Source organism: Battus philenor, unplaced genomic scaffold (assembly GCF_028537555.1).
Source record: "Battus philenor isolate CCGP_79_NKW_IND1 unplaced genomic scaffold, ilBatPhil1.0.hap1 SCAF_10, whole genome shotgun sequence".
Lineage (NCBI taxonomy): Eukaryota > Metazoa > Arthropoda > Insecta > Lepidoptera > Papilionidae > Battus > Battus philenor.
In genome coordinates this window covers 10,856,388-10,978,283 of record NW_027181662.1, presented here as the reverse complement: position 1 = coordinate 10,978,283, position 121,896 = coordinate 10,856,388, and the positions used below count along the sequence as shown (strand labels likewise).

The 121,896-nt window shown below is 32.0% G+C and overlaps 10 protein-coding genes across 11 annotated transcripts; 8 read left to right on the top strand and 2 right to left on the bottom strand.

Annotated features, from left to right (window-relative positions):
- The first annotated feature begins 5,824 nt into the window (after positions 1 to 5,824).
- LOC137924235 (protein zerknuellt 2-like) lies at positions 5,825 to 8,254 on the top strand. 2 transcript variants are annotated; one of them, XM_068767621.1, is made up of 4 exons: positions 5,825 to 6,130; positions 6,215 to 6,364; positions 6,949 to 7,058; positions 7,179 to 8,254. In XM_068767621.1, exon 4 carries the CDS (start codon positions 7,221 to 7,223, stop codon positions 8,196 to 8,198), a length of 978 nt encoding a protein of 325 aa, XP_068623722.1. In that variant the 5' UTR covers positions 5,825 to 6,130; positions 6,215 to 6,364; positions 6,949 to 7,058; positions 7,179 to 7,220; the 3' UTR covers positions 8,199 to 8,254. The 2 variants fall into 2 exon arrangements, with proteins under 2 accessions (XP_068623722.1, XP_068623713.1); XM_068767612.1 differs by lacking the exons at positions 5,825 to 6,130; positions 6,215 to 6,364 and having other exon boundaries at positions 6,822 to 7,058.
- Positions 8,255 to 12,556: 4,302 nt separating this feature from the next.
- Positions 12,557 to 14,242, top strand: LOC137925439 (uncharacterized). Its single transcript, XM_068768881.1, has 2 exons — positions 12,557 to 12,692; positions 13,175 to 14,242. The coding sequence occupies exons 1-2, from the start codon at positions 12,645 to 12,647 to the stop codon at positions 14,171 to 14,173; spliced, it is 1,047 nt and encodes a 348-aa protein (XP_068624982.1). The 5' UTR covers positions 12,557 to 12,644; the 3' UTR covers positions 14,174 to 14,242.
- Positions 14,243 to 15,529: 1,287 nt separating this feature from the next.
- Positions 15,530 to 17,724, bottom strand: LOC137927054 (homeobox protein pnx-like). Its single transcript, XM_068770842.1, has 3 exons — positions 17,716 to 17,724; positions 17,009 to 17,075; positions 15,530 to 16,113 (listed from the first exon to the last, which is right to left on the bottom strand). The coding sequence occupies exons 1-3, from the start codon at positions 17,722 to 17,724 to the stop codon at positions 15,530 to 15,532; spliced, it is 660 nt and encodes a 219-aa protein (XP_068626943.1).
- A 2,872-nt stretch (positions 17,725 to 20,596) lies between these two features.
- Positions 20,597 to 22,098, top strand: LOC137927042 (homeobox protein Hox-C6b-like). The gene is made up of 4 exons (XM_068770831.1): positions 20,597 to 20,686; positions 20,810 to 20,908; positions 21,208 to 21,292; positions 21,533 to 22,098. The coding sequence occupies exons 1-4, from the start codon at positions 20,597 to 20,599 to the stop codon at positions 22,096 to 22,098; spliced, it is 840 nt and encodes a 279-aa protein (XP_068626932.1).
- An 8,806-nt stretch (positions 22,099 to 30,904) lies between these two features.
- LOC137925304 (uncharacterized) lies at positions 30,905 to 35,191 on the top strand. Its single transcript, XM_068768749.1, has 10 exons — positions 30,905 to 30,975; positions 31,410 to 31,508; positions 31,997 to 32,095; positions 32,402 to 32,500; positions 32,839 to 32,937; positions 33,268 to 33,378; positions 33,730 to 33,828; positions 33,928 to 34,026; positions 34,322 to 34,403; positions 34,595 to 35,191. Exons 1-10 carry the CDS (start codon positions 30,934 to 30,936, stop codon positions 35,017 to 35,019), a joined length of 1,254 nt encoding a protein of 417 aa, XP_068624850.1. The 5' UTR covers positions 30,905 to 30,933; the 3' UTR covers positions 35,020 to 35,191.
- Positions 35,192 to 41,071: 5,880 nt separating this feature from the next.
- Positions 41,072 to 46,779, top strand: LOC137927034 (segmentation protein fushi tarazu-like). Its single transcript, XM_068770821.1, has 12 exons — positions 41,072 to 41,182; positions 42,147 to 42,299; positions 42,942 to 43,040; positions 43,254 to 43,343; positions 43,526 to 43,624; positions 43,936 to 44,034; positions 44,373 to 44,471; positions 44,797 to 44,907; positions 45,260 to 45,358; positions 45,459 to 45,557; positions 45,852 to 45,933; positions 46,143 to 46,779. Exons 1-12 carry the CDS (start codon positions 41,072 to 41,074, stop codon positions 46,568 to 46,570), a joined length of 1,569 nt encoding a protein of 522 aa, XP_068626922.1. The 3' UTR covers positions 46,571 to 46,779.
- A 7,517-nt stretch (positions 46,780 to 54,296) lies between these two features.
- Positions 54,297 to 58,585, top strand: LOC137925378 (uncharacterized). Its single transcript, XM_068768812.1, has 10 exons — positions 54,297 to 54,367; positions 54,804 to 54,902; positions 55,391 to 55,489; positions 55,796 to 55,894; positions 56,233 to 56,331; positions 56,662 to 56,772; positions 57,124 to 57,222; positions 57,322 to 57,420; positions 57,716 to 57,797; positions 57,989 to 58,585. The coding sequence occupies exons 1-10, from the start codon at positions 54,326 to 54,328 to the stop codon at positions 58,411 to 58,413; spliced, it is 1,254 nt and encodes a 417-aa protein (XP_068624913.1). The 5' UTR covers positions 54,297 to 54,325; the 3' UTR covers positions 58,414 to 58,585.
- Positions 58,586 to 66,734: 8,149 nt separating this feature from the next.
- LOC137927028 (homeobox protein DTH-1-like) lies at positions 66,735 to 70,206 on the top strand. Its single transcript, XM_068770808.1, has 9 exons — positions 66,735 to 66,824; positions 67,000 to 67,098; positions 67,410 to 67,508; positions 67,848 to 67,946; positions 68,242 to 68,352; positions 68,702 to 68,800; positions 68,900 to 68,998; positions 69,294 to 69,375; positions 69,571 to 70,206. Exons 1-9 carry the CDS (start codon positions 66,735 to 66,737, stop codon positions 69,993 to 69,995), a joined length of 1,203 nt encoding a protein of 400 aa, XP_068626909.1. The 3' UTR covers positions 69,996 to 70,206.
- Positions 70,207 to 73,914: 3,708 nt separating this feature from the next.
- Positions 73,915 to 75,307, top strand: LOC137925875 (protein zerknuellt 2-like). The gene is made up of 3 exons (XM_068769351.1): positions 73,915 to 73,951; positions 74,550 to 74,634; positions 74,824 to 75,307. Exons 1-3 carry the CDS (start codon positions 73,919 to 73,921, stop codon positions 75,297 to 75,299), a joined length of 594 nt encoding a protein of 197 aa, XP_068625452.1. The 5' UTR covers positions 73,915 to 73,918; the 3' UTR covers positions 75,300 to 75,307.
- A 413-nt stretch (positions 75,308 to 75,720) lies between these two features.
- Positions 75,721 to 78,118, bottom strand: LOC137922689 (uncharacterized). The gene is made up of 3 exons (XM_068765718.1): positions 77,373 to 78,118; positions 77,041 to 77,107; positions 75,721 to 76,921 (listed from the first exon to the last, which is right to left on the bottom strand). Exons 1-3 carry the CDS (start codon positions 78,015 to 78,017, stop codon positions 75,981 to 75,983), a joined length of 1,653 nt encoding a protein of 550 aa, XP_068621819.1. The 5' UTR covers positions 78,018 to 78,118; the 3' UTR covers positions 75,721 to 75,980.
- Between the last annotated feature and the right edge of the window lie 43,778 nt (positions 78,119 to 121,896).

Here is a 121,896-nt window from a genome sequence, read left to right as displayed (position 1 = left end):
CTTGCAACTCCGAAATATGTTACATATTTTTTCTATCAAAATGAGACAGGCCAGAACCTTTTGGCAGTATAAAGTCGCCATCGGACAGATAGTCAACAATCATTATTTTTAATATATATTGTAAATCGAAATTTTCAAAATGCTTTCTTACATACGTAATTACGCTTTCTGAAAACATGGATAGGGTGAACCACATATCAATTGACATGAAATTAGCTATACATTTACCGCTTTTCAGCTTTTAGACTTATAACAAATCACCCAGTACATTACCGTCATTCTGTGAACACTACTGAATTCAAAATGATTATTGGTGAAGCTACGTTGACGTGTGTATCATAAACAATCGAGGCGCGTGTTGAGTCCGTACACAAAGTTTATAGAGCGGCCGCTGAGGGTGAATTTAATAAAACAGAAGACAGCAGCGTGTCGACACATCGCGTCTGTCAAATAATGATGCTCATTTGTCAAACGCAATCGCGACACCGCACTGCGCTGGCAAAACGACTCTTTATTACCCGATTAAACGTACTAAAACGCATTAAAAGATTTTGTTTATATAGCGTTACATCAGATAACCTGTTTTTGGAGATCAAAGTTGCAAATGACATGTCTTATACAAAGCTTCAAGTCTAAATTGGGTTTTTACAATTAGTGACTCGATTTAGAAAATTAAAACAAATATCTTAAAAATTTTCTAAGTTGTTGCCAATAAAAAGAGTAAATAAATTTCTCAACCATGATGGTATTGTTGTATATAACCCTTTTGTGAAAAAAAAACAAAAAATTTATATTGCACTTGCCTGAATTTGTTAGAAAATAAAGGGGTTTGTTAAACTCAGTTCAAATACATGACAATTTTTTTTACTGAATTTAGTTTAATTTGACAATTCCGGATTGACGGTGTCTTAAATCACCCAACAATTATATGGTCATTAAAAGGTATAATACATCCGGTATTAAAATTTACATTATTTTTAAAAATCTTATAATGAAATTGTGTAAATATTGGGAATGAGGCTGAGGTTTGTTAATCGTAACGATTATACTGATTTAATACTCAAGTATTAGCTTTATCGACTTTATTATAGAAAGGTTAAGCTAAGCTTTTCTAGAATTTACTGCTTCTTCATAAACTAAAGCCGCAACACTTAATACCCCATGTTATTAAGTTGTTGTATTTTTTGGATAAAAGTCATCCATCTTTTTCCACTCTATCATATGTGCATCAACCACCAATACCTGCCTGCAACCTCAACTATTTCTTCATACCATTTTTTATTTGATATTTCAATATTTCTTTTTTCCAGCGTACCTGTTCACATTCTTATCGTTATATTCCATCTCCTTTGCATCTTGTAATTTCACCGACCCATTGCCTCTTTAAATTTAAATAAAAATTTTTTGTCTTTCTTTACTTATTTCTTCGGAGGCTCCGTTCCATCGCGTTTATAATAAGAATTTCCTCATACATCATCATGATTTCAGCCTTAGCCTTTCGCAATGCTTTCCGCTCCATGGTCTCCACTCTAGAACCAGGCCCCGACGGTCGTTCTGCCCTCAATTTTCTTTTCATTATTACAATTGTTGTGTAAAAAAATATTTCCACAAGATAAAGAAGCAAACTTCTACAAAAAATTGTGAATGTTCTCGGTCCTGTATATCATGTCTGAATTCTTTTGGACACATAAGTAGGGAGCAGGAAGCACAAGTGTTCGCAGCGAGTCGTCATCTCTCGTCGATGCCGTCATTTCTTTTATATTTTTTCATCAATGTCACATGTGACGCCGGAATGTCATTTTCATGCGACGCCGAAAAAAAATGTTTATTAAGACTCGGGGCGCCGCGATATTACAATTTTCCACTAGTGATATATGAAAAGTGATATTTTACGAGAAAATAACAAGGTGAATATGCGGGTATGATTAATTCGCGCCCACGCCCTACTATGCCTTTTAATAAAAACAAGTAATTTGTCTATGATTTAGTGACACTATGTAAGTTAATGTATCAAAGAAAAAATGTTTTATGTACACCTATGTATGTTATTTGTTGAATGCTAATATAGAGAGTAGCCACGGGTTAACTTTGTAGTTTTGTGGTATGATTCTAGATTGTAATTGTGATAATATAGTCATGATCATCATCATTTCAGCAGTAGGACATACAGTGTTTAACACGGGCTTTCCCTACAGATTTCCTATAGAATAAACGTCTTCGGTGCCTTAAACAAGGTCGTCTGATCATATTGTTGGTGGACCAGGTGGATAATAAAATACAATTATCTTAATAATGAACCATACTCTGAAATACTTTTTAACCGCAAATTTTAAATAAGCGAACGTTTATTTCGAAAGCTAATTCTTAACCCTTTGCAGTATCTATTTTAAGCGACGAGGAATTTTGTACAAACAATGAAGGAATTGAAAATGTGTAAAAGCATTTTTGGCATTTCTATATGAACTATGAACTGAACTTTTCTGAAATATTCTGCTGAGCAAAGGATGATAGAAGTTTGTGAACATTAGACACCGTAAGACCGTTTCTATTTTTCTTTTAGTTTCGACTTGAGACTTTTTTTACCAATTTGATTATGTTCGTCAGTTTCATTCTTCTGTATCAATAAGGTTAAGAGGAAACTAAACATCGCTTAAATTTACTGACATACATAATAATAAGTATTATAACAAAGTTGTAAATATAACTATACTGAATATTTAAATTTTTTTTTGCTTCAATAAATACTTTTAAATTTTATCGTTATTAGTAGATGTTAATATATCTTTATATTTTTATCGGAGTAATGTAAAACGGGTAAAATCCCTAACGCTGTCATGAAAACATTTCTTGTAAGATGCAGACTATGCCTCATAAAAAGCTACATATGGTGCAGAATAAGTTAGTAACAATATGGTTAATAAGAAGTACGCTTCAGATAATATTGCGTTTCGGCTTGGAGCGACGAACGACGAACGACGATCGACGGGCGACGCGGTGGAGGCGACGGCAACAGTGTGGCAGATGTGCCACCGGTTGTGATTGTCTTGCGGCGATGATTGATGATCTCCCGCAGTCGCCAAGGGTTGCCAAATAATATACGTTCAAATATCGTAAAATTTATTCTCTATTTCAAACTATTTCAACATAAGTATCTTGAATTTTGTATAAAAAAGTAAAATTTATATGATAAAAGCGTTAAATGTCCTGATATTATCATCATCAATATACATTATATCATCGTCATCATAGCCCTAGGACTTTTACTGCTGGACATAGGTTTCCCCCATAGATTTCTAATGGATATTGATGGTTAAATAGTGCTTATAAATACCTACTTGAATTAAGGTATTACATATTTTTGATAGATCTGTAGTGACCTCCATCAAGAGTCTTTAGTTTATTTATAATGTTATACATATCAAATCTAATATATAAAATTCTCGTGTCACGGTGTTCGAACTTGAACTCCTCTGAAACGGCTTGACTGATTTTTACCAAATTTAATATGCGTATTCAGTAGGTCTGAGAATCGGCTACTATCTATTTTCCATACCCCTAAGTGATAAAGGTTGTTCACACTTAAAAACATTTTTTTATTTTTTTAACGAAATTTTTTGTTTTTATTTTTTTATGATACAGCATATAAGAATACATACAACCATAAATTTTCACCCCTCTACGATCAACCCTTATTTTTTATTTGTAAATTAAAATATCAATTTTTTTTGCAAAACAACGTTTGTGGGATCAGCTAGTAATGTTATACATATCAAAAATAATAAATACTGTAGATATTATAGCTTATACAATTTTCGCCGTGAAAGAAAGACCAATTTAACAATTGTTTTGTGATGGAATTTTTAGCTTCTAAATAGTTTAAATTTAAACATTACATATAACCAAACAGATTACTTTCACCAATTCTCTCTTAATATTAAATATCATTTTCTTTCAAGATAAATTTAGTTGGAACTATAATTTTGTTTACATCGATAGAGGTAAATATCCTCATTAGTGAAAAAAAAACAAAGAAGAATCAACAAATACTGTTATCCATTTTCGTCTTGTAACGTAAACAAATTAAAAATAGTAAACAGAGTAATTACGCCATTGATGCTTTTGTTACCGGAGATAAGAAGTTGTTGTTGCAGTTTCTATGCTTTCAAAATGGTTCAGTTAAATTGAGCGTAAGAATGTAGGGACAATCCCTTTTGCAAATGCTGATTGACAGCTCCATGTAACAATTCTCCCTTTTTAAACAACTGACTCCTCCCACGAATATCTCTCTATCAATATGTCGTAGGTTTTCTAACGCAATAAAGTTATTTGTAGGTTGTTTTTAGTTATCATAGATATAATTATTAAATTGTCATAAATATATATAACATAAATAAATGAAATTGTTTTTTTTTGTTTTGATTGTATTGCTTCGTGTTATTCACAACAAAGGTGTACATTAAAGTTTATATATTTAATCGACGGAGGCGGTCATTCATTTTTAATAGAAATATTTAGTCAGGTGACAACCCTGTGATACTATTCAACTCACGTTTATTCAATATAAGCAAACTGAAGCATAGGCCACGGTAAAAGTTCTTTGCCAAAATATTCTACATTCGTCAACAGTCGTTGCGGCAATGATTTCTGTATATTTATGAGCTCTTTATATTGCGAAAGAAGGTAACATTTCGTAAACTTGAAACGGCAGTTTAGTTTTTTTTGAAACTATATCAAACAATAAAAAACAAATATACGTTAATATAGTAAATAAAAAAATGTATAAGTAGTGCAGTTCCTGAATGTAATATATTAATTATATTATTAAACCTTGCACTATTTATATTAGAAATAATATGAAAGAAAAATATTTTTACTATTAAGATTATGACTGCACGTCTGTTTATACTTTTTCGTTTTCAAATAATTTTAATAATCTTAGAACCGGTCATAACCTTATCTAAGTGAAGAAGAAAAAGCCATCTGTTTTAAACAAAACCTAGAATTACGTAAATTCTTAATAATATTGCTTTTCAGAAAATGCAACAGCAAAAATTCATTTTTTCTTTGTTAAGAAGTTAAATTGTACTATTAGTTACGTTTGTTATAAACCCTAAACATATTCTTAATAGTATGTTTTCGCTTAGTAGGTAAATATTTATTCTGTATTTTACTTAAAAAAAAATGGTTTAACACGGCATTTAAGTTATTTCCACATAGAACGGTAACAAAATTGAAGAATAAATTTGGTTACGCCATCTACCTTGTTCTTGTGAAACTATGAAGTACATATTCGTATTGTATATGTTAACGTAAACAAGCCTTAAAGAACGTGAATTTTAACGTAAGTTCACATGAAAGTAGGAAAAACTTTGGAACAGATTCCTTACAAATCCTTTTAGTATAGCTTATTAGCACAAGATGGCGTTGAAAAATGTTTTATTTTGTAATACACGGACTACTACATAAAAGCACATTATTACTTTATGTGTTTTTTTAATTATATACAATAATTGTAGCATTCTTAAGGTTGGTAACATTTAATGTGATTTTTACCTACACATACTCCAAAAAAAAATTCAATTTCTTGTACAATTATGATTTATGTACATTTGATGAAAATAACATCTGTAATATAAACTGCGTTAATAATTATAAACAGTCGTATAATTAAAATAAGACAAAGTAATGATAATAAAGCTTAAAATAGCCCTTAGTTACTTTCTCATCAACTTATGATGTTTAAATGTTCATTAGATTAGTAATTAAAGCCACTATAAACTGAAAAATGTGCAGAGTTTGTTGTTAGTGCGATTGGACTGCTACGAGAAGTCAGAAGATTCTCAATGCGCGAATTTTTTTTGGGTCGCACTCTCACTGCTGTTCAAGTGGTATTTGCATATTCCATGAGTTCTAGGTGGCTCGGCGCAGATTGCGCCTTCAAGAGAGCTGATCCCCGATTTCGTTGATTTTTATGGTCTGGTTAATAACTCTACTACCATTTTGGAAAGCGCTTGGAGAAGAAATGGCGGAAGAAACTTTAGCAAAGCTTCTTTCTAGTACAACCGGGGTTAAAGGCCCTGTGATATGCCATCCGTCCTTGTTACCAACGAGACCGGTTGGTTATCGAATGGTGATGATAACGATAATCAGTATTCATAGCTTATCTTATTGTTGTCGCATCGTCCAAAATCTCAAGTACAAATCTCGGTTTCAGACCAGTGCGCCGGTTGAATGACAAGATGTGACGGTATTCGAGGTGGCGGATTCTACAATAAGCGAATTTGTGCATTGAGGAGGAGAGTCGAAGTAAAGAATCGATGCTCGTTTTAGGAATTGGACGATCGTTGGCAGTTCCAGGTCCAAGGTCTGGTCATCACTAGCTACCAACCACGGTGTAAAAACACCATGAATTTGAAAATAAATAAAGTCTATCTCACCTACTTTAGTAATTATTTTAGTATACTACAACGGGACAATATTTGTTATACATTAAGTATAAATACCATAATAGTTTATTTCAAACAAAAAAAATTAATAATAAATTTATTAGTAATATTATTTGAGTGTGATTAAAATAAAAATATTAGCAAAAAAATCAGTAATAAATCAACAATTTATTTGGCATCATTTTTGAAAAATAAGCTTAAGGAGTAGTTTACAATACTGTTATTGGTAAGAAAGAATGTGGTATAATATATAAAGATAAAAATATTGATCCTCAATCATTAATGATTATAACTTCGAGCATTCATAAACAACCTAATTAAGTTGTTTAGTCACTGAGCTTTCCTGTATTTTGCTAATTACCGTGCATAGAAAAAGGAGTATAAAATCGAACCCCAATTAGCGAAATATCTATTTACACTTTGACTTTCGTGGTGAACGTTACATTGCCGAGAGACATTTGATTAATAAACTTAGCAATAACGATGTCTTTGCCAAAAACAGCAGAGGGACAGTCGTCTCTGACTCCACGTTTTTGCGGGTCTACTTCTTCAACTTCGAGCGGCACCCCCTGGACTCCAGCTGAAAATAATGGCAATTTACTTTCGACAACGGTAATTTTCAATTTAATTAATTAAAATGTGAAAACACATGTTATTTCTTGTTTATAAAAGCAATTATACTGATAAATTTATAATAGTATACACATAATAATTTTGATATGTTTGTTACAGGCGCCAACGTGGGTTGATCCGTCAACATACAAACTTGTTCCAATGTCCAATTTCGCCGATCCCAACGGCGATTTCATGAATTCAAAGATGAACGTTGTAAGCACGACATCTAATTTTGACAACCAAATGTGCAACACTCCTACGTATTTGCTGCCTTCCTGTCAGAAAGAAGTACCGAACATGACCAACGGGTTCTGCACTACCATGACTAGACCTCCAACCAATGTCATGATCAGCGGTGCCTCTAATATTATGCCGCCTTGTCAGAAAAGCAATTGTAATATTGTGCCTGGTAATAGTTGGGTGGTACAAGAAGGCAGTAGGTATACCCGACCTGCATGGACACCAAAAACAAACGGTGTGAAGAAACATAAACGAGTTAGAACAATGTTCACCAGTCAACAGATGATGGAGCTTGAGCAAGAATACGCTCGCACTAGATATTTAGATCGCACACGTCGCATCGAGCTAGCTGAAGTGTTACACCTGAACGAACGCACCATTAAGATTTGGTTTCAAAACAGAAGAATGAAAGAGAAGAAAAACAAAGCCGACGGTTATGACGATTCAGAGGAGCCCAGCACGACCGATTCTTCTCCGGACATGGCGAATAACGCGGGCCCGGTGCGCACTCACGATCAAATGTTAATGCAATACAATGTACCTAATGGTGTTGTACATCAAGGTGATTATTACATGGGACAGTATCCAATTAGTTCTCCTCTAAACCCCACAATGGCGCCGATGTACGTTGTTCAAGGTACGAGCAACGCCACTCCCAACTACCCTACTTTTATTTTAGACAGTAATATGCAGTTGAAAGAAGAATTGATGCCAGCACCTCCGCAACTAAGAATTGAAAACTTCGAACCGTGCAGTAATTCTAATATTCGGGATCCATTGATTTCTTCTCCTTTGAACTCCGATACATCGGCCATTGATTCCGGTAAAAGTGATGTTAATGATCAAAACTGGGATTTGTCCTGGATTCGGAGCATAAACATTGACGAAGAAGTCTAATTTAACTGTTACCTATTTCGATATCATTAATTTTTAATATTATATTTGTTGTTTTTATGGACTTGTAAATAATTTATTTAAATAAATAGTTAATATATACAATTGTCGTATTATTCAATAGCTTTGTTAATCCTAATGTTTAAGTGTACGTGGTTCACTCATTCACAAATGTTAGCGGATATACGCCCACATCAAGGCGTAAGCCTAACCCTTTTCGAGTCTAATTTACGTGATTACCCCCAGATTATTTGACTCTTTACTTCTAACGTGAGAAGCACTTCTGCTCGAGGATTTGACAGAACTTAGTTGAAATATTAATTATTCTTACCGTATTTAAGACGTATAATGGTATCCACTGAAAAAAGTAAAAATAACATATTTAGAAAGCATAAAACAATAAAAGAAATAAAGCCACAGTAAAAGTTTTTATCTATTCTTTGGGATGATACGTATCATATACTATCGTTATAGTCCAATAAGTGTAACAAAAACAGTTGTAGGCTACTCATTAAAATAATAAATAATATTTAAAAAGAATGTTTAAACGCGCTACTGTAAACAAGCGACGTTGATGTCTTATTTATAGGCGTTATAAAGAACGATCTTGTGATAGAGAAAGAGGTTGCAAAATGTATTATAGCAATAAAAGTTCTTGAAATTGAATATGCAAATTTGGTTCAAAATTTAATGAACAATGTTTTTTGTGATATATATTAATTGACAGCAATTAAACTATACATTCACCCCTTTAAAACTTTTACACCTATATCCAATCACCCTATTGTATAAGTAATGTATGATTATAGTACTTGTAAGTAGGCAAGAACAGTATCTTTATTTACCTCTAATACATAATAATACACTTCTGCGTGTGAGGTATGGTGTCCGGTGGTACACCGCGTGAGCTTTGACGCGGGCACACCTAAGTTGTGGTACAATCATTTCAGTAGCAATATACGAGTAGTAAAGGCAGTCATTTTTATCTAGAAACGTCTGTTTGTTGTAGCAGTTTTTATTCTTCTACAGATAAATAAATACATATTTAAATATGTTTGGAAACGGCTCGAGTTGGAGAGATTTATTTAAATAGTTACAATATAATTTAAAAAAAATATTAAATCTAATAAAGAGTGTTTTACACAATGAGCGATTGTAAATTCGACCTATGCGTCAAGATATTCATAGTCAAGTAAATGAATTTATCAATTCGTACGAAGTTTACATTGAATAAAAAATGAAATGTTTATTGATATCGCAATCCTAAAAACGTTTTGATTTCTACTTCATTAGAATATTTCGATATGATTACGAAGTAATATTTTTATAACAATTCTGATAAAAATGACATCAATGTGTAAATGGGTATGTGTGTAAAAGGTTTATAGGGTTGAATCTCTTTTTTAGTTAAAATCGACATTGATGTTTGTCAAAACATCGTCGAAATGATTTCGGGGAAACAGGTTCGCGAACTTTACTCGGGCGAATGTCTTGCTTAATTGTTGTCAATTAATGTATGAAGAGCCCCATCCTATTCAAAAATCATCGTTTTAACAAATATCAGATTGCGAAAGAAAAATTTTTTCTTTTTTTTATCTGTTTTGTTTTAATAACATAAAATTAATAATTGTGCACTTATTGTCTTAATTTGCCTGACACATTCAAATAGAGATATCAATTTAATGTAACATTAGTGATTACTTTATGATGATTGGGAATATGTGTAAATTCTTTAAAAGTTTCTCCTGACAAATATCCTATACATTCACTCATATAAAAGCACCAACAAAAATAATGCTACTTTATATGGAATAAATTAGTGAGCTAATTACAAATAAAATAAAAAAATGTGCAATAGCAATTAGTAAACATACATATGTTATTTACTAATTTTAAAGCGAAAACTGTAACTTATCTAATTTGTGCTTGTTGTTGGAAATCTGAATAAGTGTAATTAAGAATTTTATTCAATTAACTAAATATTAATAACAGACTGATAATTTTAACGTCATCGTTTCTGCCCTTAGACGCTCGCTGCAAGGCATAGGCCTCTCCCAAAGATATCTACGGAGGATGTACTATAGTTGCCGGGCTTCTTAGGCGGATTGGCAATCGCAGAGCGTTATGGTACGCAGATGATGCCGCTGTACATCCTCTGGATACTTCTTTGTGAGCAATGGCAATTCTATACAATTAATCAGTTCTATTAACAAATATATACTCACTTTTTCAATCCTAACACGATGGTAGCGACAACATCACTGATGGCGTCGGAATTTAAATTAAAATAGAATTCGCACGATCTAGAATGAATTATCACAAAATCTATTGTAACCATAGAGGCTAGCAATACGGAGCGTGAATACAAATTTGAATAATGAATGCGAATGTGCTTAAATCTTGAATTAAAAAAATATTTTTTGTAATCAAGCCTAAATTGTTTGTTGACATTGCCTCCTCGGATTGAATATTAGTGTAGTACTAAACAAACTAATTATAACATGTTATGTGTACTTGTCGAAATAGATATTATTGAAGTTGATATAAGTTAGAGTAATCATGACCAGGGCTGTGTATGCATACAATAGGCAAACATATTTAAATTTGTTATACGAAACTACTCTGTTACTCTGAACTGCTATTTTATTATATTTCATTCAACATAATTATAACGAAAATTGCATTTGGCGTTGTGAAACGTTGCAACTTCTTCCAAAATATTGCATAGCAGCTATCCTGCTTTGTAAAGAATTCACAGATTTTTTTTATTTTATTATTAGTGTATCAAATATAAAGTAGCTTATCATATTAAAACTGTGGCAAATATGAACAAGAATATGTAAGTTAAAGGCTTTGGCATTAAAGGCGCTTAGCTTTAATCCTCTTAACAGCAACTACACACGAAGGTTCCCTAAAGAATATCTGTCCAAACTGTTAGATATTTATTTCATTGTATCTTGAGGTTTCTAAGCTATATAGCTTAGGCGGTGGGTCCAGGAAAAGATTAAGCTAGCGCATGGACCTCCGATAAAGGACCTCGGGTTGGACGGTCACACGAACTGCTTTTGTAAATAAAACAATAACAAAAGTATATAAATCATAGTAGATCCGTATTAGTAGATATCCATATGTCAAGTATTGGAAGTTTTATGGTTGAAATGATGATCGTGCATACGTTTTATAATTTAAAATTTACAAATACTGTGTGTAAAACATACCATCACGTTAATCGTTTATTTAAACTGAAATATAGTAATTATAATGTATATTATTATTTAAAGCACTATAAAGCCGACTTACCGATCTAACCGTTCTAGGTTCGAAATTATTAGTGTCCTAGTATCAAGTTAAACTATTCAGAAATAAGACTGCCATTGATACGCATGTTTTACAATTAATGTACTTCTATGTTCTAAAATAAATGCTTTGTTGTGTTACCAGTTTTCACATACGGTACTGAAAGGAGATTCACAGTAGCTTCTAGAACAAATGTTGAGACTACGCACAGGGTTTCTCTACAAGATAGAACGAGATTCGTGGACGAATAGAACAGACATTGCACGTCTGATTAGCAAATTGAAGTGACAATAAGTAGGCCACATAGTCCGGGGAACGGATGGTCGCTGGAGTCTTTAGATTCTTGAGTGGAGACCACAAATTAGCATGCGTAGAGTATATTCACAAGTTCTTCGGAAGATGCACAATGGAGGCGGCTTACAACCTTTCCCTTAGAAAATCTATTTGGAAGACTATGACCAGCGTTGAGCGGCTTGCAGCTGAAATGATGACGATGGTGATGAAATATTTTGAGCATTCCTATAATTCATGGAAAATAAACTTTGAGTATTCGTTAGCTTTGGAACACGTTGTGCACTCATCTGCAATAAGAAACTCACAAATATGGCTACCAGTCGGGTATCAAAGAATCGTCTTAAGCAATACAAGAATTAAGATCGTTACTTCATAATATAAAAATACTTATATTATTTTTATTTGATGTGAAATTGTCACTCATGTTCATATATGCAAACCGCATTAGTTTTAAATGCATTAATTAATTAAGATCAATTTATAAATAATATGTAAAAAATAAATTGAAAATATATTCCAAATGAACAATAACCTTTAATTAAATGCAATGTGTAAATCAACCAAGAATATGTAATGAGATCATTAAACAGATCAATATTTAATTATGTTTCGATAGTGTCTAATGATAATGACAAATTAAAATTTTGTTAACAATGATTAGTTAATTACAGAACATAGTTTAAGTAATTTCTTAAATTATTTATTAATGTTTTTGAAATAGTTGTATATATAACACTTAATTATTTCTCCATTCTTAGTTTGGAGTCAAAATAAGGCAAAACATCACGTTTTATATCAGATATTTTAATGCTGTTCATTTGAAAATATTTATCAAGTGACAAATTCGAGTGGATACAAATGGATATGCGAAACGTGTTATCTTTCAAAATGGACGACAATAATGATGTAAGTAACAATTTTTTATTCATAAAGTTTAATACAGTATCTTTAAAACCTGCGTTACCTTTACCTTTAATATTTATGTACAGGAAGATTGCATATAGGACTTCTTACTCCTATATGCAATTATGTATAAAGTTTTTGCTTTTAAGGATTGAATGTATAGCTTATTTGCTATTTATTATCATTTAGGTATACTATAGTAAGTACTAGTTGAAAATCAATAGTGTCAAAAATAATAAATAACGTAATGACAACAAAGCAATAAAAAGCGTTTTCAAAATTCGCATAACTACTTATTAAAATTTATAATTATTTATAATCTGTCCCTGAACATTTTTTCATTTTTTTTTAGCTTGCTACCCATGCTTATTGGAAATATATGCAAAGGTATTAAAACTTTTTGCTGAGCATACTCAGTAGTAACGTAGGTACTCTGCTTTTTAAAATTTTATTATCAATAATAAAAATATTTTTTTTATTTTCAGATACAAAGTTGTTACAACAAATGCAAAAAGGAAAAGCGGTATAGATGTGCTTTTACTTTCGACCAAGTGAAGTATTTGGAACAGGAATTTAAGAAATCGCGTTATGTTGGTGTCGTAAATCGAAAAGAAATTTCGAAGGTTCTAAATATATCAGAAAGGGCTATCAAAATTTGGTTTCAAAATCGACGCATGAGAGAAAAGAAAGATTTTGGTAAAGAATTTCAACATAACCAAGAAATTAGAGAAAAAAAAATTGTTGACAATAAGGCGATGCGTTCAGATATCACGTTAGAACAGACAAGATCTAAAACTGGACTAATAGATAATTATTTTAATAATATTGAACAAGTTTCAAACAGTATAATGAACAATAAAGAAATCGGAACTTATAATAGACCTGATACAACGGTGTCATCGCCTCGTGTTCCGAACAATAATACGCCAAATATTGGTGGGACTAATGTCACTGGAAAGATTTCAATTGAGTTGCTAAATAAGTATAAAAACAATGTGCCCGTTGAATCAATAGTTAAAACAAGCAAATGTAATGATACACGACAAAAAGAGGTGGAGGTGAGAGTTTGCAACAGTTCTGTACCTCTTCTCACGTCTACTGTTACGTCACACCAACCTCCCAAAACGCGTACACACAAGCCCACGGGATACGTTCCAATTCTTTCACAAAGCCATTATCAACAACCTTGCTTAGCAGCCGGAAGTATTATATGGAAGGCAGTAAATTCAACAGAGATGGCAACTGTTATGCCCGTGAGAGATTTCGCGGTAATGCATCAACAATCCATACCTTATCCAGTCACACGTAACCACAACGTTCAGAAAAATAAATGTTTCTGCAATTGTCATAATATACAAGTTTCACATCGGGAAAACTGTATACCTTTTGTAGAAGAAAATCAAATGTCTCAAGCTCAATATGTATTAGTACCGTTTCATAAAAATCCAGTTCCATATGCGTCGCCAATTTACAAAGAATGTTAGTGTAGTTATAAGGCATTGTTATTAATTTAATTTTTTGTTGTTGATCAATAAACACTTTGTTAAAACTGTTGTTGTAGTTTTTTTATACCGTGTAGCGCAAGGAAAGACAAATCGATTATTTGGTGGTATACATTTAGTTTTTTTTTGTAAATTTTGACTTTTGACTTGTAGTGTTAATACAAGAACGCTCTGTATTATTGGTCACAATATTATTATAATCCGAACACGATGGCAGCGATTATCCCAATGATAGCTTTCAAATTTGAAAAATAAAAATAAAAGTATGATCGACTTGGTCTTGGATACGTAGCGTATTTACGAAGACGCTATAGATTTTTTTTTATTAATCATATCTTACATATATATATATATATATATATATATATATATATATATATATATATATATATATATATATATATATACATTTCACAATGAGTATAATAATTGGGTATTTCAAACTTGTTAAAAAAATTTAATGCTGGGGTAGCTACAAGAGTTATAAGCCTCTTCCATTTTATTTCAGATACTTTTATCTGAAGTTGACCTAGATTATGACTTTCCGGCAATTGACATGATGTCATTACTCCATCTTTTGGCCGGTATAACTTTTGATCTTTTCTTGTAAAATTAAATCTAGTTTATGGTAATTTCTGACCACTTATCGTCTTTTCCGCTTTGCTTGTGTTCTGCCCAGTTCCACTATACCTATGTGCATGTTTGATAACATCTTTTACTTTCGTTTTTTTCCTTAGCTTAACACTCAGAAAGCTTCTTTCGATGCCTTTTTGGTAAGATCTGATTTTGTTTAAATTGTAACGTAACGGAATTAATAAAACAAAAATACAAATTAATTAAAATAATACTTTTATTAGATAATTTAATTTTTACATTGTTTTACGCATATTACAAAAATTTCAATTTTATTTGTTATAACAGACAATTATTATTTAGTGAAATTAAAAAATAGACATCACAATAGTAATAAGTTAGGAAATAATTACAGATAGAAATAGGAAATTTAAAAATAAGCTTAAAATTTTATTTAGGTGGATCACAAGCAACATAATAATTACTAATTCGAGTTCGCTTACATACTAATAATACATTTCTATATCTCTTACATGATAAATACTATACATAATTTAAATAATCTATTATTTTTTAAAAACAAATAAAGATTTACAGGGTCAACAATTACTGTATGCAAACATTTAATTATTTTATTGCTACTAAATAGTATACATTATAAACAATTAATTAAACTTTTAACGTTCAACTGGATAAGAATATGTCAAATCAAAAAAATACTCACATTATAAAATAAAGTATTTTCATCTTAAATTATATTAATAATTATAAATAAGTTAAACTGAAGTTATGTTCAGACGTAGTTTGTTTATCGCTTATATATTCATAATACATGTGATTTGGTTCCGAATTAAAATTATATTCATTTTGACCGTAAGGATAATATTGCGTAGGGTAGCCGTTTGTATCATTGTAGAAAGAAGAAGGCGTAGGCATCGAGTTATAAAAATATGAACTGTTCATATTTGAACTATTAATTGTAAATTCGTTTTGTTGTGGATTTTCTTGTTCGATTTCATTTGCGTTGTGATGTGTTGTGATATTAATGGCGTCGAAATTTTGTGTCGTATTACGTTCTAACAGTGACAGCGGACAGGGTGACGTGGAGTCTGTGTAATTTTCTAGGGACGAATTACTCGATTCTGACATTCGTCTTTTTTCCTTCATTCTTCTATTCTGGAACCAAATCTTAATGCATCTCTCATCGACACCCAAAACTCTTGCCAGCGTGCGACGTCGCTCGATGCCTATGTATTTCGTTCCAATATATGTATTTTCTAATAATTTTATCTGCTCCGTAGTGTACGCTGTACGATTTCTCTTCTTCTTATTTATTGCTCTTTTTACGCCTGTATATTTTAAGTAGAAATAAATGTATATCAATTTACATAAATATTAAAAATCATCAAAAGAAAATGTTATACTATTTAATATATAATATATACAATAATATATATTTTTTTAATCATCCTTTTTCTTTCACTTACTCCTTATTGTACATTTAAGACGAAGCAAAAATAAGTAAAATTGAAAAAAAAAGACACGAAATTCTTTCTTCTAATAGACTTCTAATAGAAAATCAAAATAATGAAACAGAAAGTTTAGCGTCAAATATGATGAAACAATAGTGGAAACCAATTTTTTATGCAGACATTTTTAAGGCAACAAGCTATTATTTAAAAGCATCCTTCCCATTTACACTACATAAAAAGCATCAAAATAAATTTTCATGGCATGAGATGCTTGGAACAGTTTAAAATCCTGACAATAATGTTATTCAAGATATGTTACTTTTATTTATAGATATTGTAAAAGAAAGTATGTAAAATTAGATAAATAGTACAATTATTAATTAATTCTTCTATAAATTTTGTGTTGCGAGTACAAGTAATAGCAGATTGCTTTTTCATCCAAAAATAAGCTAATCAACAACTTAATTACTGATAAATATGTCTAACCCTCTTTATTTCAACAGAAATTAAAAAATTCTTTAGTTAATGAACATCACTTACATTGAGTTTAATTTACTGTTGTAACTAACTGAAATGCTCGGAGAGATTAAAATAAAATCAGGTAATAGGTCACAATTTAACAAATTTAACATCGCGATTCAATAACTATTTATTGAATGGGTTACGTATGATAAATACGATCCGTTTGACATTCGAATTGACATTTAAGAAAAGCACTCAGAAGCGAGAGTCCTTTGTTTAGGTTAACCGAAATAATCATAAAACTAATTACCATTTTGTTTATATTGTTGCGTGTTCGGCCAAACATTTGTAAACGGCCTGTTCTCCCAACAGCCAATCTGAAAATAACAAAAAAAAACTTTTACAAACAATTTTCTGGTAAAACAATGGCTAGACAATGACAGTGACTAGACAGTTTGTAAGCGAAAATAAACACTCTTAAAAACTGTGATTATTATTACTACAATTAATTTTTATTACACTACCTTGGACCAGGCAGTTAAAAGTAAAAGTTTTCATTCGTTTATAAGAGATTACTCGCAGCAAAGAAATATTAATGGCAGCATAATACATTATTTATCATTTGCATGGCACTCATATTCATATCTGTATTGTAGTCGATAGCAAAATTATAACAAAAATCAAATTAAATGTGTATATATATATAGTATATATACATATAGTAACTGAAACAGTATAGCGGAGTAGTAAGTTGAAGTGGCAATAGGCAGGCTGTATGGCGCACAGATCAGATGGTCGCAAGAGTTTTAAGGTTCTGGAGTGGAGACCACTGATTGGCAAGTGCAGTGTAGAAAGTTCTCACTAATTGTACAGATGTGCTTCTTAAGGTTATCGGAAAGTACTGGATGCAGACAGCTTCCAACCGGTCTTATGGGAAATCTATAGAGTAAGCCTATATCCACATTTCATTTCAATTTTGCAATAACAGACAATAAAAGGTTAAGATCAACAACTCACCGGAGACATAGTTCAAAGATAAAATTTAAAATCACAAGTGCATCATTACAACAAATCAAGTAACTATAAATAGGACCCTGGAATGAAAGGCAATTTAAAACACAAATTTTACTTGCATTTTCTTATTCTACCGCCTAGTAATTTACAAGCATGTCGTTCAATTGCTACGTACTAAATTTTGCATTATATTTTAGAAGTTTTGGTAGTATATAGGTATGATTACCTTTGTAAGTAAAATGTAATCATTCTTTGGAATATTTTGTAATTATATATAATTTATTGTTAAATATGCAGGTACTTTTGAACATTTGTAAAAAATTACATCTGTTAAATAATCCGTATATGTATAAAAACATAAAATTTGAGTGCACACAATTTAATAATAGTAACATTAAATTTTCTTTATAAAAGCAATCAAAAGTTTTAGTATTCTTTACGAGTACGAGTATAAAAAAATCCAAACCAACTAATCGATAACGATATAAATGTAAATTTTTAATCACTTTATAATTAACAAATTAAGTAATTAAAATATAATGATACTAAATATCATTATATTAAATGACAATATTAAAATCTATTAGAGTAATTGCAAAATTTGTTAACATCTTCCGTATAAATAACCACAACCTTTGACAATTCTCGGCAATTTAGTATGACTTAAAAGATATAAAATTAGTCCGTAATGAAATTATTGAAATATTGTAATATCGATTACACTTACCTCATTGAAATGACTTAATGGAGTCAAAGTTTCCATTAGTAAGTTATCGAACATCATAGGTGATTATAATAAATTTTTACAAATTACTCCACACACTGTCACAGCGAAGAGAGAGCGATTACTGAGAGAAACATTCTTTTACAACATGATGTTCCAAAAAATTTTAGATCTACCGTCAAAAGAATTATTAATTAGGAGAAATGCGAACCGTTAACGTTAAAACAAATTGCGATTTGGTTTATGCAGATGGTTTATTCTTGGCTATTAAAACTTTCAAGCAATCCTTTTTTACTAATAACTTCAAAATGAGTTCAATCAATACCTTCCATCATAATCATCATCATTATTCGGACATGGGCCTCCCCTATAGAGATTTCCAATAGGATCGGTGAGAAGCGGCCTGCACCTAACGTCTACGGTCTTAACAATGTCACTCTTACGCTATGCTTGCTGGTCCAGGATTTCTTATTTAGAATCCTAAATCATCAACGCGCATCTGTTCTGCACGCTAGGTGATCTTTCCAATGCCTCTTCAACTTACTAATTCGCTAGGCAATTCCGCTAATTAATACCTTTGGGTTTACCTTTAGTTATGGACGTTAGCTACCTGTTGGAATTTACAGATTTTACTGCTTTAATTTGTTTTGGTGAAACGCAAAAGGTATCAGCTAAGCTCTTTACAATAACTGAGCTTTTACACGGTCTTTAAGAAAAGGTCCCTCGAGGAGGCCTTAGAGTTTAGTCTCTCGATGGAGTGTCCTCTTAAGCGATTTAAGAGCTCGGCAGACTCCATATCCGATGAAACTTTAGCATATAGCGGTCAAAGTCTAGGGAACCGTAGAGCTTTTCTACGAAATTTTTAAAATAAATGCCATTTGCTCTTTAGGATTTATAGCTTCATTGGGTTTATTGTGATAAAGCATTGAGGGTTTTTAGCCTAGATATTTTTACAGTAACTAAACATGAGCACTACCGCCTAAAGATCAATATGAATTATTATACAGTTTCGGTGGATTGTGAATTAAAATCCGTGTTGATGTTACATCAATACAGGAAAGGTTTTTTAGTTATGTATGTATATAATATAAGAGATTTCATCTATGTACTGACTCATAATGGCATCATTAATATATATGTATATCTGGATCTATAAGGTTTAGACTTAAAAAAATTAGTAGGAACATTCTTTACGCAGACTAGAGGTTAGCTAAAAACAAAACTTCACCAATTAGCCGGTTGAGGAAACGTTTATTAAAAAATGCATGTTTTCAAAATATAGTTCTCAATAAGTCTTAATAAAAGAATATCTCGTATATAACTAAATATTTTTTTTATTTATTCATTTGTCAAAAATTGTCAGGAACAGCTTTTATAATATGACAACCACAAAAGTGTGGGCCATGCGAAGCGGTCGGAGGATATTTAGTTATTAATATTCATGGAACAAAAATAAAAATATTTATCTTAAACTATATTTATACTAAATATACATTGTAACAGATTCCACGATCGCGTACCAACATGTTAAGTAAAAAAAAATCCAATTGCGTAAATACAAGTTGTTATACGAAAATATATTTTTATTTCAGCGCTTTCATGTCTAACTACGAGTACAACAGATTACTGCCATTTTTTATTTAAGAATATGGAAATAATCAGAAAGAGATCACAAAAAAATTTGAAAAGTTACCATTTTATTTCTTTACACTGCCTGTCCTATAGTTGTCAAATGTCAATAAATCCAAGAGTTGAACAATTGAGGAAACAAAAACTGAAGAGATTCACGGATCCTTCAGTTCCATGAACTCATGTTTGATGAAGCTGTGAAAGCCTTAAGGATAACAGCATTAGCTTTGTCACGGAACAGTGCAGAGTACAATCAATTCAAGGAGACATTATTTTTTTTATTTAAATAAGTCAATCATCCTATATAGGAAAATTGCCGATTGTTGACATAGTTAGTAGAGAAAGTGGTCAGATTCAATCCTTATTGGTAGGTAAGGATTGTCATTAAGGAGTGATGGTGGAGGGGTTGTTTTCGCTAATGAGCTTTAAAAACTGTTCAGGCATAAAAGGGTTGCACGCGTAATAATTAGAACCAATCTCCCAGTGCACTTTAGTGGGATTTTCCCGTTGCATCAGCAAATAGTTTCCGAAATGGAATCGGCAAAGTATAGTGATTCTAGAAATTACACTCCTATCCAAAATACGAATATGCAATCAAACTGGCAACCGGGATATTATAGTGTAAGTAATCAAAGTCATAAAGTGCAATAATTATTTTTTAACATTGTGATGCTCGATCTTATATTGCGTATTTGTATATATTCATATTTATTTAATTTAGGTGTGATATTTTGTCCATTTTAGCACCAACAAGTACAGCATTGTAATAGTGCGGAATATTGGATGTCCTCTTATCCAAGCGCTCCAATTGTTGCCAATAATAACACAGCATATGAGCATCAGGTAAGAAAAAAACTAATATATTTTTGTTATAATATTATGACGCCTGTAATTATATAGCGTAAACTCGATAAAAAAAGAAAGTATTAATAAAAATTACTTTTCACTAAATAATGAAACTACGAAAATTTGTTTAAAGTAAAATAATTAAAAACCTGCACATTTTTGATTTACATTGCAGAATATCCTTGTTTTTAACTCTATTTAACGTTTCTGAAATAAATATCTAACTAGATCATGCAAAATTTTATTTTGTTAATAAGAACGCTTCCATAAAGATAATTATTTTGTTTATATTTTAGTGGAATCAATCTGGCAGAGGTATGGAAAATAAATCATGCTTCGATATTCTTAAAGATATTAAAAGGCATCGGGCCCAATTTCGACGTGAGTAATTTTTTTTATCCAAAGTTAAATAAATATGTCAACTATTAATTTGAAGAATTTTCTTTAAAAAAAATTTCTACGTCTTTTAGAGTACAATCAATGGTTGTAATACTTTAGAAATTTAGAAATAACGGTAAATTAACACTATGGAAATCAAGTTTAAAAGAATTGACATTTGTGTACATTTAATATGTAAATGAATATATTTCTCATAACTTAAAGCTGAATTGTTTGTTTAAGGTCAACAATTAGAACAAGGTGTTACAAAGCGTAAACGCAGAACTGTGTTCAACACTGAACAAATATTAACTTTGGAAAAAATATTTAACAGAACTCCCTATATTAATAGACAAGAAAGAATAGTATTACAAGAGAGATTAAATATTAGTGAACGAGTAATAAAAGTGTGGTTTCAAAATCGGCGACGAACATCTATTTACAAAGAAAAAGGGACGACGGTTAGCACAGATTCTTCTGAAGAAGACATTGAGGGTAAATTCGACTTAGAACATGTCGAATCACTAATGCGCAAACCTGATAAATCTGGATACGTTACTTTAGATGAAAAGGCTATCAATCAATTGATGACGGCCATCGACTCGGTTATGCCGGACATTAATTTAAATGAATTGTGCACGAATTCTAACGACGAACCTTACAACAATAGTTTAAATTACGATCCCATTTCCCCAGTAAGCAATCACAATGCAGAAGACGAAGTTATTTGTTTGCCAAAAAGGGAAGCTTACGAACCTGAAGAGTCCTTAAGAAGATTGTTTGATATTCAAAGCATGATTATGAAATAACTGTAGCTAGATTGCAGAGATTGGTTTAATCAAGTATTGTCATTGAAATATAATAATAAGGTTATTTTTATAGACTCTATTCAAGCATATATTTAATAAGTTTTTAATTATTCTTTTTATTTAATAAATTATAAATAAATATAATTTTTATTACTAAAATATTTCCATTAAAATGTATATTTACCTATTTTTAATTTAATTAAATATTATCAGATTGAACCCTCACAATAACAATAAACTCGGACAGTTTGGTCACTTTTACAACGTCCTTTATACAGAAGTTAGAGCAATTTATTAGTAAGCTTTATAATGTCTCTAAAAAGCCTTCTCACTTCAAGTTTTTTATATGAACTTCATATATTTATTACATCATAATTCACAAACCTTACACGGGACTGTACAGTAATACCGTACATAGCTCATAAAATAATTACTTATTTTATGAACCCTAGAGGAACGTATAGCAAGTTTTTGTTCATTTCCATAGCTAACGTCATGCAAATGACTATTTTAATTAAATCTATTACTATTCTTATGTGCTTAGATCAGATTATGATATATATATCGAGTATGCAGAGTCTTTAGATCGCATTTTAAAGATTGAATGAACCACTTTCTTTTGTAGAACATACAATGTATTGGTCAGCGGCATTGTCCTACACAAATAACCCGTAGGGATATAATGCTGTGACAAAAAAAAATAGACTAATCGACCTGTGCTGTCTGCTATTTTGGTGGTATTTTTAATTCAACGTTAGTCGTTTCAGTCCAAAGACGCTCACTGCAAGGAATAGACTACCCCCGAATATGTCGGTGGGGGATATACCATAATCGCCACGCTTGGCATGCAGGATTGGCGATCGCAGTGAGATATTATAGCATGCATAGGACAATTCCTTCCAATCTCCGGAAACTTGTATGTGTGTAGTGGTAATGCTATATAATTAATGCACAAAGCGTGAACTATTTAAGATTGCATTATGGGAATCAAACCCGCGACCTAATATCGCAAGTCTCAGTCTACCCCTGGGCTACCACTTTTTACTTTTAATTGCTAATAATATATTGTGAAACTAATCTTGTTCGATAAATCACAAATATAAGAAGCTCAGTGTAACTTAGCGTCAAAGGTAAGTTAATGAAAATCTGCAGTATTGACTGTACTTACGGATTACCTCGTTGTGGAGCTGCATAATTGTTTTTAGCAACTTATACGCATTTAGTTTTAGTATATAGTATGGCATTGTTTACATTGCCTGTTATGTTTTTACTCGTCCTTTTTCAGTTTTAAATACTAAAGATGTAACTTCTACAAATAATACTATCTCTCTTACAAGGTAAAGCGAGACGTCAATATAAACAGACAGCCCTTTCTTCTAGTACCTGCACCGATTCTGGCTGACTGACAGTCCGGTTTGTGCATGTCGCCCGGGTGTGGAAGGAGAGGCATTGCTCTTGCTACTGGACTGTCAGGTGTCATTCAATGCAGGTACGGTACGGCAGTTGCGAGAGAATTAATACTAGGCGGACTGTTGGAAATTTTAACCGACGATATACTACGGCCAACCCTTCTTCACTCTTTTTTCGAGAACATAATCGCACGCGCTTATTAGAAAAGCAAGTTTAATTGTATTTGAACGTCATTCCATAATTTTAGTACTCAAATTAAAATACAATATTAAATATTTTTATAAACTGTTTGAGATTTTTTTAAGCTCTGTAACGTTATACATTTGGCGGTAGCAGTGACAAAAAAGTATTCTTAATGTCATTCTGATTTACAATTTAGTTTTTGAATATCACAATTTTCGTTGTCGTGACATTCATAATGTGCCAATCGAAGGGATTCAAGGCCATATTTTCTGAGAGAGTTTGAAGACAAAAAAAATTTCACCAAGTACAAGATGCTTCAATCGATTTCTTTAAGGTTTTCAATATTGTGCCACATACGCTCTTGACAAACGATGACTTTTTTGACTCGGTCTATGTATATCTAACTTCAACAGATACAAATATAATTAAATTACTTTTTGTACTAAAAATTTAAAGAAACAATGAAATGGACTAAACCAAAAAAATGTGCATAGTAGTTAGGAGAATATATTTTATTTGCTTTGCACGAACTACTCTATTGTTATCAATTGTCGGCATATCAAAGAGCAAGCAAAGAAACAATAAATGAAGAGTCAAACCAGTCCTAGGAAACATTATTTATTACCCAACCATTCTAAATAGGAAAACTGAAGCTCGTGACTGATTATTCTAAGAAAATGGAGATTATACCTATATGCAATCCTTTTTGGTAGTTAGGTAGGGACTGTCATAAAGGTGATCGTGGAGGGGATGTTTTCGCTAATGAGTTTTAATAATTGTCCAGGTATAAAACGGTTGTACGGGTAATGACCAGAACCAATACCGTCCAGTGCATTACAGTGAGATGTTCCCGTTGCGTCAACAGAGTATCTCCGAAATGGATTCAGCAAAATATCGTGGTTCTATAAATTATCCTACTTTTCAAAACATGGATATGCAAGCAAACTGGCGAGCGAGATATATAAATGTACGTTAAGTTTTTTAATATTAGTTCCAAAAATTTAAACCGTTGAGTGTAACAATTTCCGATTTTTCTTTTTAAAAGTGCGATGGTGTTTGTATGCTTTCTTATTGAATTAATTTAAAGAAGTTACTTTTTTTCCTTTTTAGCACCGACCGGTACAGTCTGCTAATGGTAGGGTATTTTCTATGCCTTCTTATCAGAGGGCTCCGATTACTGCCATCAGTAACTCAGCATACTGCTATCAGGTAAGAAAGTGAGTTTTATATCTTGATCACGTGTTTTATAACCATCCTAAATGTGTAGGTTAGACTTAGTAAAAAAAACCGGTTGAAAACACACTAATAACCGAATGCTTCAGAAACTTTCTCAAAAGTAGTATAATGTTATTAATAATAGACATGATCTTGAATTCAACGCTCGTTATCGTTTTCATACAAGCACCAAGTTGTGGCAGTAAAGAGTTTCCGAAATAGATTCGGCAAAATAGTTATACAAAAAATTATGTACCTTTTCAAAATTCGAATAGGCAATCAAACTATCCACCGAGATATTACAATGTAAGTCAAGTTTTTCGGTGTTGTTTCTGAACTAAAATTTTTAAGTGTAATAATTATCTTTTTGAAATGGCGATGATCAATCTTATCCAACATGTTTGTGAACTTTCATATTGATTTAATTTTTATGAATTAGGAATATATTTTTTTGATTTCTTTCCTTAATAGCAACAAAACATACAGTCTTCCAGTATTGAGAAGTTTCCGATGCCCTCACATCAAAGGCCTCCGATTTTTCCCAGTAGCAACTCCACATACATTTATCAGGTGAGAAAATTACTCTTAATTTTTTATTACGTGTTTAATTATTTAATTAAACACGTAAAAATTAAATTAATATTTTATTATAACGCTCTTAAATGAGTGGTTTAGACTCAGTGAAAAATAAAAACAGATGTAAATATAGTTTTAACCGTATACTTCGAAATTTTGTCAAAAATAGTTTATTATAATTAAAAATGGACATGGAAATCAGAAATGATGTCGGCAAAGTATAGTGGATCTAGAATTTATATACCTTTTTAAAATTGGAATAGGTGATCAAACTGCCCACTGGGATATAACAATATAAGTCGAGTGTAATAGTGTTGGTTTTAAACCAAGATCATTCAGTGAATTAATTTTCTTTTTAAAATGGCAATACTCGATTTTGACGAGCATATTTGTATACTTTGATATTGATTTAATTTATATTTACAAGGAGACTATTTATTAGACGTTTTTTCCTTTATAGCAGCAGCAGGTACAGTCTCCAACTATGGAGAATTTTCTGATGCCCTCATATCAAAATCCTCCGGTTGTTGCCAGTAACTCTGAACACAACTTCCAGGTGAGAAAATTACTTATACTTTTTTATAACGCGTGTTATAATTGTGTTAAGGAATAAACGGAAGGAAAGATACTTTTTTCTGAATGCTTCTAAAACTTTCTTAAAAGTAGTGCAGTATAATTAAAAACCGCCGTGTTCTCGAATACAACGCACTTTAACGTTTCTAAGCCCACTTTGAATTTTTTTTAAACAAAAGAGGCAAATATTTACGGACATCAGTTTTTATTAATACCAAAGTTTAATTAAAACCATTCGTTTTGTTATTTTATACATATTACATATTTTTCTTTTTCAGTGGAATAATTCTGGTAGAGATATGGAACATATGTCGTGCTTGGAAATTCTTGATAATATTAAAAAACAGCGGGCGCATTACTCACGTAAGTAAACGTTAAGCATTTTAATCCTAATCTAACTTAATGTGTTATGTGTATTACGGAGATTTTTATGTTTTTTTGTAATTGTTTGTTGGAGATTATCATTCTTGGAACATTCAAACTTCAGAAAACAGTTTTCATTAAAATGTAACTAAATGCTAATTCGTTTGCTTCAGGTCCCAAATTACAACAGGGTATTATAAATCGCCAAAACAGAACTGTGCTCAACACTGAGCAGTTATTTACTTTGGAAAAGATATTCAACAGAAAGTCCTACATAGGTACACAAGAACTGCACGAATTGAAAGAAAAATTGAAAATAAGTGAACAAGATATAAAAGAATGGTTTCAAAACCAGCGACAATTACTTGGTTACAAAGAAACGGGGCTGACAGTTAGTGCAGGTTGTTCCGAAAATGTTGAGTCTAAATTCGACTTGGAACATGTCGAATCCATAATGCGTACACCTGATAAAGATGGATACGTAACTCTGGATGAAAAGGCCATTACAGAATTAATGACGGCCATCGAGGAGGTTATACCGGATATTAATTGGGAGAGCTTAAATGACGAAACTACCAATAATATTATTAATTACTAACCTTAAACTTGTTTAGTTATAGAATTTCTAACTAAAATGGGAACCTAAGGAGCTTGAAGAGCCCAGAAACGATTGTTTGATTTTCAGAGCATGATATTTAAATAAGTGTAAAATTTATTGACTTTTCTAACAAGTAAATTTTTGTTTAATTTTTCTATTTGTTATAATTTGTCAAGTATAAATAAATAATGTACTTATTAACTATGACTTTAATTTCTAACATGTTCTAAGTTTATTTAATTTTATCTTGACTTGAGTCTAGTATGAAACCCGAGAGGAACCTTCTTTTGGTCTGTCATAATTTTTCTATAATTGTTGTATTCGTCACAAAAAAAATTTTAAATAAATTAATCAGAAATTTGTACAAAATATAAATAATATTTTCATTTGACAAAAACGAAAGTTATTTCTATAAAAATTAAATTTTTGATTGTAGATAAATGAAAATGTATTCGGATCAATGGTTCAGACGGAAGTATTAGTTCTAATGCAACTTAGTTGTAAGTTGAATAGCTTATACGTTAAGTTGGGTCCATAAACAATATTAATATTTTATTAAATTATCTTTAAGTTATTTTGGCACAGATTACGCGATTGTTTATAACTTCACTTTGTTTATACACATTTGAATATACACAGCACAGATATTTAAAATAAATGTTATTTTAATATTAATGTAAAACGATATCAGTAATTTTAGATTTTAAATTTTTTAGATTTAAAAAATAGTGTCTTTCATAACGCAATATATACCTTGTGTGCAAGTACTGTTTGCCAGTAGGGATATGTTCCGTGGTGGTACATACTTAGACGGTCTCCTGAAACAGGCAATTGTTGAATGATTGGTATGAAATCTTGAGCTTGGCTACGTTTAAAGTTAAGCGCTTACTGCGCCTTGAAACCAAGAACTAGCTGAATATGCAAATGGCACTTTGTCAGCATTTTAAACAGGTCTAACATGTTAATTGTTTATTGTTGTAAGTTTTTGATACTCCCAAAACGATCTTAAATATTAGATAAGGTAAATAAATAATAGTTTATTTTCCTATACAATATCACGTACTCAATTACGTATATCTAAAACGAAAGAAAAAATTAAAACGCTATACTAAAACATGACAAATTAAAAATTAACTAGGGTAATTGTATTGAAACATGTTGACATGTGATATTTGCACATAATGCGTAAATAAAGATATACATGATGATAAAAAAATTATCATTTCAGTCGTATGACTCTGCTGCTAGATCAATATACGAGAAGTTTATTCATTGTACATGTATGTATAAGATTTTCGTTATGTTCTGACTCTTAAGGGTACATTTGGAACTATAAGATTTAGAAACTTGAAATTTAGTAGGAATAATTGTTATGCCGAATAGAGCTCAATCAAGAATGAATTATACGAATTTCCGCACGCAAGACAGTTATGGGAGCGTTCATTAAAAATGTGCATACGTTCAAAGTACAGGTTATTTAGGTATAAGGCTTGGCGAGAGTTTTTTTGACATGATAATAAATAAAAGTATTTGTATATAAGGTCTAAGAATGGATTTTATGAAATTACAACTAGGCAGCGCAGAGGGGCTCCTTGCTTATAATATTCGTTAACCAATAAGAACAATGTTTACCTTAAGCTAAAATAACCCTAAATCTTACACAAGCTGACAGTTTCCACAATAAGGTAGCAACATGTCAAGCCAAAAAATTAACAACTGCGTAAACAAAAGCCGAAAATAAGTTTTTATTGCAGCGCTTTTATGTACAACTTCAACAGTAAACAACTTTAATCCGTCTATGAACCATAAAATAATCTGCTTAAGACCACCAAAACAATTGTGCAAAATTACTCGAAAAAATGTTTTATTTTCTTTGTGCTACCTGGCCCATTGTTGTCAATTGACGGCAAATTAAAGGGTTTGAACAATTAAAGAAACAAAGTAGTAAAAGTGTGGCGAATTCTAGGAAACCTATTGTTTCTTCGCGAAAACTTAACCACAACGGTATAAATTTTCAGAAGACAGTGAAGGTAGGACCTTTAAAAAGAAGAGGATAAACTTAGATGGTTTTCTGAATGCTTGTCACTGGCAGATGTTCCAGGCGCCCTTATATGAGGAATGCTGATCATCGAAAAGCGAGAGTACTTCTGAGCCTTGTCGGTTTATGGATCATCCGCTTTGTAATATATATTATAATATATTTAAGAGCTCGGTGGCCATCCTATTCAGTGACACTAGCATGCTGAATCGATAGTTTACAGATCATTTTTAATTAAATAATCATTTTGGGACGAAACTTAATATTTAAGCTATGTATGTAAAAGAATTCATAAGGATTGAGATAATAAAATGCCGTTATTTTAGAGTTCTTCGGCAGTTAATATTTTACTTGCAACTAAATTGAATTAGAGTCTTTACTGCCTTCTGAATATACATACCGTTGTGGTTAAGTATTTTTCCTAAGGAATAAAAAGTTTCTTAGAATAGCAAATGTTTTAATACTTTGCTTCTTAAATTGTTCAAACCTTTAATTTGCTAACAATTGACAACAATGGGTCAGGTAGCGAAAATAAAGTTAAATATTTTATTATTTATATAGTAAACAACTTTCTTAGATTTAAGAATTTAAAAATAGACAGCTTGTGAACACCAAAACAATTGTGCAGAATTACTCGGAAAAATGTTTTTCCTTTTTTGCGCTACCTGACCCATTGTTGTCAATTGTCGGCAAATTAAAGAGTTGAGCAATTAAAGGAACAAAATTATGAAGGGTATAGACAATTCCACGAATACTATTATTATTATTATTTTTAAAAATAGTGAAAGTATTAAATGTGAAATTGTAACTCGGCATACAACAAGTATCAGGTAAGTATCTTTATTGTCAGTATACTATAAGGCTCCTAAATAAGTATTTCGACTAATTGAAATAGTTTTATAAGCTGCTTGAGATTTTCTTCAAACTCTATAAGGTCGTCAACTTGTAACTCGTACAACATTTCATCATATGTATGTAGCTCTTGCATTTGCCTGGTTGTTTGTACTAAAGTTGTGCCGATTTGGAGACAAAACATTTTTAAATAATGTAACGGACAAGTGAATAAAGTATTCTAAATGTCATTCGGATTCTTTATTTAGTTTATGGACATATCGATATTCGCTGTAATGACATGGCCGTCTCTTGTGAAGTAGTTTGAAAAAATAAATTCACCAGGATCAAGGTTTTATTAAACGATTTATTAAAGTTGGTCTTTTTTCTATGTTTCTTGAATCACATACCAACTTCACGATTGTGGTCAATTGTCGGCAAATCAAAGAGCTGACCAAGAAAAGAAACAATAAATGAAGAGAAAACCAATACAAAGAAACATTATTTATTACCCAAGCATTCCAAATAGGAAAACTGAAGCTTGTGACAGATTATTCTAAGAAAATGGAGATTATACCTATATGCAATCCTTTTTGGTAGTTAGGTAGGGACTGTCATAAAAGTTGATCGTGGAGGGGATGTTTTCGCTAATGAGTTTTAATAATTGTCCAGGTATAAAATGGTTGTACGGGTAAAGATCAGGACCAATACCGTCCAGTGCATTACAGTGAGATGTTCCCGTTGCGTGAACAGAGCGTCTGTGGAATAGAGTCAGCAAAGTATAGTGATTCTAGAAATTATCCTACTTTTCATAACATAAATATGCAAGCAAACTGGCGAGAGAGATATTTAATGGTAAGTTTTTTAATATTGGTTCTAAAATCAAAACCGTCGAGTGTAACAAATTCCGATTTTACTTCTTAAAAGTGCGATGGTATTTGTTTAATTTCATGTTTAATTATTTAAATAATAGAAGTATTATTTTCCTTTTCAGCAAAAACAAGTACAGTTTTCGAATAGTGAGGGAATTCCGACGCCTTCTAATCAAATGGCTCCGATTGCTGCCAGTAACTTGGCATGCAGATTTCAGGTGGGGAATTATTTGCAATGTTTTAATTACCTGTGTAGTAAATACAAATGTCCTCCTAAATGTGTAGTATACACTCGGTAAAATAAAAACGATGGACTTTGTCAAAAGTAGAATATCATAATTAAACATTTTTTTCACATATATTTAGAGCTTGTTAAATTGATATAAATATATATATATATAAATTTAAGAAACTGCTCGTTGTGTCGGTAAAGTGTTTCCGAAATGGCGACTCAGCATAGTATAAATCTACAAAAATTATATACTTTTAAATTATTTACTTTCAAAATTCGAATACGCAATCAAACTGGCGTGCCTTCCTTTTTGCTATTTAAAATAGCGATGCACGGTCATTCTGCGTTTTTATACACTTTCCTATTTACTTTTAATTTAAATATATAAGGAAATTATTTATTTTAGTTTTTCCTTTATAGCAACAAGCACTACAGTCTTCCAATATTGAGAAATTTCCGATGCCACCCTATCAAAGGTTTCCAATTGTTGCCAGTAATACCTCGGCATGCACATATCAGGTTAGAAAATTAATTTTAGTTTTTTTTTATCACTTGTGCTTTAAATGTCTTTAATGTGTTAGTTTTGACTCGGTAAATGAGCAGGTGAAGAAACACTTTTAACTAAATGCTTCGTAAACTTTGTCCAAGGTAGTATATTATAATTAAAAACCGACATGTTCTTGGATACAACTCGCGTCAACGTTTGTAAGCAAACTACCCGTTGTGTCAACAGTATTTCCGAAATGGAATCGACACACTACAGTTATACAAGAAATTATACACCTTTTCAAAGTTCGAATACGCAATCAACCTGGCCACTTGGGTATAATAATGTAAGTCGTGTCTCAGAGTGTTGGTTCTAAACCAAAATTATTCAGTGTGATAATATTCTGTTTTACTTTTTAAAACAGCGATGCTCGGATTATCGAGAATTTTTTTAAAATTCTATGTGGCAAGATAAATAAATAAGTATAAGAAATTTATTTGCTTAATTTCTTTTCCTTTAGCATCAAGAACTACAGTCTCCCTGTGTCGCGAAATTTCCGATGCCTTCTTACCAAAGGCATTCGATTGTTTCCAATAGTATCTCAGGATACATGTATCAGGTAAGAAAATTACTCTTATTTTTTTGTGTGCTATAACCCTATTTTAGAGTAGGTAAAAAAGAAAGATGGAAAAGAATTTTTTCAACTGTGTTTTAGTTTTCAAAACTTGAACACGCATTCTGACTGACTACCGGGATGTGAGAATGTAAGCCGAGTGTTGTTATTTTGGTTGTAAACCAGAATTGTTCAATGTATTAATTTTTAAAATTGCGATGGTCGATATTATCGAGCATATTTATATACTTTCATATTAATTTAACTTTGTATCTGTAAGGAAGTGATTTATTTGATTCTTTTCCTTTACAGCAACAACATATACAGTCTCCTAGTATTGAGAATTTTGAGATGCCCTCATATCAAAGGCCTCCGATTGTTGCCAATAATAACTCGGTATACATTTGTCAGGTGGGAAAAGTACTTTTAATTTTTTATGATTAACTTTATTATAACCATCCTAAATGTGTAGTTTAGACTCAGTAAAAAAAAGAAGAAAAAATAACCTTGATATTCCGTTAAAATTGTTTTAAATCTGTATTTTAGTTTTTTAAATTCGAAAACACCATCTGGCTACTGGGAGATTACAGTGTAATATAAATGTGTTTTTATTTGTTCTACACAAAATTTGTATAGTATATTTTTTTTAAAACAGTGATATACGGTCATATCGAGCATATTTGTATACATTGATATTGATTTCATTTGTATGTATAAGGAGGATACTAAATAGATTTTTTCCTTTACAGCAACAACAGGCTCAGACTTCCAATATTGAGAATATTCCGATGTCCTCATATCAGAGGCCTTCGGTTATTGCTGGTAACAACTCTATACGCAATCATCAGGTGAAAATTAATTACTTTTTATTGCTTGTGTTATTATATATCTATCCAAAATGTGTTATTTAGACTCAGTAAAATATAAACCGAAGATAATAAACTTTTATTATAATCGGTTTTTCAGTTTTAAATTTTTGAATACACATTCAATGTGGCTTCCGGGACATTACAATGTAAGTCTAAAGTTGTGGTGTTGTTTCTAAATCAAAATTGTTTAGTGTGATATTTTTCTTTTAAAAATAGTGAAGGTCGCTCATATCGATCATATTTGTATATTTTCTTGTCGATTTAATTTGTAGCATAAGGAAATTATTTATGTTATTTTTTCCTTCACAGCAACAACAGGCACAGTCTTCCAATATTGAGAATTGTCCGATGCCTTCATATCAAAGGCCCCTTAATGTTACCAACTGTACCAACCAGTGTAACACAACTTGCAATTATCGGGTGAGAAAATTACTAATAACTTTTATTACTTGTGTTATAACTTCCTAATACGTGTAGTTTGGAGTCAGTAGAAAAACAGATGGAAGATGGAGACACCATTCGGTTAAATGTATTTTTTCATTTGCTTTTTACTTTTCAAAATTCGATTACAAATCATACTGGATACTGGAATGTTACATTGTCAATCGAGTATTTTTGTATTGGTTCTAAACTGAAATTGTTTAGTGTAATAATTTTCCTTTAAAAAGACGATAGTCATAAGCGACTCCATCTGGCATATTTGTATACACATTCATGTTTCTTTAATTCATATGTATAAGGAAGTTATTAATTTGATTGTTTTGTTTACAGCAAACACAAGCACAGTCTTCCAATATTGCGAATTTTCAGATGCCCTCACATCAAAGGCCTCCAAATGTTGCCAGTAGTAGCATAGTATACATGTATCAGGTGAGAAATTTACTTTTAAATTCGTTTATTACCTGTGTATTACAAAACTGTCTTAAATAAGTAGTTTCGACTATTTATTTAATTTTTTTTCATTTGTAGGAACAATTAGTACAGTCTTCTAATATTGAGAATATTCCGAAGTTCACAAATCAAAAGCATCCGATTGTTGTCAGTAATAACTCGGAAAGCAGATATCAGGTGAGAAAAGAACTCTTTGTTTCTATAACGTGTGTTATAACCCTCCTAAGCGATTGGTTTAGGCTCACAAAAAAACCAGATAGAAATATACTTTAACCGAATGCATTGGAAACTTTGTGAACAGTAGTATAATATAATTGAAAACAGGCATGGTCCCTGATACAACGCATGTTGACGATTCTAAGCAAGCATTGATTGTTTTTCTAGTCACATCAAGAATATATTTACGGATATCTGTATTTATTAATAAGAATATATATCAAAACCACTAAATTGATACATTTTTAAATTTCAGTTGAATCAAACAGGCAGAGATAAGGAACGTTTTACGGGCTTGGATATTCTTAATGTTAAAAGACAGCGGGCGCAATACTCACGTAAGTAAACTTGAAACATTTTTAACTTAACCTAATAGAACAAGTTAATACATTTTTGGGGAGTTATTTATTACTTTTTGATATTGTTTGTTGCAGTAACAGGATTTTTATTTTTGGTTATTATACAAATTTCATACTTTCGAAAAAAACATTTTTTTAAATGTAAGTTAAAGCTTTTTTTATTATTTTAGGTCCGAAATTACAAGAGAGTGTTAAGAATCGCAAAAACAGAACTGTGCTCAACGCTGAACAAGTTTTTACGTTAGAAAAGATATTCCACGAAAAGCCTTACATTAGCATACAAGAAAGGCTAGAATTGACAGAAAAATTGAATATAAGGGAACAAGAAATAAGTAGGTGGTTTGAAAACCAGCGACGATTATGTGGTTACAAAGAATCGGTGCCGACAGTTTGTACAGGTTCTTCCGAAAATGTTGTTGAGCGGAAATTCGACTTGGAACATGTCGAATCCATAATGCGTACACCTGATAAAGATGGATACGTAACTCTGGATGAAAAGGCCATTACAGAATTAATGACGGCCATCGAGGAGGTTATACCGGATATTAATTGGGAGAACTTGAATGACGAAATTACCAGTAACATTAATATTTAACATTATATTCCTCCAGTAAATAATCAGGATGAAGAATACAAAGTTGTTTGTTTATGAAAACGGAACCTAGGAAGCCCGATGAGTCCTTGAAACGATTGTTTGATCTTCAAAACATGATTCTTAAATAAGTTATGATTTAAGTGTATTTTTAATGAGTATTTCGTTTTGTAATAATTTGTTAATGATTAATATATAATGTACCATTTGACTATGAGCGTTATTTGTAACATTTTAATAAAATATTGAATAAAAAATGTGTTTATTTAACGTTATCTTGACATGAATCCAGTACGAGCCCCGGGAGGAACCTCCTTTTGGTCTTAATTTTTCTATAATTGTTGTTTTGGTCACAAACTGAATTCTAGATTAATTAATCTGTAATTAATTTTGATGTAGGTTCATTTGTAACAAACGGATTTTACTTTTAAAAAAAAAAAAATTTACGATTGCAGATGAACAAAAAATGTATACGGAATAAATATTCAGATGGAAGTGAAAGTCCTAATATAATTTAGTTGTTATTTAAATATTTATTTGTTTAAGAACTTCCGTAATCCCGCTTTATGAGATGGCACGTGCCTATTACGCCACGCATGTTCATCTCGACTTGGAGAGTGACTTGGCAAAAGCAACTTCCCTTACAGTGTGTTTATATTGACATTTGCAAGCTATTAATATATTAATATTTTTTTTTTCGGTTCGAGGTGCCAAGCGACTTAAGGTTTTTGGCCTAGATCTCTTTACAGTTACTAAGCCCGAGGACTCTATCGTGAATATGAAAGGACCGTTACACTTTTTCAGCGGATTTTGAATTGTAAGCTGTTGTGATCTTACATAAATATACTCGTACAAAACGTTTTTCTTTGTATATATATGTCTAACAGATTTTCGCTATGTTCTTGCTCTTAATGATATGTCTGAAACTATAAGAACAAGAGACTTGAAATTTAGTACGAGTATTCGTTATCTCGAATAGAACTTGATCAAGACCGGAATTTACGAAATTCTGCCCTCAAGATGGTTGAGGAAGCGTTAATTAAATAATTTGCGTATGTTCAACGAATAGATCTTTTAGGTATAAAATTTGACGTATATTTTTTTTGACAAGATAAAAATTACTGATAATGGATTTTATAAAATAACATCTAGAAAAGGCAGCGGAGAGAGGCACTTACTTTAAAATATTCATTAACCAATCAGAACAATTTTTAACTTAAGCTAAAATAACCCTAAATCATACACAAGTTGACAGGTTCCACAATAAGGTAGCAATATGTCAAGCCAAAAAATTAACAATAGCGAAAACAAAAATATGTTTTTATTGCAGCACCTTTATGTCTACCTTTTTACAATGTAAAATTTTTATGTATTTGCCAATATAAATAATCAGCTTATGATTACAAAAACAATAGTGCAAAATTACTCGGAAAAATATTTTACTTTCTTTTGCGCTACCTGGCCCATTGTTGTCAATTGTCGGCAAATTAAAGAGTTGACCAATTGATAAAACCGAGTATTAAAACTGTAACCAGTTCTGGGAAACTTTTCTTTCTTTTAAACACCTTAACCACAACGGTATAAATGTTCAGAAGGCAGTAAAGGTTTGAACGGTTTGAACATACCCTGACGTGAAAAACCTTGGCTTGCATATTGACAGTTCCTTTACTTGGCAAGCACACGTGGCGAAATTCAGTCCGAAGGTTACGGGAATTCTACATAACCTTTATCGTTTAAAGAACTTCTTCCCGTCCAACGTGAAAGCGATGCTTGTGCGAACCTCGATCTTACCTATAATCGACTATGGTGATGTTTGCTAATATGACCTGAATGCAGATCTACTCAATAAACTTGACCGCCTTCTCAATAATTGCATTCGATTCGTTTTTAATCTTCGCAAGTTTGGTCATGTGTCTTCTAATCGAGAACAACTCAAAAGGTTACAGATTAGACAACGACGAGAGATGAGAGTACTAACTACTTTATTTTCTGTTCTTTTTACTCCTACTGCGCCTTCTTATTTAAAAACTCATTTCTAGTACTTAAGTGTTTAACATATACGCGTCCTGCGTTCTTCAAATAATCGTCTCCTTCATTGTCCTCCTCACCGTACTGACTTTCTTCACTCTTCTTTTTTGTGAAATCTATTTTTCTATGGAGTAAGCTGCCTTTGGAAGTTAGGATGGCAAGAAGCGTTAGAAATTACCAAAATCTACACAACGGTAGTTATTATTACTTATATTTATCTACACGAAGCATATGTTTATATTATTTATGTATTGTGCATAAATATTTATACGTGGTATATGTAAGTATTGTTATTGTATCATTAGTAGGTATGTTCTATTTTATTATAGTTTAAGCCTCGATTATTTCTCCTCTGCCCTATAGTAGAATAGTAGAGAACGCCTAAGGCGTTTCGTCTGCCATTTTACAATTTTTGTGTGCATAAAGAGTAAATAAAATAAAATAAAAATCAAAAATAATAGTCTAAATTCAATTTATTTGCAAGTTATATATTAATTGTCAGAAAACTCTAAAGTACATAAAAATTATTAACTGTTGAAGCCAGACATCAAGGCGCTGCGATAAAAAAATATATATATAATATAAACACTCGGTGTTTAGCACTAATCTGTGTAACAACTCCTGAAGATGCCCCGTGGAGGGGTGAAACACGTGTTGGGTGAATTTACGGTGGCGGTTGTGTAGTTTGCATTGTCTGTCGCATGCGCATTTACGAGCGGGCTGGCGGGCGGTGCACTTTCATGCACGACAACCACTGCATGTGCGGAGGTGGCTAGATATTGGTCCTTTCTTATTTAGGATGGACTTCCGCAATGTAACGCCTGAATCCATTAAATATAAAAAAATATATTTTTTGCTTAACCGCCTTGAGTTTACGGGTAGCAGTGGCTTCCCACAGAAACCTCTTGTTTTGCTACGGTTTTAGACTAAGCGTCCACTGCTCACTCACTTAATCAGAGGCGTAAGGCAGGTCAACAATATTGACGGTTGATTGTTATCAAGGTGTTGTACCTATATCTATACTGTATATATATAGGTATCTATACTTTTGTAGCGAACTAAAATAATAGATCATTTAAACTTAAAAATGTTTATATTACACTATAATAATATACATAAAAACTAGGATTTAAAAAATAATATGGTAAAAACACAAGTACATGAACAAACATGACAAATGAAACACTAAGAATTCGTTAAAATATTCATATAATAATAGAAAAATGAAAAGTATAATTTTGTATATTTAATTTAAATATGTTAAGAAGTTAGTTACTTGTAGTTTTCCTTTCCAGATCCGATGGGTACAGTCTTCTACTGGTGAGGAAATTACGATGCTTTCTTATATAAGGGCTCAGATTGTTTCCAGTAGTAGCTAAGCACGAAAAATTCAGAAAGAATATATTCTTTATTTATTTATTATGTTTATCATAACTCGCTTAAGGGTGTAGTTTAAGTTCATTATATGTAGAAATTACTTTCTACTACTATTCTTTACTGAAAAGAAAATTAATTTCACAGATATTTTTGAAACCTAAGATAAATTTGAATATTAAACTTGAAAGCAGGCATATTTCGGGTTGTAAGCAGTTTCAAGTAACTCGGAAATATGCTAACAGAGAACATAAAAAACGCTGCAGATATCGAGAAAGAGCGTAGGGCCCCGGCAGTCAGGTGCAACATGCTCACTAGGCGCTTCGCACGTTGTAATGCAGTTGTTAAGCTGATTTTGTTTAGAGCCTTCTGACAAAGCTTCTACGAATGCCAACTCTGGACAAATTATACGAAGACATTGTACAATGTACTTTAAGTACAGTATAATGACGCTTTTCGTATAATTATGAAAAAACCCAAATACTGCAGCGCCAAGGGCATTTGAGAGGACGCCATGGTTCCCGATTACTGCGCAATCTTTAGATGTCGAGCAGCTAGCTAATGTAATTTTAACCGTGGTCGCGCGTAGTGTCTACGACAATGGTTTCTACCACTACTGAATTAAAATAAGAGATATTAGTCAAAACTTACTAATATTAATTTAAAACTATATCAGTAAATATACTAGAAAGAGCGTCTTTCATAATAAAATGTGGTATTGGTTGTGTGCAAGTAATGTTTGCCAGTAAGGATATGTGCTACATAGTTAGACGGTGTTCTGAAACAGACGCTTGTCGTGTGTTGTAGGAGGAGTATCGAATAGAATATTCGTTATGCCGAATAGAGCTCAATCAAGAATGAATTATACGAATTTCTACACGCTAGACAGTTATGGAAGCGTTCATTAAAAATATGCGTACGTTCAAAGTATAGATTATTTAGGTATGAAGCTTGGCGAGGATTTTTTGACACGGTCATAAATCCAAATGTATGTTTATAAGGACTAAGAATTTATTAAATGAAATTACATCTACAAAAGGCAGCGCAGAAGAGCAACTTGCTTATAATCTTCGTTAACCAATAAGAACAATGTTTACCTTAAGCTAAAATAATCCTAAATCTTACAAAAGCTGCTAGTTTCCACAATAAGGTAGCAACATGTCAAGCCAAAAAATTAACAACTGCGTAAACAAAAGCTGAAATACGAAAATAGTTTTTATTGCAGCGCTTTTATGTGTAACTTCAACATTAAACAACTTTAATACGTCTATGAATAATAAAATAATCTGCTTAAGACTATCAAAACAATTGTGCAAAATTACTCGGAAAAATATTTTATTTTCTTTGCGCTACCTGGCCCATTGTTGTCATTTGTCGGCGAATTAAAGAGTTGACCAATTGACAAAACAAAGTATTAATACTATTACCAGTTCTTTAAAACTTATTGTTTATTTTAAATTCCTTAACCACAACGGTATAAATATTCAGAAGGCAGTAAAGGCCTTATTCCATTTAGTTGCAAGTTATATATTAACAGCCAGAAAACTCTTTATTCAATTTGCTTTACATTTACATACATTGCTTAAATATTAAATCAGGTCCAGTTAGAGAATAATGTTATATTGAAAATTATCTATAGATTATCGATTCACCATACAAATAAATAAAGTGAAAGGATTGGGAGGCCGCCGAAATTCTAAGCGCTCGCTTAAGCGGACGCTCCATGAGTTTTTTTTTTAATAATTAATGTTTGTTTCACACTACAGTAACACACACATACACTACGGTTTAAAAAATGTTATAGTTAAAAACACAAGTACATTTTTAAATCGTGACAAAAATGAAAGATTAGTAATTTAATAAAATATTCTAGCAGGTGTTAATGAAGCGTGTCTCAGTTGTGCGATATATAGATTGTTACAGAAAGATTAGTTTTGAATTCTTTATCATGTATTTAGCCGTAGAACGGCCACATCTGAAAACAGACCTGCTCCATTGATTTCCAATAAGACCGGTTTCTAGTAGCGTGAAGTAATAAGTAAAGATTTTAAAATAAAAAAGTAATGACTGTTTAAAATATTACGAACATTACTTTTTCATATCATAAGCATATCCTACAATCGGCACAATATAACTCAATCCTCCTTAAACAGAGACGGCACGTGCCATTCCACCACGCTGGCACATCGTAACTTGGTAAATGTCCCAAATGCTGGTTTTGTTTTTTGTAAGCTGCAATCTGAAGGATAATTTTTTGCGTTTGCTTTTTGGTGTTTATAATTTCATAGGGTTTGTGTTGACTAACGACTGGAGGTGCTCAGCCTAGATCCACCGTGAACATAGACAAAAAAACTATGTCGGAGAATTGTGGCTTGTAGGTCGTGATTAAGTTACAGTAATTTATGAAAAGGTTTTTTCTTTACCTGTGTATGTACAAGAGGCATCCACTTATGTCCTGACTCTTAAGGATTTATCTGAAACCATTTGCCTCAGAAAAGTTAATGGATTTTACGAAATTCCATCCAAATGGATTTGAGGCGATTACTAAAAATATGAATATTTTCTGAGTATATTTCTTATAGGTATAAAATCTTTGATTTAAAATTAAAAAATACAAAACTGTTTTGGCGGTTCTGTTGTTATTACATTCGAAATGAGTTCATTGAAGGGATTCAAGACCACCTCCTATCATAGAGTTTGTAAAGAAAGTAATTCAAAGCAGTCAAGGTGGTTAATGAACATTAGAGAAAACGCCGTAGGCCAGGTAATATGCTCATCGTCGCCTTAGCAAGACATCTCAAGAGCGGTCCTCACCTAGCACTGAGTTCGTAACTATAAACAGTAGTCACAGAAGAAGTCCATGTCCACAAATGATTTGAAGTCGATGCAACGAGGTTTAGATTTGTAGAAATCTTTGTTTATTATTTTCCAAGTTAATTTAATTTTATTATTTTAGTACTTCAATTAATATAAACTTTTTATTAAAAGTCTCCTAAGCTGCTTGAGATTTCCTTTAAACTCTGCAAGGCCGCTCAACATGTAACTCGAACAACATTTCTTCATATATGTAGCTCTTGCGTTTGCCTTGTTGATTGTACTTATTTTTGGCGGCAAAACGGTTTTAAATAATGTAACGGACAAGTGAATTAAGTATTCTAAATGTCATTTGGATTATTTATTAAGTTTTTGGACATATCGATATTCGCTGTAATGACATGTCACACACCGTCTCTAATGAAGGAGTTTGAAAATATAAATTCACCGGGGTCAAGGTTTCATTATACGATTTATTTTTAGTTTTTGGACATATCGATATTCGCTGTAGTGACATGGCCGTCTCTTACGAAGGAGTTTGAAAAAATCAATTCACCAGGGCCAACGTTTTATTAAAGGATTTATTAAAGTTGGTCTTTTTCTATGTTTCTTGAATCACATACCAACTTCACGATTGTTATTAATTGTCGGCAAGTCAAAGAGTTCACTAAGTGAAGAAACAATAAATGAAGAGAAAACCAAAACAAAGAAACATTATTTATTACCCAACCATTCTAAATAGGAAAACTGAAGCTTGTGACAGATTATTCTAAGAAAATGGAGATTATACCTATATGCAATCCTTTTGGTAGTTAGGTAGGGACTGTCATAAAAGTTGATCGTGGAGGGGATGTTTTCGCTAATGAGTTTTAATAATTGTCCAGGTATAAAATGGTTGTACGGGTAAAGATCAGGATCAATACCGTCCAGTGCATTACAGTGAGATGTTCCCGTTGCGTGAACAGAGTGTCTGCGGAATGGAGTCAGCAAAGTATAGTGGTTCTCAAAATTATGTTCCTTTTCATTATTCGAATATGCAAGCAAACTGGCGAGAGAGATATTTAATGGTAAGTTTTTTAATATTGGTTCTAAAATCAAAACCGTGGAGTGTAACAATTTCCGATTTTACTTTTAAAAGTGCGATGGTATTTGTTTAATTTCATATTTATTTAATTAACACAAGTATTATTTTCCTTCTTAGCAAAAACAAGTACAGTTTTCGAATAGTGAGAGAATTCCGACGCTTTCTAATCAAATGGCTCCGATTGCTGCCAGTATGTCGAGTACATGCAGATTTCAGGTGGGGAATTATTTGTAATTTTTTAAATTACCCTAAATGTGTAGTAAACACTCGGTAAAATAAAAACGATGGACTTTGTCCAAAGTAGTATATCATAATAAATAAAATAATTTTCATATATATGTTTAGCTTGTTCATATATATATATATATATATATATATATATATATAATAAATATAAATTTACCAAACTGCTCGTTGTGTCGGATCTTTCCGAAATGGACGACTCAGCATAATATACTTTTAAGTTATTTACTTTCAAAATTCGAATACGCAATCAAACTGGCGTGCCTTCCTTTTTGCTATTTAAAATAGCGATGCGCGGTCTTATCCTGCGTTTTTATATACTTTCCTATTCATTTAATTTAAATGTATAAGGAAATTATTTATTTTAGTTTTTCCTTTATAGCAACAAGCACTACAGTCTTCCAATATTGAGAAATTTCCGATGCCACCACATCAAAGGTTTCCAATTGTTGCCAGTAATACCTCGGCATGCACATATAAGGTTAGAAAATTAATTTTATATTTTTTTATCACTTGTGCTTTAAATCTCTTAAATGTGTTAGTTTTGACTCGGTAAATGAACAGGTGAAGAAACACTTTTAACTAAATGCTTCGTAAACTATGTCCAAGGTAGTATATTATAATTAAAAACCGACATGTTCTTGGATACAACTCGCGTCAACGTTTGTAAGCAAACTGCCCGTTGTGTCGACAGTATATCCGAAATGGAATCGACACACTACAGTTATACAAGAAATTATACACCTTTTCAAAATACGAATACGCAATCAATCTGGCCACTTGGGTATAATAATGAAAGTCGTGTCTCACAGTGTTGTTTCTAAACCAAAATGATTCAGTGTGATAATATTCTGTTTTACTTTAAAAATAGCGATGTCCGGATTATCGAGAATTTTTTATAATTCTATGTGGAAAGTTAAATAAATAAGTATAAAAAATTAATATGCTTAATTTCTTTTCCTTTAGCATCAAGAATTACAGTCTCCCAGTGTCGCCAAATTTCCGATGCCCTCATATCAAAGGCCTTCGATTGTTTCCAATAGTATCTCAGGATACATGTATCAGGTAAGAAAATTACTCTTATTTTTTTGTGTGTTATAACCCTATTTTAGAGTAAGTAGATAAGAAAGATGGAAAAGTATTATTTCAACTGTGTTTTAGTTTTCAAAACTCGAACACGCATTCTGATTGACTACCGGGATGTTAGAATGTAAGCCGAGTGTTGATATTTTGGTTGTAAACCAGAATTGTTAAATGTATTCATTTTCTTTTTCAAATGGCTATTGTCGATATTATCGAGCATATTTGTATACTTTCATATTAATTTAACTTAGTATCTGTAAGGAAGTGATTTATTTGATTCTTTTCCTTTACAGCAACAACATATACAGTCTCCCAGTATCGAGAAGTTTGAGATGCCCTCATATCAAAGGCCTCCGATTGTTGCCAGTAATAACTCCGTATACATTTGTCAGGTGGGAAAAGTACTTTTAATTTTTTATGATTAACTTTATTATAACCATCCTAAATGTGTAGTTTAGACTCAGTAAAAAAAAGAAGAAAAAATAACCTTGATATTCCGTTAAAATTGTTTTAAATCTGTATTTTAGTTTTTTAAATTCGAAAACACCATCTGGCTACTGGGAAATTACAGTGTAATATAAATGTGTTTTTATTTGTTCTACACCAAATTTGTATAGTATAATTTTTTTTTAACAGTGATATACGGTCATATCGAGTATATTTGTATATATTGATATTGATTTAATTTATATGTATAAGGAGGATACTAAATTGATTTTTTCCTTTACAGCAACAACAGGCTCAGACTTCCAATATTGAGAATATTCCGATGTCCTCATATCAGAGGCCTTCGGTTATTGCTGGTAATAACTCCATACGCAATCATCAGGTGAGAATTAATTACTTTTTATTGCGTGTGTTATATCTATCCAAAATGTGTTATTTAGACTCGGTAAAATAGAAACCGAAGAAAATATACTTTATTTATAATCTGTTTTTTAGTTTTCAACTTTTGAATACACATTCAATGTGGCTTCCGGGATATTACAATGTAAGTCTTAAGTTGTGGTGTTGTTTCTGGATCAAAATTGTTTAGTGTGATATTTTTCTTTTAAAAATAGTAAAGGTCGCTCATATCAATCATATTTGTCTATTTTCTCATCGATTTAATTTGTAGCATAAGGAAATTATTTATGTTATTTTTTCCTTCACAGCAACAACAGGCACAGTCTTCCAATATTGAGAATTGTCCGATGCCCTCATATCAAAGGCCTCTTAATGTTACCAACTGTACCAACCAATGTAACTCAACTTGCAATTATCAGGTGAGAAAATTACTAATAACTTTTATTACGTGTGTTATAACCCCCTAATACGTGCAGTTTGGAGTCAGTAGAAAAACAGATGGAAGATGGAGAGACCATTCGGTTAAATGTATTTTTTCATTTGTTTTTTATTTTTCAAAATTCGATTACATAATCATACTGGATACCGAGATGTTACATTGTCAATCGAGTATTTTTGTATTGGTTCTAAACTTAAATTGTTTAGTGTAATAATTTTCCTTTAAAAAGGCGATAGTCATAAGCGACTCCATCTGGCATATTTGTATACACATTCATGTTTCTTTAATTAATATGTATAAGGAAGTTATTAATTTGATTGTTTTGTTTACAGCAAACACAAGCACAGTCTTCCAATATTGCGAATTTTCAGATGCCCTCACATCAAAGGCCTCCAAATGTTGCCAGTAGTAGCATAGTATACATGTATCAGGTGAGAAATTTACTTTTAAATTCGTTTATTACCTGTGTATTACAAAACTGTCTTAAATAAGTAGTTTCAACTATTTATTTAATTTTTTTTTCATTTGTAGGAACAATTAGTACAGTCTTCTAATATAGAGAATATTCCGAAGCCCACAAATCAAAAGCATCCGATTGTTGTCAGTAATAACTCGGAAAGCAGATATCAGGTGAGAAAAGATCTCTTTGTTTCTATTACGTGTGTTATAACCCTCCTAAGCGATTGGTTTAGGCTCACAAAAAAACAGATAGAAATATACTTTAACCGAATGCTTCGGTAACTTTGTCAACAGTAATATAATATAATTGAAAACAGACATAGTCCCTGATACAATGCATGTTGACGATTCTAAGCAAGCATTGATTGTTTTTCTAGCCACATCAAGTGAATATTTACGGATATCTGTATTTATTAATAAGAATATATATCTAAACCACTAAATTGATACATTTTTAAATTTCAGTTGAATCAAACAGGCAGAGATAAGGAACGTTTTACGGGCTTGGATATTCTTAATGTTAAAAGACAGCGGGCGCAATACTCGCGTAAGTAAACTTGAAACATATTTAACCTAACCTAATAGAACATGTTAATACATTTTTGAGGAGTTATTTATTACTTTTTGATATTGTTTGTTGCAGTTAGTAGTAGTAGTAGTCAGTAGGATTATCATATTTTGGTTGTAATAGAAATTTCATACTTTCGAAACAAACATTTTTTTTAATGCAAGTTAAAGCTTTTTTGATTATTTTAGGTCCGAAATTACAACAGAGTGTTAAGGATCGCAAAAACAAAACTGTGCTCAACGCTGAACAAGTATTTACGTTAGAAAAGATATTCCACGAAAAGCCTTACATTAGCGTACAAGAAAGGCTAGAATTGACAGAAAAATTGAATATAAGGGAACAAGAAATAAGTAGGTGGTTTGAAAACCAGCGACGACTATTTGGTTACAAAGAATCGGTGCCGACAGTTAGTACAGGTTCTTCCGAAAATGTTGTTGAGCGGAAATTCGACTTGGAACATGTCGAATCCATAATGCGTACACCTGATAAAGATGGATACGTAACTCTGGATGAAAAGGCCATTACAGAATTAATGACGGCCATCGAGGAGGTTATACCGGATATTAATTGGGAGAACTTGAATGACGAAATTACCAGTAATATTATTAATATTTAACATTATATTCCTCTTGTAAACAATCAGGATGAAGAATACTAAGTTGTTTGTTTACGAAAACGGAACCAAGGAAGCCCGATGAGTCCTTGTAACGATTGTTTGATCTTCAAAACATGATTCTTAAATAAGTTATGATTTAAGTGTATTTTTAATGAGTATTTCGTTTTGTAATAATTTGTCAATGATTAATATACAATGTACCATTTGACTATGAGCGTTATTTGTAACATTTTAATAAAAGATTGAATAAAAAATGTGTTTATTTAACCTAATCTTGACATGAATCCAGTATGAGCCCCGGGAGGAACCTCCTTTTGGTCTTAATTTTTCTATATTTGTTGTTTTGGTCACAAACTGAATTCTAGAATAATTAATCTGTAATTAATTTTGATGTAGGTTCATTTGTAACAAACGGATTTTACTTTTAAAAAAAATAAATTTACGATTGCAGATGAACAAAAAATGTATACGGAATAAATATTCAGATTGAAGTGAAAGTCCTAATATAATTTAGTTGTTATTTAAATATTTATTTGTTTAAGAATTTCCGTAATCCCGCTTTATGAGATGGCACGTGCCTATTACGCCACGCATGTTCATCTCGACTTGGAGAGTGACTTGGCAAAAGCAACTTCCCTTACAGTGTGTTTATATTGACATTTGCAGGCTATTAATATATTTATATTTTTTTTTCGGTTCGAGGTGACAAGCGACTAAAGATTTTTGGCCTAGATCTCTTTACAGTAACGTAGCCCGAGGACTCTATCGTGAATATGAAAGGACCGTTACACTATTTCAGCGGATTTTGAATTTTAAGCTGTTGAGATGTTACACAAATATACTCGTTCAAAACGTTTTTATTTGTATATATATATATATATATATATATGTATGTATAAGAGATTTTCGCTATGTCCTTGCCCTTAAGGAACCCTTAAGGTCTGGAAATATAAGAACAAGAGACTTGAAATTTAGTACGAGTATTCGTTATGCCGAATAGAACTCGATCAAGATCGGAATTTACGAAATTCTACCCTTCCCTTCTCAAGATTGTTGTGAAAGCGTTCATTAAATAATTTGTGTATGTTGAACGTACAGATCTTTTAAGTATAAAACTTGAAAAGAATATTTTTTTTTGACAAGATAAAAATTACTGAGAATGGATTTTATAAAATAACATCTAGAAAAGGCAGCGGAGAGAGGCACCTACTTTAAAATATTCATTAACCAATCAGAACAATTTTTAATTTAAGCTAAAACAACCCTAAATCTTACACAAGTTGACAGGTTCCACAATAAGGTAGCAATATGTCAAGCCAAAAAATTAACAATAGCGAAAACAAAAATATGTTTTTATTGCAGCACCTTTATGTCTACCTTTTTACAATGTACAATTTTTATGTATTTGCCAATATAAATAATCAGCTTATGATCACAAAAACAATAGTACAAAATTACTCGGAAAAATATTTTACTTTCATTTGCGCTACCTGGTCCATTGTTGTCAATTGTCGGCAAATTAAAGAGTTGACCAATTGATAAAACCGAGTATTAAAACTGTCACCAGTTCTGGGAAACTTTTCTTTCTTTTAAACACCTACCACAACGGTATAAATGTACAGAAGGCAGTTAAGGCTTGAACGGTTTAAAGATACCATTTAGCCCTGACGTGAAAAACCTTGGCTTGCATATTGACAGGTCCTTTAGTTGGCAAGCACACGTGGCGACAGTCATTCAGACGGTCACGGAATTTCTACGTTACTTTTATCGTTTAAAGAACTTCTTCCCGATGATTGTGCGGACCTCGATTTTTCCTATAATCGACTATGGTGATGTTTGCTACTATGACCTGAATGCAGATCTACGCAATAAACTTGACCGCCTTCTCAATAATTGCATTCGATTCGTTTTTAATATTTGATTATGTGTCTTCTTATCGAGAACTACTCAAAAAGTTACAGATTAGACAACGACGAGAGATGAGAGTACTAACTACTTTATTTTCTGTTCTTTTTACTCCTACTGCGCCTTCTTATTTAAAAACTCATTTCGACGACTTAAATTCTCAACATATACGCGTCCTGCGTTCTTCGAATAATCGTCTCCTTCATTTTCCTCCTCACCGTACTGACTTTCTTCACTCTTCTTTTTTGTGAAATCTATTCTTCTATGGAGTAAGCTGCCTTTGGAAGTTAGGAAGGCAAGAAGCCGTTACAGGTTCGAACGGAAACTTTGGGAACATATGCGTTAGAAATTACCAGAATCTACACAACAGTACGAGTATTTATTATTACTTATATTTATCTACACGAACCATATGTTTATATTATTCATGTATTGTGCATAAATATTTATACGTGGTATATGTAAGTATTGTTACTGTATCATTAGATGGTATTGTTCTATTTTATTATAGTTAAAGCACTTGCCTCGATTATTTCCCCTCTGCTCTATAGTAGAATAGTAGAGAACGCCTAAAGCGTTACGTCCGCCGACGTAAATAAAATAAAATAAAAATAAAAGTCTAAATTTAATTTATTAATGAAAACTCTAAAGTACATAAAAGTTGGTAACTGTTGAAGCTAGACACAAAGGCGCTGCGATAAAAAAATATATTTTGCTTAACCGCCTTAAGTTTACGGGTACCAGTGGCTTCCCACAGAAACCTCTTGCTTTGCTACGGTTTTAGACTGCTCACTCACTTAATCAGAGACGTAAGGCAGGTCAACAACATTGACGGTTGATTGTTATCAAGGTGTTGTACCTATATCTATACTATATATATATAGGTATCTATACCTTTGAAGCGAACTATAATAATATATCATTTAAACTTAAAAAATGTTTATATTACACTATAACAACATACATAAAATCTAGGATTTAAAAAATAATATGGTAAAAACACAGGTACATCAATAAACCATGACAAATGAAACAATAAGAATTCGTTAAAATATTCATATAATAATATAAAAATGAAAAGTATGATTTTGTAAATTTAATTCAAATATGTTAAGAAGTTAGTTACTTGTAGTTTTTCTTTCCAGATCCGACGGGTACAGTCTTTTACTAGTGAGGAAATTACGATGCTTTCTTATATAAGGGCTCAGATTGTTTCCAGTAGTAGCTAAGCACGCAAAATTCAGAAAGAATATATTCTTTATTTATTTATTATGTTTATCATAACTCGCTTAAGGGTGTAGTTTAAGTTCATTAAGTGCAGAAATTACTTTCTACTACTATTCTTTACTGAAAAAAAAATTAATTTCACAGATATTTTTGAAACCTAGGATAAATTTGAATATTAAACTTGAAAGCAGGCATATTTCGGGTTGTAAGCAGTTTCAAGTAACTCGGAAATATGCTAACAGAGAACTTGAAAAACGCTGCAGATATCGAGAAAGAGCGTAGGGCCTTGGCAGTCAGGTGCAACATGCTCGCTAGGCGCTTCGCACGTTGTAATGCAGTTGTTAAGCTGACTTTGTTCAGAGCCTACTGACAAAGCTTCTACGCATGCCAACTCTGAACGAATTATACAAAGGCATTGTATAATGTACATCGAGTACAGTATAATGACGCTTTTCGTATAATTTTGATAAAACCCAGATACTGCAGCGCCAAGGGCATGTGTGCGGACGCCATGGTTCTCGATTACCGCGCAATCTTAAGATGTCGAGCAGCTAGCTAATGTAATTTTAACCGTGGTCGCGCGTAGTGTCTACGACAATGGTTTCTACCACTACTGAATTAAAATAAGGGATATTAGTCAAAACTTACTAATATTAATTTAAAACGATAATAAATTTACTAGAAATAGCGTCTTTCATAATAAAATGTGGTATTGGTTGTGTGCAAGTAATGATTGCCAGTAAGGATATGTGTCGTGGTGCTACATACTTAGACGGTGTTCTGAAACAGACGCTTGTCGAGTGTTGTACAAGTAGTATCATCGAATAGTGGTGGTCGTAGCAAAGGTCTCTTCAAAGGAGCCTATGGGCCTTGTCACTTTATGGAGCGTCCGACTGAGCGATCTAAGATGATCGGCCTCCTAACCGGTGAATGTGTAGTATGTAGCAGCCCAAACCGAGGCTTCCCAGGGAAACCTTGAGCTTCGCTACGGTTTAAAGCTAAGCGCTTATAGTATAATATAATATAATATAATATAATATAATATAATATAATATAATATAATATAATATAATGTAATATAATATAATATAATATAATATAATATAATATAATATAATATAATATAATATAATATAATATAATATAATATAATATAATATAATATAATATAATATAATATAATATAATATAATATAATATAATATAATATAATATAATATAACATAATATAATAGCGAAAATAAAATAATATGTGTAAAGATCATAATATAGGGGAATGAGAGGCTTCTAATAACGGTGGCAATAAAAAAAAGCTACGCGCTTATTGTGCCTTGTTAACATGAATTGGCGCAATATGCAAATGACACTTTGCCAGCGGTATAAGATAGGTTTAAAATATTGACAGTTCGTTGATGCAAGTTTTAAATGCTCTTAAAACGATTTTAAATAATAGATGAGTTAAATAAACATATGAAATTATTCCTACACAATAACACGTATACCTTTAAAGATTTAATGGATTCAGGCGTTATATTGCGGAAGTCCATCCTAAATAAGAAAGGACCAATATCTAGCCACCTCCGCACATGCAGTGGTTGTCGTGCATGAAAGTGCACCGCCCGCCAGCCCGCTCGTAAATGCGCATGCGACAGACAATGCCAACTACACAACCGCCACCGTAAATTCACTCAACACGTGTTTCACCCCTCCACGGGGCATCTTCAGGAGTTGTTACACAGATTAGTGCTAAACACCGAGTGCTAAACACCGACTCGGTGGCTAGATATTGGTCCTTTCTTATTTACCTTTAAAGACACAAAAATAAAAAGCTTAAAGAAACCATGACAAATTTAAGATTAACTAGATCAATCGTGTCAAAATATGTAACTAAACATGTGGTATTTATATATAATACGCAAATATGTATATTTCCAAATCCATGATGATAACAGAATTATCATTACAGTCGTATGACGTCCTCTGCTGCTACATCAATATGCGAGAAGTATTTTCATTATAAATGTACTGACTGACTCTGGAACTATAAGAATTAGAGACTTTAAATTTAGTAGGAATATTCGTTAAGCTGAATAGAGCTCAATCAAGAATGAATTATACGAATTTCCACACGCAAAACAGTTAAGGAAGCTTTTATTAAAAATATGCATACGTTCAAAGTACAGGTTATTTAGGTATAAGGCTTGGCGAGAATTTTTCTGACATGGTCATAAATAAAAGTGTTTGTATATAAGGACAAAGAATGGATTTTATGAAATTACATCTACAAAAGGCAGTGCAAAAGGACTCCTTGCTTATAATATTCGTTAACCAATAAGAACAATGTTTACCCTAAGCTAAAATAACCATAAATTTTGCACAAGCTGACAGTTTCCACAATAAGGTAGCAACATGTCAAGCCAAAATATTAACAACTGCGTAAACAAAAGCCGAAAATTAGTTTTTATTGCAGCGCTTTTATGTACAACCTCAACAGTGAATAACTTTAATCCGCCTATGAATAATAAAATAATCTGCATAAGACCACCAAAACAATTGTGCAAAATTAGTCGGAAAAATATTTTATAAATTAAAGGGTTTGAACAATTAAAGAAACAAAGTAGTAAAAGTGTGGCGAATGCTAGGAAACCTATTGTTTCTTCGCGAAAACTCAACCACAACGGTATAAATTTTCAGAAGACAGTAAAGGTAGGACCTTTAAAAAAGAAGAGGATAAACTTAGATGGTCTTCTGAATGCTTGTCACAGGCAGCCGTTCCAGGCGCCCTTGTATAAAGAATGCTGATCATCGAAAAGTGAGAGTACATGCAGCGATATCCTCGAGAGAACGACCTCTGAGCTTCGTCAATTTATGGATCAACCGCCTTGTAATATATATTATAATATATCTAAGAGCTCGGTGGCCATCCTATTCAGTGACACTAGCATGCTAAACCGATAGTTTACAGATCATTTTTAATTAAATATTCATTTTGGGACGAAACTTAATATTTAAGCTATGTATGTAAAAGAATTCATAAGGATCGAGATAAAGAAATGCCGTTATTTTAGAGTTCTTCGGCAGTTAATCTTTAACTTGCAATTAAATTGAATTAGAGCCTTTACTGCCTTCTGAATATACATACCGTTGTGGTTAAGTTTTTTTTTCCACAGGAATAAAAAGTTTCTTACAATAGCAAATGATTTAGTACCTTGCTTCTTAAATTGTTTAGACCTTTAATTTGCTAACAATTGACAACAATGGGCCAGGTAGTGAAAATAAAGTTAAATATTTTATTATTTAAATAGTAAACAACTTTCTTAGATTTAAGCATTTAAAAATAATCAGCTTATAAACACCAAAACAATTGTGCAGAATTACTCGGAAAAATGTTTTTCCTTTTTTGCGCTACCTGACCCATTGTTGTCAATTGTCGGCAAATTAAAGAGTTGAGCAATTAAAGGAACAAAATTATGAAGGGTATAGACAATTCCACGAATACTATTATTATTATTATTTTTAAAAATAGTGAAAGTATTAAATGTGAAATTGTAACTCGGCATACAACAAGTATCAGGTAAGTATCTTTATTGTCAGTATACTATAAGGCTCCTAAATAAGTATTTCGACTAATTGAAATAGTTTTATAAGCTGCTTGAGATTTTCTTCAAACTCTATAAGGTCGTCAACTTGTAACTCGTACAACATTTCATCATATGTATGTAGCTCTTGCATTTGCCTGGTTGTTTGTACTAAAGTTGTGCCGATTTGGAGACAAAACATTTTTAAATAATGTAACGGACAAGTGAATAAAGTATTCTAAATGTCATTCGGATTCTTTATTTAGTTTATGGACATATCGATATTCGCTGTAATGACATGGCCGTCTCTTGTGAAGTAGTTTGAAAAAATAAATTCACCAGGATCAAGGTTTTATTAAACGATTTATTAAAGTTGGTCTTTTTTCTATGTTTCTTGAATCACATACCAACTTCACGATTGTGGTCAATTGTCGGCAAATCAAAGAGCTGACCAAGAAAAGAAACAATAAATGAAGAGAAAACCAATACAAAGAAACATTATTTATTACCCAAGCATTCCAAATAGGAAAACTGAAGCTTGTGACAGATTATTCTAAGAAAATGGAGATTATACCTATATGCAATCCTTTTTGGTAGTTAGGTAGGGACTGTCATAAAAGTTGATCGTGGAGGGGATGTTTTCGCTAATGAGTTTTAATAATTGTCCAGGTATAAAATGGTTGTACGGGTAAAGATCAGGACCAATACCGTCCAGTGCATTACAGTGAGATGTTCCCGTTGCGTGAACAGAGCGTCTGTGGAATAGAGTCAGCAAAGTATAGTGATTCTAGAAATTATCCTACTTTTCATAACATAAATATGCAAGCAAACTGGCGAGAGAGATATTTAATGGTAAGTTTTTTAATATTGGTTCTAAAATCAAAACCGTCGAGTGTAACAAATTCCGATTTTACTTCTTAAAAGTGCGATGGTATTTGTTTAATTTCATGTTTAATTATTTAAATAATAGAAGTATTATTTTCCTTTTCAGCAAAAACAAGTACAGTTTTCGAATAGTGAGGGAATTCCGACGCCTTCTAATCAAATGGCTCCGATTGCTGCCAGTAACTTGGCATGCAGATTTCAGGTGGGGAATTATTTGCAATGTTTTAATTACCTGTGTAGTAAATACAAATGTCCTCCTAAATGTGTAGTATACACTCGGTAAAATAAAAACGATGGACTTTGTCAAAAGTAGAATATCATAATTAAACATTTTTTTCACATATATTTAGAGCTTGTTAAATTGATATAAATATATATATATATATAAATTTAAGAAACTGCTCGTTGTGTCGGTAAAGTGTTTCCGAAATGGCGACTCAGCATAGTATAAATCTACAAAAATTATATACTTTTAAATTATTTACTTTCAAAATTCGAATACGCAATCAAACTGGCGTGCCTTCCTTTTTGCTATTTAAAATAGCGATGCACGGTCATTCTGCGTTTTTATACACTTTCCTATTTACTTTTAATTTAAATATATAAGGAAATTATTTATTTTAGTTTTTCCTTTATAGCAACAAGCACTACAGTCTTCCAATATTGAGAAATTTCCGATGCCACCCTATCAAAGGTTTCCAATTGTTGCCAGTAATACCTCGGCATGCACATATCAGGTTAGAAAATTAATTTTAGTTTTTTTTTATCACTTGTGCTTTAAATGTCTTTAATGTGTTAGTTTTGACTCGGTAAATGAGCAGGTGAAGAAACACTTTTAACTAAATGCTTCGTAAACTTTGTCCAAGGTAGTATATTATAATTAAAAACCGACATGTTCTTGGATACAACTCGCGTCAACGTTTGTAAGCAAACTACCCGTTGTGTCAACAGTATTTCCGAAATGGAATCGACACACTACAGTTATACAAGAAATTATACACCTTTTCAAAGTTCGAATACGCAATCAACCTGGCCACTTGGGTATAATAATGTAAGTCGTGTCTCAGAGTGTTGGTTCTAAACCAAAATTATTCAGTGTGATAATATTCTGTTTTACTTTTTAAAACAGCGATGCTCGGATTATCGAGAATTTTTTTAAAATTCTATGTGGCAAGATAAATAAATAAGTATAAGAAATTTATTTGCTTAATTTCTTTTCCTTTAGCATCAAGAACTACAGTCTCCCTGTGTCGCGAAATTTCCGATGCCTTCTTACCAAAGGCATTCGATTGTTTCCAATAGTATCTCAGGATACATGTATCAGGTAAGAAAATTACTCTTATTTTTTTGTGTGCTATAACCCTATTTTAGAGTAGGTAAAAAAGAAAGATGGAAAAGAATTTTTTCAACTGTGTTTTAGTTTTCAAAACTTGAACACGCATTCTGACTGACTACCGGGATGTGAGAATGTAAGCCGAGTGTTGTTATTTTGGTTGTAAACCAGAATTGTTCAATGTATTAATTTTTAAAATTGCGATGGTCGATATTATCGAGCATATTTATATACTTTCATATTAATTTAACTTTGTATCTGTAAGGAAGTGATTTATTTGATTCTTTTCCTTTACAGCAACAACATATACAGTCTCCTAGTATTGAGAATTTTGAGATGCCCTCATATCAAAGGCCTCCGATTGTTGCCAATAATAACTCGGTATACATTTGTCAGGTGGGAAAAGTACTTTTAATTTTTTATGATTAACTTTATTATAACCATCCTAAATGTGTAGTTTAGACTCAGTAAAAAAAAGAAGAAAAAATAACCTTGATATTTCGTTAAAATTGATTTAAATCTGTATTTTAGTTTTTTAAATTCGAAAACACCATCTGGCTACTGGGAGATTACAGTGTAATATAAATGTGTTTTTATTTGTTCTACACAAAATTTGTATAGTATATTTTTTTTAAAACAGTGATATACGGTCATATCGAGCATATTTGTATACATTGATATTGATTTCATTTGTATGTATAAGGAGGATACTAAATAGATTTTTTCCTTTACAGCAACAACAGGCTCAGACTTCCAATATTGAGAATATTCCGATGTCCTCATATCAGAGGCCTTCGGTTATTGCTGGTAACAACTCTATACGCAATCATCAGGTGAAAATTAATTACTTTTTATTGCTTGTGTTATTATATATCTATCCAAAATGTGTTATTTAGACTCAGTAAAATATAAACCGAAGATAATAAACTTTTATTATAATCGGTTTTTCAGTTTTAAATTTTTGAATACACATTCAATGTGGCTTCCGGGACATTACAATGTAAGTCTAAAGTTGTGGTGTTGTTTCTAAATCAAAATTGTTTAGTGTGATATTTTTCTTTTAAAAATAGTGAAGGTCGCTCATATCGATCATATTTGTATATTTTCTTGTCGATTTAATTTGTAGCATAAGGAAATTATTTATGTTATTTTTTCCTTCACAGCAACAACAGGCACAGTCTTCCAATATTGAGAATTGTCCGATGCCTTCATATCAAAGGCCCCTTAATGTTACCAACTGTACCAACCAGTGTAACACAACTTGCAATTATCGGGTGAGAAAATTACTAATAACTTTTATTACTTGTGTTATAACTTCCTAATACGTGTAGTTTGGAGTCAGTAGAAAAACAGATGGAAGATGGAGACACCATTCGGTTAAATGTATTTTTTCATTTGCTTTTTACTTTTCAAAATTCGATTACAAATCATACTGGATACTGGAATGTTACATTGTCAATCGAGTATTTTTGTATTGGTTCTAAACTGAAATTGTTTAGTGTAATAATTTTCCTTTAAAAAGACGATAGTCATAAGCGACTCCATCTGGCATATTTGTATACACATTCATGTTTCTTTAATTCATATGTATAAGGAAGTTATTAATTTGATTGTTTTGTTTACAGCAAACACAAGCACAGTCTTCCAATATTGCGAATTTTCAGATGCCCTCACATCAAAGGCCTCCAAATGTTGCCAGTAGTAGCATAGTATACATGTATCAGGTGAGAAATTTACTTTTAAATTCGTTTATTACCTGTGTATTACAAAACTGTCTTAAATAAGTAGTTTCGACTATTTATTTAATTTTTTTTCATTTGTAGGAACAATTAGTACAGTCTTCTAATATTGAGAATATTCCGAAGTTCACAAATCAAAAGCATCCGATTGTTGTCAGTAATAACTCGGAAAGCAGATATCAGGTGAGAAAAGAACTCTTTGTTTCTATAACGTGTGTTATAACCCTCCTAAGCGATTGGTTTAGGCTCACAAAAAAACCAGATAGAAATATACTTTAACCGAATGCTTCGGTAACTTTGTCAACAGTAGTATAATATAATTGAAAACAGGCATGGTCCCTGATACAACGCATGTTGACGATTCTAAGCAAGCATTGATTGTTTTTCTAGTCACATCAAGAATATATTTACGGATATCTGTATTTATTAATAAGAATATATATCAAAACCACTAAATTGATACATTTTTAAATTTCAGTTGAATCAAACAGGCAGAGATAAGGAACGTTTTACGGGCTTGGATATTCTTAATGTTAAAAGACAGCGGGCGCAATACTCACGTAAGTAAACTTGAAACATTTTTAACTTAACCTAATAGAACAAGTTAATACATTTTTGGGGAGTTATTTATTACTTTTTGATATTGTTTGTTGCAGTAACAGGATTTTTATTTTTGGTTATTATACAAATTTCATACTTTCGAAAAAAACATTTTTTTAAATGTAAGTTAAAGCTTTTTTTATTATTTTAGGTCCGAAATTACAAGAGAGTGTTAAGAATCGCAAAAACAGAACTGTGCTCAACGCTGAACAAGTTTTTACGTTAGAAAAGATATTCCACGAAAAGCCTTACATTAGCATACAAGAAAGGCTAGAATTGACAGAAAAATTGAATATAAGGGAACAAGAAATAAGTAGGTGGTTTGAAAACCAGCGACGATTATGTGGTTACAAAGAATCGGTGCCGACAGTTTGTACAGGTTCTTCCGAAAATGTTGTTGAGCGGAAATTCGACTTGGAACATGTCGAATCCATAATGCGTACACCTGATAAAGATGGATACGTAACTCTGGATGAAAAGGCCATTACAGAATTAATGACGGCCATCGAGGAGGTTATACCGGATATTAATTGGGAGAACTTGAATGACGAAATTACCAGTAACATTAATATTTAACATTATATTCCTCCAGTAAATAATCAGGATGAAGAATACAAAGTTGTTTGTTTATGAAAACGGAACCTAGGAAGCCCGATGAGTCCTTGAAACGATTGTTTGATCTTCAAAACATGATTCTTAAATAAGTTATGATTTAAGTGTATTTTTAATGAGTATTTCGTTTTGTAATAATTTGTTAATGATTAATATATAATGTACCATTTGACTATGAGCGTTATTTGTAACATTTTAATAAAATATTGAATAAAAAATGTGTTTATTTAACGTTATCTTGACATGAATCCAGTACGAGCCCCGGGAGGAACCTCCTTTTGGTCTTAATTTTTCTATAATTGTTGTTTTGGTCACAAACTGAATTCTAGATTAATTAATCTGTAATTAATTTTGATGTAGGTTCATTTGTAACAAACGGATTTTACTTTTTAAAAAAAAAAAATTTACGATTGCAGATGAACAAAAAATGTATACGGAATAAATATTCAGATGGAAGTGAAAGTCCTAATATAATTTAGTTGTTATTTAAATATTTATTTGTTTAAGAACTTCCGTAATCCCGCTTTATGAGATGGCACGTGCCTATTACGCCACGCATGTTCATCTCGACTTGGAGAGTGACTTGGCAAAAGCAACTTCCCTTACAGTGTGTTTATATTGACATTTGCAAGCTATTAATATATTAATATTTTTTTTTTCGGTTCGAGGTGCCAAGCGACTTAAGGTTTTTGGCCTAGATCTCTTTACAGTTACTAAGCCCGAGGACTCTATCGTGAATATGAAAGGACCGTTACACTTTTTCAGCGGATTTTGAATTGTAAGCTGTTGTGATCTTACATAAATATACTCGTACAAAACGTTTTTCTTTGTATATATATGTCTAACAGATTTTCGCTATGTTCTTGCTCTTAATGATATGTCTGAAACTATAAGAACAAGAGACTTGAAATTTAGTACGAGTATTCGTTATCTCGAATAGAACTTGATCAAGACCGGAATTTACGAAATTCTGCCCTCAAGATGGTTGAGGAAGCGTTAATTAAATAATTTGCGTATGTTCAACGAATAGATCTTTTAGGTATAAAATTTGACGTATATTTTTTTTGACAAGATAAAAATTACTGATAATGGATTTTATAAAATAACATCTAGAAAAGGCAGCGGAGAGAGGCACTTACTTTAAAATATTCATTAACCAATCAGAACAATTTTTAACTTAAGCTAAAATAACCCTAAATCATACACAAGTTGACAGGTTCCACAATAAGGTAGCAATATGTCAAGCCAAAAAATTAACAATAGCGAAAACAAAAATATGTTTTTATTGCAGCACCTTTATGTCTACCTTTTTACAATGTAAAATTTTTATGTATTTGCCAATATAAATAATCAGCTTATGATTACAAAAACAATAGTGCAAAATTACTCGGAAAAATATTTTACTTTCTTTTGCGCTACCTGGCCCATTGTTGTCAATTGTCGGCAAATTAAAGAGTTGACCAATTGATAAAACCGAGTATTAAAACTGTAACCAGTTCTGGGAAACTTTTCTTTCTTTTAAACACCTTAACCACAACGGTATAAATGTTCAGAAGGCAGTAAAGGTTTGAACGGTTTGAACATACCCTGACGTGAAAAACCTTGGCTTGCATATTGACAGTTCCTTTACTTGGCAAGCACACGTGGCGAAATTCAGTCCGAAGGTTACGGGAATTCTACATAACCTTTATCGTTTAAAGAACTTCTTCCCGTCCAACGTGAAAGCGATGCTTGTGCGAACCTCGATCTTACCTATAATCGACTATGGTGATGTTTGCTAATATGACCTGAATGCAGATCTACTCAATAAACTTGACCGCCTTCTCAATAATTGCATTCGATTCGTTTTTAATCTTCGCAAGTTTGGTCATGTGTCTTCTAATCGAGAACAACTCAAAAGGTTACAGATTAGACAACGACGAGAGATGAGAGTACTAACTACTTTATTTTCTGTTCTTTTTACTCCTACTGCGCCTTCTTATTTAAAAACTCATTTCTAGTACTTAAGTGTTTAACATATACGCGTCCTGCGTTCTTCAAATAATCGTCTCCTTCATTGTCCTCCTCACCGTACTGACTTTCTTCACTCTTCTTTTTTGTGAAATCTATTTTTCTATGGAGTAAGCTGCCTTTGGAAGTTAGGATGGCAAGAAGCGTTAGAAATTACCAAAATCTACACAACGGTAGTTATTATTACTTATATTTATCTACACGAAGCATATGTTTATATTATTTATGTATTGTGCATAAATATTTATACGTGGTATATGTAAGTATTGTTATTGTATCATTAGTAGGTATGTTCTATTTTATTATAGTTTAAGCCTCGATTATTTCTCCTCTGCCCTATAGTAGAATAGTAGAGAACGCCTAAGGCGTTTCGTCTGCCATTTTACAATTTTTGTGTGCATAAAGAGTAAATAAAATAAAATAAAAATCAAAAATAATAGTCTAAATTCAATTTATTTGCAAGTTATATATTAATTGTCAGAAAACTCTAAAGTACATAAAAATTATTAACTGTTGAAGCCAGACATCAAGGCGCTGCGATAAAAAAATATATATATAATATAAACACTCGGTGTTTAGCACTAATCTGTGTAACAACTCCTGAAGATGCCCCGTGGAGGGGTGAAACACGTGTTGGGTGAATTTACGGTGGCGGTTGTGTAGTTTGCATTGTCTGTCGCATGCGCATTTACGAGCGGGCTGGCGGGCGGTGCACTTTCATGCACGACAACCACTGCATGTGCGGAGGTGGCTAGATATTGGTCCTTTCTTATTTAGGATGGACTTCCGCAATGTAACGCCTGAATCCATTAAATATAAAAAAATATATTTTTTGCTTAACCGCCTTGAGTTTACGGGTAGCAGTGGCTTCCCACAGAAACCTCTTGTTTTGCTACGGTTTTAGACTAAGCGTCCACTGCTCACTCACTTAATCAGAGGCGTAAGGCAGGTCAACAATATTGACGGTTGATTGTTATCAAGGTGTTGTACCTATATCTATACTGTATATATATAGGTATCTATACTTTTGTAGCGAACTAAAATAATAGATCATTTAAACTTAAAAATGTTTATATTACACTATAATAATATACATAAAAACTAGGATTTAAAAAATAATATGGTAAAAACACAAGTACATGAACAAACATGACAAATGAAACACTAAGAATTCGTTAAAATATTCATATAATAATAGAAAAATGAAAAGTATAATTTTGTATATTTAATTTAAATATGTTAAGAAGTTAGTTACTTGTAGTTTTCCTTTCCAGATCCGATGGGTACAGTCTTCTACTGGTGAGGAAATTACGATGCTTTCTTATATAAGGGCTCAGATTGTTTCCAGTAGTAGCTAAGCACGAAAAATTCAGAAAGAATATATTCTTTATTTATTTATTATGTTTATCATAACTCGCTTAAGGGTGTAGTTTAAGTTCATTATATGTAGAAATTACTTTCTACTACTATTCTTTACTGAAAAGAAAATTAATTTCACAGATATTTTTGAAACCTAAGATAAATTTGAATATTAAACTTGAAAGCAGGCATATTTCGGGTTGTAAGCAGTTTCAAGTAACTCGGAAATATGCTAACAGAGAACATAAAAAACGCTGCAGATATCGAGAAAGAGCGTAGGGCCCCGGCAGTCAGGTGCAACATGCTCACTAGGCGCTTCGCACGTTGTAATGCAGTTGTTAAGCTGATTTTGTTTAGAGCCTTCTGACAAAGCTTCTACGAATGCCAACTCTGGACAAATTATACGAAGACATTGTACAATGTACTTTAAGTACAGTATAATGACGCTTTTCGTATAATTATGAAAAAACCCAAATACTGCAGCGCCAAGGGCATTTGAGAGGACGCCATGGTTCCCGATTACTGCGCAATCTTTAGATGTCGAGCAGCTAGCTAATGTAATTTTAACCGTGGTCGCGCGTAGTGTCTACGACAATGGTTTCTACCACTACTGAATTAAAATAAGAGATATTAGTCAAAACTTACTAATATTAATTTAAAACTATATCAGTAAATATACTAGAAAGAGCGTCTTTCATAATAAAATGTGGTATTGGTTGTGTGCAAGTAATGTTTGCCAGTAAGGATATGTGCTACATAGTTAGACGGTGTTCTGAAACAGACGCTTGTCGTGTGTTGTAGGAGGAGTATCGAATAGAATATTCGTTATGCCGAATAGAGCTCAATCAAGAATGAATTATACGAATTTCTACACGCTAGACAGTTATGGAAGCGTTCATTAAAAATATGCGTACGTTCAAAGTATAGATTATTTAGGTATGAAGCTTGGCGAGGATTTTTTGACACGGTCATAAATCCAAATGTATGTTTATAAGGACTAAGAATTTATTAAATGAAATTACATCTACAAAAGGCAGCGCAGAAGAGCAACTTGCTTATAATCTTCGTTAACCAATAAGAACAATGTTTACCTTAAGCTAAAATAATCCTAAATCTTACAAAAGCTGCTAGTTTCCACAATAAGGTAGCAACATGTCAAGCCAAAAAATTAACAACTGCGTAAACAAAAGCTGAAATACGAAAATAGTTTTTATTGCAGCGCTTTTATGTGTAACTTCAACATTAAACAACTTTAATACGTCTATGAATAATAAAATAATCTGCTTAAGACTATCAAAACAATTGTGCAAAATTACTCGGAAAAATATTTTATTTTCTTTGCGCTACCTGGCCCATTGTTGTCATTTGTCGGCGAATTAAAGAGTTGACCAATTGACAAAACAAAGTATTAATACTATTACCAGTTCTTTAAAACTTATTGTTTATTTTAAATTCCTTAACCACAACGGTATAAATATTCAGAAGGCAGTAAAGGCCTTATTCCATTTAGTTGCAAGTTATATATTAACAGCCAGAAAACTCTTTATTCAATTTGCTTTACATTTACATACATTGCTTAAATATTAAATCAGGTCCAGTTAGAGAATAATGTTATATTGAAAATTATCTATAGATTATCGATTCAGCATACAAATAAATAAAGTGAAAGGATTGGGAGGCCGCCGAAATTCTAAGCGCTCGCTTAAGCGGACGCTCCATGAGTTTTTTTTTTAATAATTAATGTTTGTTTCACACTACAGTAACACACACATACACTACGGTTTAAAAAATGTTATAGTTAAAAACACAAGTACATTTTTAAATCGTGACAAAAATGAAAGATTAGTAATTTAATAAAATATTCTAGCAGGTGTTAATGAAGCGTGTCTCAGTTGTGCGATATATAGATTGTTACAGAAAGATTAGTTTTGAATTCTTTATCATGTATTTAGCCGTAGAACGGCCACATCTGAAAACAGACCTGCTCCATTGATTTCCAATAAGACCGGTTTCTAGTAGCGTGAAGTAATAAGTAAAGATTTTAAAATAAAAAAGTAATGACTGTTTAAAATATTACGAACATTACTTTTTCATATTATAAGCATATCCTACAATCGGCACAATATAACTCGTTCCTCCTTAAACAGAGACGGCACGTGCCATTCCACCACGCTGGCACATCGTAACTTGGTGAATGTCGCAAATGCTAGTTTTGTTTTTTATAAGCTGCAATCTGAAGGATAATTTTTTCCGTTTGCCTTTTGGTGTTTATAATTTCATAGGGTTTGTTGACAAACGACAGGAGGTGCTAAGTCTAGATCCATCGTGAACATAGACATAAACACTATGTCGGGGAATCGTGACTTGTAGGCCGTGATTAAGTTAATTTAATTTATAAAAAAGTTTTTTCTTTACCTGTGTATGTACAAGAGACACCCACTTATGTACTGACTCTTAAGGATATATCTGAAACCAAATGCCTCAGAAAAGTTAATGGATTTTACGAAATTCCATCCCAATGGGTTTGAAGCGTTCATTAAAAATATTAATATTTTTTGAGTATTATTCTTATAGGTATAAAATCTTTGATTTAAAATTAAAAAATAGTCAATGATTTTCGGATGGCATCGATTAAAATTTATTACAAAACTATTTTGGCGGTTGTGTTGTTATTACATTCGCAATGAGTTCATTGAAGGGATTCAAGACCACCTCCTATTATAGAGTCTGTAAAGAAAGTAATTCACCGCAGCCAAGGTGTTTAATGAACATTTGAGAAAACGCCGTAGGCCAGGTAATATGCTCATCGTCGCTTCAGCGAGACTTCTCAAGAGCGGTCCTCACCTAGCACTGAGTTCGTAACTATAAACAGTAGTCACAGAAGAAGTCCATGTCCACAAATGATTTGAAGTCGATGCAACAAGGTTTAGATATGTTGAAATCTTTGTTTATTATTCGCCAAGTTAAAATAATAATAATAAAGCCCTTTATTCCGAAATTAGTATTTACAAAATAATCTATTGCTACACATTTTAAAACAAAATTTATTTTTAGAGTATGTCTCTAATTTCAGTGTGCCTGTTGGCATAGGCTTTCCAAGTTTTCCAGGTTTTCCAAGTTAATTTAATTTTATTATTTTAGTACTCAAATTGATATAAACTTTTTATTAAAAGTTTCCTAAGCTGCTTGAGATTTTCTTTAAACTCTACAAGGCCGCCCAACATGTAACTCGAGCAACATTTCATCATATATGTAGCTCTTGCGTTTGCCTTGTTGTTTGTACTTATTTTGTACCAATTTGGCGGCAAAACGGTTTTAATAATGTAACGGACAAGTGAAAAAAGTATTCCACACGTCATTCGCGTTCTTTATTTAGTTTTCAGACATATCGATATTCGCTGTAATGACATGGCCGTCTCTTGTGAAGGAGTATGAAAAAATAAATTCACCAGGACCAAAGTTTTATTAAACGATTTATTAAAGTTGGTCTTTTATGTTTCTTCAATCATATACCAACTTCACGATTGTTGTTTATTGTCGGCAAGTCAAAGAGTTGACCAAATAAAGAAACAATAAATGAAGAGAAAACCAATACAAAGAGACATTATTTATTACCCAACCATTCTAAATAGGAAAACTGAGGCTTGTGACAGATTATTCCAAGAAAATGAAGATTATACCTATATGCAATCCTTTTTGGTAGTTAGGTAGGGACTGTCATAAAAGTTGATCGTGGAGGGGATGTTTTCGCTAATGAGTTTTAATAATTGTCCAGGTATAAAATGGTTGTACGGGTAAAGATCAGGACCAATACTGTCCAGTGCATCTCAGTGAGATGTTCCCGTTGCGTGAACAGAGTGTTTGCGAAATGGAGTCAGCAAAGTTTAGTGGTTCTAAAAATTATCCTACTTTTCATAACATGAATATGCAAGCATACTGGCGAGAGAGATATTTAATGGTAAGTTTTTTAATATTGGTTCTAAAATCCAAACCGTTGAGTGTAACAATTTCCGATTTTACTTTTTAAAAGTGCGATGGTATTTGTTTAATGAATTAATAGAAGTATTATTTTCCTTCTTAGCAAAAACAAGTACAGTTTTCGAATAGTGAGAGAATTCCGACGCTTTCTAATGAAATGGCTCCGATTGCTGCCAGTAACTTGGCATGCAGATTTCAGGTGGGAAATTTTTTAAATTACCTGTGTTAAATTACGCTCGGTAAAATAAAAACGATGGACTTTGTCAAAAGTAGTATATCATAATTAAACATTTTTTTCATATATGTATGGCTTTTTAAATTGATATATATATATATATATATATATATATATATATATATATATATATATAAATTTAACAAACATCTCGTTGTGTCGGGTAAGTGTTTCTGAAATGGTCGACTCAGCATAGTATAAATCTATAAGAAATTATATACTTTTAAATTATTTACTTTCAAAATTCGAATACGCAATCAAACTGGCGTTCCTTCTTTTTTGCTATTTAAAATAGCGATTCACGGTCTTATCCTGCGTTTTTATATACTTTCCTATTTATTAATTACTATTTAAATTATTTATTTTAGTTTTTCCTTTATAGCAACAAGCACTACAGTCTTCCAATATTGAGAAATTTCCGATGCCACCATATCAAAGGTTTCCAATTGTTGCCAGTAATACCTCAGCATGCACATATCAGGTTAGAAAATTAATTTTAATTTTTTTTATCACTAGTGCTCTAACTCTCTTTATTGTGTAGTTTTGAGTCGGTAAATGAACAGATGAAGAAACACTTTTAACTAAATGCTTCGTAAACTTTGTCCAAGGTAGTATATTATAATTAAAAACCGACATGTTCTTGGATACAACTCGCGTCAACGTTTGTAAGCAAACTACCCGTTGTGTCGACAGTATTTCCGAAATGGAATCGACGCACTACAGTTATACAAGAAATTATACACCTTTTCAAAATTCGAATACGCAATCAATCTGGCCACTTGGGTATAATAATGTAAGTTGTGCCTCAGAGTGTTGGTTCTAAACCAAAATTATTCAGTGTGATAATATTCCGTTTTACTTTTTAAAATAGCGATGCTCGGAGTTATCGAGAATTTTTTTATGATTCTATGTGGCAAGTTAAATAAATAAGTATAAGAAATTTATATGCTTAATTTCTTTTCCTTTAGCATCAAGAATTACAGTCTCCCAGTGTCGCCAAATTTCCGATGCCCTCATACCAAAGGCCTTCGATTGTTTCCAATAGTATCTCAGGATACATGTATCAGGTAAGAAAATTACTCTTATTTTTTTGTGTGCTATAACCCTATTTTAGAGTAGGTAAAGAAGAAAGATGGAAAAGTATTATTTCAACTGTGTTTTAGTTTTCAAAACTTGAACGCGCATTCCGACTGATTACCGGGATGTTAGAATGTAAGCCGAGAGTTGTTATTTTGGTTGTAAACCAGAATTGTTAAATGTATTCATTTTCTTTTTAAAATGGCGATGGTCGATATTATCGAGCATATTTATATACTTTCATATTAATTTAACTTAGTATCTGTAAGGAAGTGATTTATTTGATTCTTTTCCTTTACAGCAACAACATATACAGTCTCCCGGTATTGAGAATTTTGAGATGCCCTCATATCAAAGGCCTCCGATTGTTGCCAGTAATAACTCAGTATACATTTGTCAGGTGGGAAAAGTACTTTTAATTTTTTATTATTAACTTTATTATAACCCTCCTAAATGTGTAGTTTAGACTCAGTAAAAAAAGAAGGAAAAATAACCTGGATACTCCGTTAAAATTGTTTTAAATCTGTATTTTAGTTTTTTAAATTCGAAAACACAAACTGGCTACTGGGACATTACAGTGTAATATAAATGTGTTTTTATTTGTTCTACACCAATTTTTGTTAAGTACCAATTTTTAAAAAACGGTGATATACGATCACATCGAGCATATTTTTATACATTCATATTGATTTAATTTGTATGTATAAGTAGGTTACTAAATTGATTTTTTCCTTTACAGCAACAACAGGCTCAGACTTCCAATATTGAGAATATTCCGATGTCCTCATATCAGAGGCCTTCGGTTATTGCTGGTAATAACTCTATACGCAATCATCAGGTGAGAATTAATTACTTTTTATTGCGTGTATTATATCTATTCAAAATGTGTTATTTAGACTCGGTAAAATAGAAACCGAAGAAAATATACTTTATTTATAATCTGTTTTTTAGTTTTCAATTTTTGAATACACATTCAATGTGGCTTCAGTGTTGTTTCTTAATCAAAATTGTTTAGTGTGATATTTTTCTTTTCAAAAAAGTGAAGGTCGCTCATATCGATCATATTTGTATATTTTCTTGTCGATTTAATTTGTAACGTAAGAAAGTTATTAATGTTATTTTTTCCTTCACAGCAACAACAGGCACAGTCTTCCAATATTGAGAATTGTCCGATGCCTTCATATCAAAGGCCCCTTAATGTTACCAACTGTACCAACCAATGTAACTCAACTTGCAATTATCAGGTGAGAAAATTACTAATAACTTTTATTACGTGTGTTATAACCCCCTAATACTTGTAGTTTGGAGTCAGTAGAAAAACAGATAGAAGATGGAGAGACCATTCGGTTAAATGTATTTTTTCATTTGTTTTTTACTTTTCAAAATTCGATTACATAATCATACTGGATACCGGGATGTTACATTGTCAATCGAGTATTTTTGTATTGGTTCTAAACTTAAATTCCTTAGTGTAATAATTTTCTTGTCAAAATGGCTTTAGTCATGATCGACTCGATCTGGCATATTTGTATACATTCATATTTCTTTAATTCATATGTATAAGGAAGTTAAGTAAGTTTTTTTTGTTTACAGCAAACACAAGCACAGTCTTCCAATATTGCGAATTTTCAGATGCCCTCACATCAAAGGCCTCTAAATGTTGCCAGTAGTAACATAGTATACATGTACCAGGTGAGAAATTTACTTTTAAATTCGTTTATTACCTGTGTATTACAAAACAATCTTAAATAAGTAGTTTCAACTATTTATGTAATTTTTTTTCATTTGTAGGAACAATTAGTACAGTCTTCTAATATTGAGAATATTCCGAAGCCCACAAATCAAAAGCATCCGATTGTTGTCAGTAATAACTCGGAAAGCAGATATCAGGTGAGAAAAGATCTCTTTGTTTCTATTACGTGTGTTATAACCCTCCTAAGCGATTGGTTTAGGCTCACAAAAAAAACAGACAGAAATATACTTTAACCGAATGCTTCGGTAACTTTGTCAACAGTAATATAATATAATTGAAAACAGTCATGGTCCCTGATACAACGCATGTTGACGATTCTAAGCAAGCATTGATTGTTTTTCTAGTCACATCAAGTGAATATTTACGGATATCTGTATTTATTAATAAGAATATATATCAAAACCACTAAATTGATACATTTTTAAATTTCAGTTGAATCAAACTGGCAGAGATAAGGAACGTTTTACGGGCTTGGATATTCTTAATGTTAAAAGACAGCGGGCGCAATACTCACGTAAGTAAACTTGAAACATTTTTTACCTAACCTAACCTAATAGAACATGTTAATACATTTTTGGGAGTTATTTATTACTTTTTGATATTGTTTGTTGCAGTAACAGGATTTTTATTTTTGGTTATAATACAAATTTCATACTTTCGAAACAAACATTTTTTTAAATGTAAGTTAAAGCTTTTTTTATTATTTTAGGTCCGAAATTACAACAGAGTGTTAAGGATCGCAAAAACAGAACTGTGCTCAACGCTGAACAAGTATTTACGTTAGAAAAGATATTCCACGAAAAGCCTTACATTAGCATACCAGAAAGGCTAGAATTGACAGAAAAATTGAATATAAGGGAACAAGAAATAAGTAGGTGGTTTGAAAACCAGCGACGATTATTTGGTTACAAAGAATCGGTGCCGACAGTAAGTACAGGTTCTTCCGAAAATGTTGTTGAGCGGAAATTCGACTTGGAACATGTCGAATCCATAATGCGTACACCTGATAAAGATGGATACGTAACTCTGGATGAAAAGGCCATTACAGAATTAATGACGGCCATCGAGGAGGTTATACCGGATATTAATTGGGAGAACTTGAATGACGAAATTACCAGTAATATTAATATTTAACATTATATTCCTCCAGTAAACAATCAGGATGAAGAATACAAAGTTGTTTGTTTACGAAAACGGAACCTAGGAAGCCCGATGAGTCCTTGAAACGATTGTTTGATCTTTAAAACATGATTCTTAAATAAGTTATGATTTAAGTGTATTTTTAATGAGTATTTCGTTTTGTAATAAATTGTCAATTATAAATATACAATGTACCATTTGACTATGAGCGTTATTATATAACATTTTAATAAAATATTGAATAACAAATGTGTTTATATTTAACCTTATCTTGACATGAATCCAGTACGAGCCCGGGGAGGAACCTCCTTTTGGACTGTCTTAATTTTTCTATAATTGTTGTATTGGTCAAAAACTGAATTTTAAATTAATTAATCAGGAATTAATTTTTGATGTAGTTTCATTTGTAACAAACTGATTTTACTTCTAAAAATATTAATTTACGTTTGCAGATAAACAAAAAATGTACATGGAATAAATGTTCAGATGGAAGTGAAAGTCCTAATTTAATTAAGTTGTTATTTAAATATTTATTTGTTTAACAACGTACTTATTACACCACGCATATTCATGTCGGCTTGTAGAGTGAATTGGCAAAAGAAACTTTTCTTACAGTGTGCTTATATGGACATTTGCAAGGTATTACATTAACGATAAATGTCCCCCACTGTCTAGTATTAATATATGTATATTTTGCTTCAGTTCGAGGTCACCAACGACTAAAGGTTTTTGGCCTAGATCTCTTTACAGTTAAGCTGTTGTGATGTTACATCAATATACAAAACCTATTTTACTTTATATATGTATGTATAAGAGATTTTCGCTATATTCTGACTCCTAAGGATATGTTTGGAACTATAGAAACAAGAGACTTGAAATTTAGTACGAGTATTCGTTATGCCGAATAGAACTCAATCAAGATCGAAATTTACGAAATTCTACCCTCAAGATGGTTGTGAAAGCGTTCATTAAATAATTTGCATATGTTTTAAGTATAAGTATAAAAATTGAAAAGAATATTTTTTTTTTTAATGAAAAAATTACTAAGAACGTTTTTTATGAAATAACATTTACAAAAGGCAGCGCAGAGAGGCACCTTGTTTACAATATTCGTTAATCAGAAAAATGTTAAGCTAAAATAACCTTAAAACTTGTACAAGCTGACATGTCAAGCCAAAAAATTTACAAGTGCGTAAATAAAAGGCGGTTTAATAAAAAAAATGTTTGTATTGCAGCACCTTTATGTCTACTTTCTACAATTTACAACTTCTATGTATCTACAATATAAAAATAAGCAGCCTATGACCACAAAAACAATAGTGCAAAATTACTCGGAAAAATATTTTACATTGTTTTGCGCTACCTGGCCCATTGTTATCAATTGTCGGCGAATTAAAGAGTTGACCAATTGACGAAACAAAGTATTAAAACTGTTACCAGTTACTTATTGTTTCTTTTAAATACCTCAACCACAACGGTATAAATATCCAGAAGGTAGTAGAGGTCCTAATTTAATTTAATTGCAAGTTATATATAAGCTGTCAGAAAATGCTAAAATAACGGCAATACATTATCTCTATCCTAGTCAATTAATTTACATACATAACTTAAATATTAAGCTTTTTATGTCTTACTTCAAAAGTCAATATCTTTTATCCATCTAGGAATATAAAAATAATCAGCTTTTGATCACAAAACAATTGTGCAAAATTACTTATAAAAAATTTTAACTTTCTTTTGCGCTACCTGGGCCACTGTTGTAAATTGTTGGTAATTTAAGGGTTTGAGGAATTGAAGGAACAAAATGCTAAAACATTGGCCTATTCTAGGAAACTTATTATTTCTTTGATAAAACTTAACCACAACGGTATATATATTCAGAAGGCAGTAAAGGTCTTAATTCAATTTAGTTGCAAGTTACATATTAACTGTCAGAAAACTCAAAAATAACGGCAATACATTATCTCTATCCTAGTCAATTGATTTACATACATAGCTTTAAAATTAAGTTTGTTCCAGTTACAAAATTATTATTTCGTTATAAATGTAATTTTTATGGCAAAGATTACTGATGGTACTCTGCTTAGTTTGAGGGCAAAATATACACAGTACTGCTTATATTCACCTCTTAAGTCTTTTAGTTAAAGATAATTATTATCTTTCACCAATTGTTACATAAATTTTATTTTGTTGATTCAACTTAATTTCGACGCTGAACGCAGGCCGCCTCCGACTTTTCTTATTGGAAATCAATGATGGTGATGGGTGGTGGACTTACATTATGGCTAATAACTAGAAAACCTATATATTATTTATAATTTACTTATATGAAGTTAAAATGATATCACTCATTTCATTAGAGACAGCGTCTTTCATAAAGAAATACAGATTCGATATAGAATGACATATATATAAAATATATAGAATATATTCGGGTTTTCGCTGGGAGATCGAATCAGTAATGAGGAGCACAAGAATCAGGATCACTGACGTAGCTCAAAGAATTATTCGTCTGAAGTCGCAGTAGGCGGAGTACATTACTCGTGCTACCGATGTCTGTTGGGGTAAAGTCGTGGATAGTCGATAGATGCGGCCAGTGAAATGTCGTTCATTGAGTCCGTCTTTGCGGGAAGCCTATGCTTTGCAGTGGTTATTTATTGGCTAAAAAGAAGAAGACATACTTATTCGGTCTTCTGAATGCTTATCACCGACGGCAATTCCAGGTGCCCTTGTACGTGAATGTTAATCATGAACTAGTAAATGCTGCGATCTCAAGGAGACGACTCCCGCGACTCCCACTCCTCTCTGTGGAGCAATCTAAACAATCTAAGAGTTCGGCGGCCTCCCAATCCGTTGAAACTTTAATATGAGGCCGGTCGAGCCAAGGCTACCAGGGAAACCTCTTGCTTCGCTACGGTTTTAGTCTAGATGCTCACTGCGCTTTACAACCAGGATCGTGAAAAGTTTTTAAGACGAACAATGACGACTTATTAGAATGAAAAAATTGGTTTAATTAAATATTGTAACTAAAATAAAATTATTAAAGGTTTATTTTTTTCTTGTTGTAAATTATTTTTAAATTTATATTACATTAATAACGAGTTTTATTTCCAAAATAACTTAATAAAATAACGAAGAGCAAGACACATTGTTTAATATTGTCTTGTTTTATTTTAATCTATACTCATATAAATGTAGATTGAAGTTTAAAGATTAATATTATTAATTAATAAGCAGGTTTTAGGCAGTATTGGTATAAAATTCAAAAAAATAATTGTGTTACCGACTTTTGCCTTATCAGCAAATTTATGAATTCAAGACCAACTCTTACGGGCGTAAAGAGAGCAGCTATTTAATAAGAACACCACAGCCATTGTGTTTTAACGAATTTGGACATTCTTTAAGTTTTTTTTTATGAATAAATGAATCACATATTGCTTTGTATATGTTTTTGACATACGATTTTTTTTAATTTAGCGCTTTTATAATTGACTTCAACTTTAAACTTTTATTTGTTGCATTTAAGAATATGAGATAAAAGTATCACAAATTATTGTTCAAAATATATCTGCGAAAATATTATATTTTGTTAGCATTACCTGCTCCGTTGTTTTCAATTGTTAGCAAATAAAAGAATTAACTAACTACAGAAACAAAAGGTGTATAGTTTACCACTTCTACGAAATTTGTGTTTTATATTACTCGACCATTCTTATTAGGAAAACTGCACCTTAATGACGTTATCCTAGTAAACAAAGTAATTAGATTTAATCCCTTTTGGTAATCAGGTAAACGTTGTCAATACAAAGTATTGGTAGAAGGGGTGTTTTCGCTAATGAGTTTTAAAAATTGTACAGGTATAAAAGGTTTGTACAGTTGTTGAATATTACCAATCCAACTCGGTGCACTTTAATGAAATGTTCTCTAGTTGCGTCAGCAGTGTTTATATTGTAAGTTGTGCTTTTAAGTATTGGTTCTAAATCAACTTAGTTTAATTTCATAGTTTTTAATATACTTTCATATTTAATTAATTTAGAGGTGTATGAAAGTTTTTTTTTCATTATTTATTTGATTTTCTTTCGTTTTACCATCGACAAATAGTATTTTGATAGTGACGAATTTTGTACGGCATCTTATTAAAAAAGCTCCGATTATTGCCTGTTACTCGACATATAAGTATCAGGTAAGAAAACTACTTTTACTTGTTTATTATCAGTGTTTTAAAACTTTCGATGTTTGTAGTTTTGTCTCGTTAAAAAAAGAAAGAAAGGGCAGAAAAAGAGTTTTTACCTAATGCAACGATAATTTATTAAAATAGATAGATAATAGATAGAGATCCATTGATATTTTAATTAAAAAGTAACATATTTCTGATCTGAATTCATAAATGTGTATGTTGTAACAGCATATTGTCGTTTCTAAGCATATTTTCAATTTTTTAATTCTAAATCAGGAATTGAAACAGAGCCGGCATTTTTACGATTATCTATATTGATTAATAACAACGGTTTCTTCAAACTAGTTTATTAATTTTTTTAAAAATTTCAGGTGAATCAATCTGGCAGAGATATGAAACATATGCCGTGCTTAGATGATCCTAATAATATTAAAAGACAGCGGGTGCATTATTTACGTAAGTAAACTTTACACGTATTTAATCAAAATCATAATAAATGTATTAATATAGGTTGGGTACCATTCTGTTTATTTCTTTATTTGTAGGAGTACTACAAATACCATACATTCGAAATAATAGAATTTTAATACTTCAGATATCAACTTTTACAGAAGTCTCAACTTAAAGTTGAATTGTTTGTTTCAGGTCCACGATCACATCAAGGTATAACGACGAGCAAACGCAGAACTGTGTTCAATTCTGAACAAGTTTTAACATTGGAAAAAGTATTTAACAAAACACCCTATATTAGTAGGCAAGAAAGGCTAGAATTGGAAGAAAAATTGAACATAAGTGAACGAGTGATACGAGTGTGGTTTCAGAATCGACGACGGTCCAAAACACGTTCACCCGATAAACATGGATACGTTAAAACAGATGAAAAGGCTATGAAACAATTGACAACGGCTGTCGACTTGAGTATGCCGGACATTAGACTGGATGAAAAATGCATGAATTTTAATGGCCAACCTGCTGATATCTTTTTGGATTATGAACCTATTTCCTCAGTAAGTGATCATGATAAAGAAGACGAAGTTATTACTTTACAAAAATGGGAACCATATGATCCTGAAGCGTCGTTAAGACGATTATTTGATATTCAGAGCATGACCATTAATTAAGTGTTACTAGGCTGTAGAGATTGGTTTTTATTAAAATGCGCCACTGAAATAACATAATACAATTATTTCATTTTGTGGACTTTAAACAAATCAAAAATTTACTTATGTGAAGTAAACTTTTGATTTGTTTTTTATTTTGTTAATTATAAATAAACAATGTACTAATTAACTCACGATTTTTATTTAAAAAAAATTGAATAAAAATGTAGAACAATAAGGTTTTCTTTTCCTATTTTGACATGATTAAAGTGAGAATATTTTAAGAACAATATATTAATTTAGTAAGGAGGTTTCGAACAGAATTAATTAAAAATTTAATACATAACTATTTTAGCGATTATGTTGTTATTACATTCGCAAAAAACTCATTGGAGGGATTCAAGAGTACCTAATAATAGAATTTGTAAAGAAAATAATTCACCACAGCCAAAGTGTTTTAATGGACACTTAATAACACGTCATAAGCTAAGTGATATACTCACCTGCGACTCCGCGAGTCATCTCAAGAGCGGTTGTCTCCTAACCCATATTCCGAAGCAAGGAATGGTCGTCAGCAAAGACGTCTATGTGTACTTCGGATGACCGCGAAGAGATCATTTAATTAATAAAAAAAAAACAACATTATAAGGTCTATGTTAAGGCACCCAACGTAGATATATATATACAAAGCTACAAGAAAATTTACAAAGAAATATAGGATGAGTATTTGTTATTGGCAGCAGCGCTAGGGTTTTGACTATTTGCCTCGGATGTTGCCAAATATGAAAAATAGGTGTCCTGTGTGAATGGCAGATTCGTATTCCTGGTTTGTAAATTTAAGTTGTCCTCGTAGGTTGGCGTAACCGTCGTTGGAATTGGTGCATTAAATGCGTAAGTTTCTGTGGTAGTTGGATGAACGACGACTCCGCTTGACAATGTACTGTAGTACGAGGAACCGGCCGAATAACGCGTCATGTCTTCGTTTAATTTTAAGTTAACTCCGTTTGGCACGTAGCTATCCGAAGGTAATGACGATAGAGCATTCGAATTCGGTTGCAGTGAATCATCGTTAGCGTAACGATAAACCTCAGACATGGGTGAGTAAGGCGCTCTACTCGTTCCCGCACAATAGTACGATGAATATGACAAGTTGGGTGTATAAGAAGGTAGCTCTACAGTACTTTGTGGCCCTTTAATAACGGTTTTCAAGGAATTAATTGAAGAGTAGTCTGAAGCTCTTGGCAAGGCATCGTTGGATCCAACATAAATTTTATGATGACTTGCGTGACTGTCTGTGAGTAATCTTCTATGGCGATCGTGACCTCCACAACTTCTACCGTGGCTCATCTTGTGCTCTTGACTGGGTGATAATTCTTTAGAACTTGAAGGGCTATTGTCGTCAACCGAAGAAGACGGCTTATTGTTTTTGTTATCTTTCTTATATTTCATTCTTCTGTTCTGAAACCATATTTTAATTTGGCGTTCCGAAAGTTGTAGATAATTAGCGAGCTCGATGCGTCTTGGACGGCAGAGATAACGGTTTTGGTGGAACTCATTTTCTAATTCAACTAACTGTGAGCTCGTATACGCCGTACGGGCACGCTTTGTGAATCCTTTTTGATAAGACGTATCTGATGACATGTCTGAAAGGTTTTATAATTTTACTCTTAGTATTTAGGTTTTACATTTTTTGATTAAAAACATGTAAATGAAGAAATATCTATATATTGTGTTATAATAAATGATAATATTTGCATCATACCGTTCGATAAAGATGAAGCAGCGCTGATAGCGGAGTTATTTAACGCCGAAGGAGATTTATTCCAGTTCTGTAATAACACGTAACGTTTGAAGAAAAATTGCAAGCACTCAAGTAAAATACAACCGTCTTGTTAAATGTTTAAGAACACAATAAGTTAACTGTAGCTATTCTTTAATTACTTGTATCTATAACCAAATTAAATGTCCATTAAAAATCCGGTTGGTCTGTGGTAAATCACAGTTTCGACAATAGTTAAATAGATAAGCTTGCTATGCGACTTTAATTGGTATAGTGGTAGTATTAAGTTGTACAATTCCAAAGTATGCATTTACCTGGTTGTGGAAAGTGGACTCATTTAAATCGTTGACGTTCCTTATGGCGTCTTTTACAACGTCGTTGTCTAAACCGCTTCTATGGTGACATCGTACAGGTTCATTAGGCAAATAGTTTCTATCGTAAGTACCTGCAATTTGTACGTTAGGACTTGCGAATAAATTATCGTTATGGTTTACACAATCATCGGATGTAACTTCTTCTGTTCCTGATCCATAGTTATTATGTGGGCTGTTGCTTACATTTTCATAGTTTGGTATTTGGTAATCATATCTTGGTTCTAAATCTTCCTGTACATTAGAAGCGTTGTACGATTGGTGTAGTCCAAGAATATCGTGGATGCTAAAGCCAGTGGAGTCCCTAGAGTTGTAGTCTTGTGAGAATGTATTAGATATAACGTTTAGCACTTCTGATTTACAATCCGTGTATATATTTTCTGGAGCACTATAATTTACTCCATCGGATAAGATATCTTCAACTCCGTGAGAGGTAAGGGTGTTTACTTTATAATCGTTTTTTTGTGGATCGTCTATTTCAAGGCTAGGATTGTACTGAGGCAGTATCGTACTGGAAAAGTCGGACTCGGCCGAGTCTTCGGAATCTTCTGACAGCAAACTTGGCGGTGATGGAGTGCAAGAAGACATTTTAACACAAATAAATTGTTAGAAAACCGGAAGTATTAACTTTTCTTCTGTTATAATGTAATTCGTTACAATGTAATTGATACACAAACACTATACACTAAAACGACCGTACCGTTAAAGATTTGTTTACTAAATGCTTTTTCTTCACCTGAATGTCGTTAATTTGGTAATGACTTTGTACGTCAGTGTGGTTTATAGTGACAGGGGCGATTTGTTTGTGTGTGTCCGATAAGGCGGACATACCGGGTCTCCTCCGATAATAAACGAACACAAGATAAAAGTTTAAAATATATCTCAATAGCTAAAAGGCCTGTTGTAGCTTATACAAAACTAGATATTTGGGTCTCGGTTACTGATTATTCGAGTGCGATTTGTTTCCATGTTCAACCTTCATCCCTTACAAAATTCTCATTATTAGGCAAAAAGACTATCTAAATCGCAATTGCTTTCTAAGTATGAGCGTGTTTTTTTGATGGAGAAAGAAGTGACTTGTTTAAAAATACCCGAAAGAAGTGACGTGTTTAAAAAGTTAACAAGTTGCGTAATAATACAGAATGTTATGTGGATGAAATGTTTCTTGAATTTCATTTTATTGGAAATCGATTATCGTACTATTTTTTAACTTCTCCGTATATTTTAATTTAATTGTACATCTAACAAAATATACGAAAAATTAAACGTATTTTTTTGTCGCCATACCGATTTATTATTGGTCTGCGCTTAGTCTAGGTAGTAACAATATAGTTACACCAGGATTTTAAAACAAAATATTACGTTGCATTTAGAACAATCACATGGCTATGCAATTTTATTACGTTCAATTCGTCATCAACGTATAATAAAGTCTCAATTATTTAATTATTCAATTAATATATATATTTGAAATATAAAATTTCTCGAGAATTATCTAAATTACTTTTAGAAGTTTGATTTAAGATATGGAAAGGCGAACATTTTGTTATATATGTTGCACTGGTTTTCCTTCTCTTTTTAAACTTTAAAACCTTTTCCCTCCAATATTTTTACTGTTGAAGCCAATATGCCAAGTCAAACTGTTTTTTTTTATTCAATCATTCAGTAAATAACAAAAATCTTATTTCAGTTTTAAACTTTATTAGAATGTAATGATTAATAAAGCAGCTTTATTGTTAGGTCTTACTGTAGAAGAAAATCACGTAGAAAATTTTATGTGATAAAAATTTTTTAAGACGTTTATTTTGCTCTATGTAGACCGACGACATATTTGAAGTCGCGGCGAGATTGGAAGGCTTCTGAGCTCTTAGATTCTATAGGTGCTCCATAAAGTTACTAGACACAGGAGTTCCCTTGACGAGATCGCTGTATGTTCTCTTGTTGATTATCAGCACTATATTCAAGGGCGCCGGTGACAAACATACAAAAGACCATCTAAGTATGTCTTCTTACTTCTGACCGGCAGGATCAGTCATCGTGGCGATCTTGGGAAGACCTTATGTTAGACCTTATGTTTTGTAATAGGCATCTATCGGCTGGAAAAAAAAGAAGATTTGGAACACATGACACGTTGTTCACTTACAGACGTATGAATTCCCTTCAGCATTCTTGTACAAGGTGTCTGGAACTTGTAAACCCTCGCATTAATAGTACTTTTTGAGTACGTAATTTTTAAGGCTCACTTCCTCCTATAACAGTTTGCAGACTGCTAAACATGCACATTTTTTATGACTGAACCATGTCATTCAAAAGAATTGCTGGCTTTTATATACTTTCTATTGTTTAATTGCTGCATAATTTGCTTTCGTTTATGTGTTTGTTTTGTTTCACGTTGTTTGTTAATAGATTAAATTAGTAAAACTGTTTTCTGACATGAATGTATCAACTAGTTGTAAGATTTGCTGTAATGTTTTCCGTTATCAACATGTTGTTTGTTACTTTATTATGTTTCATTTAAAATAAAATGTACAAGTGAGTAATAAAGTGGTATTTGATATAATTGCTCCAAAAGATGTATAAGGATAAATATTTTTCAATTTTGTATGTTTTAAACATTTTGTGTCTCAGTATTAAGGTTGATAGGTATTTTAAAAACTAGGTAGCGATACGACAAAACCACAATTAGTTACGTAGGCGATTCGAACGTTATGTAGGTCTCGTATCTACACGATATGAAACTCGTTAAGATAACTTTAAATCTGTGGTGATATAAATTTATATTTTTTTAATAAATCTTAGCCGGTCGAAATGGTTTACTGTTTAAAACCTATGTTAAATTCTATTATTAATAAGCTTCGTCAATACTTAGGTAACTACTACAATGATCATTTAATTAATAATTTTACTATATAAAAATTAATTAATTAGTAGGAATAACAATCAAAGCTACTTTACTGTTTGCCGGGTGCAAGCGAAAATTATATATATATTTCGGTACCATCAACTTATACGCTTGTAATTTCCTTAAAAGCAAAATGCATTAGTCAGAGTTTCTGTGTAACAATCGTTGCATTTAAATAGTTGGTTATAATTGTAAAAAAAGTTAATGCAAACATTTTTTATATTTTTACAAAATGTAGGTGTTAAAATAAATAACTTTCGATTAATAAATACAGCAACCAAATTTGGCAACTCAAGTTGACCTTATGTTTTCTTCCCAGAGGACATCTTGAACACACAAGTTAATTCTTGGCGATTTTTGCGCTCGAATATTTAAGATTTAAGAGTGTGGGAAAAGCGGTTTAATTTGTTAATAAGGTAAGCAAAAAAGTAAAAGATATTGCAAGGATATGATTAACGCAATAACAACGGCAATACGCTTATGCCTTATGTGTTTTAACGAAAACTGAAATATTGGTGGAAAAAATCTCAATATCTATTAAAACCACGTTTAATTTGAATTGATTAACTAAAAAGAAATCGCACTTTAAGTAATAACATTAAAAATAACCATAGACACAAATCTGACCTAACCACGTTTTTAGCGTCTAATTAAATCACAATAATGTGCCTAATTGTACCCCATCATTAATTTGACTTATGCATGGGTAATTTTATTAAATATACAGAATCGAATATTATTCTTAGACCGGTGTAAATACTTTATTTATTTTATTTTCACTTTTGTACACCATAGATATGAACTAAAAAAAAAGCGCGCGCGGTGTTATCGCTCGAAGCGATCTTTTTTTGTTAACTTTAGGTTTTTTTATTTTGTTTATGTCATTATTTTATAATTTATAAACAGTGTTAAATAAAAAAATATATAAATATAACGGAAAGAAAAAAAATGTTAACATAAGTATCTTCATTTTTAATTTATGGTAAGTACTGATTTACAGAAAGTTCAATATTGTTCATAAGTTCGCATAATCCTGGATTAAATATTCGTGGTAATTTAAAAATGATTTTTTTCGAGTTAACAACCGGATCAACTTCTGTCTGAAAACCGGATTGTGACGATTTACAATGTTAGTGGATAATACGCTGTCACTAATCCAAAACTAGAAGAGGTTATAGATTTAGATAAAATACTAAAGAACACGAGATTAACGCAAACTATTAATTACTCTAGGCTTATACTGAAAGCTTCAATAATATTGACTTTGTTATAATATAATAATTTAGTTGGAAGGACAAAGTGATGCGTATATTCTCCACTCCTAATCGACTCTAAGCCACAGCTTATCCACTTTTACTTATTCTCATTGTTATTACCAGCAATCCTAATTTCAATTTAAATAAGTTTTATACGATTTTTAAATAAATTTATCAATTCTGTATATTAAATCTATATTAAACCCAAGTGAATTTTTCCTATTTTTGGAAAATGGATTACTATTCATAAGTAGTAACTTTCATCATCATCATTATCATTTAGCCGTACTACGTCATCTGCTGGACATAGTTTACCAATAAAATAGGTATTCCGACGAACCTAACAAGGTCGTCTGTTCTTCTAAAAACGTGCTACGTTACACTTGCAGGACCGTGGCTTCGTCTCCAGAACCATAAGTCCTCAGCGGACATCTATTCTGCGCGTCATGGCCTGCTAACCTGTCAATTTCCTTAATTACATTGCTCACTTTTATTCGTCTATAAATTTCCTTGCTTTCTTTCGTATTCAAGTGTAATAAATAAAAAAACAAAGCATAGAACAATTTTTTAATTACTTCTAGAACTTTCTCATTAAAAATGTTGTTTACGCTCTTGATTCCGCGTGTCGATAGTTCCGAGTCAGCTGCAGGAGTGATGCGTCCCGAGGCCATTGTCGCATTTTGATTAATGCGTTCACTGCGTGAGAGTTTGATGGGTTTGCGGCTTATTTTTATTGCACTAGTCGATGTTGAATAAAACTTGATTTAACGTCGGAACTTTATAACACCGGGTTTGCACAATACTTCGATATGATACGTATAAATAGGTGCTGTGTTAATAACCTTCTATAAAAGCAATTTATTAATTACGGTGTTAGTTATATTTTAATACTTATAGCATATTATAGCATATTACAAAATACACTGGTAAACAAGGTAGCACAGCGGTAGAGGACTGAGTCTTGCGATCGTAGGTCGTGGGTTTGATTCCCGGTATATAACCTCATATAATTCATACTTTGTGCATTAGTTATATAGAATTGCCATTTCCAGAGGATGGGCAACAGCGTCCTTTGCGCACCATAATACCACTCTGTGAGCATCTATAGGCTGAAACGACATGCTATACTATGATTGTAAAGGAAAAGGAAAAATAGTGATCAAATAAATTTTATTGGATTGTGTGTATAAAAACGGGCCAAAAAAACCTTTAATTTCGCATATAAAGCTTGTCCAGTGTGTAATATTTAGAGACTTTTTAATTGTTCGGCTTCAAAGAATACATATTTTTTTTATTTAGAATAATATCCGGTCTTATTGGCAGTACAGGAAAAGTAACTCTATGTAAAATAAAAAATAAATAAAAAAACGGATTCCTTATCGAAAAAAATAAATAAAATAACGGCACTTTGAGTAATCAACGCTTGGATATACCTAAGTTTTAGGAATAGATTTTGTACTTTGATAAATTTAAAATATTTAATAAAAATAGTAAAGTAGCAGTGAAAACGTCAGCAAAATCATTGAATATAATAACGTAACCGTTATACTAATAAATTTCGCTTCTTTTGGACAAAAGCAAACTGGGTAGTTCGAAGTCCCGGAGCTCATAACGTCAAAGCGATGATATATTACGATTTGTTCAAAGGGGACCCTTTTTTGTTCTCGTCGTAATGGTTTCACTTTAATCGACGACGGACAGACATCGTAATACGATTGTTGGTGAGTGGGAAAGAGATGAGAAATAAAGTGCATCTGTTCCCGCCACCAGAGAAAAGTGGTTTGAATATAGTGTCGGAGATGGTAGGCTACCGTCAGCAGTTTGTTGTGAGCAGTGTGATGGTGATGTCTGTGTTCACCGTATCAAAGTTATATTCGTTTCTTAAATATTATTAGAGTTGTATCGGACACGCCTAATTAGTAAGTAATAAGAAAAATACCTAACAATATCGTTTCGAAATTCGTGATATCATTGCGCAATAATTATGATATTGTTTTAATACTAAATTGCTTTATTTAAATAACATTTGAAAGCACGCCATCTTATTTTATGATGAAACACGTATATATGTGAGAGGAAAACAATAATTAGGAAACTAGAACCTTTACAGAAAGGTTTTCACGGCGTGTTAATTCAAAATATTGTTCACAGATGGCACCAGTGGAATTGGTATGTATTTGTTATAAAATTAACAAAATATTACCATATTCTATGTTAAGTCGAAGGCATTTTTAGGTAATAAAATAAAATTTAATTGTTTTTTACATTATTTAAAACGCGTATAACGCCATCTTTGGCACTGCTGCAATAAAGCTCAGAAGCTAATCTGTTTTGCTCGCTTTGCTCGCTAAATTAAAAAAATTGCAAAGTTAGCGTTTATTACAACTATAAACATAGCTTTAAACTTAAGGTCAGTTTAATTTACCGTAACCGTAACTTTATAATTTCAATTTATTTACAACTGCAGTTGTAATTAAAGAATTCCGATGATTTTTGCATCAATATTTCTAAGAAAGAGGATAAACATCTACGTAAGTTTTTATTGAAAAAATTTTAAATGTTTTTTTTTGGAACGGCTCCCGAAACTCTTAATCTTATGTGTATTTCGAAAATAGCTTTTAAGTCGGCATTTCTAAAGGAAGTTAGTCCCTTTGTTATTGCAATGAATATTATAATTATAATATGAAACACTTTTATTATTAATGTTTGTGTTCTAACTCTCAACATTGTATATATTTACCGATAATTTGGTTAAATTAATGGCACTTAAAACTGTAACCGTTAAATATTAAAAATCGTTTATGTCATTGTTGTCAAGCCCTTAATCGATAATATTAAAGTTCTCCAAAATTTTATTTATTTTTATGCATATTATAATACGTGTATTCACAAAATGACAATATACATTTACGTCATAATGACTGCTAAATCGTATCAAGTACAGAGTGCTCAAGTGTACAAGAGTTAAGTGGATGGCTTTGGATATGGCTCGTTGATTTTTTTACTATTATGCGTTTCATAAGGGGGCATATGAACATGATTACATTATGAATTTACCACGTTATTTCATACATTAGGAAAATAAGCATATGTATGTTTGTAGATATCGAAAAAATGAGTAGTTATTCACAAGAAACTTAAATTACGGATCTCTATCTAAAGTCCGTTTCTGTAAAGAATGAAGCAAATCATCATTTTCTGCGGGTCTAGTTTACATTTCTTCATCTAGTTACTGTGAATTTGATTTTATTGTTAGAAACAATACATATAATTGTCTGCATTAGTAACGGGATCGGACTATAGACATTAGGACCTTTAACCACGGTGACTTTTTCGCGACGCCACGGGGAGAAAGCGGACGTTACTGAATTGCATTTGTGTTGCGAGAGAAGCACGACAGTATCGCCTATGCATCTCTACAAAAAGTCCCCTGCGGCGACGAGTCTTTAAAATTGCATAGTCCGTAGTAAAGTTCCTCTTAATTATATTATTCTAGACTTGGATGGATTGAATCTTATTATAAAGTTATGTCCTCTTTGGCCCTAAGATTCTGGAGTGCGCTGCGCTTACTAGTTAGTGTCCCGAACTAGTAAGCGTAGCGTAGGACATCCATCCACAGGGTGGACAGATGACATTGTACCACGGCGACATTGTACCACCATTGGCAAATGTCCACCTGTGGACCTCCAATGGCTGAAATGATAATTATGACAATAATCAGTTAGTTAGATTTGTCAATTACAATATTTATAACAATTAGTTCAACTTTTAAAAAACTTTCCTACATTTTGTATTACGTAGTTACACGAAATAATTTATACTGTAGCAAAATATAACTTCAAAAGTGTCAACAACTAAGCAAAGAGAGTGAATAATAACCGAAAGCCCGTACGGCGGGAGCTGCGAAAGGTATTATTTTCAGAGCTACAAATTTGCAACGTTTAAATTGTTCTCGTGTAGTTGGGTGCCAAAATCTCCTGCAAAACTTGGAATGGGCTAAACTTGGTCCCGGCGTATACTTACACTCCTGGTAATAGCGAGCTTAATGGTTGTATTATGCATGCGGATATGTAAAACCTTATATGGAACTTATGTTCTATTAGGACTATTCTAAAGTGTGTTAAACTTTGCAGATGTTTAGGTTACTTTATAATAAACATAATGTAGTAACAATGCAGTTATAATATTAATATAAATTTAAATTAATACGAGATACCTTCAATGTTTAATGTAAAATATTTTCTAAAGATTTATGGATTGATTTAAAATATGAACATTTTAGCTTGCATCATCGTTATTGTTATTTTAGTTGTAGAAAGTACATATCATTATATCTGCTGATTGTAGCTTACTACAAGAGAAGGACCGGTCCTGCGCTGTGCGAATCCAGTGACTTTTGACCTGCACTGTGGAGTCGGTCTACCTAGTGGAGGTTCACAAATCACCAGTTGCACGAGCGATGTGCTACGCCTACTTAGCTTTACCTGAAAGGAAATTTAAAATCTTTGTTGTGTCTATTAATTCACCTTTTTGAGCTAATATTAAAAATATCTATAACGTTTTTCTCATTAAAAATCTAAATATCGTCATATTTGTTAAAATGTAATATTCTCTACTACTCTCGACTATGTAATAGTCTATCATAGATAATTAAAATTTTAATTCACATAATTTCAGCTGGATGGAGCCGTTCTTTAAGATTTCCATTAGGATCGGTTGGTACATACATCATTTACTCCAAGATATATGCAACGTCGTGTACATTATTCAACAAGTTTTAAAATTTATTGAAAGATTCTTGAGAACTACTAACAAATTACACTTCCTTCACATTTAAAGCGTCATCATTCACAAAAGCTATCGGAATGTCTAACATTATTGCATTCATCGTTTATACGTTACACAGTTTACGTATTCAGACATCGTTCTCCTTTGAATTCGTTTTACACGTTATAGCACTTGAACATTGCGTTTGTAACAAAAAAAATTATTATATTAAAAACGTTTCCAACTTTGCCAGTAGACAGATGCTGTGAATGTTCTTGTTAAAGCTACAATTCTGAACTCACGCCAGAAGTTGATACCCGACAGTATTGACTTTTATCGCTGTATCGTGATATTGCGATCCCGTTCCTGCACTCAGCAAATTACGGATACAATTTAAAATGGCGATTTTAAAACGGTGCTATTGGTAGTTTTGTTTAATGTGTGATATCTAGAAACCAATTAAGGGATAATGATTTTATTTATTTGTTTTAATCCTTAACGACAACCTCCGTAATTTTACTAGCATGACCAATACTATTTATAACATACAGATTGGTTAATTATAGGTATTAAAGCTTTAAAAAGGTGAATGTAAACCTCATTTGTCAACAAAATGCATAGCTTTTACATCTATTTCCAATCACCTTGTCTAAAGTGATCAGTCTGAAATATGTTACAATAATTACTTTTTTCTATTGGAATGCGACAGATAAATTACTTCCGGTAGATACTAAGTTTGCAGTCACAAATAGCGCAAAATAATTATGTTTAATAGGAAGTAATCCGTAATTAAAATTTTTTTTTCATCTATATTACATTTACTTCATTTATAATTTCTGACACAATTGAATTTTGGATGGAGTGTACATGAATTGAAAGCTAATAAGTAATAAAGGTATACATTCACGAAGTATAACCAATGACCCTGTATACGTATAAAATTTATTTATTTCTTAATTTACCAGTGTAGTTTTCTTTTAATTTTATTATTTCAGTGTAAGAGAACGGCTCGCAGTACCGCACGTTATGTGCGCTTTACTGTTCGCTGTACCGGTCCACTCATAGTATTCCTACAGGACTAACTATGGATATAAATAAATTTTAATTTCGATGTAAACATAACCTATTGCTGAATAATTGTCCACTGCTAGATATTGGTCTCTGCCATAGATTTCCAAAAGGACTGGTTAGAAGCGGCCTGTATATATTGTCTTCCGACGACCTTCACAAAATTTTCGGATGTCTTACGCTAAGCTTACTAGTCGAAATTTTACGGCCTCATAACCAAGATTATCAGTAAGCATTTATTAAGTTTAACTAACTATTCTAGTGTTAGAATAATACAATAATTTATATTACATACCATGACCGTTTAATAATAAAACCGAAAATAATTTTTGTGGAATGTATATATTTAACGAGAATATTTAAAATGCTTTACTTAGCGTAATCTGATTATCAAATTTAAATATTTGAGAGACAAAATTCTATTTACATTCGCAAACAGACAACTATAAGTATTTAGGATAGCATTGCGTACCCCACAACAGTAATGACATAGTTCATTGCCCCCGGTTTGTGACAATTACCAGAGGGGCGCGTCCCTTGCTTTTCTGTAATCTGGCATGTTTGTCTAGCTTGTATAAAATGACCGTTGTTTATCGATACGTTGTCTTGTTAGAAGCGCACGTAAAAAGTTCAATGTTAACTGGCTACTCTTATAACAAGTGTTGATTGGGCATATACATATGTATCTTTGCTAAATGTCTGGCAGTCAAGTTTATCCAATTACTGTGTGACCAAACTATGAACATACTTCTATTTGTATGTGTACTTAAAAAAAACTGTTTTGAATTGTTGAACGATATACGTTGTTGAGTTACATATTTACTAAACACTTCAAAGTAAATTTTAATGAAAAATATAAAGGTAAGCTCTCATTAACATTTCTGCAATAAAGGTTGGAACCTATGATTATCTGGAATAAGTCGATCGTAGCGATAACACCGTCTATTATTACACTAGCAATATATAATTAATTTTGATTTGTACATAAATAGTGTGACAAATATTTTTTTTATATAATCATCATTTCAGCCATAGTTCAGTGCTGGGCATAGGCCTCTCAATAGATTTCCATTAAGACCAATAAGTAGCAGCAGTCTGCATCCTCAACATGGTAGTTAGCTTTGTGGGTTGGCATCCTATGCCGCGATTGCCGATCCGTGGTATCTCCACTCCAAAACCTTAAGGCCCCAGCGGACATGTGGTCTTACCCACTGCCAGCCCAGCTTGCCAAACCGCTCAGCTATAACAATTATCTTATCACATCTGTTTTGATCTAATACAGAAGTTCAGAACATAGCCCTGTCCATGACTATTTATGTATCAATAAATATAGAGATTTACTCCGACGTAAACGTTCAATACAAACGGGATAGAATAAACGAGTTTTCTCTTTAAAGTAAAACTGCACACTCGCTTTCCGATAGCGTCGAGTCGACGATTCAATATTTTCATGAAATCCTTTGTCAGACTTACGAAACGCTTGCAGTGCAACTGCAAGCAATATATTGCTCTCTTATGTCGATAACGTTATTTATGACAGCTTTGTTCGTTAATATAAGTGTAATGCTATCTAGTTTAAAAAAATATATATATTCATATAAAACTACAAAGTTTTTACACAGTCTTTTATTCCTTCTAATACTTTATGATTGTCGATGATGATTAACTAAATCTAAAAACTTAACGTGAACTTAATCTAGAATATCAGTCTTGTATTTATGGAGTATTTATGAAGGTCAATTTGAATCAGCTTGATCAGACTGAATCTATTCCGAGACACTATGAACCCATATAGACGAATCGTATCAATTTTGATACCATAAGAATTAAAATTGCTTTTTAAATTACAAAAAAATTCTTAACATTATCGTAATTGTGATTCGATCTGTACCTATTTAAGTGATGTAGACAGGTTTCGATTAATATTGGATATCTACGGGAGAGGCTTATATCCAACAGGGAACCTAAATGATTAAGTCTCTGTAGATTATAACTTTTCTTCAAATTATGATTATTACAAAAATATGTTACTACTTTAAATTGAACATCAACTCTTTAATTAAATAAAATACATTATACTTGATTTGTACATAACCTTGAGATCGTTTATCACGATGCGGTAGCGAACTTTGTATCTAGCGAATTTTTACATCATTTTCTAAAAATATATAAAAATTTCAACATATTCAAAATATATAAATATCAATCAAACTTACAAAAGTTCAACTACTCTCACCAAATTTATTTGTGTTTTTTTATTATTATTCTTACACAAGCATCGTTTTAATAGAAGAAGTCCAAGTTACTCAGGTAAGTTATATCTGATTTTTTAAAGGACTCTCACTGCTGCCCAAATGGCATTTGCAGATTCCGCGGGTATGAGATGGCAGGGGGCAGAGTGCGCCCAGCCTAAGATCTCCTCTACCTTTTACTACCTTGCTTTTAAAGTAGCAAAGCTCTAGAGCTTCCGGGGGTATCTTGGTTCATATTACTTTATTACCGAATTGGGAGGCCGCTAAGCTTTTAGATCGCTTAGGTGAACGTTCCATGAAGTGACCAAGGTTAAGGGCTGCCACGAAGGGACCTCAGTTTGGGTTGTCAATCGTCGATAATGCTCGCTTAGCATTTCAACACAAGAGCACCCGAGAAGGCCTAACCTCGGCTTGGCATGTTGCTATTGCCTGACTAAATGTCACTACTACCACTTTGGAAAGCTTTAGCGCAAGGGGAAGAAGAAGCAGAAAAACTCCAGCAATGCTACTGTCACTACTGCCGCTTTGGAAAGCTTTTAGCGCCGGGAGAAGAAGTAGCAGAAGAAACTCCAGCAACGCTACTGTCACTACTGCCACTATGGAAAGCTTTCGCGCTGGGGGAAGAAGTAGCAGAAAAACTCCAGCAACGCTACTGTCACTACTGCCACTTTGGAAAGCTTAAGCACTGGGAAAAGAAGTTGCAGAAGAAACTCCAGCAACGCTACTGTCACCACTGCCACAATTCATTATTTGTAAAATTAATTACAGACCTTTGCACGCGCAATGTAAACAATCTCGTTTAATCTTCTCATGTCTACATCTGATATAAATAAACGGACCACGCGAGTATGCCCCGCAATCCTAAACACATAAATGGGGATCATGGCGGAAGCAATTTTAAAGCGAAAAATTTAATTGAATTTTCATATTGCAAAATATAGAAACATTGTTCGAGGAGTTTGCATAATCGTTTATATCCATGTAAAAAGCAAAGAATCCTGGGGGAATACTGTTTTGTTGCCAGCTTTACATTGGAGTTTGTTTTTATGGCCGCGTATATCTGGATTGTTCCGATATAACGCTATATTAAAATACGTTCGCATTCATAAACCTTTTTTGTTGCTCCGAGATTTAAAATTTAATGTTTTGTACGAGTAGCTATTACTTATTATTAAACTCTATGAAATTATTCAACATATTATTAACAAGAGAGATAAACAAGAGATAATGCAATATATTTATCTTGATATTGTATATGTAAAATTAAGTAAATTCAATTTAAGCATGTGGAATAAAATTGTCAACATATATTATATATATCAAGCACCCCAGAATTAAATTATCTTTGTAATGTATATAGAGAAACCAGCGATATAGCGACTGAGAAATTGTAAAAAGGACCATACATTATAATGTCCATTTCCATTTCGAATATTTAATATTACGAAGTGCCAAGCAACGTTCTCACAGCATCTGAAACGTTAATTTACATAAAACCCAACCTTAATACTCATTTTTGTAGAAATAATTTCATTAAAACGCGAAATGACAAGCGAACAAAAGCCTTTTTCCAGCCGCCCGAGCCTTGGTATACACGTGACGCCCGAAGCGAAAATGGTACGGTCCAAAATGGCGGGTGAAAGATCAATATGACGTACCGAAAGGTGAAGTTGTCCTTTTCTAACGAGTAAGGTTTAATTTGCTGTCTCTTTCAGGCGTTATGGCCTCTCACAACAACAATACGTCGTATGAAGGGACAGATTTTCATTGCGAATTTTCTACGAATCTTTGGAATTATAAATCTTTTAGAGTTCGCTGTCAGGACATGCTTGTGAAGCGATTAGTGATTTGCGGTAAATGTCACCTTGGGTATTACAGATAAGGCTCCGACGTGAAAATCTGTCAATTATAATTGTTTTACTGAGTCCAAAGTATGTTAAATTTATTTGCATGCTTTTCTTTCTACCTTTTTATTAATATCAACATTACAAATTATTATTGTTATCTACATGTACGAATTTTAATTTTCAGAAATAATTCCGAGAAAAAAATTTCCAGAAGCAAGACAATAAATAAATTATGGATTGATTTTTCTCATCGACTATTCAGAAACATGTCCTCGGTAAGTTAAAGAGTCTATTAAATATTTTTGAAATAAAAAGAAATAAAACTATTAATTCAAATTTATTTCTTCTTAAAGATTTCATTCAGTGGGTCTGTACTGATAAGATGTGATAAATGGACGATGTAATATAAAATAAATCAACAGACAAGCTAGACGATTTAAGTCTTTACTTTGAAATTTATATTTATAATTTATAGCACCATACAAATATTTTTTTTGGATTTCTTTTAAATCATTGATGTGATACATTCTTTACTCATACAAACCCTAAAAGCCACCAATATTTTTTTTTGAGTAGTGTAATAAAGTTGTGATATTTATTAAAATAATATTTATGAACATCGAGCACATAACATTTATAAATATCCCTAAAATAATCTCTATAATTCTATTCAGGTTATTATAATAAGAAGTTTTACGCAAGTCAATGTTCAAATGTTTATATAATACATGATAAGTATTATAAAATCATAATAAAGATAATTATATGATAAATACGTGATGAATGAGGCTGTAGTAATAGGGAATTTATGTCGTCAATAAAGCTTCGCATTAGGTCTTCACGTTACGCAGTGCCGGGGCAAGCGTGTTACTGTCCGATTTATCGCCAGTTGCCGACTACCCCGACGTCTGATTTTTAGATCCCATCCGAGTAATTGATGGCGGGGCTTAAATCGAAATTGATTGGTTTTAATATTTAAAAATAAAATTTTACCGAGCTTGAAGTTTTATTGGTTCAGAATCAATGAAAATGTTATTCGTAACGAACGTAAAACCAATGCTTGTTCGATACAATGAAAATTTTATAAATTAGCTAGAAAGAGAGTGTGATTCAAAAAAATGCTTCTGCGTAAAAAATTGTTTTTATTTCATATAAGTAATAAAATGACAGTTCGTAAGTAGATTATATAATGTTGTATCTACTTTACAGTGTGACCATTTAAAAGCTACTTCCTGTAAGATTTTTCTAAGCTTCAACCTGATAACAATTTAAGGATGATTGATTTATACTTCTTAGATTGATCTAAAGAATCGTCCTTGTCGTTCCGGCTCATAGACTTCAACTGCAAAGCTCGCCATGAGGTGTTATGGTGCGCAGAGGATTCTGCTGCCCATCCTTTAGAACTTGCTTGTGAGCATCGGTAGTCCTAAATCATTACTGCATAAAGATAGGCAAACGCAACGATGAACGTCCACTCGTAAAGAGGCCAATAGATCTCGTTAAAGTGGTCGGAAGACGCTGAATTCAAATTGCCTTTTATTGATTCTATTGAAAACTAATAAGGAAGGTTTAAGCTCAAAAATGTACATCCGTTACGTTTAGCTATACTAAAATAGTGATGATTTATCTAGAAAAAAAAAACATCAAAAGTCATTCTGTAAAGTAGTGTTTTTTTTTATTCCACAGTGTTGAAATATTAATTAAAATGTTAAAGTAGGTTATATTTTAAGTAAAATATAACGTAAATTTCAAAAAAATTCGTGTGAAAAACAATTTTTCACATTTTATTTTAAAAACAGAATCATCTCGTTCCGTCATTTATAATAGACGGAGAACTTAACAAAAGCCCTTCAAATCCTGCTAAGGGAGTAAAAACAAGTATTCCGAGGTTAACGCTTATTAAACATATCTATCAAGCTTTCGTCGATCTCATTTCGACTTTATTACGTTCCATTTTAGTTTAATTTCCATTAACGCGATGTGAAATATACGTTATTCGTAACGAGTCGGCATTATCCGGGGTGGAGGTAAAAACTGAATTATTCGTATACATATCCACGACATGGTGGGTGTCTTGGGAGCGGCAACAACATTCTATTTGGGCCAAGCGTCAGGCAGCGCCATAAAAATACGTTTTTCTGCGGAACGGATATGCGGTGTTGTGATTGAAACGCGGAGATTTGTGCGGAGGACTAAACGATCCGGTACAAGGTGAAAAATGTTAAAAATGTATCTTTGTGTCAATATTAATTTTGCTGTTTTTCAATAAATCTTCGACATTATATCTATGACCAGTACAAGTTAAAAAAATTATCAAAACTTGCAAACATTCTACGGAAAAATATAGTAATGACTTCTATTCCGAAATATTATTTACGACAGTAATCTCGTAATGTTTATTTAGCGTACCCCGTAGCTATTATTATATAAATACAATAAGTATTTAACATTACCTAATAGGCTTACTTTTTTGACGTAAGCAAAGGATTAAGAGCCTTTTTGAAGACAAACAATTGAAGTATGATAGAAAATCCAGATGCTTAAACACACGCAACGGAACAATAACTAAACAGTTTTTTTTTTAAATTTTGGTTGTTAACAAAAATGTGTCCATAAATCTTTTTTTTTTCTGTTGCATTTAAGTATTACATAATATAAATAAATTAAAAGAATGTGCGTGCAAAAGCACTGAAGGGAAATAGATTCTTAAATTCTCTCGAGGGAATATAGTATTGCCGGTGATCTATCTAAGGCTATAGGTCACCGAGGTAGCAATGAAGAAGCCTATGCTAGGAGTTTCGCTGCAAAATCGAATCAAAAAAAAAGGGGGTGTGTAGAAGAACCAAGATCACAATTGCAGGTCGAAGATTTGTTCATCTGAAGTGGCAATGGACATCGCTCGTGCAATCGACCACCATTGGGGAGTTTTAAGTGGCAACCGCAAGCCGGTAGACGGGATGCGGGTAAGGTAGACCGTTTACAAAGTCGCGGGATGAGGCTGAATGCGGGCAGCTCAAGATCGGTCATCATACCGTATCTTTCATCATCGTATCTTTGCGGGAGGTTCTATAGTGAGCGTCTATTAGCTGACGTGATAATGATAAATATAGTGAGTCTTTAATGAAAATAACCGAAAACTTTATTTAAACCGATTATTTTATTTAAAGCTCATTTCAGCTTCCTAAGTTCATTATACTATAGATGTCTCTCGACTTTAAATATATAATATAGCAATATTAAAGAATGGGCTTGGGGCGATGATGCCCGCAAAGGTTTTGCAAGGGTCGCGCAGATAAAAAGGGTGCGACTAAAGTGGACCAATATCGTCCACGGTCGCGACAGATCCTTTCCCCGGGCAGCCGCTTCCAATACCTTTTGAGCTCGGACAAGGCACACGTGACGTACGCATATTTCATTATTCAACTACTCGATGTGAGATTTATTTGATTTAAAATAAAACTTAGGAATTTTATTTACAATCTTGTTCAATAGTAGCATTAACTTTTATAAATATTTAATGTTTAATATTTGATTATCAACTTCTTTAAGAATATGCCTAAGAAAAAAACAATAACTTTTTTTCATTAATTAATAAATAGTTTTACAATACGCACATATATTTATTAACTATTTTAACCGTCTTGATAACTGGTCACTAAAGACAAAGAAGTAAAGAATTTATTTGATAAAATACCGCAACTCTCGTTTCATTTTTAAAGTTGCAGTACTTTTTTATAAACTTTTATGTAAAATCACTAATATGCTAAGTTTTTTATTAATGAATAAAATATTTTAAACAGAGGTTTTTCTTAGCAAAAAATCAGGATCTGAGTAAGACATTAATTTCACAATCTCAAAAGGCTGTGAATTTTTGAAATAAAAATCTAGCTTAATGTTTACAAATGTTTTAAAATATTAATAGACATCTTTCTGTTATTTACATATGTCAAATTTACAAAACGAATAATGGAAGCATTTATATCCCGGACTTATGTTATTTACATGTGAATCGTAAAGGCTTTATAGGAAAGAGCGTCCGTGGTTCGTAATCTTTGAAAGGGTGTCGCGCCTTGCTCCATCGCCAATGGCCTTCTTATAGTTCCCTCGTTGTTCGGTCCGCCTATTTTGTGGAAGCTTAATTTCCTTGATGTGGGGCGCTACCAAACCCTTTACACATATTTATTTGGTCAAAGTTGTTTTAATCAATATTACAGATATCAGATTTAATTTAATATGATTAAATGCAACATGGGTTGACAAATTTGTAACACATAATAAACCCACGTGCTAACCAAATATAATATATACTTAATTGAAATTCATTAAAGTATCATCAAATGACAAAAAAATTTTCCTGCTTTTGTTGCATTTTTTCGTTTATTGGTGTGAAAATTTAAAATTTATCGAATATTTTTATATGATTCACTCATTTTCATTAAAATAGAAGAAATATTAACTCTCAAGGAATTTTACTAAGTAGTTTCATTTTTCAAAATGATATCAAAACCAGCCAGATACAAATAATACAGCCATAGAGATCTTGTTACAAGTTTTATGCATACTATTTGCAAAAAGCGTTTTCCTACACTTAATACTTTAGAATACGCAAAATAATAGATCAATCAATCGTTTAATTATATAAAATAAAACAGAGAAGCCAGGATGTTACTTTAATAAAGAGGGGATAATATAACTCATATATTTTTTTAAAAACGAGGTGAAGGTTTTAAATGTAATTGTAACAATTAGCCAAAACGAGTCGATCGTATCAGAGGTCGACATCGAACAGAACTATGTCTGGCACGCTTTTATCAAACACCTCTATTTTCCCGCCCTTATAGCTACAAATGGCCGCCGTATAATTATTATCGCGTTGATTTATAGCGAAGGTACGGTTCGCAGAATATAAACGTTATCATTACGCGCCTGCCGTGTTACAATAATCGTTCTTTGAACATAGCCAACTTGTTCTACGGCGCTGCGGGAGTTTTATGTATCTTTTTTATTGCTTTCTATATTAGATCTTTATAAATAATCGTTGAGGTTAAATAATATAAATCTATGATCCACAATAATTAATGAAAATTTTATTAGAAGTTAGCGTCAGACAGCGTGGATATGAGATTATAATCTTTGTTTATTACAAAGTAGCGCATTCAATGAAAAAGTGTAAAAACGGAACTCGACAAGATGGAGAGGGCTAAGTTTGGGATATCTTTACGAGATTTAATCAACGATAAGGAGATCCGTAAACATCGAAAATAACCAACTATTGGCCACATGAACATACACGTGTAGAACCGATGGCCGCTGGGGCCTTGAGATCTGGGATGGAGACTACGTATTCGCTAGCGCAGCTAAAACGTTCTCCAACAAGGATAGGAGGTCACCTTATTAAAGTCGCTGAAAGATTAGATGCAGGTCGAACCCAACTGATTTTATATTGCGAAGGCTTTTATTCAGCAGTTAATGTCCTACAACTAAAATGAAGATGCCCGCAGCATTAGTCGTTTATACATATAGGCTTGGTATCACATATGACTTGAATTAAAAACTGTGACATAAAATTTACCCCCACCCTTGCTGTTCGCAATAAAAACGGTGAAGTAGAACGTTTTATCGCATAAGAGGTTCGTGTCTATTATACGTATATACAAAATGATTAATGGACGTCTCAACGTCAAACGCAAAGCTTAAAATCACTTGAACCTGGCTATTTTACAAATATGACATTATATGAAATTGGCTAAGTCCTGTACCCCTCTTCGTTCAAAGATGTTAGTTCATATTAAGTATTCCTTGTTCGAATTTAATTGTAATCATAGTACAATTAGCATTGCATAATTTCGGAAATTATGCTTGCTTAAAGAATTTTCCTTAAGCTTGATGATCGAAGTTGCAGTTTGGTAGATTAATCATTCAAAAGACGGATATGTGCCATGCCACTATACGATAACAAAAAATCATCGTCTCTAGTACTAAATTTAATTCATGTATGCCATGATTTGGCTGTGTCACTTTCCAAGTTGCCGTAGGACTTCCTTTGCAGGACATACTTTCTAGAACTGCCTAAACCATTAAATGTTAATTTGATTTTGAATGCTTGTTCTATATATCTGTACATAAGATTAACATTAAAAACTGCATGGTTATATTGACATTTTGATCACATTAGAGATAATTTAACGTTTTCTTTAATTTTAAGTCAAAGTACAAGTATTTAGTCAGTTTAAAATATATTTAAATGCTTTCTATTTTTTGTATAGAAGTTTTTGGCATCAGAAACATTTCGACGCGAATCAATCAAAAAATATTTGCTTTTTGTTACGATTGTCTTTTTTTGTGGACCGTGGCTGACGTTTGCCACTGCGCTATTTCTGCATCAATTTAATGACGTTATAAATTCCCAGTTAAATTTGGTCTGGCTTGGCATTACGAGCCGCGCGGTCTATACTATGGCTGTTTTTATTTAATAGCTTAATTAACGAACGGCCAAAAGCTCGTTGCTATCTAAATTTTATTGTTATGAATATTGTTAAAAAGGAATTAAAAGCGGAGAACAGTAATATTTGTTCACGTAGACGATGATAAAAAGTTTATTATGTTTTTATAACTCAGTTGTATTTATTGATTTCGTTTTAATAATTTATTATTTATCGAATCAGGAACGAGATCTGTAGGCGAATGAAAATATCTGACATATCTCAGCGGATTGATAAGCGCGCAAAATAAATGACGGCTGGGGCCTTAGGAGTTCTTTATTGTTGACCAGGAACCGGCAAACGCTGAGTATGGCTCTTCCAGCTGGTCTTATTAGAAATATATGGGGCAAGTATGTACACCACCGGACGTTTTACAGCTAACATTATGGTAATGACTAATTAAATAACAATTTTTGGTCTCTAAAAACAAAGTTAAATTCTTATATATTTAAACAAAACTGTAAAGAAGTTTATTTTTACTTTGTCATAATCTATTGAAGTCGTATCTTATTAATTATTTTCACAAATCACTATAAATGTAGTTTTGTACGTAACACTGTACATAAATGAACATTGGCGATTGTTAGATTTATCTCAACTGTAACTTAACTGTGCCGTTTGGTACATGTTTCAGAGTTAATGGCCGGGGAACGGTTGGCCTATGAAATATGTTTAATGGGATAGTGGCTTAACTAGAAGGAAATCAATATGTTTGTATAAGACAATACATTTACGTAAGCTAAGAGAAACATTTTAACTCCGCAAGAATATATTAAAATTAGCTGACATTTTAATAAGCATACGGTTATCTGATTTTGATAAACTTAATCAATTTAGTACACATTTTTAATGTAAAAAGTCCATGGCATACATATTACTTACATATTCCAGCGGTTTGACAAGTAAGAGTGGCAGTAGGCTGACTACATAACAGAACAGATGGCCGTCGGAGTCTTAGAGTTCTGGAGTGGAGATCATAAATCGGTAAACACAACCTAGGATGTCCACTGACAGGGTGGATAGATGATCTTGTAAGGTGTTTGAAAAACGCTGAATACAGACCTCTGCCAATTGGTCTTGATGGAAAATTATGAAAAAGGCTTATGTCCAGCAGTTAGTCTACGGCCGTAACAATAAATTATATTAAAACAATAAGTATAATGATATATATTGTTGTTTTTTATATGCTACGATAATTCAAATTTTAAACCTTTATAAGCCGTTTTAAATAATTATGTTATTAAATTTTAAAAAAATACACGAAAGATCATTTAATCCAGAAGTTTATTTTAACACAACAGAGGTTTTACACTAAAAAGTGGAAGTCTAGTTCTTATAGTAAAAATGTTTTAAAGGATATATAGTAGAATTCTTTTGTGCAAGCCATTATACCGTCTCGCTTGTGGAGCGGCCAAGTGAAGTAATTGCCTTCCAGAAGTTTAATTAAGAGGAAAGAGCTACGTTCAGCGCACTATTACAGTACAAAAGTTGTAGAGTGATGGAATTATATAAACATTATAAACTTTGTAGTGTGTTTATTTCGTTCTAGCTACCCCGGCAGACGTTTATAAAAAGTTAGGTTATATTTACCGCAAACCGAAAAACAAAATTAAACATATTTACGAGGGATCACTTTATTTATCGTTTTATTATTAATAAACAATGATAGCTTACTAAAGTAAATTAGCTATCATTGTATATTCCGTACACTGCAAAATTAAAACAACGTGTTCATGGTATTTTTTGTTTGATTGTATCCTAACATTTGTTTTAATTGACGTTAAATGTTTGTTGTAATCTGTGTCTTTATTCACTCTATAGTTTATAAGAAAATAATAAACATTTTTTTTTAAATTTCTCGTTCAAACTCTCCAATTTGCATGCAACTAAATATAGTAAAATTGTGAAGCTGTTCGAGTAGTTTTTGTTAAATAATACTTTTTCATTATTTTTTATTTAGACAGTTAAGGCAAGTTAAAGTATTGTTTAATGAAAAGCGCTGTATTTTGTCGACCAATATAACTTTGTTTTTATATGTACGTACGTGTAAGCTGACGCTATTGCATACAACGTTATTACATAATTTAATTATCGTAATCAAAGCATAATTGTATAATGCGATACTTAAAAAATACCATTTCATTTTTAGCAGTAATTTCCGCTGTTATAAAAGAATGATATTTACAGTTTGATTTTGATGTAAATGAAAAAAAGACGTAAAGTAAATTTCTTCTATGTACACTTTTTAACATTTCAAGATTAATGTCAACAAACAATTTTTTTACTTGAAAATACGTAGTAATTCTTAAAGGGATACAGTGATAATTCACAGACTTATATTAAGAATAAAAAAATATATTAAGAATAAAAATAAATAAGTCGCATCGTCCAACTTCAAATTGCTTTATAATTAAAGATCAATACAATACAATCGTCTATAGTTAGCATATAATTCAGTCTATGTTAGTTCGTAACGCGTCATCTATTGAGAAGAACTAACAAGAAACTCTGTGGACTTTGAAATTTTGTTTACAATGTTTTAACAAAACGAAAAAACTAAAACAATAATGTATCAAAAATATTCAATGTACACTGAAAGTTTTAGAAACGTAACAAAAATGTTTTTGATCCATATCACAAGTCCTTCAAGACCTAAATAAACACATAAAAAAGAAATATATCCGGAGCCGGGCTACTACCGGCTAGCACCCACAGTCTTTTTTGACAGTTTTTGTTAAAACTGTGGGAACAGCTTCGTATACTATCGTAGTTTGAAAAACTTATAGTTTCAACGCCTTAGGGTACGGCTGCAGCACAGCACCCGTCATCATAAAGGCAAACATATTTAGCATGCTCGTCACCACAATTCTATCGCGAAGACCTTTTTATGGGGGTTGGAGGACGTGGTATCACCTCCTTCATCGTCCAGGCCGTTAACTGCGTCTCTCTCCGTTGCTTCCTTCTATTATGACACTTTTTCGCAGAAAGTTTCGCAACACTCGCTCTGAACCATCGCTCTAAGGCTGGCTGCGAGATACCCATCAGTGTACATCGAGTCTATTTATACAATAATATCTTAATACAGTTTTAGTAAATAAAAACAACTGTTTAACCTCATTAGTATAGTAATAGCAAAGTTGCAATAGCCGTTGAATCCGGATCCACAGTAAATACTAATTGTCGGCGGCAAAGTGCATGTTTACCGCACTTTATGTAAAATTAAAGCGATACCGGCTTCGGACTACGCTTCCATCGAAGTTTGCGACCCCAAATGCAACTTTTAACACGGTTTTATTATGGACCTTTAAACTAGTTCGAAGTTACAATTTTTCATCATCATCATTATTTAAGTAGTAAGAGATCTAATAGCTTTTATTTAGATTCAAGACTTCGGATTTATAATAAGGCTAGTCGGAATCGCCCATCATTCATCTTCTTCCGAAAACCTTTTCAAGCTTCTATAGTATATTTCGCTATTTGTTCTTTGTGCGATATAGCCTACCCACTTCAAATTGCCAATCTACTGGTTTATGCTACTTGTATCTTTGGTTGCTTGCGTTCGCTTACGGATTTCTACCTTCCTATATCATGCTTGCCAATGAGCCCCGAAGAGAAAGGCCATGTTTTATATATAATCTTTACTTTTTTTTTTTTAATTTTGCTTTCAATATTTAGTAAATTTCATACCATACTAAACAAACTTATAAAGTTCGGGAGGTTATTATTGCTCTTATGTATATACAAACCAGGCGAGCCAATTCACGTGCTGCACTACCATGGTACATGTTAGAAGTAATCTTTAATTTTTGGCGCTGTCATAAATATATAGAGGACAAAATGTGAGTTTTTACCTATAATTTCAGATTTATCCAAATATAAGTATGTGACGTGATTACTTTAAATATTTATTAATATTTTAATTTTTAGTTTTAATTTTCTAACATTAATATCTGATGTTAATATTATTTATATTTGTAATATTACTAAAATTGTGATTTCACTGACTGCATTACTTTATTTGTAAAGCAATTATACCCCATAATGTAGTGACATTACATTATAATAATGCAACGTTTACTTATCTTTTCATGAATTCGACTCATCTGAATAAGATCCAAGTCAGTGTGTCAGATAATGTGGCTTTGACTTTATATAAATCCATTTGAGAATAGTAACGAATGGATTTGGCTGGCGTAGGGCGTGTTCCCGGCAATATAGCTTTTAATTTATAGAATAAGTCGCCGCCACTCTTGGAACACTACCAACAGACCGCCTCTGGGTCTAATTATATGTTAATAATAAAAATGACTCCTACCTATTTAGTTTTATGTGTATATAAGAGAGTGACCACGATAACGCCATACTGCTAAAATTTACTAGCGCAATCCATTATAAAAGTTAAACGAATTATTGAAGTAACGTTTTTCGAAATAATGATTCTATGAAATAATTTAACCTCTTACATTATTAAGAAGTCTGTTACAATAACGATTACAAAAAAAAAACATATTTTCGTTATAATGAAGTTATTGCGGGCGTCTACCGCTCGAATTAGTATACTAATAATGCCCCATAGATTTTCAAAACGACCGATTGGAATTGATCTATATCCAGTATCGATGCCAAAAGCTAGTTGTATGTACTTTTTTTTTAATATAAATACATTGGTCAGGAATACGTCCTTTGTAATACAAGCAAGAAAAAATAATAAATTAATAACAACTTATCTGAAAATAACTTAAAATCAAAGTTACTTCACTACCCGCGAAGTTATAATACTATAATACAAAATTAGAAAACGTTGCTGGCGCAATATTTCAAAGGCTTAATAATTAAAATCGATATCAGTGCTAACTAGTATAGATATATGGTATACAGAGTGGAAGCCTTTGTCCCGTGGTTCGCTAGCGATAATAATATTAGTTCAACGTTGGATTAGGGAACGTACGCCGTAGAGCCAAGTAATACAATGGATTGGCCGGATTCTAGCGAGCAGCCTGTTTGTGTTCAATTAATAGGATTTCACGGAGTAAAACCATGTTTGAATTTCATCGTATTTGGTGAGCCGGACAATGTTAGTCTTTAGTAGAGTTTAATATTGTGCATGTTTATAATACGGATTAGTTTTTCTGCTAATTTTATTAAATTAAATAAATTTAGATGTACTAATTCAGAAAACAGAAAAATTAGGTTTGTGTATCCCTTTAGTTATTATTATTAAGAAAAATCAAACAGAGAACATTCCTTGTATATACGAAACCGCACTTAATTATTTAAAATAATTATCCTTGAAGTTGTAATTGTGAAAAAAAATGTTAAAAGTCGTGTAAGTTTATAATAGTTTAAATTTACAGTCTTTTTTTATAACTATTTGCAATTTTTTATCAGGGTAGGGACGCTTTGGCAAGCTTACAGATTCAACGAGCCATGAAGACAGCTAGACTTGGGATTTCCCTACGAGTTTGAATTAGGAATATGGATATTCGTAGACTATTATATTAGAAAGTAGCCGATGTCGCCTGCGGATTGGTAAGTTGAACCGGCATTGAATAGGCCACACAATGCGCTGAACAAATGGCCGCTGGTGTTTTTCGTATCGTTGTCTTGGTCCTCGGAACACACCGCCGTTGTACAGGCCGCTTCCAACCGGTCTTTTTGGAAATCTATGGAGGAAGCTTGAGTACAGTAATGGACTCCCTATAAATAAAATGATGATAATGACGAGTCTTTTTCTTCTCAGCCGATGGACGCCCACTTCTAGGCATCTTCTAAAGAACGCCACGATGATCGATCTGTGTTGCCCGCACCCATCATAATAAGTGACGAGTCTAGCCAACAAGAAATTCAAAAATTTATGTTGTAGCAGATTTCTTTTCCAACGGTTAAGTTTATTTAAAAATGTTACCACTTATTGATTATATGACTATCGTATTTATTAAGCATGTTTACCGCGTTACCAAGTAAAACATCTTATAGCAATTTAAAGTCGATATCGTATCGCGTAGAAACGATAGACATGTATTAATCATTCGCTGTCAGCTTCGTTCTTTGGGTGGCGAAGGCTTTACTCGATTGTACGGTAAGTAGGTATGGAAATCCTTGAGAAGTTAAAGCTAAGCTAAGCTTAGGATATTATACAAGTAGAATAGAATAAGTTTCTTGTCTTGAATTGCTTTGTTTAATCAAGCTTAATATACTTTGATATTATATAATGCAAAGGTATGATTTTATAAAGTGTAACATGAACTTAATTGAAACATGTTTACACGCATACAATGCAGAACATGTTTCTAGTTTCGATACCAGAAGCAGGTTATAGACTTTTTTCCATAGATACACCACCCACTGGTAGGTAATACGCTCACTTCGTAATGATGCACACGTAATTATTATAATTTAATTTTTTTAGAGAATCCATAATTAGATTGAAGACAAAATCCTCTCACACACGAATACGCACACGCAATTACTATAGGGACAAAAACATACGTAAGCAAGAGTATTAATTTAGCAAATTACGTAATTGTTTGTTTGTGTGACATAATATATGGATAAAGTTTAAACAAATTGAAGTGTAATAAATTTCTGCGTTAGTAGCAAGCAAGCCGAATGTAAAAATTGCCAATAATTTATTCCAATGATGCTATACGGTAAATAAATTAATCAAATAAATGTAACACAGAGTGCTAATTGCAATTTATGACATGAAAATATTTACAATTAAAAATTTAACCTTTTTGGATCACGTGCATAGCTCATTATTATTAACTTCATCATGTTAAATATTAATTTTTGCGTAGTTCAGCAGTTTACGTATTAGCCCTTATGTGAAAGTACCAAAAAGTTTTACAATAACAGGTTTTGTATATTGGGTGTAACCAATTTCCCAGTTTAATTAAAAAAGTAAAATTTTATCGCTTATAAAGTTTTATAAATTTTCTACACTTTATCCACGAATATTTCCTGTAGAAATTCGTTATAAATTTATTTTATAATTACCATCAATTATAATCAAAGTAACAGTTGTAAATTATATTTCTTAATTAAATAATTGTCGGAGTAAAAGTGACCACAAAAAATTCTTTCTGACTTAAATCAGAACGTGTTTGTAATCTTCGTAGCTTTAAAATGAAAGATGCCGCTACAGGGGAGCTCGATCTGATACTAGTTTTTATCAAATGGAACTTTTCTGGTATTTCTCCCATGACGTATACAAACGGTCACTGTAAACGGTTCAATGTGTATAATGTGAATAAATTAATGCATGTCAAAAACTTCATTAAAACGAAAAGAAATTTGCTCTTTTTTGTTCATAATTCAATCAGGCCAGTATCTTACTATAATCTGTGAAATTATTCAGACGGCGCCGGTTATCCGTGTATTCCATATGACGACAACCGGGATTTATCGCGCTAGCTAGAAAGCCTGACCACTGGTTAATCCCGACACTATGTTGTTATGAGTGACTGCTACATAATGAATATACGTCGCCCAGACGTGCTCTGTAGGTGTAATGCCAGCGCCTACATTAATTCTGGGGATACGAGGTCAAAGTTTAGTTATATTACGTAAGATGCTAAGCTAATTTCATCCATATTTAATTTTTTATATTGTCTGAGATATGTCATGCTATATTACTTCGTTATTTGTCTGCTAAGCTGCTAGCTAACGTTATATTACTGCTATTCATTTTTTATAACAAAGACTAAATAGCAAATTTTTATATCAAGTGTTATATTTAATATAAGTTAGGTTATTTCAACATCATCACGTCAGCAAATAGACGTCAACTGCAAGGCTTTGGTCCCTTCCAATAGTTACAGCGATCGCTGCCCTCGTCCAGGGAATTTTCGTCTATTTTTAGGTAATTTAGTCAACTACAATTATTACAGTAAGTTATTCGATAAAGTTATTCGATATCTTGTCAGAATCTCAGCGTGAAATATCTGTATTTAATTGTACAGTGCACAAAAGACATTACCTAGTGGCAGTAAACAAAGGAAATTGTATACAATTTCTGTGAGAACATCTTGCTTCGCAGATAATGTAATGAGGGTAAATTCAATTATCTGGCTCTCTTTTGTTTTTTGCTACAAGAGCAAAGTAGAGGCATGATAAAAGCCGTGATGGAGGCTGCATTCGTTGCGCGCTGTACATTGCCGATTTGTTCTGTTGAGCGTGTCCCCGACACAACAGCTATCTCCCGCGCCCCTCGCCCGGCGGCGGTGAGAAAGAGTCAGCGAGATCTATTCAAATATCCCTTATCTGTTCACACCCCTCTCCACTCGCGCCTCGCAGTCTCGTTCATATTTCGTGCTCCTATTTTGCGCAGCATCCCCGGGTACTGAAATGCACTCGACAGACTTCGTACAAGCTTAAGTCGCATGCCTGCTGTTCTATTTTCATCTCTAAAAGTTAAGCCTAAGGTTGAATTTCGTTTAAAAGCATATTACATAGATAGGGTTTAAAGCAAAATATCGACTTTGCCTCCCAAAGCTTGGTATAGGGGTAGAGATTCAGTACAAGTATCGTGTAGGGGCGCGGCTCGCCGCAAAGTTAGACGCGACTGAGCTGTAGCCGATAACGACACCTCGTGCCGATGGAGAGCAGAATTTTTAATTTTAAATTCATCTTTTGAAAATAGAGTATTCGAGAAACCAACACTCTACTAAGGTTAGTATTAAATATTTTAAAGCGTCTTGTTTAGGGGAAAATGAAAAATATTTGCTATAATTTGATTGCGGCGAATACTCCCTCCGGTGATTCCTACCCTCGCCATCCGAGCGTGTGACGAGTGTAAATGTTGTTGACTTGTAGTTTCAATTTTGATTTGATTCGACTACAGCTTCTATCAGTTTTTGTTAGGGGATTCCCCAAATAATACACATACTGTTTTAAAAATTACTGATCATTTTAATATTACTTTCAGATGCCGGGCCTGAGTGAATCGAGCAGTTAGATAGGTAATGTATATAACACGATCAATTTTTAGATTTTTTTTCGTTTCAATTACTGCGAATTGTTTTCTATTTATTTCTATTTTTTAACACATTTTTTTCATTTTCTTTTAATAATTACAATACTTTCTGTATGTTTTTTAATATTTTATTAGTTAAGAGAAAATAATAGTTTAAATTTTTCGTTATAGTTGTTTTTTAATACATATTTCATTTGCGAATACAAATTTAATTTAATTTTGTTTCTATTATTCTGTTCAGTTTTATCGCCTCAAATAAAATAAGAGCACATAAAACGAGCGTTTTAAAACTTTTCTCATTTTTCTTTCACGAGCTTATCTCGTTAACGCAAAAAGTTAATCTTTCTTTGTAAATTATGAAAACTCTATTTTAAAATTTGGTAAGGTAAAAATAAATGATCACAAGTCGCATTGCTGATTTGTACTATAGATAAGGAATGTATACTACATATCACGATAATTCAAGAAATAATATCTAACTAATTATTATTTCTCATTAAATATTATTTCATGTTAGACGTAAAGTTTATTCTTATCTTTGGTTCAAAATCAATTATTTTTTAAATTAAAACGAACGGTGCTATTAAATGATTCTTATTATAAATAAACTCAAGATTATAAAAATATTTTGCTTCGAAATTCTTTTTAAAATTTTGCCATAGCTTTATACTTCTTAAATTATTGACAAATTAGAAAATATGGCCAAAAACAAAAATAGGATCTCTTGAAAAAGATTACAATTTTTATAAAAAGTTTTTTATACTTCTGACGTTATATCAAAGTATTTAAATCAGTCTATAAAAAAATAATATATAACCCTTGTAAATAAAGAAGATGACATAAATCTTAAATTATTGTAGTATTTTGAGTTTTTTATTGCAAAAAAAACTGTTTATTCCTTGGCAGCTTAACAAAATAAATTCATAACCTTAATTTAATTATTAAGTTAAATAAGCATTCCGGTAATTTTAACAAATAAATTTAAAAACGTAAATATTTAAGATATTTTATAAAAAACTTATTGATTACACCATAAAAATTTTATCAACCAGTCGCTTTTATACTTTAGTAAAGTGGGTTTTCAATGTTGTTTAAGCAACTCGAATGAACACACTATTTAAAAAATGTTTTAATTATTTAAATTCTTATATTATCCTTTTACGATTTTGATAAAGCAGTCGAAATCGTAACGTAAACATTTTCTGTCTGAAAATGTTTAGGATGAGTCTTATTATTTAAATTTAGGTAAATACATCTTTACTGAACTTTAAAATAGGACTACAAATTATTATAATTAAACAGAAATATTACACATCCGTGAACAATCTTTAAAATTATAATTAAGATTTAGAATTCCAAATTATTTTCTTTACTGTCTATATATATATATATATATATATATATATATACCGAGTCGACGTCCAATGAACTTAAGAGTTGGTTTAAAAATAAAAGCTTGCAAATAATTTATTTTAACAAAGTAATATTAAGCTTAACAAAGTAAATATGCAATTATTTTAACATAGTTATATCGCTACTCTCCAGAGATAACTCACCATTTAATTCTCCAGCGGCCACTGATGTGGTTGAACCAATTTGCTGTACGAGCGTAAACATGCCTCCGAGGTTAACATCATTTATTTTGAGCAACGAAGCCTTACAACGCAAACAATTTATTTTCTCTTCCACGGGAAGAGATGTTTGTATATTTATTAATTGATAAAATGGGCAAAATATTCTTAATATTTATTACCATAAATGATGGCATAAGATTTATAAAGGCTCGGTACTTATTTATTTAATACGAAGAATGTTCGAGTTAAATAAAAAAATATGTCTGGAAATAGTAAATCTTATCTATAATGGATTAATTTTTGTCTTATAATAATTATATAACATATAACGTATATAACATATAACAGGACAGTAGTCTAGTCTATTTTATCCCACGCAACATCGAAAACCAAACCACTTTTGTATTACGTCTTCAGTAAGGAATAGGAAATCGTTGTCTTTTCCTAGGCCTTGATGTAAGTCAGTCCGACTAAGCTGATTTAACTTGGCTTCTGGTGACAAAAAAAATGAGCTACATTTTAATTAGTTAAATGATCATTAAACTAATTTGATGTTAAACAAGTTAGCATAAATGAACCTCATTTTGCCTTAACCGCGAGCATTATCGAAACTGCAAGACTGCGCTATGATAGTGTAATTTTATATTAATATGGTTTTTTGCTGTTAGTTGAAGTACCCACTTATAATTCACTGTTATGTAAATATATATATATATATATATATATATATATATATATATATATATATATTTACATACTTATTATTAGATAGAGACAATTACTATACTTATTAAATTAATGATGAAGATAAATCGGCTTTCTTCTCTAAATATTCTTAATTATTATTACATAAATAGCAAACAGTCTTAAGAGACAAAATTCAAGTAACCATCAATCATCTTTGCTTCAGTATTGTACTGTTCATCATTAGTAAGTTGTAAGGTAGTACACAATTCCTAAAAATTGTAAAAACATGTTTACAATTTTCGGAATTGTATGAAAATTCCTTTTACTATATATCCATGGTTACATATTTGGTTTTTAAACTAAATTAAAATATAAATTGAATTGGAATCATATTTAATGTTTGTGATAATATTTAGTATAAAGACAATTTAAAAGTGTAGGCATAGGTCTGTTATAACAGATAATTGTAAATTACTTAATGAATTATGTGTTTTGAGCCCATCCTAAAACCCTGAAAACGAGGTCCGAAATATTATAACCCAACTTTATAGGCGGCTACAAACCGAGTTAAAATGTTATCTTCTTGCGAACATAAAATTTAAGTCAAATAATATTACTGGCCCGACTACCAAAATGAAAATGAATAACTAATGAAAGGTCTGGTAAAGTCTCTGCAAACTTTTATTACTTATCCCTCTCCGAGATGGGTTTTATCTTGAATCTTCGCGTAGCTGAATAATGATAAACTTTTTATATAAATAGATATCTTTACGAAATGTCCATTTTCTTATGATCCGTACATAACACCTTAAAGGTGTTACTACCTACTACGTAGAATTAGATTCGCCTCTTTAAAAAATATCTATTTACTTTTCTTGAAGCCAAATAATTTGTTTGTGCAGTTAATAACGAACTTGCCTAGTAGGAATTACTGAAATCTACCGCCAAAAGAAAAATTACAATTTAAATTTACAAAGTAATTTGCATCCTGTGTATATAAAGTCGAAGGTTGATTAGTTATTTAAAACATTGATGGATACTGTTAAAAATGAATATAATAAAGTCCAATATTTTTAATCGCTTTCGAACGAAAGTATTCATTTTATAATTTGCTAAATACTTGCATCTTTATAGCTCATAAAAGGTTTGTGTATTTTTAAATAATAAGGATGTGCACACTATTGGTATGCTTTCAATAAAATATATAAAAAATAAAACACATTTTAACACGATCAATATATTTAAGTACATATCAAAAAACTTTTCGCAAAAATTATCATAATATACTACTTAAATGAAAACGTATATAAATAACACACTAAGTACAGGAAAAAAATTAAATAAACAAGACAATTATTTTTACACAACACAATTATATTCGTAAAATTGAAAGAGGGGAATACATATACCTTAAAATATAATTGCCTGTGTTAAAATTTATAACATAAGCTAATTAATATTGGGTTTTGTTTATTGTTGTTACATATTATATGTTATTTATAAAATTCAGAAATCAGAATTGTTACGGTGGTATTAATAACTAGCGTATGTTCGTAATATATGGTTATGTTCCTACCGTATTATCTTAGAGTAATTGTATTCTTACTCGATGGATTAAGGGGATTGGAGTGTATAATCGTGTACAAAATTTGTCCTAGCTTGCGGGTCGCGTAATCTAATACGTATGCTAATTTATGTTAGCTCTCTTGTATTATAGATGTCGCCCTCGGCGTGAAATTACGACCCGCGCATCCGACGCGGTTACCCGAGCCGCCATCTTGGCGCTTGATTCCATGCACGAACGCGGATTAAAATGTTATAAACTGGAAACACATTTCTAGTAGATGAGTCTGATGTTTAATTAAGATTTATTCTTCGTTTTATTCTGTTAATGATAAATGAATTGCATTTCAAGATTCATTAAATGTCCTCTGTGCCCACAAGGGTCTGTTTTCTATTATAATTTAATGCAACCCTGATACGATTCAGCTCACACTATACTTGTTATTAATCCAAAGTAACCTTTTCATTATTCTGTCTCCAACCGTGTTTACTAAACAAAATCTGCTTTAAATATTAAATTTAACACTAATGTAACTTTAGCTGCCAATCGAATGTTCCCCGAAGTAATCGCACTGGGCCATTTACTGGTCTATAAAGCGTTATATCAGCGTCTTATAGCCGTGCAAGTGAGCAGTGAGCATTTTTTAATCTATTGCCAACCCGAACAACTCCAGATATCTAAGTCATTTTACAATTAATCGCTTTTTTGTATATCTGTGTACATTGACTTGCTATTTCCTGGTCCTCAAGTCTCAATATTGAAGGCTCTTTGTCTATTCAGCTTAAAGCAGGCATGCTTTTTTTTTTACTTTTTCCTTTTGAAAAAGCAATCATAAAGCATACTATTTAACATCAAATTGAAGCTTTACTTGGTTCACTTTGAATAAGCATCTATGTTGGTTCTAATAGTCCTTTTGATTTTTTATTGTCATAAATCTTATCTGCGGTATATTATTAATATATTTAGTACCCGTAATTTGATTTGGCATGTCTGAAATACTAAATTACCACAATATATATCATATATTATATACATAGTAGTAGATAGATAGTATGTAGATAGTATATGTATACAGAGTTAACATACATAGCCGGATATTACATATTTTTTGTACTAAATAAAATTTAAAAGACCCGTTTCAATAAACTAGAGTTACGGGAACGCTTTTCCAAATAACCATTGCGGCTAGACTCAATTTCATAAATTCTAGTTTTCTCGCCTTCCAGTACAAAGGGGGTAATGTATAATATGCAAATGCAATTTCGTCTAACAGCTTCGCTCGCTTTATCTAAAGCTAGCGTCTGAGTGCTGGCATTCAATATCTTTAACAAATGTTGCTTGCAAAATGTTGGATGCTACTCGGTTTCATTTTATATTTCATAAAGTTTTTTATTTTCTTTGCTTCTCTTCGAACAAGCGTATTGTCAACATTTCAAAATTTAGAATATTTTTTACATTTTAAGTATAATCAATTTATCGTAATAAAATATTTTTTTATGAAGTCTTCGATATTGTTTCTTTAGTTGCAAGATATATGATTAGAAAACAAAATTTTAACATATTCAACAAGAATAATAATAATATATATCAGAATAATTCAATATTCAAATTAAAACAAAAATAAATAAAATGTTCAAAACACTCTGTTTTTATAAGTAGATCCAGTTTTACAAGTTACAAGAAAATAAAAAAGTGAAGTGCGGTTTTCACACATAATATAATGAAATATTAGTTTGTTTTTTATAAAGAAAAGCGAAAAATAACTTATATGTATGAATAAGTTTTAATTTTTAACATAAGCATACGTTAATTAAGAAATTATTCTTAAAAATATTAATAACAATAGAGAGGCATATGGAGTGAAACTTGTATCATCTGTTATATTTTTTATACTGTTTAAAATTATTTATTTTCGATCGTCAATAAGCACATATTGAACTACGTTCAAAACATACATAGATAATATTAGATTACTGCAATTGCAATTCATAGCAAGGAAAGATCCTTTTTTACATCGAAAAAGTAAGTAAAGTTCTATGCATTATCACAAATAATGTTGGCATAAGATGTGATTTCGTGTACTGTAGGTCCTATGGGAGACATTTATTTAAATGTTAATGCAATAAAGACATAATTACACTACTTAAACTAGTTAGAGGCAAGTAAATGTACCATCTAAAGTGCATCGTTTGGCTCGACTCTCCTTTCTGCAGAGTCAGCAGACAGAAACTGCAGTTAGGAACTAAATTAAATTGAAGCAATTGTCTGGGCTATGTTTGTTAAACTGCATTACTGCGGTACAGTTGCATAACTACAGTTAAATAGAACTTTGTCCAATTTACTGCTCTGCTTTCACAAATTAAACTTGTTAATTATGTTTGTGAACATTTTAACTGACAAGTAAATGTAGATAGTACTGTGAAACGAGGATGAATGTTAGCGAAATAACGTTTTAAGTGTATCTAAATTTATGTAATTAATTAATATTTTATTTATGTTAATTACTATTAAAAAGGGAAATATAATTATATTATCAACATTAGCTGAATAGCGCACTTTTTACACACATATACAGGGCGATTGCATTAAAAAGCTAAAGTTATTACTTATTTTTATGCAAAAAGATTTCAAGCTTTTATACTTATTTTATATTTTTTTATATTACAAATATCTTGTACCAAGTCATAACTCTGAAATATTTACATGTTTTATATAAATGCGTAAGGTAATGTAATAACTTCTAGTAGTACAAACTGCATGGACAATTTATTTTAATAAATAGTAATCGAATTAAGGAAACGCTTTTTATACTATATTATTTATTATTTCTAAGTTTACTACTAAACTTAAGTTTGTGACGATTTTGTTTCAGCCAAAGCGCATAATATGAAGTGGAAAAATTTTTATTAGTACAATTTTTTCTCTATGATTATGCATCTACATTTTTTTTAAATCTTTCATTTTATTATCTTTTATTAATACTGGTTCATTGTGTCAATTAAAATAAAAAGTTATTAGCTAATAACTAAGTCAAAGACTTAATCTGGAACTGTAACATTATTTATTTAAACAGATCGGGAGGCCACTGAGTTCTTAGGTCACTAAGGTTTAACCGTGACTTAGGCAGTCATTTAAATTGCATTTAGTGTTACCGAATCCGGGCTTGATCGTTTTACATTATCGATTTTTTGAGAAAACCTCTTAAGTTTACTTCGGGTAGCATTAGTAAAAATTGGCGGAAGAAACTGAAGCAAGGCTTCTATCGTGTATACTGTTACTGATTTTCTTAGATAGAAATTAGATAGTTTATATACCTTCTCTTGCCCCTTTTTTCTTTTAGTCCTAATACTTGCCGAAGTATTAGTAATGTAAGCCAGGTTATAGCAACCTACAAAATCGAAGTTCGGCTCTCAACGCCCTCTCGCGTCTGAATGCTAAACGAGTATTTTCTACAAGTGATTACCTAAGTTGAGGTCCTTTCGTTGGATAACTTAAACCTTAATATTCCATGGAGCGTCTGCTTAAGCGACTTAGATCGAAAGCGGTTCTCCAGAGAGTCCCCGATCTTCACTACACCTTGACTCTGTGTTTGGCACTTATCGGTGTAACATAACTCCTGAAGATGCTCCATGAAGGGGTGAAACACGTGTTGAGTGATTTAACGGTGGTAGTTGTGTAATTCACATTGTTTGCCGCATGCGCATTTATCAGCGGGCTGGCGGGCGGTGCACTTTGATGCACGACAATGACTGCATGTGCGGAAGTGGTTAAATATTTATCTTTTTCTTACTTAAGAAGAGTAGGAGATTGGTAGATGAAATTATGTTCAACCTCTTTCATTTGCATTTTTTCCCGGTTATCGTTTTAGCTTTTGTATTCTTATTAACACTTTTCGAACAATTATGGTACTTTCTTAACCATACCACATAAATAATATTTTTCCTTTTAAGTTTGTCTTTTAAAAATCAGTCGAATAACAAAATTTGTTTTAGTTACTTATATTCGTCTTATAACGAACTTTACTTGAGGACACAAAATTCTTGTGAGAGGGCTAACACCGGTTGTTGGATTCTACCTAAAAAATTCCGCAAATATACATTAATCTATGAATATTTACATATATAGAATCGGATCGGTTTAAAATGCAATCTAAACATCTATAAAGTCACCGCTATAAAAATTTAATACCAAATTCTTTACAAAACTTCGGATACAGTCGTTACCAAGAAAATGATAACGGCAGCTACATTTACGACTGTGCCATGTGCACGTGTCGCGTAAAACGAACAAAACCTTTACTTGTACTAAAATGTTTCCTTTCAAAGGCGTACGCGACAACAGGTCGACCCCCGCCCTTTACATGCCGCCGTATCGATCGTCCGTAATATGCAAAACGTGGTGCCAAATATAAATCTCTTCTAGTACTGGATCACAGCCAAGCGTGTATCGCTGGATTAGGCATCGGGCGTTCAGTTTATGCCAATATGCATATGAATATGTATTTATACATATGTATGAATGAATTATTAATAGTTGGAAATCTCTAAAAGAGGTCATGTACAGCAGTGAACGTCATATGGCAAAAATGATGATGATAATTATTATTAATAAGTCCTTAAAATAACTTTCTTTTGTAATTTTGACAATTGGCTGGCATAATGTTTCGATTAAAAAATTAAAAACATGATTTTATAAAAGAAAAACGGATGTAAAATATTTTTGGTGGGCCAGTAATACAAGGTTTAAATTATAATAACTAGTTTTCTGTAACAAGTTAAGCATTTTTTCACAATTTTTGCGGTTCTCGTCCAAGATAGGGTAAATACACATTTTTTTCTATTAAGATTTACGTTAAAACTCTCCGCTTGAATCGTTAGTGAATAATAAAATTACAGTTAAACTTTTTTCCGCTACTAGCTGTTGTTGGTGAAAATTAATTAAAAAATGAGAAACTATACCGTAGCTAAGACAGAATTATTTGAATAAGAAAATTATAGACGCGCACTGTAAGCATAAATATCGTCTAAAGATAGTCACAATGTCCGGTCTTGCGCGGGGATTTTCAGCGATTGTCGATGGTCTACCTTTTGCGAGGCCTACCCTAGCTGTGTCTCAGCTAGTAGTAGCCACAAGAACCTTAAAATCCCGACGGCCGTCAGTTGCCCACTTAGACGAGCAATAAATTGTAACATTCTGATCTATATTGTTCGTAATATTCAAAAAAATATAATGCTTCTAAATTATTCAAAATTTAGAGTCATTATGTCATATTTTAAATATGAATAATTTTAAAACATTATATTTTAGAATTGAAATTGGAATGAAGCTGTGTTTAGAAAAATAACAGTAGATTGTAATGATTTACTTAATCTTATTGTATGTACACTACGTGTATAAAAGATCGTTGAAAAACATGTACATTGTTGAAGTGAAAAAAAATTATAATCACCACGTTAAAAGTGCTTTATGTCGCCGGCTACATCGTCAGGAGAATTATTAAGTGAAAAGTTTTCGTAAATGGAGACAAGTTTAATGTACACGAGATTTATGAACAACGCTCCGGGCAAGAATTAGAAGTAACTAAACAACTAACATTTCGTATAACATTATTTAAACTCTGATAGCTTTGTGAAGCAGTTGCGGCTTAGTTATTAAAATCTGTTATTACTGTCTTATATGTAGTTAGATCTCCGACCGGGTGAAGATTCTTTACGTTACTTTATTTAATATATTATACAATATTGTCGATGTTCAAAAAAGATGAAGAATTTATGTCGATGAAATCGTATATTTTTTAAAGATATTACCAACCCATGATTATTACCCATACGCTTTGGGATTTAATGGTAGATTTTGACCTATATACTAGCTCTTTATAAAAAGTACTCAGATCCTTTCTCACTCTATCGTTAAAAAACTGCTGCTTTCTGTAAAATTTGGAATTTAAATTCAGAGGATACAGAAGGAAGAGCAGCGCTGGTTTCTCCATTCTTGCGGGACTTTTAGCTACGATGCTGCATTGGACTGTAGAACAAAGCGCATTCGCAATCAAAGCGTATTTAAAGGTTAATGATTTTTGGGCAATTAGGCGTCGTCAGTTATTTGAAGATCTCATTTTTCATGGGTGCGGAGGTTCTGAGTTAGTTTATCAGCCCGAACCAAACCAAACGTCAAGCACTATTGAAAATGAAGAAAGAGTCGCGAACAGCTTGAATGATTGTTTGCGTCAGTCAGTGCGCAAAAGAGCAGCTAATCTAGAACTCCCCTGGAATATTACGAACGAAATAATGAAGGAGATTTTTGAATTTCATCTATATCATCTACATATATATATATCTATATATAATATATATATATATATATATATATGTATATGTAGATGAAATTCAAATATATATAATTAAAAACTGTTGTGTTAAATGATCCGCATGGTTTTCCATACGGAATGCTATTTACACAATTAAATGGCTACTTATAATTCTTGTTAAGGTCGATTAGAATATTTTACATATTTATAGATAATTTGTATGGAGGAGGCTTATATCCAGCGGTTGACGTCTTATGGCTGAAATGAGAATGATAATAATTTATATACTCGAGGGGATAATATCATAAAAGATTATGTAGATGAGACGACGTATTGAATGGCACGCTAAACGTTTCTATTTTTAAGTTTAAGAAGTTTTTGAAGGCAAATCGCCGTCGAATGTCGAATAAGACGGTTGAGGTGTGTATTGACTTCACTCAAAGCGTTCAGTCGTTCGAGGCCTGTGGGTCAACAGTTGTGGGATAGTTGTGTAACTTTTAGTGTAAAACATCCCGGACTGCCTGTTATATGTCTTTTGGTCTCATAAATAGTACCTAGCAGTTAATTTGGCAGGTCTAAAATATTAAACACGTTGGAAATATAAAACTTTTAGCATAATCGGTTTCAACTACTCCGTTTACATATCAAACTGCCGGAGAACTGTGCTGCTGAGATGTCAATAAAACAAAACAATGTGTGTAAAACAAATACACGTTTAATAATAAAAATATAATTTTTACTCTCTGCTTCCTTATTATATATGCAGTATACATTCCATGTTCGTTCTCAGAAAACTTATTAAGAATAAAATGGTAATATATCGCGCAGGCGCCCTTGCAATATTTACACGTTCGTAATAAGCTAAAGTCTAGACGCAAAACTCATATTTCATGTTGATATTGGAAAAAGTTTCATGTATTTATTATCCGCAGTCGGAAATTTTAATTTCACTCGGGACCGTATTTCGAAACGAAATATTATTAAACTTTTTTAAGCTCTGTTGAATATAACTCTCGGAAACGGAAACTGAGACATATTGCTTTCACATAAAATATGTGCCGTTGCGAAGTAAAAGTTATGTTTGTTTTTGTTGGCTTATTGAAATATAACATTGAGCATTGAATGTTTCAGGAGCGGGTTACCTCGGGGGAAAACAAGTTGAAATAAACGTTTTAGTAGAGAAGAAAACATCGCAATGTCGGTAGGATTTATATACTGCCCGTACAAACAATCTTTTACATGCTTTTATATGAATACTTTTATATAATTATTAGAGGAAACATTTTTATTTTTTACTGCCTATTCTAAAATCGTATATAATATACTCGTTGTATTAAAAAGTACAGACCTTGGACACATTTCCCGTCTTTCATATTAATTGAAATATGATGAAGATCTGGATTCAAATATTAAATAAATTTTAAAGAAATTATACGATTAAAGTTTGATCAATATTGGCTATCAGTTTTACGAGAATCAAGTATTAATCGATTTATTTCCAAATTACTTCATCTAAGTTATTTAAAAAGAAACTGTATATTATGAAATCGTAATAAATATTTTGAGATTTAAATTACACATGACGTTATATCGTCGTCCCAAAACCATGCAGTAATTTCACAGAAAGAATTATTTTTATTTTATTTTAAAGTGGTCATAATCATCATATCAGTTGTTTGTTGTCCACTGTTGGACATAGAACTCATTCAAAGATTTATAGCGATCGATGAACTTAACCAGGTCATTTGTCGTTTTACATTGCGTTTGTTCGCAGAGATTTATGTAACTTACTATTATTTCATTTCCAAACCACAAAACATTGTCCTTAATTTTTAAATTACTTTTTACTTAAGAACAATCATTTTAACCATTTTATATATTTAATACCATTTTACGTGCCACATAAAATCGTTGTCACTAAACTAAATTGCTATTTCATAAGAAGAGAAAGACCTCGTTATATCTCCTCACGGTCCGTTTGAGCGGAATGAGATATCTTCGTCTTTATTGTACGTAATATTTCAAAGGAGCGTCAAATAGAGCATACAATCCTCTCGTGTAGCCGTTAAAGAATTGCGGAGAATTCTTCTAATATACGTTACGAGGGAATCCATCACTGACAGCTAGAGATTACCAATGTCGATAAATTTCACGTTCTTCGAATCGTTGAGAAATAAATCTATTTAAGCTTACATAGCCGATAAATTAAATATAGGTTCAAATGTATTTATCGTGTTTGTCTTTTACTATGATCAAATGTGTATATTTAATATATAAAAGGTAGTTTATTATCATTATTATCATTTCAGCTGCAGGAAATCCACCTTATATTTAGCCTACCCCTTAGATTTTCAATAGCACCGATTGGAAGAGGCGTACCGATAAATTATTATTTCAGCCGAATCTATTGAGCAAGTTTTATTATTCAAATGTACAAAATCATTCTCCTTATTTTCAATTAATAAATCAAGCTTTGATTTATATATTAGGGTAAAGTTTCTATGCGATAATTATACGTCGACGAAGAACAGCTCTAAAATCGTTCTTGCAAAGAGGACCTTGTTTGTTCAGCAGCGTGCAAGATTAATGATCGCAGGAGAACACTACACAGAACTCGCGAGAGGGTGGAGGGAGTCAACCCGGGATTTTAGTTCAAACCCCCAACAGTAATGCGCCATTTCTATTTCGACTAATTGCTTCTAGATATCTACGTGATCCTATACGGCATTTACAAATGGGATTCGATTAAACCGTTCTTAATTTATTTAAGCTTTTGTAAATCTCTATATATGTAACGAGTAACTGAACTATGTGGAACGGAACGGAACTATAGACAGAGACATATGACTTTCGATATTTCTAGTAAAATAAAAGGAAAAGAAAAAGTATTATAAGGAAAAAGACAGTTACAAAATATTCGAAAGATATGTAATGCCGCGTATTGAATTATAACACTAACTCCATGAGAGTAAGTTTGCATTGTAACTTTTGAAATAAAACAGGGTTAATAAATACGAATTAAATATTTTCCTTTTTATCATGGAAGTCGTATGGTACACAGTTAACGAATCGTGGCTGGGGGCCGTTTTAACGCTCTGCCATCTGAATATGTCGTCGTCAAGTCGTCATGTATGGGAGATAGTGAAATAGTATATAAAAAATAAACAATACCTTTTTACTACGAGAATAAAATGAATGGACGTTTTGATTTAAATCACTGTCAAATTTATGTTTTAATTTATAAAGATTACACGTCGTCTTGGAAATGGTTCGCGGGCTTCGAAACTAAATCTCAATCGCTCCGAGTACGTCAATCCGGGGAAATTGATGAGTCAGGCGATCGAGCGGACTCGCACAAAGGCCTCGCGGGGAAACAATGTCCGCTCGTCTTTCAGCGCCCTTCCCTCATGCAATTAAGTGAACCTTTTTGTTAGAGCGCGCTTTTCTCTACATTATCGGCACACAATGGCCGCGATGATTTGCGGGAAAATGGTGAGATTATTCTTCTATTGCTATCTCAGTTGTATTTCTCGATGATTAATCTGATTTGTGAGGAATTCTTTCATAATGATTTAACGTTATTAATAAGTTGATTCCTCTTTTAACATTATTCATATCTTTTTAAATTGCGTGACCTTAATCGCTGTTTTATTCGGTTAAAGATTTTTAAAAATTAGGCAGCATTTAGTGTGGAGTGCCTTAAAACAGCTAGTGAACTCTCACGTTTGGACGTTATCGAATTCCTTTATGTTATTTTAGTTCGTATGAGAATTACATTAAAACTTACTTTTCTAAGTACATTTTTTTTAAATCTTTTAAGTTGGGTTTTATGCAATTATAATTTCACATTTTTAAATCGTGGGGTGTATTTTCACAAAAATAGATGATTTTTATTTTAAAATCTATCATTTTTTACTTCGGCAACGTAGGACTTGTATCTACAAAATTGACTGACCTTAAAATTGACCATTATTGAAAACCTTTTGAACTTGACAAAATTTTTGCAAGCACTGTATGAAACCAATTCTAATGGAATGCTATAGGAAAACCAACGTCCAGCAGGGATGATGATTGTGATGAATTTTCTTCATATGTACAAATTACGTAAATTATTAGGCGACAAAACGTAAGAATTAATAAAGAATGGTCAACTTATTTATTCTTGGCAAGGAACTTAATTCCGATTAGTATTAAATTTGAATAGTACAATAAAAATATAAATAATAAATATAAAATAAAAAAATAAAAGCCTCACATTATATAGTTGACATAATAAAAATTATGCTTAAGCTCAACTATCATTTATTAAAGTAATTGCTTTTGAGTTTCAGGGCAGAAAAACATTTTGAATGCTTTTTGTCAGAAGATGATGGGCTGATAAAGAAGAATGAAGATATTAATGGCACATTCGTGATCTACCCTGTAGATCCGGGCTTTTGTAGTTTATAGTCATCAGAAGCTCGTCTCTACAGGTATCTCACGGCTGGAAGACCTCGCTACTAAATCAAAACCACAAGAGAGAAGAGACACATGGAGACTTGTTTTAAATTGAGTGTATTATTTTCTGTTCGCAGATCTTGGTGATATTTCACATCGTTTTAGGTCTCGGAAATTTTAAGTAAATTAATAATGATACACGCAATGTTTCAGATGACGATGACGAAATTAGCTCAAGTAATTGTAAACTTAAGTGTGGAAGACAGGAGTTGATGAGGTTCTTTTATTATCAAATGTATACTTAGACGGATTTAATCACAAGAGGTAACTAGAAAGTCTAGTCCTAA

Excerpts from the sequence above, each read along its gene's own strand:
- LOC137925439 (XM_068768881.1), top strand. The coding sequence starts at position 12,645 with ATGGATATGCGAAACGTGTTATCTTTCAAAATGGACGACAATAATGAT. Across the intron at positions 12,693-13,174 it reads AAATGGACGACAATAATGAT|ATACAAAGTTGTTACAACAA; the intron begins GTAAGTAACAAT and ends TTTTATTTTCAG.
- LOC137922689 (XM_068765718.1), bottom strand. The coding sequence starts at position 78,017 with ATGTCTTCTTGCACTCCATCACCGCCAAGTTTGCTGTCAGAAGATTCC. Across the intron at positions 77,108-77,372 it reads AGTCCACTTTCCACAACCAG|AACTGGAATAAATCTCCTTC; the intron begins GTAAATGCATAC and ends GTGTTATTACAG. Across the intron at positions 76,922-77,040 it reads TGCTTCATCTTTATCGAACG|ACATGTCATCAGATACGTCT; the intron begins GTATGATGCAAA and ends AAAACCTTTCAG.
- LOC137925875 (XM_068769351.1), top strand. The coding sequence starts at position 73,919 with ATGTTCTCTAGTTGCGTCAGCAGTGTTTATATT. Across the intron at positions 73,952-74,549 it reads GCGTCAGCAGTGTTTATATT|GTGAATCAATCTGGCAGAGA; the intron begins GTAAGTTGTGCT and ends TAAAAATTTCAG. Across the intron at positions 74,635-74,823 it reads ACAGCGGGTGCATTATTTAC|GTCCACGATCACATCAAGGT; the intron begins GTAAGTAAACTT and ends TGTTTGTTTCAG.
- LOC137924235 (XM_068767612.1), top strand. The coding sequence starts at position 6,930 with ATGTCTTTGCCAAAAACAGCAGAGGGACAGTCGTCTCTGACTCCACGT. Across the intron at positions 7,059-7,178 it reads GCAATTTACTTTCGACAACG|GCGCCAACGTGGGTTGATCC; the intron begins GTAATTTTCAAT and ends TGTTTGTTACAG.
- LOC137925378 (XM_068768812.1), top strand. The coding sequence starts at position 54,326 with ATGGCTCCGATTGCTGCCAGTAACTTGGCATGCAGATTTCAG. Across the intron at positions 54,903-55,390 it reads CCTCGGCATGCACATATCAG|CATCAAGAACTACAGTCTCC; the intron begins GTTAGAAAATTA and ends CTTTTCCTTTAG. Across the intron at positions 55,490-55,795 it reads TCTCAGGATACATGTATCAG|CAACAACATATACAGTCTCC; the intron begins GTAAGAAAATTA and ends TTTCCTTTACAG.
- LOC137927042 (XM_068770831.1), top strand. The coding sequence starts at position 20,597 with ATGGAATCGGCAAAGTATAGTGATTCTAGAAATTACACTCCTATCCAA. Across the intron at positions 20,687-20,809 it reads GGCAACCGGGATATTATAGT|CACCAACAAGTACAGCATTG; the intron begins GTAAGTAATCAA and ends TGTCCATTTTAG. Across the intron at positions 21,293-21,532 it reads GCATCGGGCCCAATTTCGAC|GTCAACAATTAGAACAAGGT; the intron begins GTGAGTAATTTT and ends TGTTTGTTTAAG.
- LOC137925304 (XM_068768749.1), top strand. The coding sequence starts at position 30,934 with ATGGCTCCGATTGCTGCCAGTAACTTGGCATGCAGATTTCAG. Across the intron at positions 32,938-33,267 it reads ACTCTATACGCAATCATCAG|CAACAACAGGCACAGTCTTC; the intron begins GTGAAAATTAAT and ends TTTCCTTCACAG. Across the intron at positions 33,829-33,927 it reads GCATAGTATACATGTATCAG|GAACAATTAGTACAGTCTTC; the intron begins GTGAGAAATTTA and ends TTTCATTTGTAG.
- LOC137927054 (XM_068770842.1), bottom strand. Across the intron at positions 16,114-17,008 it reads GCAACAATATAAACAAAATG|GCGTAAAAAGAGCAATAAAT; the intron begins GTAATTAGTTTT and ends TAAAATATACAG.
- LOC137927028 (XM_068770808.1), top strand. The coding sequence starts at position 66,735 with ATGGAATCGACGCACTACAGTTATACAAGAAATTATACACCTTTTCAA. Across the intron at positions 67,099-67,409 it reads TCTCAGGATACATGTATCAG|CAACAACATATACAGTCTCC; the intron begins GTAAGAAAATTA and ends TTTCCTTTACAG. Across the intron at positions 67,947-68,241 it reads ACTCTATACGCAATCATCAG|CAACAACAGGCACAGTCTTC; the intron begins GTGAGAATTAAT and ends TTTCCTTCACAG.
- LOC137927034 (XM_068770821.1), top strand. The coding sequence starts at position 41,072 with ATGAGTTCATTGAAGGGATTCAAGACCACCTCCTATCATAGAGTTTGT. Across the intron at positions 44,035-44,372 it reads ACTCCGTATACATTTGTCAG|CAACAACAGGCTCAGACTTC; the intron begins GTGGGAAAAGTA and ends TTTCCTTTACAG. Across the intron at positions 44,908-45,259 it reads ACTCAACTTGCAATTATCAG|CAAACACAAGCACAGTCTTC; the intron begins GTGAGAAAATTA and ends TTTTGTTTACAG.